Raw genomic sequence first — 115179 nt, 5'->3', positions numbered from 1 at the left:
GGCCTGTTCCTCGAGCGGCTCAGTGGAAGCCATCAATTCTAGTTTGTCTGCAGTTTGTCTATTTGAATCTTTTGCTAATCTGGATTATTCATTGATGGCCCGTTGGACTTAAACAGGAAGTGCTGAGCGATGGCCACTGTGGTATAGTTTTTAACATCATATATCATGTTTTCTTTTTTTTCTTCCTTCTGTCAAAATGGCATCAATCAGTATGGCCACCAGTGAAAGTTTGTAAAATCCGTGGACTCCCTGTGGATTAGAGCTTTACCCCGATGAGAAACACAAATGGCAAAAGAGTCTTCTGATAAGGAAATGATTATCAGGGTGAGCCATGAAAACTGTAAGGGGGCGTACAAAGCATCTGTGACTTTATGAGTATGGGGGGACAAACGTTTTTCTCTCATACATTTTCTCTCTGAGCCGCGTACACAACAGCTTATCACCCCCTTGACAATTTTCTTTTTCGCCCAGTATCACAAAGGCCAAAAATGTTGAGTAGAGCAAAAGATGCTATGCCTGATTATAACAAGAGGTCAGGTCTTTGATGCTGGTACGGTGAAATTTGTTATACGTTAAGCCAGTGCTAATGTGATTATGGACATTGATCCATTAAATCTACTGTAAAAACGCAGCCTACACTAGTTTTGAACTCGATACTGAGAAGAAATGTGAGAGGTGAAACATTAAAGACCCTTTGATGTAATATTTAACCCATCTGCAGTGAATGGGAGGGAAATGACCATAAAACTCCTTTTGGGCCTGAGCAACAGGGACAGGTCGGTGTGAGAAATGGGATGTGTGATTTTCTCTCTGGTTTCTTGCGGTGCCATTCCAGCGTGCGCATGAAAAGGGGGCAACTGCCTGTCATGATTACCCCAGAGGACGTTTTATCAGGGCAATAAAATCAGGTTCTGTGTGGCTGGAATAGACTGTGGAACTCCCCCACCTACTGGGATCGGGCTGAGTCTCAGCCTGCCACCCCATTCCTCTTCTGCCACGGCCAATAAGGGGAAAGTTTACCTCAAGTTTGGCTAAAAAGCAACACAACAGACTCAAACTTGCCTTCAGTTTGCTTTTTAGGCTTATTATTTTACTGTAGAACCTACGAAATCCAGATGGGCCATATGCAGTATATGCCCAATCTTTTGGATATGGCAGTTTAAATATTTTGTTAAATATTTTGAACAAAAGATAGAATTTTCTTATAATCATTTCAGATTTTACACAAATTATTTTCTTTTTTTTTACACGTATACATATATAATAGATATATTTTTATACTGATAAATAATCAATACTGATTTTAACTTACATATGATCTAGTTTCAATGTGAATTTATGCTTGACAAAACCAAATATAATGAATTCTAATAGTCTAATAAAATGGCAGCTGAGACCGTCTAAGCTAGTTAGCTTAATAAAATTAGCTACAGTCTGTTTTTGTTAATAAGCACCACTGTATCAGTGTTAGTTTATCAAAAGTGATATTATTAATGGGATTTTTATTAATAACTGGGGTAAAACATTTGCTTAAGCTGTAGCTAAAGAAATCTACACAAACAGGCAGATTTAAACTTAGCATAGCTAGCTAACTTCTTTCTGTAATAGCAAATGCGATGATAGTTTTTAAAAATACTAAAACCAACTTAAACATTTTCATGGCATACAATTTTTCATTATGGCAAAACAATAAGTCAGAGCTTTTTACAGTTTTGAGCAAACAGGCTACTGTGGTTTACTATTGCCTTTTATCTAGAAATGCTCGGTGTTCATACCTCTAACATTACTGAAAATACAGTCCAACAGGGGACTTTCACAAGGCCATAAGGACCTAATTTTATTGTGGATCAGCAGCAATTTCCAAGTGATCCTTCTTTTCTTTTCAAAATGTGTCTTTCTCTTTTTTCTCAGAGTAATTTGTTTAGCACATATACATGAGGTAGTCTTTAGTTTTGTCTGAATTCATGGTCCTGCTATTGACAATTAATGATGAAACGTTCCACCAGCATCATTTCACAGAATTAATCAGGAATCCGATAACTAGAGAGTCACCCCCTTGCCTAAAAAAACCAACCTTCCAACTTCCTCAAACTTATAGAAAGCAGAAATGCTCGGCTCACATGACTGCTGCTATCTGTTTTCATTTGAGTGTCAAAAAGCTATCAACATGGCATCTCAATGGGATGTGCACAGTGCAAGGCCTTTTGGTCTAGCCCGTAATGCAACAAAGGTGTGGTGACTTAGTAATCTCCTTAAAAAGGGTCCCTGGCAAAGCCACGGGTTCACTCCTGGGCCCCAGAGTCTACCAGAGGAAACTACCCCCAAACCACCACCAGCACCTTCAGATCTCAACTCAGATAAAGCACACTGATGACATCACCGTCTCCCCCTCTTTAAAAAAAAAAACATCCCAGTGGTCTTCCCTTATTAGCATGTGCAGTGTAGCGGGCAGCGAGAATAATAATGCGCTCTCCCTCTCACACTGACTGAGCTATTTGGTTGAAACCACAAAGCCCCAGGCAGCGGCCAAGCTAAATAACAGTCAGAGGGAAGATGGTCATAGCATTACAATTAGAGGCAGTTTATTTTGCATTCTGCCTATGCCAAGGGGATCTCAGGCTGTAATTTGTGCCAAAGATGTTTGAAAGTTTAAGTTGTTGGAGAAATCTGTGGAAAGCTTATGAAGGTTTCAGATAGAGGAGTGCGGTCAGAGGTGACTCTGGGTGAAAGTTGACCAGGGGAAGTGGAAATGAATTAAAAGCTGTTTTTTTTCCTTTTCTTTTTTTTGGACAAAGAATGTCTGTTGGTTTGCTCAAAGGTCAGGGAACGTACATAAGAGCAAGCAAGAATGAATGAAGTGCTTTATTCTTAATAAGTCATTGGAGAGCTCAAACAAACAGCCCCCTGCTTTTCCAGATTGGCAACGTCTTCTGTGATAGGAGTTTTACATTTGACATAATTATTATTGATCATTTTATGGAGCAAAAGTATAGTTTAGGCCACCCAAGGGTCCCGTCCACGCCGGGCTCCATGCATACCCAAATAGGGCTCTGAGTTCAGGCAGGCACATGTGGGATTTCCTCCCAGGAAACACACACCGGCAGACACATACACACAGAGAGACTTTTAGCATTATTACAAAGCTCTGTTCAGGGTTTTTGGCTTGTGTAAAATATTTAGCTTATAAGGCCCTTTGCTGCTTTCTCAACCAACGGGGTGAGGTCTGCCTGTCGATGCGGATCACATTTGCAACGGTAAAGATTTCAACTTTTAGGTAAATATGGTCCACTGGGCAGCTCTGAATGGACTTTTAGGATTCATTAGAGGAAATATACAGACTACCTGCTGTGTCGTTTTCCTGATGGAGCATCTGAATCTGCCAATCATGAGGTTAGACGAAACATAATATTAATGTATTAGATTCAAAAAATTTACGAGGGGTCCACAGGCTGTCAACTAGTGGTCACCAGAAAAAAATATAAGTGTAACCGCACCACAAATATCAAGTCAACAACAACATGCTGATAGCAGCTTTCATGCTGATTTGGCATGAAAAATAGCTTTTAAGTATCATGATAAAAGTTCATTTACTTTGATAACAGCAGATTTTTGCTTAGTAGTTAATCAAGCCCATGATGTTATTATTAAGCCTATAATTATTACTCTTATTTCTACTGGTTAGTGTATTTTTAAAAATCTGGGGTATGGTTTGGACTCAGTGTCAGTGCAGACACTTCTGAATTTATTTTAAGATACTATCTGATTTTGTGTGTGTGTGAATAGCTGTGTTCCTGGTTCATTTCTGTCCAGTAGATGGCGGTATATATACACGAAAACACATATCCACGGCCCCGGCCTTCCAGGGCTCCAGTCACCGGCTGCCCCTGTGCGACCAGAGGCCAGCAGTCAGACACCTGATCGGCCTCATTACACTCATCTCCACTCTGCAATAATTAGCCCGACGCTTCGGCTGGTTTCAAGCAAACTGTGCTTTGCCTAATTAGATTTTCAATAAATACCGTTCAGTGATTTGAGACAATTAGCCCGCCACTCCTGTGTCTTCGATGCAAAGCTGTTCGTTGCATTTCCAGAATTCCCGAAATCAGCGCAACTAATGTCGTAAACGATTATGAAAAATATGCATGCATTGTAGTAATAAGGACAGAAAAGAAAAAATTAATTCTGGATCATATTCCTTTAGTGATGGTAAAGAAAAGGAAAGAAATGTAATATATAACAGGCTAAATTTACTCCCAATTTTCATTCTATTTTTTTTAAAGACTAAGCTATTTTTCCACGTCGATGACAAAAAAAATGTGAAAAAAGTTGTAATATTCTATTCTTGTAATTTTAGAACTGAATAATACACTAAATATTACCGCATAATGTTTCAGTTAATCTAACCGTTTAAATTGCACAACTTAGAGTTTAATTTTACACATATGCGAAATTATTTATTTTGTTGTGTGTTAATTTTATTTTGCTTGGTCTACTTTGTTACACAAAATACATAGCAATCCCCTTTATGCTGCATGCCTGTTAGAGTATTGCTATAAAATGTAAATGCGTTAAAAATAATAACAAAAGCATCATCAACAACAACACATTATTATTATTATTATTATTATTATTATTATTATGCATAGATTTCTCATGTTGTAGTGGCTGAATAATTTACCACTGTATTATCTATCGATTGAGAAAAGAAGCGATCCGTGCGCAGCTCTCCTGCGGAGCGATATGGGCTACAGTAAATGTCTCACTCACAGCAGCGAGTGATCAATAATCCAGGGAGTTTGGGACAGTGGTGCAAGTCACATGACGGCAGATTCCATAAGAGAGGCAACAGGACAGGGCCAACCTTGACACTAAAAGGAATATTGAGTTTCAAGACAGTGAGAAGTTCAGGTTTCATGCCTAACATAGAGAGGCCGCAATTAATGAAACCGGAAAATTCAAATCAAAGCTGTCCCGTAAAGGGTTTAATATAGTAGCTAATTATTTTTTATGAGATGCAGGAAAATAACATAAATTGTGGATTATTTATGAAAGTGCTGCAGTGATTTATGTTAATGACCTCTTCTTTATTTAAAAAGAGCATATAAAAACTGGCTTCAGTGTCTAAAGATTCCACAAAACGTTTTTTAAAATTTTATTTTTATTTTATTTTTTACAAGAGCTAAAATCAAAAGCAAATCAACCACAGGTGAAAATTGCTTTTCACTTTTGATTCTGACACTAATACTGCCCTGCCTTCAATAACGCTCCCACCTGTCCTGGAAAGTGATAAAGCTCTTCATCTCACTTGCATGCCTTGCCAGGAAGTGACGGCCTAATGCTCCTACTTAATGATTTCCACAGGATAGGCTGTGCATGACAGACGCCAAAGAATCGGCCCTGCGCGCACACACACACGCACGCACACACACACAAATACTATCTATAAGATGGATACTACAGTTGGTTCGGTGCATCTCAGTCTTGCCTGTGTTTATATAAGCTTGATTTTCACAACTGGAAAGTAATAGCCATCTGCCCAAGCAAGCTGGAGGGGTATCATATGTGAGCAGGTAACCAACGGCCATTAAAACCTCACACACCGAGTCCACGTATTCACACATACACACACACTGCAAGTTACTGCAAGAGTCTAAAAGAGAAGGAGAGGGAGGCAGAGATGAAATATAGTGCAGGCGCCTGTCTGTCAGAAACTCTAACACAGACAGGACATACCAGGCAAAGGAGCATGTCACTGATGATGGTGATGATTTATGTGTGTAATATTTGTAGATCTACAGCACAAGGCTTCCCACTATAGACGCGAAGGCGAAAGTGTAGGCAATATAGAAAGTCAGACAAGGGAAATGCCTTTTCATGTCTTTTTAGGGTTGGATCGCATTGCTGGAGCAGTTTCTTATACCGCAGCACCACATACAGCTGCCAGTGTACCGCATACGCCGATGCAGGGTTGTCTGCTCGTCACCAGACTGACCGGCGAGAGGAGTCAGTCGGGTCCTGGTTAGTTGTGTTCGCAAGTCTCGTCTCCCCAGGTAGTGTGGGAAGGGTAAACTCCCACCCCCCCTCCCCTCCCCACCCCAGCCTTTCCTCAAAGGGCATGTGCGACCCCGTGATGACATATGACCTCTTCAATGGCCCTCCTGAGCAGCATCTGTCATTTCCCACAATCCCGGGCCCATTTTCATCTCAGGGTAAGCTCGAAATTACAGGAAAGAACAGGGGAAGCTTCCTCCTGGCCAGCGGGACTCTCGTACAATCCATGCTGAGTCTATTTCAACACAGTGGGTTTGTGATAGGAGCAGGTCTTTGGCATCTACGCTGAGAAAAAGCACTTATTGTTGTTATTGTTTTGCGGCTTATAAATAATAAAAAAGAAAAGTTGAACTGCTTTGGATATTTTATTGTTTTACACTTAAAATGTTAAGAATTACATTAATCAAACATGCCTGTGCAGTATAATTTCTTTGTTCAGCATGTAAACTGCTGTTTTGTTTTGTTTTTTCAAATGTGACTATTCCCAGCAGTAACAATGTATCAAATGTATTAGAAGCTGAAAAGAATAGTTGCACATTTTAACATCTCATTTATTCAGACAACATAAGGAGCGCCCATTTATTCCCCTGGCTATCTGTAATGGTCTAATTACCCCCTAAAAGCTTCTCCTTTGGCGTCTTTGTAATGAGGCCCCTGTAGACTACAGGTTGACATAAGACTGCGTTCACAGCTCACCCCCGCTGCACCTTAACCCCTCCCGCTCTCACCCCCATCTCCGCCATCCAGCCTGGAGAGCCTAGAGCGGATCGACCAGCAGAGGTCCATCTGCACGGGAGAGGGCGAGCACAGACGGAAGCCATTGAGGTGGAACATACAGGAGAGGTCCTGACAAGATAAAGATATCAGGAGCAGACAAGGGCAAAGGAACATATTGATGGAGAGGGCCTCTCTCAGGGTAGGGTGACACCAGATACCTGCTATTTAAAACAGTGGTTTCGCTTGCTCATGGATTTGTCCATGCTGCAGTGCCATAACCTAACTGGGAGGGTCCAGAACTCTCTCTTCCTTTTCGTGTCTTCTCCACCGCCCCCTCCTCGCTTTCCGTGTCTTCATCCTCCAGACCCTAACCCTCTTTTACACAGTGTCAAGCAGACAAACACAGTCACCCCTATAACTGCTAATGCTGCCGACATAAGGCTCCATCTTTGGCCCCTAATGAAATTGGAATATGTGTTATGGAGTTTCAAACTGGATCATATTAAAACCATCTTTCCCTCTCTCCCAGACTCTTCCTCATGTCCCGATTCAGAGTTAACCATTAGTGTTCCTCTAGTCTTTCAGTGTGACGATGGGGGCGGCTCAGGCTTGTCTGGCTGAGGGCCAATGCCCCTTTGAGGACGGATACCGGGGTCCAGTCTACCCACTGGCCATGCATTGTGTGAGTGGAGCCAAGTGACAGTGAGTCCTGGGCAACAGCTGAAAGACGCTGGCAGCGTGAGCCTAAATGGGGGAAGGGTTCAGTCTGGCTTTGAGCTCAGTCTAAATCTCCCAAAAGTGGAAACAGTGTAACAGAGAATTGTAGCCATTGTCTACAGAAGAGGAATGGCTCGACTCCCATTTAGAATTTTTTTTAATTCTTGATCAAAGTTGGTAACACATGGACTCATCAAAGCAACATTTTGATAAATATAAAATCTTTTATTTTCCCGAGTTTCTATCAGCAAACTGCGATGTGCAAAACATTTACTGCAGTCAGTTGCGAACCTGCTCTGCCTCTTAAAGGTTTGGGTGGTTTGACCAGCACTGGTAGCTTTATTTCTAAAAGTGGCATCGCATATAAAGCTAATATATAACAAACTTTGCAGCCGGTTGTGCTCAAACAGACCAACTTGTTTCCACGGTGAATAAAAGTAGAGATCAGAACCAAAAGCATAAGCGTTTGTTTTAACTTTAGGTTTTTAAAAGCTACTCAGTAGAAGTTTTGACTTCTTACATTTTGGTCACTTGCAATTGTTGCTCAAAAAGGAGTCAAGCAAAGCATTCTGACCTCAAATATGATGATAGTCAAACCTCAATCAAGCCCCATCTTTAGACCTGCACACTACCAAATGACTGTAATGCACAGCACCTACATCAGTGTTCTGTCTTAACCAGAAATCTCCGCCTATTAGTCTGCTGCATCCTTTTACAGTACACTAGCCGTTCCTTATCCTCCTAAGTGACCAGCCCCTCCCATGTCCCGAAGCCCATTAGAGCCCTCAGTCCCTTTCCCCCCACCTCCATCTCCCATCACTCCTGCCCCCTCCTGTCACATACCCTTGCCCCTGCCTTGTCACACCCCTGCACTGATGGATGGTCGGGGTCAGTGGTTCAGCTGTGGAGTTCAAGCCTGCGGGCTCCACCCACTCCCCTCTCTGCTCCCATCTTTTTTGCCCCCCCCCCCCGCCTGCTCACCACCTTTTACTACTCCACTCTGCCCTCCCTCCCCGATGAAACAATGTCAGAAACCCAAAGCTGGGCGCTCAGCTGAGAAAACTCATAACTCTCCTTCAGCACCCACCTTCCCCAACACCCGCTGTTAACACTTTCATTCCTCGCCGGACCCTCAAATAGACCCGGCTTACTGGGGCCACATAAATCACCCGGAGAGGGTCAGGCTGGGCCTTACAGTCGGGCCTCACCTCACTTTGAATGGATAGAGACAGGTCACTTACTGTCACTGCACTGTGAGTTATCTCTTTATAATGACGCCACTTGAATGTCTGCGAATGTGTGTGAGCGTCTGGGTGTGCTTGGGTGTGTGTGTGCTTGGGTGTGTGTGTGCTTGTGTGTGTGTGTGAAAACATGAATGTGTCATTTCATTTTTATATAAGGACTTCTGAATTTTAATGTAGCTATCACGTTAAATTAGAACAATTGCTTCGGCTAGATTTGGCTGAGAGCTGCATTAGCTCATAGCTTGGTGGTGCTTCTTACAGTCTGATTGCTCGGCCCCACATCTGTCGAGCTCGAGCCGCGTAGCTCCTGATCACCCCTGTCCTAAATGACTCCGCAGCAGAAGTATCTGGAGAGTCTCAGATCGGAGACCTAAATCAGTACTGACACACACTCCGCTGTTATGCTAATCACAATGTTTGGGAATATTGAACAGACGAGGGGGGTCGGGACGGGGCCGGACGGAGTTGGGTGGGAGGAATTCCAGTAGTTTTGAAGCAAGGCAATTATCAGCATTAGCCTGCACCCCCGACCCAAACCTCCAAAGTGAGCGGAAATGGCAGCAATCAGGCCCGATTTCCCTCGGAGATGCTCGATGGGCTGGACACACACATCCAGGAGACACGGGCCCTCAGTCAGGGAGGGAGCAGCAGCACCAGAGCCCCACGAGGCCCTGACAGATTGAAGCTAAGCGGGGCAAGTCCTGGGGCTGACAGCAATGTTGCCAAAATTGCTCTTGGATTGACTAACAATTAAGATATCAAAAGAGATCACGGCAGCTCACTGACAGCTGCTTCAATTGTTTGCACCTGCTCCTCTGGTGTTCTGCACATGTCTGGCATGGATTAGGCCGACTCGTGCTGGCCACATTTCACCTTTCCACAAGTGATTTACTCCAGAATCATCCTCCTGCTTCACTAGCATGTTAAACACACCCTTTAGCTGCCCCCTACATTAAGGAAGAAGGCGGGGACCAGGGAGGGCGGGGTAGATAATGGCTTCATCATTGTTGTCATTGTCACGAGCAGTATTGTTATCTGTCAGCTCTCCGTTTGCCACTGTTTGACTGCAGCAGTGCACCAGATGTGCAAATCTATGTTCTTTTCAGCTGAACTACACAGCTGGATGCAAAAGTTCTGCTGAGTTTTGATGGGAAAAGAAGCAAAGCTGTCAGAATTTAGTTACCTCACTCAGGCAGAATTAAAGCTTGCAAATACTTTGTGTAGCCAGCTAAAAGTCTCAGGAATTTTCTGCCGCTTTCCTTGAGATCTTAAACAAGTTAAGATCTACCCGCAGATTTCCTGTGTTTGAGAAGTTCATGGCAGATTTTGTGCCGTGTTTTGGATCATTGTCCTATTGTAGAAGCCAGCCTATTTTCAGTTTCTTGTCTTTGGCTGACTGCATAATATTTGTTTCCATAATTTGCTGACATATCGTGGAATTCTCTGTGTGTGTCACATAACCTCAAAGTTGAATATTTTCCAGCAACTGAACAGTCGGCAAGGAGTTCCGATCGTCAAATCCTTCTCCTTTTTGTTTTTTTCACCTAACATAAAAAAACTATGTCAATAGCAATTGTTTCCACGATGACTGCCATCACTGTTTCTTGCATACTTCAGATGTCTGCTTGCATTTCCCGCTGATGATTCTTCGGTGCTGCCTCTTGATGCTGCACAGTAGATCAGTGCACCAGCACTCCTGTGTCAGCTCCATCTTTCAGTTTTGCTTTGCTCTTTCAGCCCAGAAGACCTACGTTGGCTTCTTTTGCAGCTTGCAGCTTACCACATACTTAATACATGTGTGTGGGTGGTTTGTGTAATTCTTTAGGTGAAATTTTTTCAGTGTTTGAACGTCTTTTCAATACACTTGCAGAAGATCTTTATAGGCTTGTGAAAACAGAACTCGTGGTCTGAAATCCTGAAGTGATAAAGGAAGTCTTTGTGTAGTCAACTATTACCTACTGTTAGAATATCCTTGTGTGGTAACGATAGATGGATGGACATACAGATAACCTGAAGTGCAGATGGACACAGAAATATGCAGAACAAGGCCAGCGTGCCAAACCTGTTCTGTTGTTCCTTGGTACACATGTAGCAGGAAATTATGGTGGTGTCATTTTTGGCGTTGTTACTGTTGGAGGAGAGACACACATTCGAGCTTTTCCTCAAGGATTTCTATCCAAAACAGCAAATTCTACATATACCAGAGTAAGAAAAATGGTACCTTTTGAGTTTGCTTGTATGCAGACAGGTGCTGAGCATCCCTGCCCTTTGTCCTGAGACATCTGCTTGTAGACAGAAGCAGCTGAAGGACGAAGACAGCCTGGAAGAAAGGCCCTGTCCAGTGAGTACACACACAAATACACACACTCACCGGTGCACACACAAAATAGTATTTTTGTGGTTGTGTGTGTGTAAGCCTGATTACAATACATGCAGTTCAAACAGGGCAACTCTCTCCTATTATCTTTCCATCAGCTTTAGGCTCCATTAAAACAGCCCTCCCCTCAGTACACAATAACACCAGTATTCTCCTATCTGTGTGCTGTCATTGTCCAGGCCCATAAGGCATGGTTACATTTTTTTTTTAACCTGACGGAAAGCTTCCTCTTTGTGTTCATGCATGTGTATCTGCCAGTATAGCTTATGGACCTGTGGACAAGCTAATTACAAAAGTATCCACCCAAAAAAATAAGAACAGGAAGGAAGGATATAGAGGTGGCAGCAAGTATACTCCTCCACTCACCACCTTACATAAACTACACACATGCACACACCAGTCATCCCCTTATCTGTCAGGGGGAGCCGAGGCCAGCTGTACCCAGTGCCAACCCTTTTGGAACCAGGCCAATCCCACTGGACCCTTTGGATCTTACTCTGGTGTGGGCTGTTGAGGCTGGTTGGTCCCACTGTGTAACTCTAGCTCAGTCTCTGACACAGTACAGGTATGTCCCCTGTGGCCCAGATTACCAGGGGACTGTGTAAACAGCACTGCTAATCTGAGGAAGTATCGTACTAGCATATTTGTGAAGCCTGTCTCAGCAAGCCTGTGTAGTGAACACACAAACAACCAATGCAACAGCTTTGGTATTTCATTTGGAAAGCCACTGCATAAACGTTATGCAACTGATAGTCGAGGTGGAAATTTAAAAAATGTTTTCAGTGCCAAAAAAAGAAAAGAAAAAGAAAACAACAACAAAACTGCAGTACTGCCATAGTGGGAGTTGTATTTGTCACACCTCCAGTTCTGATCCATCTTCAACATCAAAGATGTCAATGTAAGGGGGACAAAAACCACACAACACCACATTATAAAAGACGGTGCAGGCTACCTTTAAAAAAATCTACCATTCCATTGATTTATGAAGTACTCGAGGCCTTGAGATTACTGTCATCATCCATCGCCATCTTTCTCTGAACCCAACGACCATTTTCCTGTAGACTTCTGAAAAATGACAGGAAACCACAGCTATCACCTTGAGGCCTTCAGGTAGAATGCAGGTGTAAGTCACTTGAAAGTGGAAGCTACGTTCATATTTCATACAGTCTATTGCAGCGACACAGTTGGCTAGCTAGCTAACTGGGCGCCATCTTTGTGTCCTTGGTCGGTGCCCATTCCATTATATAGCCAGCATGGCTGGTGTGAAGGTTAGTGTACAGTGTCCCACAGTGTTTTAAACCCCTGTTACCCATCTCAGAACAATATAGCACTCTGTATGTGGCTGCACATGTAAAACGTCAGTGGGAAACTATTTATTCACTCCAAATATCAGATATAGGCACGAAAGTGAAAAACAGTCAATAAAAATACAAATGTGGGTATACAGGGGTGTTAGGCGTGCCCATATGGAAAAGATATATATAAATCTTATAAAGTTTGTATCTGTCTTGTGTGAAACTTGTATGAAAAGCATATAAGAGTGAAAACAGATATAAGATCCCTTGAAAAATTATATAATGAAACTTGTATGTTTTGGATACTTACTAAAACAATGTATGAAAGTAATGAGAAAGTGGCCACTTTCATGAGTAAATCATATATAAGTTTTTACTATTTCTTTTCCATATGGGTGAGAACAATAAGTTTCACTTTTAGGCCCGAGTTAACATCTGCACCGAAGACAAAGCAAAACAGCCACAAAGAATTCCTCCTTTAACAGTGAAGTGTGTGTTTTTTGCATATGAATATGAGAGGAAGAACGTGTATTTTATGTTTTTTGGTCTTTGACATAAAATTACAGACAACCTTCACATAACCTTAATTCTCTGTGTCACCTGTCTTATCTTTTTGTCATGGAGAACTCATGCCCCTGCGTTTTTAAGTCACTTTAATCTGCTAACAGCTTGGGCTTGGGCCACTTGGTCATTTCTTAGGCCTTCTTTCCATTGTCTACATGTCATCTCCAGGCAGACACTGTTTAGATATTAATGGCTGCATGATGAGATGGCCTCCTTACAAGGCTGCCCTTACTGGATAATTGATCGTGCAGTGAATGACATGATGTGGTTCAGGTTTAGGTCTAGCTTCTCCACGATCAGCGTTTTCTTTTTCCTTTATGGCCCATGTACTCTTTAAGAATAAGTTTACATTCCTTTCAGGTTGGCAAATTAAAGATGTACGCATTGAGACTTGATTTAAAAAAAAAATCACCAACACTATATATATATAGTGGAAAACAATCTAGCTGTAAATAGAAAAAAAATCTGGAAAAACCATGAGAGAGATTAATCGCACATTTAAATAATAATTCTTGCTGTGAAATACAAACATGTTTAAAAACCTCTGAGTGGTTTCTTTGATGACTTTTCTGTTGCAGTAACTAATCCCGGGCCAAATGAGAGAAGTAATGAGCATTCTTTTCTGACATGAGTGTGTTTATAGGAGCACAACTCTAGCATGTAAAGAGAGACGCATGGAAGCACTTCTCTTCCTTGGAATAAAGTAATTAAGGTTCTCGCTCTCATTTTTTTTTTTTTTTTTTGTGGGGGTGGGGAGGAAGAAACCTGCCTGAGCCAAAGAACGTAGCTTTCTGTATGCAAGTCGATCATCGCCGCAACTTGACATCCTGACCTGGACATTTAATTTATTGATCTTCATTTTATTCGGATGTAAGGGCCCTTTGCTCTTTTAAATTAATCCAGGTTAATTTGGCCAGGCCCCCTATCCCACCCAGCATGAATGGGCCCTCTGTTGGGTAGAGCTGACCCTGGCCACCCAGTTTTATGGGAATCTGCAGTGAATTAGAAAATCTGTCAATGCGAGAGGAGTTGCGCGGCGCGGATATGCCGTGTCACTCCACCTGTAAAAGAACTGCTCTTTGTCCATTATCTCCCAGGCTTACCTGAGGAGAGTTAACCTTGAGGTCAATAACATCTCCACGGTGTTTCATGACTGGCTGGGCCCGGGCTGGGGGTCTGAGGGGAGCCATTGTTAACATGCCGGCTGCAGACCCACACTTCCTCCTGCTTTGGCTCTCCCCATCGAATACCTCTGGGAAACAGATCTGTAAAGAGCAGCGACGGGAGCCATAAAGATGTGATCACTTTCACAGGAAAGGGCAACCACTGTACTAGTTTGTCTTTCGTTGTAGTTAATATGAACGGTTCATTTCTTCAAGTTGAAGTTACAGCACCAGGGCTCCCCTGAATGTAGTTTCTCAGCATCTCTTTTTTCTTTTTTCAGAACTTTTTTCTCTCACATTCATTCTCATAATTACACAAAATATATAAATCTACACTAATATTCCTTTCCGTACCTCTGAAACCAGGGATGTGGAACTCTTGGCTGCATGTTGTATTTCTCTTATTTCCTCCTTCTCACATGATTCATGCGCTTCTCTAGTGTGGCCTTTGGAGTTAAGCATGCTGGTATTCGAATCTAAGCATCCCAGATTGTAGTATAATTTGCTTGTGCATATCTATTGCTGTCCTTGTAATCATGCACATGGTATAAATAACTGAAAAATTGCTGGAAAGTTTTAGTTAGTGTGCCAGGCAAATAACAACTATTCTGTCACAGCACTCTTGCATTATTCCCCTCGATCCGGGCCCCGCTCGGAGTAACAGGAAAGATATTTATGTTCTGCCAGATTCAGATTGAAGATTTGATATGTAAAGGCCTATCGTGGCATTATTAACAATAAAGGATTATGTCTGCAGCTTCGATTTGATTATTCTAGCTTTTGCATCCGAGGAGACCTTATACAAATTGATGCATGATCGCAAGTCAACTGAGGGTGTCTGTTTTGAAACGCTCCTCTGTTTGGATGGAGGCATTTGAATAGGATTTGGCCGGCATGTAAATAGTGCGTCGGGAGAAGTTTACACTGAAAGCAAGCAGACAGGCAGGTGCGGCGCAAGGGAAAGTCCAGGTGTGCTGACAATGACAAAAAATCTGCTCTGTGTTGACTTCTATTTAGAGACCAGAGCAATATATAATAGAATGTACTAAAAAAGTGACTTGGTTAAATTATTGCTTTAAGTCGCTTTATGGTGTGCGACTCTGTTAGAGGGCACAGGGGATGAAAGATTTGCCTCATTTGGATAGATATTTTCAAGTCAGTCGAGCATTTGTCAACAAAGGGCAACAAAGCGAGACTGAAAGCTCCGTGCCACACGAGTTGACAGTAATATTAAACAGTACTGGACTAATTACCACTATCTGTCCAAGGTGGATTTATTGTACCAAACAAAATCAGGGGCCGGGTGTCTTTTATCCAGATGCTCATTAGGAAATATGTCTATTCCCAATTTTAAGCACAGCAGTGCACACGCATGCCGTGCTAATCAGGTATCGATCCACGACGTGGGATTAGAGGGCCCATTTCGCCTCTGCTCCTTTTCTTGGCAAACTATGTTGTCATTGCATTCACTAACAGCCCCAAGGGGGTGGTGCAGAGGCAAGGGAACGAGCTGGGCCAAGCACATCACCTGTTCCTGCAACCAAAATAGGACACAACTTGAGATTCAATTTTAGCAGCCAGTGGGGCTAACCAAAGGAGCGACGGGTGTAACGACCGGCGATGAGTGATGCTCATAGGCCTTCACTCACAATCAACAGTCCCTGGTGGCCTCGTTTCACTATACCTGTCATTTACTGTGGCCTGCTATTAATAAGCCTGGACATTTGGATTTTCTATTCAAGCCTTTTTTGACATGAACAGTTTTGATATTAAGTGTTTGTTTTTGAAGTGGTCATGTCAGTTTTCTGCCCTTTCGCCCATTGAAGTTTTAATGAAACTCATTTCTGAGATCATGGAGCTAGGAACTGTGTAAGCTGAAAGGTCAGAAGAAACTAAAACAAGCAAATCCTTTGAGATAGTGAAAAAACACAACAAAAACCCCCCCAAAAAGCAAGAAATCTGTATCTGGGCAATACAATCAAAAGATTAAAAGTCAAATAATCAAACTGGTCGGTAATCAAAATCACAAATATTCCTCAAAGGAAGATTAGGTCATGGCTTACTCGTGATTGTTGGACAGAGAGATCCTTTTCGTTGATTTCAGCAGCTGCATCTTACTTCTTCCTGCATTCAATTTGTGTCTCATCTTGCTGCCATATTAAAACACAATAAACCACAAAACAAACATTTGTTTTTGTTTTCTCTCTGGAACTAGAGCACTTTGAAATCCAAACCGGCTGCATTGTAGCTCAAACCAGCGCTGTGAAATCTAAAGTGACAAAGCATTTTTTTTCTCTCCTTCCAAGCCCGTGGCCAGACGTTTTTTTTGAACCTGCTAAGAACTGCAGATGTTTCACTTTTTCATCATTTGGAAAATGTATACCTGCCTTTTTTCGGCTATTGTATATTTAATCCTTTGTGAAGGCTTGTGGTTATTTGCGGTTGTAATTAGGCTGTTTCCATTAAGGAATATTACTGCTAAATGGATCCATTACTCTAGGCCCTGCTTCGTCATAGGAAAATGCTCGACCACCACAGTGCCTGGAAGGAGGCCCAGCCTGGATCTCAAAACAGAAAAGACTCACACCTGAAAGAGACAGATGCAAAACCGGAGCTCTGAAATGTAATCTGAATCCATATATGCTGCTTATCTGGGTCCCAATAAAATAGATGTGATGTCCTTCCTGACTCCTGCAGGGATCCTTAATCATTACTGGACCAGCTGATACCTCCAGGGTGTGTTGCACTTGCCCTCCAAGTGGGAGGCAATCACTGTAGTTAGGGTTCACTCACACCAGAGTAAAAATAGGACCTCACTGCAACCAGGAAAAATCAGCGGTTGCCCGGTGATTGCGTTTCATTTTTTTTGCTGTCAGAGACCAGCTGGTTGCCTAGGCAACACCCTCAACCTCTGGACGACTACTTTTGATCGTGATTGCACAGGTCACCTCGTGGGAGGCAACCTGTCTCCAAACAATCACAGTTTGACTCAGACTGACTTCTATTATTCTCAAAGAAACTGACCAAGGTTTGCAAACAGTTGCCTTCTAATTTATAAACGCAGACAGATTGCCGACACATTGCAATCAATCGGAGCAATCAATCGGAGCAATCGATCTTTGCCGATAAGCTGGACTAGTTTGTGATGAATCTCTTTGCACTGGGCAACAAATTTATCACCGTGTTTAGGTGTTATTAAAAATTGATTGCATATAATTACCAACTCCACCAAATTCAATAGGAAACTGATTCCAGGCTGAGTCCATCTTATTGTCATTTTATTGCTGTCTTGACTTTCTTGAATCAAACGTACTTTTACGGTAACAGATCTGTTCCCTGTGTTCAAAGCAACTATTTCACTGGTCGTGCTGTGATCTCCAACTGCAGCGCGACAAAAAATAAAATTAATCCAGCCACAATATATTTGCAACCAAAATTATCACTTGTTTTCCCTTGTGTGAGTGTAGCTTTAGGCAACTGGTAGGTTTAAATCACTTCATCTGGCTTTTTTTAACACTGGGGAGCAGCAGCTCAGCTGTGTAGCAGAGTGTCCAGGCTTAGGTCTGTGTTATCTATGAGCTCAAAAAGCAGCTGAAGACTTATCTTTTAAGCTGGTATTCAAGTAGCATTTAATGTGTGTTACTGTGTTATTTTCTATTTCCTGTTCTGCTGTTTTTCCTGTTTTCCTTATAATTTTATCTTAAAAGGCACCGTATTTATCTTTGCTTAAGCTAACTTGACCATGAATCTATTGCACACCAGGATGGTTTGACTAAGAAGTGCAACTAATAAAAAAAAAGTTGGTTTTATGTATTATTAAAATGAACTGCAGTTAAACTCTGCAGGATTCCACAGCACTGAAGAGATAAGCAAGAATCATTCACTTCACCTATGCATACGCTGTATGACACAGGGACATCCATCACCACATGAAAAGGGACAGCATTTAACATGTACAATCAGTGGGGCCTTATATAACATCTACGCTGTGTTCTTTAAGGTCTGTGCTGAAATCCTCTCCTCCCCGTCGGGATCACAGCAGCACTGACAGAGCCCCGGAGCCCGCGGCGGTTCTTGTCACCGATACCGCTGTGCCGTGCCCTAAATGCGTGACACTGACACTAGAATGTCACCTGGGACTTTGTTTCTTAGTTTGCCTCCACCTCACCACTCTCATCCCTTGGGGTTTTTCCCAGCCTTGGCTCGTCTCACTCCTCCCTATTGTATTGAGACACTAAACAATGCATCCTAAAGCCTCAAGGCTATTTTTGCACCTCCAAGCTTTGTTGTACTCCATCCTCTGTCTTGTTCAGAAATGCACAAAATGACAGGGCAGATCAACTGCAGAAAAAAGAGAAAAAGAAAGAATAAGAATTTAAGGAACACTGGAATAGGTCAGTGTGGCCTATAGGGCTGTTCCACAAAAGGCCTTATTATTGTTGTCTGCCATTATGGTGGCAACCATAGCGTGACAGCACTGTGACAGCAGCTCTTTTTAGATTCAGTGCTGAGCGACGCATTGTTGATAATCACAAACAGATTGAGATCTTCAGTGTTCCATGAATTAAGAGTACTGCAGTTGGCATATGAAGTATGTGGGAAAGAAAAAGTCTTGCTATTAGTAATCTTGTTATTTCTATAACTGCATTCTGCAGCATTTGATTTAGCTGATGGGGAAAACCCTCCAAAAAGTGAAATATTGCTGCTCATTTTGATTGGGCTTGTTTTGTTAGGAGCAGTTTTGGACGGTCTTTTATATTTGATATCAAATCAGTTTCCTGAAAAAAAACAAAAAAAACAAAACAATGCCACAGTGAACCAGGAATCCTCTGCCTAACAGATTGTTCCAAGTCATTACAAAATAATGCGCCTCCTTAAATTCTCCAGGAAATATGTGCTCCATAAAAACATGCCAACCCACAGTTTACTGGTTACATATCAGTGTATGGATTGAACATTCTGCCCTGTCTGTGCGGCATGCCTGTGGATCTCTTTCTTTGTTGTTATTAAGTGCCTTGTATCCTTCCCCTGGTTTTAACTGTGATGACAATGGAAAGCATTGATGACAATGCTTTCCAAATCCCAATTATTTAGAACTCTGTAAACAGACCACCGCTTTCATGTGGGGAAAAACTACACAGCGAATACCCTCTAATAGCGCATATCAATTCCTATTAGAACCAGGGGGAGGGAAAGAGAAGAAAAAAGGAGGTGGAAAAAAAAGCAGGGGGGTGGGGGGGTCCGATTATCCCGCTAACAGGCCAAGTAAATAGTACCATGTGAGTGATTTGGCTGAGATGGACACCCAAGTCCAGGGGAGTTAGAATTGCCCCAAAATCATCAGAGTTTAGGAGGCTAGGCAGAGTACCTGCCTTACCTCAGCATCCCGTCATCATTAAGGGCTTAGTGTCCCAAATGGATTTTACAGTCACTGCTCCGGGACACACGCCGGCCGACATGGAGGCTAGTAGCTGCTCTAGGCGGCTCAGCCCAATGAAAACCACTTGTGGAGTCAGTGGTGAACTCTTGAATAAGGGAAAGTCTTTAATTGCAGGACAGTGATCAAAGAGAATTAGATCATTATTTTTGAAAATGTGGGCAATACCAGTTTAAAAGGTTCATCTACTAAAAAATATATTTTCCTCACTTACTCCTAGTAGTACATCTCCATGTAGTACTTAATGGACTGATTTCAGTTTTCATTGCAGGCATGACACACTTCCATTCTGTAAAAAGCTGCTGGCGTCTAACAGACATGCACAGCTTGCCTTTAGATATCTGCGCTTTGATGGCAACAATGAGACGAGTCTTTCGTTCCCAGCTTGTCACATAAAGTACAACTTTAAAAAAAGCCCTTTGCCATCAAATTGAAATGCACTGGGTGTTACTTTTCAATATGCAGAGTTGTGAAGATATTACTCTTTTCCTCAACCCAATCAAGCTTTTTTGGTGCCTAAACCTGCCCAGCAAGTCAAATTGAAAGTAAAAAGCCAGAAACTAAACTAAATATCACTTGTATGGGTGCTCAGGCTCGACAAATAGGAAAACAAACATTCGAGTGACGTTACTTACTGATATCAGCCCTGCTGATTGTAGCTTAAACATTTTTATCTTTCCTAACACTGCAAATTAAGAAATAATGTGTTGCACATTAGAAAATAAGCAGCAAGTGATCAGCAAACAAAGGAAAACAAAGTCCTGATCAAGAAATGAACCTCAGTCTTCTGGCTGGCAAACTTTATTTCATTGATAGTATTGTATAGAGCAACTTTATTGTCTGATCCTTTATTATCATCCTTTTGCTGAGCTGTCATAAAAAAATAAATCAAACCACAAATAGGCTAACTGTAAAAACAAAAGAACCAATCATACACATCCACATATATGCACCAATTTGGCACTATCCTGGACGTATGGTCATGTGACATAAAGCCAGTCCTCTATGTGCAACTATATACAACAATATAATTTATATATACAAACTTTATCCCTGACTATCATCATGTTTGGATAAGATACATGAGAAGATATGCACTGCATTCTAGAATTTAGATTAGCATGCTTTTAAAGTTCAGAAACGCTTCTAGGTGCATCCAACAGAACTATCCTGACAAGTGCTGATTCTGGCAATCTACCCATCAGTGTAACGTCTGCCTCTGCTGTCAGCCTCATTTGTGTGTGTAAATAAGCCTGAACCATGACCACAATGGCCTCTGGCTCAGACATCAACAATGGAAATGAGCCCCAGTGTGTCAACAGCCTCAAAGCAGCTTATATCAACTTGCTCATCCAGCTTCATTTAGGTTTTACCATGCCATTTATTTGTAAGAGAAAAGTTGATTTTTCTTTTTCTGAGAGGGTTGGGCAGAGGGTCTTTCTTATTTTGGTTATGTAAAGCATGTCTTGGACAAACAATAAAGAGAAACCAACACAAAACGCACTGATTGGCTGACATGTAATTTTGTAAGTTAGTATCACAGTGGCCTCGTGCAACCACCGGCCTTCTGTCACAGTGTCGCAGGAAGTGTAGCGCATCCAGAGAAACTGCGCACTGCTTTCCAGTCATGAGTCTGAATGTCTAAATGCAGCAGCACATGGAAATGGTTGAGCTGACCTCCAGCAGCCCAGTCAGTCCTGTTTGTGAGAGATGGAGCCTGTCTTTTATCAGTCCCCATTAGAGGGGACAGGAGTCTAGCGTGAGTATGCGAGTGTGTGTGCCTTTGTATGTGTGTCTTGCTCGAGCAGCCACATTAATCTCCATGAGTGAGCGCTAGCAGGTGTTAACCTATGTCACTCCTAATCGCCATGGCAACAGAGTCATGGCACCTGGAGGTGTTTGTGAGGCTGTGTCATGGTTTGATCATCACCTAAGCCCAATGATTCAAATTAACTTTTTTTCATTCTTTTTTTTTTAAGTGTTTTAATAGAAGTGCTAATTACTCTAGATTCAGCTATATACTGCAGCCAGCAGCCACTTGTTAGCTTAGCTTAAAAAAACTTGACAACTATCGTAAACAGCTGCTGCGACCTCTAACAGACAAATGGGCATATACTTCTGTTTCCCTACAAAAGTCCAAACTTATCGCAAGTCACTGTGTACCAGCCTATTTTTAAGCCCAGAGGAGTGATTTGTTTTTTGTTTATATATGAATCAAAATAACTAGGTATTTAGTTTTTAAAAAATCAAACTGACTTTTGATTGTCACCTTATCAAGAGTGCAGACCGTATGTGAAAGACGAAAGTAGTCACCCTTTTGTGGCTACCTGTGAGGACCCATCTCAACTTGAGCATTTCCTAGCTTGAGCGAGGAGTGAGGATGATGCACGCTGAAATGTGATTTCTCAATTACAAGGGTAGCTATCCCCTAAAAAATACCCTACTTTATCATCTGATGTATTCTGAATAGATCAGTATCTTACAAAATGTGCATCCCGTATTATTAAATTTATTAAAGACCTTCAAAGGACCATTTGCTACGCTGGTCAACTTATGCGTCTGGTTGATACAGAGAAATCTGGATTTACCAAGCAGTTGGTTCCTGGTGGTGGCAGATGCAATGATGGTGTTGCTTCAAAAGCCTCTTTTTGCAATTCCTTTGGTTGCTAGCAGATTGCCATGGTTGCCCATGGTTGCCAGTAGGTGTATGGACATTGCATGGACAGACACTTTCCAAATGCTTGAAACCTGAAAAGGTGCAACGCAAGCTAGAAATAGGTAAGTAAGAGTTGTGTTTTACGACTTCAAAAGGTGCAACTTTTACTTTGAAGGCAAATGGTCTATGTTTCCAGTTTGTGTCACTCATTTTCATTACCAGTTGGAGAGTATCTGCAGATAAATTGGTGTCTTCCATGCAAACTAGAGATAACCGTGGTTGCGTGCTAATGACCAAAGCACTTGCAAGGTTTTCAGTGCAGCACTGCATGCCTTTTTTGTGACCGTTTTTACCTTGCAACTGGCAGCAACCCCCGAGTTCCACAGTTTTCTCTCTTGACAAAGCGGTAGTCAGATGGTCTCTAGGTCTGTGTTGTTGTCTTTGTAGGCTATAGGTCTAGTAATCAATAAGGTCACTTTCGCATTGACTTTTACATAACCAGATTTCCTTTTGCCCTCAGAAGAGTTGCCCCCTGCTGGCCGTTAAGTGTGGATTTTAAGGCACTGGTTTTTCTTTTCAGATCCAGAGGCTGCCCTTCTTTAATATTCAGTCTATGTTCCAGACATAATGTCCCAGACATAATGCAAATCAAAGCTAACTGTCTCTGCAATAATTATTTCCCCAAGTCTTTAATGATTTGTTTATTCATAATGTAAAAAAAAGAATGACTGAGACATCTCCTAAATTAACAAAAAACTAAATTCAAGTACAGCATAATTTCTGTAAGGCCGCATCAATTGATCCTCTGTAGGCCTTTAAGCTCATGATGAGCCTATCTTTTGGGATTAACTTCAAATATCTTCCTTACAGTGTAATCATTTCAGCTGAGGTCAAGTACTGATGGTTTTTAGAAGAGCTCTCTTAATGCACTCTTAAGTCGCCTGGCTCTATGTTCATCTGGCAGACAGAAGTAAGCAATGGTTTGTGGAGGAAATGCTTTGGGAGGACTTTGAGTTGGAATGTGCCGTGTTGTGCTCCCAGACAGTCATCTTATGGAGGCCCCAGTGTGGCTGCCACACGCCATGATTGCCAGGGGTCAGCGCCTGAGCCCGGACCCTTCAGCTTCATATGATTCAGGGTCAAAGGGTCAGAATATTTCACCGCTTGATGGCCAACCCCAACATTGTTCTTTAACTCGTCATCCTCAGGGACCGTACGAAGCTGAAGGATGTGAGCGAGTGGCCTACCGAGATCAGAGGTGGAAAGAAAGGAGTGGGACAGAGGACGACATAGTGAGCACTGCTCTCGATGGGAATCGCTTTGGAGTGCGGTGGTTTACCTTCTCTAAAAGAAACGATGGCGAAGCCAAATGTAGCCAGCTAATGCTGGGTGGCAGCTCTCTGAGGCTGAGCCCCCTGGGCTTTCTGTCGGCTGGCCCAGCTGTCATCTTTCTAATGATTTCTTTATTTTGCAGGAAGAGCTTGTCGCCAGGGGGAAACGCGCCACTTCCGGCATGGGGAAACCCGACGCTGGGCCAGGCTGACGCTGAGACCCGGTGCGTCTGCAGCCACATCACAAGGGACCAACACACCCTTTCATCCTGCCTGTGTTTCTTTGCTTTTTTTCTCCCTCTATCCACACAGTCATCAGTATCACCCTTTCTCTGAGAGCTCCCACTTGTCCCTGGGGGGTTTTAACTTTACTTCTCAGTAGTAATAGTTTTCTTTTGACTTCTAAATGATTATTTAGTGTTCCATTTGTAGCCCATAACAATGTTGCTGATACTTTGATAATATCTAACTAGCCTCTAGGAATAACCTTCCTTATTTTTTCTGGTCTGCAGAGTATACAAGATTTGGGTTTGCTCTTTAACTCCTAACTAAGTAACACATGTGCACAATGTTCTTCCTAAAGTCAAAAAATGTCTTTTTTTGAAAGTCAACATCATAAAAGTGAAAAAAAGAAAGGGTAAAAGTTGAAAATCGTCCTTAAGCTCAAACCACTTATTAACCATGACTGTATTTTCTTCCACTCCTTTTGAAATGGTTGCTGTAAACATACCAGTTTATAATCAGCCACATTAAAAATGGGTTTTGACCAAATATGAACCCTTGCAATTGATTTTTGTGTCATATCTGAAATCTATTAGTGAGCTCGGCCGAGCCAGTTGGCTCACGAGCGGGGCGCAACGACTGATCTCACCCTAGTGAAGCATCTCTCCGAGGGCAAGCTCGAACAGATCCCCAGAGCCCCTCGCTTACTTCCAGCCCGCCATCAAAAACCTTGGGAAGGCCTTGAAGAAAAGAAAACCAAATCCACCACCCCCCCGCCTACTACTCCCCTCCACCCAAGCCGAGCATAATCAGGCCCAGCCTCCCAATCATGAAACCCAAGTTGAGCGCGACTTACAGCCGTTCTCTCCAGGCCTCTGCTGCTGATTGTTCCAGAAACAACAGATGGAAATTGTGAGCGTAAACATGTAAATATTGCAGGAGTCATGGCTGAGAGCAGCGCGGAGCAGAGGTCCTCCCTGCCATCACAGGGAAGCTATTAGAACATGAAACGGGGCAAAGCCTTCAGAAAACAACCACTTTGTGTCAGATGCGATAGCTGTCAGGGTCTGACACACAGAAGCATAAACACGCACGCACACACATAAACACACGCAGTCCATGCAAAAGCACATAAAAGAAAGGCTGAAATCGAGAGCATGTGAGAGATTCGAGCTGAGTCTGAGCTGATGTTATGAGCGGCGGGAAGTGGAGAATGATGTCACTTTATTTGAAGGAAATTTACAGGACTGAAAGTGTGAAAAATTAGCACATTTTTGGACACAAAAAACAACAACAACACCCAAACTTAATCTAACAGAAAGCTAAAGATATAAGGCATCACATAAGGGAATATATATATGTGTGTGTGTACGTGTGTGTGTGTTATGCATGTAAAATTGCTCCAATTTTGGCGGATCTTAATTGTGGCCGAGCAATCCATACAGGGGCACCTGAGAGTCAAAGCATGCAGCGCGGTTGAAAAATGTAAACATTTTTGGAGACTGATTAGTATCCAAACCACAGGACCGTTACCTGTCAAGTCTGAGCACTGCGTACTGACTTGATGAATGTGTGCGTGTGTGTGTGTAGATTAGTGTGTATGTATATGATTATATATGATTGAAAATGAGGCCTGCCTGGGATACTAAAAAAGCTCTGGTTAGAATCAGAGTGTTTGTGCCGCTCTAGGCCGACATCGTCATTATATAATCTAAATTCTCTGTGATTTGATTTCTGACAACGCAGAAAAAAAGTCAATTTGCAGCGAAACCGAGCCTTGATGAACCCAACAAACGTGTGCGTGGGTGTGTGTGCGTTTCTTTTTTTTGTAAGACTGTACGATATTCAAAACTTCTACATCTGAAACTGAAAATATAAACATATTGTAATACATAACCACAAAGATCATGTTGAAACGTCCGTAAACTGTAGATTTTCTGAATGAAAACGTGTATGTTTAATGTGTAAGGATCGATGATAAAAACCTTCATTATGTTTCTGGAAATGTACACACCGATAAACCGCTGAGACGGTGAATCTGCAGGACAACTGGTAAGCGATCATCACGTTGTTTGGCTGTTAAAAGAGCGCCACTTCTTTTACTGCTTGGAGTAGTTTCACAACTTTTAGTTGTTCGTACTAAGTTGATGCTGTAACACTGAGTATAAAGCCAGTGTTATTCATGACACTGTCATCCAGTTAGTGCAGTCTTATAAACATCTCGGTCACCGTTGACTTGTACTGCAGTGTAGAACAAACAGATACCTAAAATCCTTCATTCCCTCAGCTATTCGATCACTTAATGCTGTTAATCATCCTTCAGTTTTTCATTTTTTAAACATTTCTCTCTGTTATTCTATTTTTTTATCATACTTATTTATTTATTTTTTGACCTCATTGTTGTTGATCTCTGCCTTGACGTGTAACAGTATTTGTGATTAGTGGTTTTGTGAGTTTGATTGTGGGAGTAGGCTGTGAGCTAATCGTCCTTCTTTTAGGATTAATAAACGTTGATCTGAATGTGAATCACAGCGACCGACAGCTTAGCCCTGCCTGGAAACACTGCTGGGGGCTCGATGCTTTGGAGAGGCTGCCATTGATATCGGTTGTGTAATTTTCTATTGGCAGGTGTGTGATGGCTGTGATTAAATCTGGGCTTTAGCCTCTGCCATCCGCATTATTGTGCCGGGATTCCCCGAGTCCCTGCTCTCCGGATCCTCTGTCACATTCTGTCATGCCAGCTTTGGGCCCTGCCAGCTGGCCCCGTGGCATGGCACAACACAGACTATGCTAGCCCCACAAGGGGCCCCGCCTTTGCTATTCTCTCTCCCGCTCTCTGACACACACTCCATCATGCCTTCTCACTCTTTTCCCCTCTTCTCTCCTCCTCTTTCCCATGCTCAATCACCAACCGTTTAAAGCCCCTCGCTGTCACCCAGCAGGCCCGTTTTATTTATTTTAGTCTTCTGCAGCAATCTGTCCATCACGCTTTGATGATCAGCTTGGTGCTGGGTAGCCACAGGAGGGTCACACCAGGTTTATGATGTTATTCACGCGGGCATTAGTGATTACCGCTGAATGTGTGGGACGTGCAGGCCTTCTCTTGGTGGGCACAGACTGAGACAGCGGCTAAAGGTCAGGCATGCTAAAACAGAGAGACTTCCTATTGATGTCTGACTGGCGTGTTTGTTCAAGAGCAAGGAGGCGAGGAGAGCCACAGTGGCTCTCATTGGCTTTGGCGGAGGCCACTTTACCTCACACACATAATTGGGGAGGCTTCAGCATGAGTTTGAATCATCTCCTGGCCGTCAGCATCAAAATTATCCCATTTGCCCTCCAAACACTGACAAATTATTCTGAGGTAATCTGACCAGCTCTGAAAGTGGACAGGGTTGATTCCCTGATTGTGTGTGTGTGTTTTTTTAAAATAAGTGCATAGGCATAAAATAATAACCCCAAATGAGCACAGAAAATCAGCTTAAGCCCTGCTAAAAGTTTAGAAAACACCTGTTTCTTTTAAGAGCTACTCATTGACTATCGCATTTTTGTCGCCCGAGTGTGTAAGTTTAAAAATCGGCACAACTCAAATGACACAAGGATCTTTGTTACAGGCACTTTTTTTTGGATGTGGCTATAAACTTAATGGCGAATCTGCACATGCGCAAGAGCTTTCAGCGGAGCTAAAATAAAAAACATGAGCACATTTGGTTTACCCTAAAAACATGTGGCTTGGATGAAAATCTGTCAGAGACAAATGCATTTGTAACTGCCTCACTTTCCCAATAACAAACATTTCTAATCTCCAAAGAAAATTCTCATAAATCTGCCTAGAGACAAATACAATACATATATACAGCTTTATTGGAGCACACACAAATACCTCTGTAAGTGTGCTACACTCTATATGTTTAACTTGTGCTTTTATACAACTTTATGTATGCACGACTACAGCATGCACTACCTGTATGTGTGCATATATGTGTGTGCCATCTATTAAACGCTTATATTTCCATGTAGCTCAGCTTTCTCCTTTTTAGTGTTGTGACTGAGGCGGTTTACCGAATCAGAATTAGCCTGTGACACGTCAGGTGCGTACAGTATATCATCAGCACTGTGACCTCTTGAATAGCGCACCTCATGCTGTGAATGTGTCAATATTATGAAGTGCTGTCATCTGATCTAATGGGGTCCGTGTCAGTGGACAAGCTGTGACCCATGTCTGCACACACACACACACACACACACACACACACACACACACACACACACACACACACACACACACACACGCACACACAGACACACACACAGGGGCCCATGTCATGCCGCCTATTCTTGGCTATTGTTTTAACAGAGCGCTTTACCCTTGTGCAATTTGTTGAGTGCTGTATTTGTAATGGTAGATATATCTGATTACATTTTTCCTGCCATAAGTTCATGGCTTGCTTGCGCATTCGCGCTCTGTTGACAGGAGCGTTTTCCTTCTTTATTTGCTGATTTGGATTTGACGGTGTTCCTATTCTGTTGGCTCAAAAAATATAAGTTAAAAAAAAAAAAAAAAAACAAGGCCAGAGAGTGAAAACAGTCCTTTGCCTGTCTCTGTGCGTGCAACATGCAATGCTGCTAGCTGTCTTGGACCTCGCCGCCTCTAGACAAAAACTGGAAAATGAGTATCTCTCTGTTGCTGCTGCGTTCACGCCCTGGAAAGCAGTGTGTACGTTTTCAGCTGCGCGCGTGCGTGCCGCGATGCCGGTAGAAGGCAGCAAATGCCAAAACACACAAGAGTCATTGGATGAGGGCTCAAAGAGGGTCTGTCTGCCTGATTTCAACACTGCTGATGTTTACAAAGACGTGGAAAAATACATGTAGAAAATCATCATTATTACGTCTTGTTTTTATTTCATCTGCCGCAGTACAGTATCTCCCATTGATGTTGCCTGCTTTAAACAGCCCCTCTTGTTTACCTTTAGTATCTATATCTGTTTACCTTGGGTGTGGGTGATTCCTTTGGGTGCTGAAAATGATTTAGACGATGACCTCATTCAGTATGCACACTTGTCAACCAAAGTAAGCATGGAATAGGTTCATACAGCACATTTTGGTGCAGGATTCTTTTTTTCTTCTTCTTCTTTTTTAAGTGGATGGAAATGATATATTTTCTCACATAGCCCAATTGTCTGGAAACCTGGAGGGTTGTCACAGACGTAGCCAGCACAGCTCACGGCTGCCCTTGCAGACATGCACACTGCCAGTGCGCTCATCACAGAAGCTAATATTGTCAGGTGGAAGGGTTTCAAAGTGGCGCGGGAGCATACCAAAGCCCTGACGTGCCTCGATCTTCTTCACGACTGACGAAAGCCCAAAAGTCATTCAGATTCGTGATTTGTGCAAAGCACGAAGTGATCCTGCGTGATTCCGATTCACGTGCGATTCGCATACAAACGCACACAACGGCGGCTGTGTCTGGGACTCGGTGGATCCCAATGGTAAAAGCCACATTAAAGGTGAGCGTTGTTATTCTCCCTTCAGTCCTGCTAGACTCATCAGTTATCCTCTATGGCCTCCAGGATGTCTGCCATCCCCTCCTCTCACTCCCCTGTTTGTTTTAAGAAAAATCCCGCTCCCAAAGTGGGAGTACGGAGTGAGTGCGTCTGACACAAAAGCAAAAACACATCTTTCATGTCTAAATAAATCTGACAAAGAAATGCTTTATGAACTGCCACCTGAAGGTAGCCCTAAAAGCCGCGGTGAGCAAAGTGGCCATAACGTTTAATCCAATTGGCTTCCTAGCTCCAAAACCGTCTTAGCAGATGGTAGCCTGTAATATGAAAGTTATTCACCCACTCACTACGGCCGTGCGTCTGTTATATCACCATGTCCTGTTATTCTTTATGGGTTCCATAGGCACTAAAGAGGAGAGAAGTTATTTTCTTTTCATTACTTCTCTCTCTTGGGGGACTGAGAGACTTGGTCCAGCTCTTCCCTTTCAGTCCAGAAATTCTTTTCAATTAAAGGCCTATCCTACCAGATGGTAGAGACATTAGTGCAGGACTCTGCTGATGTGCCGCCCCTGCAACCGATGGACAGCCATTTCATTTACCAGGCAGTAAATCTTCAGGCACCTATTGCTCCGCTGCACAGGCAGCCAGCAACCGACGACACGCACCAACCCGACCGAAGTGTTACGCCTGAACTTTTTACCGTGCGATCGTCCCCCTCTCTCAATCACACATGTATTGTCTTTGCCACGGATCAATTAAAAGGATGAGGGCTAAAAAAAGGGCCATTTGTAAAATGGACGTCCTCTAAGAACTGAAACAGCAGCAGAGAGCATTGGAAGCGTGAATAATTTATCCCGAAACCCTATCACAGTGTTTGTATCAGTTTCCATCATAAAGCTTGGCCAGGGAGAGGGGGTGGAGGGGAATACATCAGCCCGCGTGACAGGCTCTGCAGGGAGGGTACAGTACAGGGTCTTCTGGGCAACCGCATACACATAAATCCACTCGCTGTCACCAGAGGAAGAAAATGGGAGGAAATGGCCCGGCGAGAGCATGGCATAAGGACGGCTTTCTATCAAAGTGATAAAAAAAGAATTTTCTCTGTTAAAGAGGCCGCTGGTTTAATGTTGCTTTAAGGTTTAAAGTGTTATTTTAATACATTTTACAGTATAGTTAATGCCATTTCATAAAGACAGGTGGAATGACAAGAATGCCTTCCGATTTTCAGTTTCTTTCGGCTTTTTTGCAGCTTGTGCAAACATAGGAGAAATGAGAAGCCTCGAGAATTAGAAATAATTTCTCCCAGTCTAAATCTAGACTGTTTAAAACTGAACCATGTGCATCTGTCTCAACAAATCATAGGCGTCTTTTTCTGACTTTAAGGGAGAAATGCGCGATATCTGCCCCAAAGCAGCTCAGTAATACAAATGCTCGACACTGTTGCCTTATCAAAGCAAACACATCAGCATGGAGGGGGGGGAGCAGTGATGCTCCACATGCAGGGAGACAGAAAAGGAAGGAAAGCAATAAAAGGGAAAGCCTAAATATATCAGACATGATAACACACTGGGTTTTCTACACCAGCAAATGCATGACAAAAAGCAGAAAGCAGACTGAAAAAGAGGGAATCAGATATCTGAAGATCAGGACGCAGACTGCTTCCTGTGGGCTGTGCGTCTACTTTTATGGACATATGTGTTAAGGCCGGTTATTGTGTAAACACTGTCTGCTATTTTCAGATAGATGTCCATTTTGATGCACACAGACAGTTTCTCTGTACTTTATCCATCTCTATTATACGTCTGCTTGATATAGCTTGGAATTTAATTATAGATATTGTATGATATATTTAGCCTGGGAAAAAGCGAACTGTAACGCGGTGTGTTTTGACGAAGGACATCATAGCTCATTTGCTACCCATTTCCTGTCACATTTGGAGGCTTGTAAAAACAGGGCTCCCGGTGAGTGAGTGAAAACCAGCGAGTCTGAGCTCACCTCACCTCGGTGTCCTGGCCAGTAATCACAGGCCTGCAACTCCCACTGTTCCCAGCTGCTGGGAGAAGAGGAGCTGGAGATTGAGTGACTGCTACTGCCAGCAGCCTCGCCGCGATCTGCGTCTGAAGCATGGGCCAAACCTCGCTTGTCCCAGCGGAAAGTGCCATTTTCTGCAACAGTGAGTTAAAGTCTGGTCTCAGACGGAGAAGGGAGCTTGTTAGGCGGCTCTGTCTTCACCCACTCCTTGTTCAACAGGAGCGCTGGGACACAAGAGGAAATCCCACAGAGCTGAAAAGAGACTCAGTGAAAACCATTTTCATACACTGTTCAAGCTGGTAAAAGTCTTTGCAGTAGTTTAATTGATTACATAGATGGGAGGAGAGGGAACTAAATTAATCCCATTTATTTGGGTCTGGTGGTTTGATCATTGAGGTTTTGACTAACCCATAATATTCTCGTCTGGTTAGGAGGTTAGGAGAATCTGAATGAAACCAATGCTCTGCAGGAGTACTGCCACCTGAGGCATACCTTCAGGATGCATGACTCCGTGTTGTCCACCTCTTGTCCTCCACGCAACATATGAGTATGGCCTCTGTCTGTTTTTTTTTTTCCTTTCAGACAGTAGAGTTTGAGGGTGAAGTGTCATTTTACTCAGCATCCATAAATAGAACGTGCAGAGCATATCCCAATGGAGGTGAATGCATATCATGTTAGCAGGGCTGAGTAGGTGCTAACCTGCTGCTGGCAACCTCCACACTAAACAATACTTGTTACAGAGAAACACAGAAATTGGATCACTGTTGTGTGAAAAGTGAACTAATGTTATGTGGAGTAAAACACAAGAAAGTGTAACGCAATCTAATGCTTATTGTTGTCAAGTGCTGGATCCCTTGACAGAATTATATTACAAGTAATTGAATAACAACAGGGATGTCTTTAGGTTGCATACTGGGCTACGTCTGATTGAAAATTAGCAAAAATGCTCAACCTGAATAAAGAAGAAATCAAATTTAAAATGTTATCTTATTTTGAGTGTTTCCTGTTTTCATTTTCATCTATCTCGGAAAGTTAGACATAGAGTAAAGGTGTGAATGCAAGCGAAGACAACACACGATTTAAACGAGGTCAGATTTGATGCTGTAATAGTTACACAGTTTGCTAGTTAACGGCTAAATGCTAATTTACTGTGTAGCCCAATGCATTTCAATAGTTGAACACGAAAGATTTAGCATAAATGCTACAATAACAATAGCGCATGCAGAGAACACTCATTTTAGTGAATTCAATCAGCAAACACAATTCTAATAGAATGCTACAGAGATATTTTTAAGAGCCAGCTAAGATGTTAGCATTGCCCTCCTTTAACAATTAGCTGAAGATGATCTCAGAAAATATAATCTTTTGACACTTAGACAAAATAAAGCAGCAACTTTTGGCTTTATAAACAAACTAAATATTTTAAAAGTTACAACCACTAAGCGTTCACAGCTTCAATTAGCTTCTTCCTAGCAACTCTGCAGATCTGGGACATATAAATGCTTACAGATTCATGAGTGGGATAGTTATACTCACACCTTCCTAGTACCGTGTTGGATGTCCTTATGCCTTCAGAACTGCCTTAATTATTAGTGGCATAGATTCAACTTGGTCAACTTCCAGATTCTGGTCTGTATTGCCACGATAGCAACATTTGCCAAGAAAATATCCCCATGCATTACACCACTGACATAAGGCAGGATAGATTGATAGTTTCATGGTGTTTACCTCAAATTCTGACCCTACAATGTAAATGTCTAAGCAAAAATGGAGACTCTTTAGGCCAGCTGACATTTTTCCAGTGTTATCCAATTTTGGTGTACCTGTGTGAATTGTAACCTCAGTTTCTAAGTAATTGAATAACAACAGGGATGTCTTTAGGTTGCATACTGGGCTACGTCTGATTGAAAATTAGCGTAAATGCTCAACCTGAATAAAGAAGAAATCAAATTTAAAATGTTATGCTCAGTTTCCAGTTCTTAGCTGACAGGAGTGGAACCCAGTGTGGTCTTCTGCTGTTTCAGAGATGTTCTTCTGCTTGTAATCCCAAGGTAAATGTTCCTTATGCACTGTCATTTTCCTAACAGTCTTAAACAGGTATGTGTAAATAAAATGGAGACTAAATCACATTTGTATTTGTTAATAAAGGCTGAATAAATCCTCTTAGCTTAATCACAGTTTGAGCATGGTATCTAACTTTGGCTGCTTTATTTTTCTGTATTATTTCAATAATATACCAAACGGTGTAATATGCCAAAAGGTCACATCTTTCTTTAAAGATCTGGGTTCAACTGAAAGTTTGTTAAAACTTTGCCTCTGAAATTATCCCACAGGGTTTCTGAAGTGCTGCCAAGTTTAAATCTGTAACAAATTATCTGAGCGTGTCTATCCTTAATCCCAGACCCTTAAACACTGACTTTGCCTTGTGGTTGGGTGAATAACAATGTGTAAAAAATTTCACACAGTAAGACAGTGTCATTTACAGAAACCTCAACATTGTTATTAACATAGAAAAGACACTGCCCCGTTTGAGTCTTTGACACCATACACCCCCTGATATTTACCTGAGCTGGTATCGAAAAGTAAGTTGCAAACCAAAAAAATATCCCGAGGCATAGAAAAAGCCGCCTGAGAAACCACTAACAAGTCTCCTTCCTTCCGAAGCACCCGCCTCCACCCAGTAAAAGTCTCTGAGCCGTGCCAGTGACATAAAGACGTGATAACTAATATAGTCTTGGCTACCTCGGTATGCCCTGCAGGCACAAGCCTATTGTTGTCATGCTCTTTTGAAGCCTGGGAAAAATATCAAAGTGTCGGAGGCTGACAGAGTTTGAACAATTAGATTTTGGCTCTGTGACAGGAAAACCTTAGACAACAGCAGAGAGAGAGAGACAGAGTGAAAGAGACTGACAGATGGAGAGAGAAAGACGGGTGTGGGTGTGCAATCATTTTGGTTTTTCCAATATCTGACATATAGGGCAAGGTGAGGAGAGGGGAGATGCAGATATTGCTGTCCTTAAATATGACTTCTTGAACCGCAGAGAGTACAGACGGGCCAGGATGCCAAAGATTTTCATTCGTCCTATTTTCAGTCAGAACAAGCCTGTCAAATTAGCCCGAGATTTGACAGGCAGGACATGAGAGGAAGAGAAGGAATGGCAGCGGAAGAGAACGAAAAAAGGAGCGTCTGGTCTAGCTAAAACCTGCGCTGTTCCCAGGTTCCCAGCCAATGCAGGAAATGAAGAAATCGGATCACATCAAAATATGCAAGCCCTATCATCCCGAGCACACCTTTCCAAAGACCACAGACAAGCCAGCGTAGAGTTTAGGAGATTAACCTTTAGCCAGATGAAATAATTTTATGGAGTTTATTAAGAGACGTGTTTTAACCATGAACAAAAAAATGCACCGTTGACGACAGTAAAATAAACCAAACGTCTAGCAGCCGTCTAGCAGACTTGCCAACTAATACAAAACTTCCCTTAAAAAGGGGGGGGATTATGAAATGTGGATCAAACAATCGAAACTAGAGAAGTACAAACAACAATCACTGTTTCTTGGTCGTTTTAGTAATGTGCCTGACCGACTGATGAGGGGTAGAGAGCTGCGCGTTTGAAGCCATCCTGAGAAGAACACCTTATTATATTGCTGTATAGTTTAGCCAGTATGCAAATTGTTGGTACACTGGAGTGCTTAAGGCTAAAATAGCCCCATCATTTGCAAACCTACAACAGCCTGACACATTTTTGCAAAAATTCACAGTGCGCGGCGGCTTAGCTAGCCCCTGTGTCCTGTTCTCGGCTTGTTGAGAGAAAGACAGATGGGTGAAAGCAGACGGATAGCGGCATAAATAAACAACAGAAGCAAATACTGTGAGAAGAAGAAGCGTGCATGCAATTGTTTTGGAGCAGGTGGGGCTGTTTCCCTCATAGTATGCAGTGATTACTGTTGGCTGTGCTCCACTCAGCCTGCAGCTAGCAAAACATTATCTATGGCTCAGTCAATTCCCTTTGATTGGATTTGATCTTTTTTTTTGCAGGTTGTGAGCTGTCGTGGCAGAAACCCCATAATGCTCTTTGAAGCTTAAAAGTTTAAACCGTGTCCTCCTAAATTTCACTGTAGTTTACACGCCGGTGTGTATAGTATGATGCTATGGAGGGAAAAGTACATTTATGAAGTGTATGATGATGTATGATGCTGTAGATCATCCTTGCTATAATGAGAGGAGCAAAAGCCAAGCTCCTGATTAATTTAGCCCTCATTAAGTAACACACACACACACACAATGCTGTTCATTGCCTAAATAATATCAGTCAGTCCATGACGCAAACACACATACAGCATTCAGCATGATTTAGAAATGTTTCCTCGCTGTATCATAACTGTTAGTTTTTTAAGCAGCAGTGTCCTAAATCTTTTTAAATGGTATTCTGAAAAAAATGGTGAGGATTATTCATTTTTATTGCCGGTCCTTAGAAAGTGTAGATGTTTATAGGGTAGGCTTTTAAAGTGTAAAAAGAAGAAAAAAACCCTCACACATGGGTATCAGCTGGGTTTCATACCTCTCTTTTTCTGCTTTCGGTTGCTCTCTTCATTGAGACACAGGGAGCTCATAAAGAGGAAGGGAGAGAGGGAGAAGAGAGGGCCCGGGTGATGTAATTTGCTCTTAGCGTCAGTGAGGAGCAGTCCAGTGATTTAGCAGGAGTGTGCTGAAGACATGACAGAGACTAATTGCTTTCATTAATCACGTTTTGCTGGGCCCATTCCGAGGTAAACTAATTGAAATCCTCTTACCTGTCAGGGCGCCAACCATTGTGCACTCGGCAGGAGTCGGCAACGGTGGGGGCTGGGGAGGGGTGAGCAAAGGTGCAGGGAAAGAGTGCAAGGAAGGAACAGGCAGGAAATGAAGCTTTAACTACAAATAAACCATGTCTTTGTCTAGACAAATCTCTTTTCAAGCCGTAATGCTCTCTGAAATGTGTTAATGTCATGTAAAGTCTTTCAGAGGGCTGTTGGGCTGAGGCGAAGCCAAGCGCAAATGTGGCTTGGGAAGAAAGGCTCTTTTCCAGCATAAAATACCAAATCAAATTATTCCCCTGGTCCAGCTGCCAGTGGCGTCAGAGAGAGAGAGGCTTTAGGCCTTAATACCTTTGTGTGTGACAGGGGCCATTACTGAGGCCCCTTTATGGCAGAAGACAACAGAGACATCAAAAAAGCCCGATCTCTGAGGACAGATGGGGGGGGATCTGTGTAGAGATAGAGGAAAGTGCATTCCCCTGGAATTACTTTCGCTATCACTTAGTACACAAAACTGGAATACTGAAATCCGAATATGGAAAAAATTCACATTTACAAAACAATTTAAAAGTAATAAAAAGCACCTTAAAGGGTTGATAGCAACTTGTTTTTAATTAGCATTATTGGATTCACACAAATTCTTCTAACAGGAATTTCATCATCTACCTTGTTGCAAGTCAGAGAAGTTACCTTTGTGAATATTTTCACAAACCTAAAATTTCTCATTAACTTCACAATAAGACCAAAAAAAAAAGATCAACCCCTGATGTGACCTGGGTGTCTAATCCAGACATGCCTTACGTTTAATCCGCAGCCAATCGAGAAAAGACAAATACATGTGAGGTGGGAGTTAAGGAAGTGGCCGCACCTGCACGTACGCACACTGACGTGCGCACACACATATACACACCTCTTTTTGGCAAGTGGTATTCAGGAGTTGCATAGAGGACAAATCCAAAAGTGATTGCCGTGTGAAAGGCCCTCCTCCTGCCTTGAGAGCGCTTCTCCAGTTACGAGGTCACAGACAATTAGAGAGAGAGCGGATCAGACAGCTCCACTGTTGTCATGGCACTGCATGGCGACTCTCCTGCTCTGCATGCATACGCTCACATGTGCACCGCTGAGTCTAGCGATAATGAAAATCCCCCCTTCTGAGAGCTATTTAGGAGTGACTCAAATTTTCTTTAATTACACACAAACACACCTAATGCTATGAATGTCAGCACAGACGCACATTCACGTGAGAACGCGCGCGCACCGATACATCTCGCTGACTGCAACTGCCGTCAGCTAACACCTTGCACTTCCTCTTTCCCTCCCCTCCCCGCGTCCTAGACAAACAGTGCCTCGGGCTTCGAGAGCAGACATTTTTTTTGAAAGGTGATTGTAATTTAAGGTTCTGGAATGAATTTATTCACCTTAAAACCAAAAAAAAAAATATCTCCTGATCTGTTGGGTGTTCACTGCTTCCTGAACACCTCTTGTCACTGCCTTCCCTTGTGGTGTAGCGAGGAGCAGAAGGGCCTGCAGGGACACGGGCTGACTCTAGATCTTATCGCTGCTACCATCCCGTATTAGGTTACATCCATTTTTTAATTTAGCATTCTGGGAGACAAGTCAACATTCACAATGAAGCCTTTATGATCTGCTTCAACTCAGTGCCAGGGATGAGTATTGCTCTTCGTCACTAGTATTAACAGACAATAAGCCACCCCTTTCCTTCAGAAGAGCAGACACTAAAATATGGTTAAAAAGATATTACTTCTGAAGCTGCTAATGTTAAAATTTGAATGTGTCAGTAGGCTCAGTAATGAGCTCTATAATGAAACTACCACATTTGCATTTCTTGATTCCAGGACAACTTGCTACACCTTTGCTAGGAGGCTTTGGTTTGACATAAAAATACAAATGTAGACTTCACATTGCTAGCCACATTCAAACAGGCCGAGAGACCTTTCGGAAACCAGCTGACAACCACTGATCGCTAAATTTATGAAAGGGGAAACTCGTGCAAAGAGGCATAAGGTGCTCCATCGAAAAACCCTTCTTGCGATTGCTTTGGTTGCTTGCAGTTTGCTGCTGTCGACCATAGTTTTCATTACACTCACCATTACTGCTCCCCAAGCTATACTAAAACTGAAAAGTTTCTACACATTCTGAAAAGTAAAGCTGAGTCTTTGGAAATGTGTTGGTTGCAGTACTGAGGCACAACGTTTAATTTGAACACAGATTTTTAAGATTTTCTTCCACTTGGAGAGTAGTTAGCAAGTGTTTGAAGACAAGCTGGCATCTTCCAGCTGCTAGCAACCAAAGTAATCGTAACAAGGTTTTCAGGCAAGCACCGAATATCTCTTTGCGACCCGGATTACAAATGTTTCTTTTGGCCTGTGTGATTGTGACCTATGATGGCTAGAAATGAGGAAAGCTTCGTTTGTATTTTTATGTTACATCAAAGCCTCCTTGCTTTAGTACAGATTCTACATGGTAAACGTACTGAAAACAAATCTAAAAGAAAGGTCCTGGAATCAAGAAATGCAAATGTGGTATCTTTATTATGCATTTTCCATGCAAACTACTGGCCACCAGGGCCTAGTTGTGACACTCATATTATTTATCTTTTGTTAGCCATTTAGACAGCAGGAACAGCCAACTACTTGGAGAGTCTTTAGTAGAACTGGAAGCTGAATGAGAGAAATCACCAGTAACTTACAACTTTAAGACACAACTTGAATACACAAATTACACAAGTGATAAAAAATAGATGGGGTAAATTAGATATAAAAATGAGATGTAAAAGCCAAAATTGCCTTCGCTTTGCAGCCCTGAGGTTTAGTTTTGTCCTTAAAGATTGACAGCATAACATCGGGATCTATTGGGAGTCTGCCTCAAGAGTCAGTTTGTGAAACTTCTGACTTCGCTTCCCTCTGAATGATCCATCCTGGGTGTAACCTGCCTCTTGGCCTATGACAGCTGGTCTAGCTTTCAACCCCGACTCAACCTAGATTTGGATAAGCAGGTAAGAAAATGGCTGGCCTTCTGCTTTGGATTGTTTTTATGACCTCTTACGTATCATCTTGGACATCGTAATAGTACATGGAGCTTGACGCGAAAGCTTGACGGCATTGCTGTACCTTGTAATAGCAGATATTGAATACAGTCACTGTTTGTCATGGATTATTTTTCTGAACTCTCACTCTACCCAAACTAATCTTAGGCCTAAGTAACAGGCCTATCAGCTTTTTGTCATCATTAATATCCTTCAAGTTGCGCACCAGTTGTGACGTACCTCATAAGATTAACATCGTGAGCTCTGTCAGTGTTGTACGCTTGTTTGGTGGTTCAGAGGACGAATCATGAATTATGCATTAAGGTTAAAATACCTCGACTCTGGTTTATTCAGCCTGTAGGATGTAGGCCTTCATGCAGGACAAGCTTTGTGCATTCATGTCGAAGCTGAGAAATGACTACTGCTGATGGAAATGTTAACCTGAAGTATTCTTTTGGATTTAAAAGTAAGCTCATGAAAAAACATTTATTCTTTGATACATCAAGAAGTAGTAGGACAAGCCAGTGTCCCCTTATCAGTCCTGCCTGCCAGTGTGTGGGTGTGGGTGTTTTGAATGGCCTACTGTACAACATGCTCATTCAGGGTAGAGGTATAAAAGTTAGCGGGGGGTGACGAAAGAGAGAGGGCATCGCATGTGGTGAATGCAGGGTGTGTGTGTTGCAGGGCAGCTGGGGGCACAGGGAAAGAGAACGGGTTTAGGTTGTGGGGAAGGAGGGATGGAGGCAAGCCTTGGTTTCCTGTTCCCCAAATTCCCAGCTCCTGTCTGCAGAGCAGGTACACAAAGCCTCCCTTGAAGGTTTTGGAGACGGGCGGCGGGATGAAACGCAGCCACTGATGGTTAACAGATCTGTCCCCCTGGACTCCCTCCTCCTCCCCTCCCTCCTTTCCCCTCCTTCCCGCACTGCTAGCCAGTGCTGCGTTTGTTTACACTCTCCCAAGCCTTTTTAGCATTTTCTGGCCCGGCCGTTAGACTTGGCAGGACTCCATGCTGCTGATTGCCATATTCCCAGACCAGAAATGTCACTTACCACTTTACTCTCCTTCATCCCCCAGTTAAACCCTTTGTAATCCCCAAGAAGAGCGGAGTCACCCAGGATATAGAAAATTTTTCTCCTGTCACAGCGGCTCGTCACACTGTGCTACCTAACATCTCCTCTGAGTCCGGGGCCCAGATAGAGGCAGAAACATTTTCAGCCAACTGGAACAGGACATTAACATTCCTACTGGGCCACCACGGCCTCAAGAAAAAAACAGGAGACTAAAGTGAAGATACCATTAGAGAAAAACATGTGGCATAAAACAACTATTGTGCGCCTTCTTTTTAGACATAATGTCCCTCTGTATTTTCAGTTGATGCCAAAATTGTATGATTTTTTTCATTCTTACTCCTATTAGACCCTAAATATGGAATTATTGGAAGCTTTTTGGTTATCCTTATTTGAGGTTACTATTACTATTCCAACATTGTAAAAATTATAATGATTAAAAAAACTTGCGTGCTAAATTAGGCAAGGTTCTTCTTGTAACAATACTACAGTATTGAACTATATAGTATCTTACAGTATAATATATAATACGATGAAATGCTCTGAAGCCTTTTTGATGGAATCACAAGCATTATTTTGACTGATTGCCATCAGCATCGTGCTGGAGCTGTACACAATGAGTGTGTAGTGGAGATACTTGGAACAACCTTCATGTTATCATGTACGTAACAAGTTTGTGAATTGGACTATGTCCAAACCTACACTAGCATTTTCTTAAAAAACAGGGATTTTTTGAGAATCTTATTTTGCCTCGTCCACGTACAAACACAGAACTGTAGTTTCTTCATCGCTGAACGAGTCAGAACCTTTGTTTCTGACCTAAAATGCCGTGTACGGTTGTACGGAGGACCAAAGCACATAGAAAAGACTATGGTTACTAAAGTACCAATGTTCTTGTAGACACCACCTTAATCCCAACAAATATTTAACCTGAAGATCTGTCTCCCAAAACAGAGTATTATTTCCCATTATGACTGTACTCTAAATGCAGTTTATTTAGTTCTTAAACTATGACAAGATGCCAGTCTTAGGAACAGTTGTCATTACCATATGTGCTGCACAACCTCAAGTTCTGCATAGTGTATTTAATTCATGCTCATCATGCTACCCACTGCTAGATAAAAGTTAAAACTGTTTGTTGTCCAAACAACTGAAACCGAAACTCCATGGTTCTTTGGGCTGTTCATAATCCGTTTCTTTAGGTTACTACAATATTTTATGGCTACCTGAGTCTGCCCTGATGCAACATGATTTAAATTCATATATAACATGATTGTACAGTAGCTTGTTGTTAATACATTATTATCATTATTACCATTTGGTTAACGGTATTCAGCTGTATTCTCAAACAACAGTATTTTACTGTAAAACACCCTTATTTTTTAAGTTTGTTGTAGTGAATACAGTGGATTTTATTTGCACACCTAACACGTTTCAGGGTACATTTAACTATAACTGACCCCTTAAAGATCTAGAACAAATCACTCTTTGAATAAAGACACACACACACACACACACACACACGGAAAACCAGAGAAAACTAGTTACCTTTGCTGTGTTTAGTGTTTGAGGACATAAAATAAAATGAACAGGTTTCACCTTTCCTTCATTTCTTCTTAAAGAAGAAATATGTGGGGAGAACGGAAACATCACCCATGACTTATCGAGCAAAAACAAGCCAAGGTGGGACTCGAGGCTGTTTTATTAACAGATGACATCGAGTTTATTAAAATGGCTCAGAGGCTGTTTCTCCTGCCAGACGAGAGGGAGCTTGGCCTCAGTCCGAGACCTAACTGGAGGGAGCTGGCCCAATTAACACCCGCGAGGGAGGTCCGTGCAAACACACACTTAACGCTACAAAAACTCACACAAATGCACATTCACGTAAATATGCTACACATGTTCACACACACACAGACAGCAAACAGGGAGGTCTAGAAGGGCTGTTAAATAAACCCTCAGGGACCTGGTAGCTCATAGCTCTTGAGTTAGCTTAGAAGTGTTGCACTTGCACACTTACACGCAAGCACGCTCACGGTTGTGGGGGTGGCTTTAGCCGGGCCATATAAAATTGTGGCACTCACCTTCAAATGGAATGGTGCAGTGGGCCCAGTAAATACTAGGGAGTGTGTGTGTGTGTGTTTGACCACAGATGCAGGTGGAGGTGACGTGTGGTTGGGCAGAAAGTGAGCACAGGTCCAACTCTGGGCCTGGCAACGCTGCTTGCTCTCATAGCTACTCAAACACTGCAACCTCGCAGAGGTTATGAGCTGTGGTGTGAGGTTATTTGAAAGTATGCCTGGTGCTGCTGAATTTGCTTAGAGAAGGAGTTTCAATACCTGCCAAACTACATCAGTTGTTGTAGAAGTATTTTTGTAGGTGATACACAGCAGTGAGTTAGGGCTTAGGCTACTAAACGGACATCAAGCTACATTATAACATGTTTCTACTTCATCCATCTCTTTTCTCAGCAGCTTATCCAATTCAGGATCTCAGGGGGACTGTTGCCTATCCCAACTGTCCCAACCATTCATGCTCACATTCACACATAGGATCAATTTAGAATCACCCACTGACCTAACATGCATGCTTTATCCAGAGAAAACCCATGCAGGCACGGGGAAAACATCCAAATTCAACAAAGAAAAGCCGACTACCCAGAAACAGCAGTGCCACACTGCTGTGTGTCATATTAATTAAACATAAGCTGCAGCAACCACTGCTGAGTTATGTCCAACTATGCGAATCAGCTCAAGTCTGAGTGGGGCAACGATTGCACATCTGTTTACGTCATTCTTTTATGATCACTGGAACCATGCATTTGTCCTTCAGCTGTACTCCAAGTGTACTCCAACAAAATATAACAGGAAAGACTTCTTATCCATTGCGTCCACAGCTTTCCGTGTCCGCAAGCGAGTATGCTTCCGACCTCGATGTGGGACGCACGATGAGAGGCTCCATCCACAGTGACTACCACTGTACCTCAATGCTTTATTAACAGTCTGGGCTCTATCAAAACAACCACTTCTGGTAAGATTTCACACAATTTGCAACACTAGAAGCTGGAAAATCCTAATACAATACATGGCTCATCTAGCAGGCGTCTGAATGTGTGTACGCAAATTAACCGTGGCTGACCTCTACGCGGCACAATCCACTCAGCAAGTTCATTTACACCCATGACCAAAGTATTTTGGCCCAATCAGACCCTCCACCAACATACACTAATGGCGTGTCACAGTCTTGATTTACTTGAGAATGCCTCGTCTGCATTGGACAGGCATAGCTGTGGACACCCGGCCCCTTCGGCATTGACACTCCTGGCCGAGATCCCTGGCATCCACAGCTTCCTGATTGCCAGCTGTCCTTGTCCTACTCTGTCTGTCAAATCCCAGTAACTGAGAAATAAACAAACAGTAAACAAAAGGGCCTAGTTTAGCACCATTGCCCACCACAGCATGACAACAGGTTTGCCACTCTCGCTGCCTGCCAGTGCTAACAGAGCCATGCACTTGAGGAAAATGAGTTGGAAGCTTTTCCCTATCTTGAAAGCACTCATGTAGGCATTGTAATCAGTGTCAGTGGGTTTGATATCCAGCCCCAAGACAAATAGCATCAGGCAAACCAAGAATGAAGAAAAGCATGATTTAATGTCCCAACAGCATGAGCTTCTGCTTCTTAGATTGAGCAGAAACTCCTCACAGCACTGCTGAGGGTAAAAGCTTTGTGTCAAAATGTCTCCAGTTCCCCCCTCTTTCTTATTGTCTCAGCCTGTGGACATCTGCTCGCTACAGACACAAATTCCCCTAAAGTTGAGACACACTAGCCACCAAGAGAACACAGGACTATTAATAGGCTTCCTGCTCGTAAAAGAGATGTGGCTCATGTGGATGTGGATCAGGTTTTTTGGAGGGGAGTTTGATATACATGTAATACAATATTAGTTCAATTGTGATGCACCGTCAGAGGCCCCCCTCTATGAAAATCTGCATGAAATCACTGTCTGGGCAAGGTCGTAAATCACCAATGATGTTGTTTATTATTGCAGTACAGTTTTATGGAGGGCGGGCACTTTGCTGGGACGTCCCGGAGAGGAATGCCCAACATGGGATCTGCAAGGTAGTGGTGCCTTTTTTTTCTACAAGGATGTGGGTGGGAGTTCAGTGAAGATCTGGGCTCTTGAGAATTACGTGGTTACTGTTAAGACTGATTAAAGTACTGTGAAACCTACACGTAACAGCCGGGCCATACATCGCCCTGCAAAGCTTGGTAGAACTCGCCAGACATTAAAGACCTGATAGAGGACTTTAAACCAGATGAGTGACACGAGCCAAACAGACACAATCTGGCTCTTGTTTTTATTCCCGTCTGTTTTGTCCGAGCAGCCAGAATGGCTGGCCGACACTCTCGACACCCACTTTTTCTTTCTCAAAATGTCTGGTCTGGTTGTGTCTGACTATTTCTGCCAGGTCTCTGAACATCGGGAAAACTTATCAAAGAGAACAGACCTCTATTCTGTGAGAGAGCAGCGCTCCGCTCCTCGAAAGAGAAATCCAGTCGGGACCTCAGACACCACTTAGTCTTTCAGCTGTTCAGAAGTGGGAAAAGCACATTAGAGGTCATTGTGCTGGTGCATTCCGATGGCAGCGCCCCGACTTGCTTTGTCCAGCCTGGCAGACGCACATGCCTCTCCCTGGCCATCACTCCCTCTCCATCTGAAGACATAATTGATCTGGATATTAAACGGGCCATGTGGCTCTAAATAAAATTCCATGCATGCTTAATTCTCCCACCGTGGTTTTGGGGCCAGACACTTTCTTCCTTGTCCAGGCTAGTTTAACACACTGGACTGTCTTAGCTGTGACCACCTCATAAAATGAGGCTCATAAATATTTTTCATATGTTATTTAAACTAACTCTCTTTGAATTGGAGTGGTTTGATAAGCGTAAATTATGCATGGAGGCTCCGTTAGACTATTAGGATAGAACTACAGCATTCTAAATATTAGGTTATATTTTGGCTCAGGTTCCAGAGACTCAAACATGCACGATGCATGTTATATATTGTTGAAGGTATCAAGTAAACTTTCTCACAGGAATGAAAAAAGAAATCAAATTAAGGAGAAATTCACCCCCATATCAAATGTGCATTTTTTCTGCTGAGCTGCCATGTATGCTAGCCATCTAGAGTGTTTTTGTGGCCTGCCCAGTTTTGGGGCTACAGAAAACTTTGACTCTTTTCTTGTGGTGTTGGAAGCACCAAAAAAATCTGCAAACTTTTTTGTCGCCTCCCTAAAACAAGCAGTCAGCTAGCTACCTTCAGCTCAGATGAAAGGGACACCCTTAATCTTTACATATTAGGAACTATTTTCTTTCTACGAAATCAAATCAAATCAATTTATTTATATAGCACTTTTCACAGGATAAAAACCACAAAGTGCTTCACAGTAATATAAAACAGAAATACATAGAATACATTAATAATCAAACGTACAGCACAAATCTAACTAAAAGCCAACCTAAATAAATGAATCTTAAGCTGCTTTTTAAAAGAATAAATACAATCAAGGCAACGTAATGATGGAGGGAGAGCATTCCACAACCTGGGGGCCACCGCTCTAAAAGATCTATCACCTCTGGTCTTAAAACGAGTTCGTGGGACTAACTACAGCCTTTGATTAGATGATCTCAGGCTGCGAGAGGGAGCGTACCAAAGAACTTTGCAAAAGGAAGCGTGGAACCAGTGACCAAATGCTCTGAGAACGGACAAATGAATGGGACCCTCCTTGACTGAGATGTAATGGATCGTGGATGTAGACTTCTTCCTTCGGCTGGTCCCTTTAGGGGTCGCCACAGCAGATCATCTGCATCCATCTGTTTTATCTCTGGCATCCTCTTCTGTCACACCAATCCTCTGCTATCCTCCTTCACTACAGTGGATTGTACACAGAATACAGACAATAGTTCCCACATTAAGGTGCTAATAACATAACAAAGCATGCAAGTAAGACAGTTTATACAGGTTTTCTTCTTCTCAGCAGAAAAATATATAACTTGGATTTGGGGTTGAATTGTGCCTTTAACAGAGATGCAATCAAAAACAGCGTAAAGAATGCTTTAAGAGACACTTAAGACGCAGGCATTTAGAGAATCCTAATGTTATGTTATACTCTAACAGTCACAAAGACATGTCTAAATTCATATGTGGCTTTGATGTGTAAAAAAAAAAAAGTCATTGTTGTAGTCATTGGGAAGATTAATAAAGGGATGTGATTAGCATGTGTGTGTAAAGGGTATGGGCTGTTGTTTGGTCTAGACTTGTAAGAGCTCCAGTTTCTGTTTACTTCCTGGTAGGATTAGTGTCTGAACCCTATGGCATCTGTGTCAATCTGGACACTGGTGGTTAGTCATGGTGGTTGTGGGGGGCAACAATGTTGCTCTTCAAAAAAACAAAAATGTTAAATTTTATGTTGTAGTTTTAAAGAAAAGGGGACAAAATGTCAGCAACGTGTAACAGTTCACAAATCAGTTTTATTAATTTAAACACAATCAAATAATAATGTCAAAAACATCTGTACACATAATTTGCAGACACGACAATCTTTTGCGTTTTTTTTCCACAATGAGGCCCATGTAGTGTAAAGTATTTCCAGTTTGCATTTATGATTGCAACATAATTAAAAAAAAAGCGTGCTGTATGAATCTATAAAACATTTCCTCTATTTACCTACCATTACCTTGATCTAGCAGCAATATGTAGATACCCCGTGTGATTGCCGGGGCGGGGGGGGGGGGGGGTACATCAGAAGAGAGAAGGATTTGAATTGAAATGTAAAAGGACAACAGTGATCATGTGCAAAGGAGGGAAAGAAATTAGAAACAGAACGAGTCGGTTTCTGTTTAAGAAATTCACAGTCGATAGCACATGTCCTGTATGTTCACAAACCTCTCGAAGTTAGTGGCTTTTCTCTCAATGCTAATTATGGTTTCCCCGTCCACAGATGCAGAAGCGCTACGAAAAAGGGCTTCGTGTACTTCAGCTGCTTCAAAGAGGGACACAGAATGTATTCTCAAAGTCGAAATAAAAACACTACAGTATACAAAATTACGCTTGCTGTACAAGAGTTGTTATAGTGCTTGTATAAAAGATAATAAAACCTATTCAAGCCTGCTTTTTTGTTTGTTTTTTTCAAACATCAGATTTATTCAAATTTGACATTAAAATGGCTCTCAGAAATTCCCGTCTGCCGTATCCAAAACCCTCGTCAGAATTGTGTTTGCCTTTGAATATATGGGGTCAGGGCTGCAAGCTGGTGAAATGCCATAAGGACGCAAGGTTGTGAGCTACCTTCCTGCATAACTAAAGAAAAAAAACAATGTATATTTTCCCTTTGATATATGTGTCCGAGAAGGACGTATAGTAAGAAGAGACCTGTTGTTCTATATAAAGTGTGTGACTGAAGTTTCCTGTAAGGACGAGAAAACATCACAGAGTGAAAAGAAAGGTCCTTGACACTTGACATCCATGCTTTTGGTCTTGACAAAACAATTTATCACAAAATCCCAATATCTACATATTTTGTTTATCGAACGTAACTTTAACACATCAACACTTTCAGGCGTCCTCGCACAAGCTTATGCGCGATGGGATGCCTTTTTTTTTAAACTTCAATGAAAAAGCATTGCCATCTTTCAAGAGCATGTACCTAAAATGAATATAGGAAGGAATAGTCCAGTGATTACAAACTTAGACACACACACACACACACACACAAAAAGATTTCCTCTGTACATGATTGTCTCAGCATTGTAAATAAAGTTTTTTGTAATTTTCTTAAATTATTAGAAAACCCCCTTTTCTTCTCTCTTCCATAAAAGTCTTCCTCTCGCTGCGGTGGAAATCAATAGTACTTTGTAAAAGGCACGAGTCTTTTATCATCGAGGTACCTTCTCGGTGGCGCGGTGCCACTCACAAAGTGTCTGTTCATAAATAAGAAGCACAAAGCTCCCAGGCCGACGCTTTACAGAGGAGCACTTGCTTTGTCTTTCTGCCCCACAGCGAAGGGGAGGCTACGAAGTGGGTGAACAAAGGAACAGAAATAAAGCGGAGGCGAAGAGCAGACGTGGGGCGAGCCAGAGGGACGCAGAAAAGTCACCACCAGTAGCTGTGGGCCCTGCAGTTCGCTGTAACTGAGTTCTGGGGCGAAGTGAGGCGAAGCGAGGCGAGGCCATCAGTAGCTCTGCTCTCCTCACAGGTGTGAACCCTGACAGAGTCCCGGCACAAACAGGGGGCCGTAAAACACTTTGACAGCTTCAGAAAGCGGCCAATTCACAGTAACCAGGGCAAGCAGCTGCAGCGCCGTAAATTCACCTCGCTCCCTCTTTCTCTCTCTCTCCTTCGCTTCGCCGGAAAAAAGAAAGAAGGAAAGAGTTTAGGGTTAAGACGATGTGTGACCGTATGTCAGCACGTTAACCGTGTGCTCAGTCTTCTTTTTTCCGTTCTCCTCTTCTTTTCTTCCTATGTAGTGACAGACAGACGCCAGGCAGCACAGCAACACGGCTGTTTTTTTTGGGTGTTTTTGTCTTTTTTTTTTTCTGAGCTGTGGGGTCCGTGGCAAGCGTGGGACGGGGCTGGAGGGCGAAGGTGAAAGGTTGTGTGGTGTGCCGAAGCGGAGCAGGGGGTACACGTTGGTGGTGTGGTGCTACAAGTACTCCAGGTCTAGAGCATGGTGGAGGGCCATGAGGTCTGAATGGCTGGAGATCCTCCAGAAGGGCATGTTGTGCTGTGGGTGGAAGAGAAAGCATCCTTTTAGTTTTATTAAACACAAAACTCAAAATTCTCAAACTAATTAAAAAACAAATTAATCCGTTTTTTAAAATTATCTTTTTAGCCATTTACATGAATAAAAATGACTTCTATTCCAATCAGGAAAATGCACCTTAGAGTATAAAAGAGTAAAATTGCTAGATGTTAATGAGCAAAATATTTATCAATCCTTTTAGTTATTTATTAAAAGATGAGTGCATTTGTTTCTTTTCATGATTGCAAATCATATCAATTCATTTTGGAATATGTTATGGACAAAATATATACTTTTTAGTCAGCCTTTAACATGGAACACACACTGTTAGAATTGGACAGACCAACACTTGCAGGCCTTCTAAACTGATTTCTTATTCTTTATACTGCGGTAATATGTTTAGTGAATGAAGCAAGCCTGGTCCACTCACCAGGAAAAGCAATCATATCATTAACGCACCCCACCTACTCCTCTTGCTCCCTTGTGCATAAGTCCGTGCAGCCAAATTGTACATCTGTACCTGTAACTAATTTCTTTGCTGCATCAAAGTGGAGTTTTATACCACCAGACTAAAGCACCGACTGTCTTTAACTTGAACAGAAATGAACTCCCCACAGTGTCTTTTGAATGAACCTCCTGCCTGCCAGTGTGTGTTTAGGACAGTGCAAATGAGCTGTTGTTCCCAGGCAAAGGATGGGGGGAGAAACCTGAGTCGTAGAGAATGAAAGGAGCTTGTCAGGTAGAGTCCTCAGCTCCTCAGTGTGTGGAGCCCATTACCCTCCCCTTATCAAAGGTATGGCCTCTCCCAGGCGTATGTTCCGCTTAGGAGAGCCTGCACTGACCCTTAAAAAGCTCTTTTGCTTTTTGTTTTGTAAATTGTCTTTGCTTTTAAGTTTAAAAGCAGGCGATGTTATCTCTGCTGTCTCTCCCAAGCGAAGGCAATAACTGAAGACAGGGATTGGGAATTTTTTCTTTCTTTCTTTTTTTTTTGTAAGTGAAGGAATGAGAACCGGGAGAAGTTTCAGACTTTTGCTTTTGTAGTTCCACGATGTGTCACGTCTGATATGCGCCTCCTGACGGGTGAAATTGTTGTGTTATTTCACCTTCTCTCTGATGTTGACACAGAAACCTTTTACTGCATGGCACGTCGCGGGACTTGCACCACTCAAATGGAGGGGAAAAAAAACACCTTATTCTTCCATCAATGTCACTCTCCAACAACTCAAAGCTGAGTAAAAATATTTGCATCTTTTTCCACAATCATCCCTCAAGACCACATTCCCAGGGCGTGTTCGCTTTTCATAACACAGAGCTATTGCTTTACGCTTTTATCCAGGGTAAAGGCTCTTACTTCTCTCTAATAGCTGCCTAATCGCTCTGCGTCGGTCCTCGTGCTTCTGCTCTGTTTACGGAGAAACAGGTGAAGAAGGAGCTGGAGGACTTTCAAAGGGAAACTCAATGTCTTCAGCGTGACACGGCAGCTCATCATAACTGTCAGGGAAGTATTCTCCTGAGCCGCTGATTAATTTGCTAAAGAGCGTGTTTGCTGTGTGAGTCTCACATGCAGCATTTGCTTTACATCCAAACCTGACAGGAATGCTGAATGCACAAGATCTGGAGCAAGAGCCAACAAGTAACATAAAAAATGGGGAAGAGAAAAAAAAAAACAGCGAGACATCAAATTCATCTGAACAGATACTGTCATGCTTCCTGCAAGAGCGTGGGCGGAGGTCGGCAGCGAGCCCTCCTTGATCCATCTCGTGCTAACAGGCTTGTCATTGCAGTAAATATTCTAATTTCATCAACAATGATTTAAGTCGCCTTTATGTGCGCTCTATTTACGATGCGCCTTCAACATGCCTGAAAGGGCTTGTCTAGCGTTACACATACAGCATTCACACTGCTCAGAGCACAGGGCAGGAATATATAATTATGCCATCTCTCCCCTCCCCTGCTCTGTAAACCTGAGATGGTGGAGGAAGAGGGCTGATTACACACTACAGACTTTCTCTCTTGTGCTTGGATGCCGTATAAGAGGATAAACAAATGAAAGCAAAGCAAAGACTCTTGAGAAGGAAAGCCGGAGCGCTGATTCCTTTCTTTGGAAAAGTATGGCAGGTATGTTCGGTGTTCCCTCACAATGAACTCCTGACCTTATGAAAACTACTCACGAGTTCTTTGCTCCACACTTTATGTGGTTCTCATGGTTGTTTTCACCATGTAAATATACCCTAAAGACATACAAGTGTGCATGTTGTTTACTTTATCTATTATTTTAAAACCTCTTACCTTTTTTGAGCCTTGCTCCTCTTCTACCCCATCTCCAACAACAATGTAAACAACTTTCCTCCCGAACCGTTGAATTACTCTCTCAAAGCAGCTCTCCTTTCCTGTGAAGAAGTCGAGGGCAGTTTCTTAGTAAAGCATTACGTGGATGCAAAAAAGATATGCAGGCACACACACATGCTCAAAGTTGATTTAGGAGCCGAGGGTGACAAGAGCCTCTTTAAAACACCAAATTTACAAAGAAGGGAAGACTGTAAACAGTGGGTTCAGGAAGGAGATGTGATAAGATTGTACCCCCAGATAAAGACAATCTTAAAAGCATTAACTTTGCCCCTCTCTTCTTTAAATCTAGAACAAACAGGCAAATCAGTCCTGCTACAGGGTCTGGTTTTGAAGACCACTGTGTCTCTTTCTCTCCCTGAACTCTTAGCTGATGGGTCAGATATTGATGCAAGAGTGAAACTTGATGTTTATTTTGCATTTAAAACAGTAAAAAAGAAAGAAAGAAAGAAAACGGGGAAAGTGAGGAGGTAAAAGCAGGAGGAGGAGGAGGAAGAGGACGGGGCCCTGTTGCGCTGGAATGACATAAATGTGCAGAAGTGGTTTCATATGCAGAGATTGAGCAGGAGAGGCCTGAAGAGGCCCAGCACAGGGCCAGCTCCAAGAAAATAATCCTAGGCTGATTGGGACTACTCCTTCACACAAGAACATCAACACTCTCCGGTGACTCAATCTCCCACCCCGTCCGTGCCTCAGTCCTGTCACTTTAGCAGCATGTATGTTGTAACTGTTTTTACCTCACCGGGGTAAAAATAAATAAATGGACATTTGTGTCTCAAAGCCACATAAAAAATAAAACAAACAAGCTATTTCAGAATGCAGTCTTTACCTATTTTGGTTGCACTATAAATATTCTCGATAGGAAAGACAATTCCCAATCCGTAGAGCAGGACCTTAGCCAGGGCAGGGATGAGCTGCGTGGTGGTCACCAAGATATTCACACAGTTTGACCTGCAGTAACAAAGACAGAGGAGCAGAAAAAGAGGTGACATCATTCAAAATCACTCTGTGGGAGGACAAAAGAAAACACAGTGTGCAGAAAATAAAGACACTGCAATGAATCAGTTCTTTAAATAGTGTCCTGCAATGAAGGATTGCATTTCAGCTCCTTTTTCAAGTCGGATCTCCTAGCACACGTATTTTTCTAAACGAGCAGATAAAGACTGTCTAAAAAAGACAAATGCATAGCGTTGCTGTTTTTCTAATAATGTGGGAGTATGGGGTACTCCACACCACATACAAATTTATATATGTGCGGTATGGGACTGTGTAAAATTTTCCTCACTGGAGTCCTACCTTGAGTGGATTAATGTTAGTGCTTTCAGTGCCAGTGTTAACCAGGAGTCCGTCAAGGCTTCAATTTCTGCTCGCAATTGCAACCAGGCTTCCCTTTTGGCCGGGCCCAGCAGACCTGAAACGCAGGGTAACATTGTTTAGGTTGGACGGGCCCCCCGAATACCAGCGAAGTTTTCAAAATTTACCCTGACCAAGTGGTGGGGGCATGTGTGCTTTTAGAACGCATGCACCAACATGAGCGTACCCTCACACAAACACGCACATAATGAGGGAACGTACATGTGCAAAGTCATTTCTACTCAAAAAATCTGCTTGCCGGGGATTACCTCCAACGTTATTTTTGTAGGTGGTGTAAATTTCTTTTACTCGTCTGTAGCGGAAGGCCAGCTTTCTCATCCAGTCCACGCCTCCCCGTACGCCTGTGGCCAGACATAGGTTGGCACTGGTAGCTGCTGCATGGAAACCATCAGCGCTGAAGTTATACGTGCTAAAATAAGGGCAGAGAAAGAATGTGTTAGCACAAGCCTGTTTCACTGTTCGTGGCGGCCGAGCATATGATGCAGTTCTTGTTGACTAACTATGAATCACTGCTGTACCTTAGATCCTGGCCGTTGTCGTCAGAGGACACATCGTCGATGTGCACCTGGTCACATTCCTAAAATACACAAAACAATCACTTAATTGTGTAATGCGGGACACTTCCTGTATGTTCCCAGTATTTTTTGTGCTCCCTGTAGACATTCAGCCTCCCCATTTCCTTTTGAATCAGCTCTTCCCCTTTTTGATTTACTATGCAGCAGCTCAAAGCTCTAAATAAAAATAAACTGTACCATCAGCCTGAAAGACATCTAAAGATGTGGACACTCCTGCACATAACCAATAAGCCTCAATCAAGAAACTGTAAACACTCGCCAGGTTTCCTCCTCTATGTATAAGATTACAGATGAACACACACACATATATATATATATATATACACACTCTACATAGTAGAAGGACTAGAGCTAGCTAGTACAAGCATCTTGGCACTAATGGTTTGTGCATGTGTATGTGTCTCTGTGTGTGTCCATCTCCAAACATATGCGCACACTCCTTTTCCCCTTTGGGGGTGCCTGGCTCCTCTTGGAAAGGTAGCAGGATTCTGCAGCCCTGCACTGATTCTACCGGTACACAGTAACACAATCCAGACTTTGGTAAATGTAACCTACTAGAAAAATTGAACCTGATGCTAACCGCCAATGAAATTATGACCTCTGATTGCTGCTGCGCCACACACCAACACAGCCCCGGGGCTAGTGAGCCAGCCAACCGGTAAAAGAGCGCAGGAGAAAGCAGACTAAAATAAAATCTGTTATTAGTTTTCCATTTATGGGAGCCCTCTAGTGCCTCCTCCTTCCTGCCCTCTTTCCACCCCATCAGTGGCGAAAGGTGAGGGAGTCCTGCCTTGGCATCTAGATAAGCATATGACATGTGGGGCAAAGAAAAACAAAGTAGCTCAGCTGCTATTTTTTTTCCTTTGATGTTGTGTGGTTAGCAATTTTGCCATAAGGAGGTTCAGCAATAGCCTAGATAAGAGGAAAAAGGTTTGAAATTCATGTTATGTTACTTCTAAATTTGTTTCAGTCAGTTTTAATCCAGTGTGAATAACACAGAGAGCACTTGATCCACCATGGTTTAGTTTGTCTTCTCATTTTTTAGGAAGGCTAAGGATTTTAAAGTGGTTACGCAATTGCCAAAAAAGTTTGTCTCACCTGTTTAAAGTTATGTTAATAATTTCTCAAGAAAAATGAAACACGAGGAAGTGAATTCCTCTGGTCTCAAGTATGAAAAATCCTTCAAACATTTTGAGCTTTTTAATTAAGTTTCATCCGGCTGTTAAGACACCAAAACCTAGAAAGGACTTCCTTGTTTTAAGTCAGTCTAACTGAGGCCAAATGCTGACGTTATTACATTCCTCCCTAATGCTAGAGCAGGGTAAGGGTAAGGGCTTTGGACCGTAAACCTTTTTTATTTTACTGGTTCCCATCTGAACAAATTTTTCATCTCCCTGGATTTGTGGAGAGAGGGAGGGAAGAGCGACGTGAAGAAAAACTCAAACCAGCTGTTCTTTAACAGAATTAAAATCTTGACCCCCAACCCCAGCTCTAATGCAGCCATTCTCTCGCCAAGCCTCTCCCAGCAAGCCCCGAGATCCAAAGAGGAAAAGACTTTGACCCTGTGACCCTCTCCCCTCCTCTCTGGGGCTCTGGCACCCCGATAAGGGGGTGGAAGGGTAGAGAGGTGGAGATGGAGAAGAGAAACGGGTAAAGGCTGGGGGATAGAGTCCAAAGTGACCTCACATGGAGTGAGTTTGAAGCAATGTGTTTCAGAAGATGAACTGCCAACTGACATGGGTTGCAAGTGGGGACTTGTTGCTCTGTCGGCCTAATCTGTTTCCAGACAATCGCTGGCAGATCTTTAATAGTTGAAGAACTCGACAATTTGTCCCAGCTTGAGGGTCTGTTGCCAACAAACTTGTAGATAATTTGTGTTCACAAATAATCCCCAAATTTTCCAGAGAATAGCTCTCAACCCAGGCATATTGTTCCACGTAATTCTGTAAGCAGTAGAGGCGTGTGTGCTTGTTTCAGAAAACAAAAACAGCATCCTGGGTTAAGCACCTCATTAAGCTTCGTTTTAAAGACCTCCCATTTCGACGTAAGTGACTGGAATGCTTTTGTTATCTAGTAATGATCTGTTCACGAAGCAGACACAATAGGCTGATGAGCAGCTTCTGCCACCAATTGCACTGAGTTGGTTACAAAATTCTATCCCACTTTATTGAGCCTTGTTTAAAACAGCTCCCTATATTCTTCACTCGTAATGTTTTCTTTCAGAGTATGACACCGAGCGTGTATCAAAGCATATCTTAGAACACTGTTAGCACGTTAATAATGGAGCTATTTTAGGTCGTACAAGCGATACTTCACTATGGCATGAAGCACATTAATACGTCTCTGTAATTAAGCCAAACTGGAGCCATTGTACCTGCTGCCTGATTACGAATGATTTTTCATGGATGGGTCCAAATATTTAACCTAATAAACACATCAAACCCCAACAAATGTAAAGTGTTAAACATTCAAAGGGGCCAAGAAAAATACAGGGTTTTGGAGTTTAAATGTCTGCACCATTTCAGCTTCATTGTTTCTGAAATGTTTACATAGTTTTTTGATTATGTTACAATGCTTTATTAATAGATGAAAAGGCTTTTTTGGTGTGTGCGTGTGTGTGTGTGTGTGCGTGTGTGTGTGCGTGTGTGTGTGTGTGTGTGTGTATTTTGGGTTGCTGGATGAATGAGAAGACTCAACTCAACAATTACGTTTCCCAGCTGGGGCTGGCATAAACCTCTGCACTGGCTCCCTGGGAAAGCTAATAGAGGAGGTTGCTGTGGGTAATGTCGTACAGTAACTCTTACACATACTCATTAGGAGCCACTTCTGAAGGCCTCATAAACACCACAGGGCCATGAACAGAGCAGGTCGAAGACGACAGAACGAAGGAAACACTAGCAGGCTGTGGATTTTACAATAGTTTGTGGAAATTCAGTCAAAAGAGGGCAAATAAAAAAATGTACTTAATCACATGACCATAATAATTTATGACTTATATATTGCCACATTATGAAGGAGCAGTTTATTTGCAGTCGTGCAGGACTTCATAAAGTTAATAAATTATAGGGTCTTGAACTTGCTGTCGCTTGAAGGCTTAGAAGGAAAAATATTTTGTTTGTATAATCCTAACTATAGACTGACAGGCTTTCATGACGGTGGCACATTGAGGGGCAGTCAGAATTTCTTAGAACCTTTTGAACACCTCTTTTCCACTGAATCCCCCCGTTCTTCCCTCACCAAGCAAACAGTGGTCTTTCTAAAACCTACAATCACTGCTAACTTACACCAGATGTTCCTACTGTACTAAGAAGTGAAGACCCTCCACCAGAAGCAATTGCTCCTTATGCAAACACCAAGTCTTTCTGTGAAATTCATCAGTGGCGTTCTTTTCTTTTATCAGAGTTCATTCAGCTACTGAGCAGTTTTTATCTGTACAGGAAAGAAGAAAACACAAACTAAAAAAAAAACGAATTGAAGACAGGATGCTTCCATCTCGGCATCATTCACTCTCTCTTCCTTTTTCTGTCTGTCTTTCCACTAGTCTGCTGAAAACCTTTCACTGGGGAGGAAGTTATCAGAGCCCTCTTTGTTCCCTTGGCATCTGTCATTAAGCAATCAGCGATGACGGCATGAGTCTTCCTGTAGCCCTGGATCGAGCTCAGAGTGGTGACTGCAGCAGTCAGAGGTAGGGAGAAGAAAGACGGGGTAACTCTGCAATGCATGCTACCAAAACACAGAAAGGACCATGTTTACTCCCTCTTTGACCATTTCCCCCCCGATGAAGGTCTAGGTCACTGCCACACAATAGGGTCCACTTTTTAGATCCAAGCCGCCCCCTCTTTCCCCCTATCTCATCTTCTCTCTCAGGTGAGCTGTGTGTTTTGGCCACCCACCCCACACCACAGTGTGAGCGATAACAGCCATCATCGCGAAATTCCCTGTGACCCTACAGGCTAATGCCATGTGAAAAAGGCTCATCCATGGTTCGCAGGTTCTCAACACTCTGCCGGTAGAGGCTGTCACCCCCCCCCCCCAGTGGTCTGTGACCCCCAGCAACTTCCTTCTATGTTCCCACCAAAGGCACCCCTGTCTAGGGGGGTGAGGAGGGTGCAGATGGGAGGGGGGCCTGTGATTATCTGGGGGTCAAACACAGGATGTGGGTAACAAAGGGAGAGTTCTTCAAACCCACTTCATTCCAATCCACAATCTGTGCTTGAACAGTCATGGAATTCAAACAGCAGTGCCAAACAAAGCACAGGTAAGTCTATGCTGGTTTAAAAAAATCCAACAACCAGGAAAGGGGGCACAGAGGGAAGCAAACTGCATTTTAACAAAATGTTTTTTGGAGCTCTGTAGCTTACAGTTAGAAAAGAAAGAAGGAAAAAAGGCACACCCCACAGGTAGGCAACGAAAAGTATAAATTAGTTCTGTGTGATAGATGAGCTGCTCCTCATTATTTCTTATTTTTGGCACTTCAAATCCAAACCACACCTCAAGGAGAGCAACATTAAATGCCATATCAAATCTCAGTCATTTCAGCATTTTCCCCCAGCAATGAACAAATCCGTAGTGAAGGAGTTTATCGCTGCCGAGTGGTCTGTTGTTTGGACAAATCTGTGCACTCTCCTATCTCTTCCTACACAAATCACGTTGCGCAGGTGTTGCATCTTTCTTTTTAACGCAAGACTAGAAATCTGTAAAATTTCCTCATTTGTCACCAGACCGTAATGTTATATTTTCCATGAACTGATTCATACACCTTAGTGGTGTATGAATCAGCTGTTTGCGGATAGTGGAGGATGGGGTTGATGTGGACCTCTGTGGAGCATAGATTGACAGGATGGCTTTGAAACCACCACTTTCTGTTTGTAGTCCTCCCAAAACACACCATCAACCCCGCCTTGAAACCTGATGGAGTTATGTCTGAGTGCAGCATCAGTGGCCAAGCAAATGATTAAAATAACCACATCACTGTGCGCAGACCCAAAGAAGCCCATCTGACAAAATATACCACATATAAAAATGTTGTAGTTTGGTTTCGGCAGCATGTTGAAAGTTGATAAATTAAAAAAAGAAAAGAAAAGAAAGTTGTAATTTCTGGTTTCCAAGCTTTTTACTGGTGCAGATCTTCACAGATTTATGTGCTATTATAAAGGTGTCTAACATGATGACAGTGTTGTGTTTTTGATTTCCTATGAATATACAAATAATCACTAATTCTGCTGTAGTGCTAATTGGGAACTGATCAAGTGCATGACTTAATTTTGTGATGCAATGAAAATCACAGCTAGCATCACAGCCCTGCTTTCCCAGGAATAAAATCACTAAGAAATAAACTATCACTAAAAACACAATAAAGCTACCAGTCATATAGAATTGCAAGTACAGGACTGCATTTCTAAAGTGGGACATAAAACCAACAGAAAGGCTCCACAATAAGAGGCTCTGGAGGGCCATTCCAGCCAGTAGGAAAAGGTAACCGTGTGTTTCACAGCATCTCTCATTAACAGGCAGCCCCTGGGTGAAAGTGACAGAGGAGTTTTCAACCCTGTGACTGCAGGCTGGGAGCTATAAAAGGTAGTCAGCTTACAGTGTTACAGGATTGTTACACAGGCATGTGTGTGCGAATGTCAGCGTTTGATTATACACTTACGTACAGTGTGCATGCGTTTCCATATGTGTGTGGGTATAGCTCCATGTGTTTAGAGTGTGTGAGCGTGCACTGCACAGAGCAAAGAGGCATCAGTGGACTAATTTAAAATGTTCCCACCTTTAGAGACCTCTCCCCCTCTCTTGCCCTGTGAGTGGTTTGCCCCCATGGCCTTTATTCTCCAGACTGGGAGGGTTGTTTTCTCACCCAAGGAGGCGGGAGACGGCAGCCCCCGTACCCCACTGAGAGGGGAACACAGGGGGCTCGGCCAGCGAGAAAGAGGCCCCTGGTTCCCACATACTGCTCAGCATTAGAGTTCGGCCTAGAGCAGCACACCTACAGTAAACTCACACCCCGAGCCACAGCAGAGCTGTCAGTCTTCTCTATGCGCTCAGCCTCAGTGGACTTCATTATACACATCACTTCAGACCATCAATTAACTCCACATGCAATCCCCTGCCACAAAGGCATTCAGTGAGGCCAATCTGCTATATTTCAAAGATGATAACAGGTTTAGTATTGTCAGAGTATGATACTGGAAAAAAACCATTACATTGGATATTATTATTAACTGATTACAACCAGTATTTGTTCTGTTTTACAAATTGTAATAAAGTAAGCATTTGATTATTTCTGTAAATACTGAAATACGATTTTTCTAACCAGAATAAAAAAAAATTAATAGAGCTGAGATCGCCTCAGTATGGATTATTCTATACTGAGCATTTTTGATGATAGAAAACAGATCGTGCTGTTCATACAATCATATACCCTTCCTTTATAATAGAGCTTAATAACAAATGGCTTGTGTGGGACAATCGATCGAGAGAATTGCGCGTGCAAGTTGGGAAGGGAGGTCTTTTAGTGAAACTTCGGTATTTCTGGGACTCATATAAAAAACAGTGAACAAAAACAAGAGAGTGCTGATCCAGAAAAAAATGGTTGGAGGAAAAAGGGCGAGGGAGAGAGAGAGAGAGAGAGAGACATAAGGGGGAAACTGATCCCTGTTGACCCCTTCGGCATGCCCTCTTTCTTTTTATGACTTTCCCCTGAATCGTCACTCACCAGCTCTATCAACACAGTCCAGCCTCTATTCACACACAGATATACACACACACTAACACGCATTATACGCTGTGGCCTGTGGCATGTGGCCTCTGCAGACTCAGTACAATATTATGCTTAATTGTGGTTTTTAGATGTCCTATAAAGCAGCCCAATGCTTTAAAAACTTTGAATCTTTTTTTTTTTTTAAAGAAACCATATTCAAATTAAAACAATTAGGAATTATACAAACTTTGAAATTTTATTGAGCTCCTATTTAATATCCTCATGCAGTGGCTGTCAGAACAGTGTTAAGACTTAGATGGACCACTCACACACCGTCAGGCCACTAACTCTGCACCTGTGTTTCTGCACAGCCTCTGGGGTCTCCCTTTATGGCTTAGACCAAATTAGATGGACCATATGCATTTCTGCACATGCTTAAATACATAACTGCTGCTGGCTGTGGTATTTATAGTTGGACTCTACTTGGCTCTATCTGAGATGCAGGACCGTAAATCAGCAGAGAGGAAATACAACTGGTTAGGCATTGCTGAGACCTGGCACTTAACACTCACACTGGCCCTGCTCAGCTTAAGAGGAGAGATCAATATGCCTTCAAGAGAATGTCACTCCTCCTCTGGTATCATTGTTAGTGACAATTACTGCAGAATCTGCAGAGACGTCTTTACACTGGACACTGTAAAAAGCATCCCTACCTAAGCATACTACACCAATTTAAGCTGCAAAAATTGAGTCCTTAAAGCCTAAACACAAAATCAAATAATACTGTTGCTGAGACAGAGCAGAAGAAATGTGTGTGCTGGAGTTTTGAAGTAGACTGAGCTGCCAATTCATCTGTGAACACTTTCAAAGCACATGAAAGGATCAAAACACGGGACAGATGTTGAGCAAAACCACATTTAAGCATTGTCACAAAGTGCCATTTTTTTCAAATGATTGGGGCACATCTATTAAATAAAGTGCAGCTACAACAACTTCTACATGGCCACGGCATAAGGAAATATTTAACCAGCCAATTGTAGCCAATTAACTTTGATCACGATGACTGCACTTGGGATCTCAGTCGCTTGTCTTTTTGGGGGGAGTATGCATATTTTCTTTCTCTGTCTCTCTGTCTCCCATGTTCTTTGCTCGTTCTTGGGCTTGCTTCATGTAGCACAGCCGAACATGGTGGTGAGTAATGAGACTTGGCAGGCCGGCCGCAGATCTCTTCACACTTAAGTATCAAACAAAACATTTCCTCTCCTGTGAGGTCAGCATAAAGCAGGACTCTGAGGAAAAAAGCAGGGCCGGTGGGATCAGATTCACCGGGAGAAAATTGTTAAGGCGTGGACAAAAAAAACTGCAAATATAAAAAATACGATAAATTTGTGGACAGTTGCTTGTAAGTTGGGTTTGACATTTGAATCTGCACACAGGGTATGCTTCATACCCATGCATGAAGTGTGCGTCACATTTGTTGAAACAAATGTGACACACATTTTTCTCCACGCCTGATCCTTCTATTCCTGTGCCCCAGGGGAAGATTTTACACTAACTGTACATGAATCAGGGGGGCAAGGGAGGGGAGGTGGCAGGGATTTCATGCTGTGACGGAGGGGGTCTGTGGTGTAGTGTAGGTGGACAGCGACACCAAGCACACGGCATGACACACAGACAGAGCAGCCACAGAAACACTAGAGCCTGACAAATTGGACTAGCTGCCATGGGAGTGGGAAGACAGTGGAGGTGGGGGGGCAGGGCTGGTGACCCAGGAGACTGACAGCGCATGTAAAATTCATGCCATCGCTTATGGGATAGATTACTAAGAGATTAGTAAAAGAGGATCTACGCTACGTAACAGTTGCTTCTTTTACTAAAAAATTCTCACACCCAGCACATCCACTCCTCTGGCCACTAAAATCATCAGAAAGTAAACAGAAGGCAATTGTGCAGAAACAAAACATACCAGAGTAAAACACACACAAACAGACTCACCTCTAAGTCGTTAAAGAATAAGTGCGTGTCGGCCAAGTTGAAGATCATTTCTTCCATCCTAAGGCCTAACGATACAGATGTTGGCGGGTCCTACAGAAAACAGACAAAACTAATTAAATCAAACCACATTATTCTGAAATATAAGTGTGTGTATATACTGTATGTTTGAAGAAGCAGATGAAGCAATGCAGAACAGTAAATAATGAAGTTCCCTGCAAGTCTGTCAATTAACACAAAAATCCCTTTAAATTCTACAGCAAGGTATTCCCATAAAAGAAGACATTAGGCGCACTTGAAAGTTTCAGTCTCTGTTTACGACCCTCTGAAAGGGACCAGAATAGTCATCAGAAATGCCACAGACAGACAGAATGAACCGAGTAAAACCATGTCTGTTCTTGGGAGGGGCAGTTAAATGGAAGAGCCGGGGTCACAGCCTCATCGTAAATAGCCCATTCTCCACATAGTTGTCCAGATGCATCATCTGATTGCTCTCTACATGATAAAATACGATTCCCTGTAAAGTTTCTTTAGTTAACTGACAGTCACTCCGTTTGTTCAAAATTAAAACTGCAAAATAATTCAACGGTTATATTAATCCCTATATCAGGCGCAACTACAAATTCCTCCTTAAATTGTGATCTCTGTCAGCAATGTGACACGTGCTGCAATGGTGATATGGCTGCACTGTCTGTAAGATAATACCAAGAGAGGAGTGAACAACACTGTAAATAGTTAATGAGCATGTGACAATGTGTGCAGTTTTCCTTTTAAAAGGTTAACGTATAGGCAAAATGTCATCAGATCATTCTCACATGAACATCTACAAAATTATAAACCCCAATGACTGTAATTGTAATGAAACTTCTTATGATTATAAAATTGTCCATTGTTTATTGTTGTTTTACTTTTGGGTTTTCATATATATTAATATTACTATTAATTAAATAACTTGAGAGATATGTTTACATTCTTTTTTTGTGCTTGTTTGTTTTCATACATATTGAATGCCTTTTACATTTTAAGTCTCAAATCAGCAGAATGTCCTCAGCAAGTAAAGGACAAAGTCAAGACAAAAGCTTCCCGTGGAGGAGGTTTTCCTGCAGCTGGGTGAGACCTGTATAAGAGACAAGCCAGGCAGGACCAGAAGCAGGGATTACAGAGTTAAACCACCTAAAGACACACCTGAGCTTTCCGCTGATTAGCTGTCACACCCCACAATGCTTATGTTTTCTCTAAAATGACAGAGTACAAACCACACAAGGAGAGCTCAATCCCCACTTCTAGAGGCTTTCTCCTTCCTCTTAACCTCCCAGTTTGAACCAATCTTTCAGTAAGAATTCATCAAAAATAATTAGCCTCCCACATGAACAGGCTACCAGCTCCCTCTTCCCAACCTCTGGCGCTGTTGGGTGATTCACTCTTATGGACTGGTTTGGTGGGAAAAGGCTGCCTTTTCTGCACAAGTGAATCCTTTCCAATTAAATCTAAACAATCAGTCAGTGAGGGAGTTAAGAATACAAGCAGGCCAGAAGGCCAAAGTGCTGCTGCTGTCACTGCTCCAGCACCACCTGTCCTGAGATGTCAGTGGCTTTAGGGGGACGCCAAGCCTCCCCCTCCACCCTCAAGCCCCTTACCAATAACAACCCCCATCCCCACCCACTTTAAGCTCTCGCTCTGGCCAGCCCAGTACCAGCACAGCTGGCCTTAGCCATCAGCTTTATGGGGGTGAGCTGCCTTGATGCCAATTAAAAGAGCTGATAAGAACAGCAGTGTGTTTATGTGTATGAGGGAGAGAGAGAGAGGGAGAGAGAAAAAAGTCAGAGAGCGCGCGGGTGGGAGGTCACAGAGAGTGAGCGAAAGTGTGGATGTGCACTCACTCAGACACACATCTATTTATAGCAAGTTTAGAGCAGCTAGGAGGGAAAACTGTTTTGTATCTTTTTTGTTTATGCCTGGCATCAATGAAAGCCAGAAAGGAGGAGAAGGGGGTGGAATGGTTGTGTTGGTTGTTAGTCTTAACTTTCTTTTCTAAGGGAGTTTATAGATCTGTATTTCAGATAAGGGCATGGCAGAGGGACAAAATCATGGGTTACAAAGTGAGTAAAATGGGCAGAGAGGAAGAAAAACAGAGAACAAATGAAAAAATCCCGAGTGAGTGGCTCTAGTTAGCTGTCGCATCCTATATGAGCTCTGATGGAATGGGCCATTATGGAGTTTCAGAGCAGCACACTGGAGACCCTATGTGTGATTATGTGTGTGCATGGTGCAAGAGACCCTCATGACGGAGCCACAGCTCCCTAAGCGTTTAGCTCTCTCTTTACGCAGCAGGCAGGGCTGGGAATAAAGTAAATAAACAGTAAAGGGTCGTGGGGCAGCCCTCTTTCACCCCCAAAACAAAACACTACCCCCATCAAACACCCCTCATACCAGAACAAAGGCACAGAGCATGGGCTGCAGACGCTAAGCTCTCTGACATAGGAGGAGTAATATGTCATTTTCAAAAAAACAAAAACAAAACACTGCTCTAAAACAAAATTAAAATAAAATGCATATTAGTTTATGAATTTCATATTAAAGTCAATTTTTATATCTAGAAGGGGAAAAACAGACAGGATGATGTACTTTAAAGGAACCTATGACCTCAATATAACCATGAGAAAAGCATTCTGGCTTATTTCCCAAATTATTTGTTTTGAAGGTTTAAATTTAGAGAAGCAATTTACATGAAACAACAAATAGAAAACCCTGGAAAAGTAAACTCTTCATTTCATGAGCACACAAAGTTACATGGGATAGAAATGACCTTTCGCTATAATAATGAAAATATATGTTTGTTAATACATACATATTTGTTGAGTCTTAATTAAGCCAGGTTTGGCAGAATTTCTAAGCTCTAGTTTGAGTTCTGGCTGGGCTGTATTTAGTGGACTCACTCTCCTGCCAGGGTCTCCAGGGAGATCCCTGCCTGAAAAGGATGGATTGAGAAGCACTTAATTAAACTAACAATGTGGCATTTCTGAAGGAGAAAGGAACACTCAAGATGTGTCAATAGACATCCAGAGTGCAACTGTTGTGAGCCCCTACAGCCGGGCCTGGACGGGCCATGCAGAGCCCCCCAACAGCTGCAAAGAGCAGTCAGGTTTTTGTCAGATCTCATTGGACTCATTTAAAAAAATAAAAAGAAGCAATTATCTATACATTGAGTTCTGCTCTATCGTCTCACTGTGGGGTTAGAGCAAAGTGAAATCTATCCTCTGCCCCCCTCCTTTTAATATTCATGCATTTTGCTGATAAAGTGAATGGCTACTGCCAGAGTCTGATGTCACTCACCCGTCCATATCTGTTGGCATAAGAACCCGTAAGCAAGGAATGGAAAATGATGATTGTTTCATCTAGGTCCCAGATGAAAACTCGCTAGAGAGATGGGGGGCAGAGGTGGGGGAGAAAGAAACAAAGAAAAACAGAGAAAAAAAGAGGCAAAATCAATGGTGCACTCTGTAGGGCTGCAAGGTGATCCTCCTGGTCAATAGGCCAGGAGCGTATTCGTGTGCCACAGGGACCAGGATCCATTTGCTTGGGTTGGTCACCGCAACACTTCTCTCACCACCCCACTACACACTTTCCACCTCATGCCCTTTACATTAGAGTAATCAATAGTGACAAACTAATTAACTAGATATGTTAACATGCCATGATGTCAGTGTTTTAATGGCTGCTATTATCCTCAGTCAAATTAATAACATATTAATGAAGAGTCCTCGAAATTACAGCAAGTTTATTTTGACACATGGTCACTATCAAAGTGGGCAATAACACCACTGTAAGCAACAGCTAGTGAGCAGTCTTCAGTGCGTGGTATATATGTAGTACGTATCTCATCAGTGATGACTCACTTAATCACATGCCTTATTGTTTATTTATACGATATACAAAGCTCTTTATAGATGATATGCGTTTAGTGATGACTCATATATTCCACAATGCATTAATAATGCATTTAAAGTTAAGGAATCATGTCTTTAAGTATTAATGTCCATCAAGTGTTAAAGTTGGTGTGGCAGCCATATAGTAAGTGGATTAGTGTCCATGTGTCTCAGACAGGGCGAGGCTGTCTGTCGCCAAGGTAGCGGGTTCACCCTACCTCAAGGTCAGAGTCGGGCGGCGGTGATGGGTTGTTGTTCCTTCTTCCACGGCCACGTGACTTTCCATCCGAGGCTCGGCGCAATCGATCTGAATCTGAATCTTTAATGGGGGTTGATGGACTGTGGATGGTACTGTACTCTCCTGAAAGGAAGGAAAGAAGGAGGAAGGGGAGTATTAAAAGAGCGCACCGAAGACGAGCTTCTATTTGCTTTTAGAAAAGATGTTTAAAGGGACTATTTGTCTTGATGGAGGACAGACAGCATCCTGCAGGAGACATAACTTATAAGACTGCAGGTAACAAGCATGCCATAAATCAGATGCAGAACAAATAATAAAGGCTACTGTGCGCCATACTGATTTAATAAACAAGAGGTAATGGAGTGCATGTCAACTGGAAATAGCTAAAATGTCCTTTATCTAAATTGAATGATGGAAGTATGAAATTATATTTAGTTAAAGCCAGCTGTCTTCAGCGTGAATGATGACAATTTCAAATGCAGTCATAAAATTCTGAGTGGCTTATAATATACAATCTCAGTTGCAAGATGATGCAATAATGTCACATGAAATTATGGAAAATCTTACATCTGATTTCTGTTTTATCTCACCACTAGATGTAGTGGCTCAAACTGTCCTGTTCTTATGTAGTGGAAGTGAACATTTTCTCTGCTATGGAGAGCAAATTCCAAGAGACACACACCTCTTACCAGAATCAAACTGGTGATCTTCAGGTTATACAAGGCAGGTCTAGCTGAGGTTTAATTCCTACCTGCAGGGTTGTCTGTGAGGGCTTGGCTGGTGATGCCAGTGGGTGGTTCCTGGAGGGTGTAGGTAGTGGTGGTTGAGGGCGTGCTGGGGCTGGTGTTGTTACTTGTCATGTAGGGTGAAGTGTAGGGTGAGCTGTTATAATACTGAGCATACTGGCCCTGGCCGAAGGCTGGATAACTTGGGTAGTCCTGTGGAGTAAGTAGGGTAAATTGAAAAAGTTGATAACTTTTAATTAGTTGATTAAAGTGATGGCATTTCATTTAGTCAGAATAAATTGCAACCAAAAACTGCTTGAATTCTTTCAGGGGAAGAACACTCATGATTTTCATTTCAGGATACAGACGATCACTTAGAACAACTTTTTATTAACCCCTATTGTACTTTTCCCTCTAAGAGCACTGTAGGGGTTCAGTGTTCAGCTTTTTCCTTTAATTTGACACAACTCTGTAGGTCACTTGTGTGTCAGTGTCCCTCAAGGTTTCATTGAGACATCTTCCCAATAGTGATGAAAAGAGACGTTACACACATGATGTCATGCACTCAAAACTGGACAGCACTGGAGTTTCTGTTCATGGTTTGTGGAAATGGTGCTGTGGTAATGGAGATGACAGAGTTAAAAGAGACATCATGTTCAAAATTTCTTTGAAGAATTTGTCCTAAGTTCACTGCATCTCGTTTAACATTATCATTTCCATGGCTAGTTCATGGCTTTTAGGGAATCCTTTTCTTAAATTTCCTTTTCTTAAGTTTCTGTCCAAAAGCCTGCCCAGTTCCAAGCGTGCAAAAGGCTGGACTTATTTCTAAGCTGCTTTCCAGACAATGGGTCATTTGCTTGTCTGCAAATGCAAATGGAGATATTTGATGGCTCAAGAGTTGGGAGTTTGCCTTGTAATCAGAAGGTTGCCGGTTTGAGCCCCGGCTCGGACAGTCCCGCTCGTTGTGTCCTTGGGCAAGACACTTCACCCGTTGCCTACTGGTGGTGGTCAGAGGGCCCGGTGGCGCCAGTGTCCGGCAGCCTCGCCTCTGTCAGTGCGCCCCAGGGTGGCTGTGGCTACAATGTAGCTTGCCATCACCAGTGTGTGAATGGGTGGATGACTGGATGTGTAAAGCGCTTTGGGGTCATTAGGGACTAGTAAAAGCGCTATACAAATACAGGCCATTTACCATTTTATCCTTACTAGGACCAGCGTCATAATACTGCCATCGTGACTTTTACATAAGTATTACCAGGGTGCTCACTCAGACACAAAGTCAACATGTTCAGAGAAGAAGTGCGTGTCTGAGCAGGGATACATAAAAAAAAAAAGAGTCAAATGGAATGATAAGTTCAATGGGATGTTAGAGGGAAGATTTAGATCAAAACACAGAGGCAGACAGAAAGACAAAAGGTAGCAGAATTGAAGAAAATAACTAGGTGGTTTGGCAGGGTAATCTGAGAAATGCCCTGCACCAGTGTTGCTACTTTACAGTGCAGATTCCAAAAAATAAATGCAAACACATGTTCTGTTCTGTCCTACATCTGGACAACGATCTGTCTTGTTTTTTCCCCTCCTCCTTTCCTCTGTGGCATAATATACATGTGTTGGAGGAGGTACGGTAGATAAGCCTGTGTACAAAGCTTTTGACATTGTGAATGATTTATGTCTGAATGTGTCATGGGTGAAATGTAGCATATTGAGTACGCATGTTTCATGAAGATTTCCAAGATCAGTTCAAACCTCAAGTATAAAATGATAGCTGCAAATTGATACCAGATTAGAGGAATAAGGAGATAAGGGAGAAATCCGCAGCTACCTGTTGCGTGCTGTTGAAGCCAGTTGAGTTTGTCAGGGAGTTATTTCCTGTGTACAATCCTGACGTTGTTGTGAAAGTCCCACCTATGAGGAGAAAAACATTGGAACTTTAAGTTATGTTACGTGAAAAGACAAAATTAAATCTGCAGTAGTGTAAATAAAATGGTGCATTGTTAGGAGGGGGAAAAAAGATTCATCTTGAAACAACTATTTTAGTAGGTGAACAGAGGGAGGCCTCAGGGAGAGCTCCAAACAGTGGCCTTATCTTTCTGCTCTTCCTCCCTTATCTGTGATTGGATCAGGCCTGATGAATGACAGTGCAGAGGTGGGGGGGGGCAAAACCTGCTTCCAAGCCCGCACAATGCGAAGAACACAAGAGACTGTTGTGTGCGAGTTACCGAAGGGTGGCGTTGAGTAAAGGGGGTGGAAACGGTGGATGCACTCTGGACGGGACATGAGTAGGAGGTGGGGGGTGGGGGTATAGTGACAGAGATGTATATGAAAAGAGGGTTGAAGTTGGGGTGAGCAGCTCTGGCATGGTGTGCTACTGAAATCCAGCCCTGATGAATATGTATGCTTCTCCTTTCCACTTGTTCAAACTATGGTTCTTCTGGGTAATTAAATCACTCAAAAGGGTCGATAGTATCTAATGCCCTAATATCATACATGCTATGATTTGTAGCATAGGACAGCAGCAGCTGTTGGGACACAACATCTCTCCTCAGTGGCCATCCACCTGTACTGTCATGTCAAGTCAGAGAACAGCAGGAGGGACAGTTTAAAGGGGTCATACACTGGTAGAGAAACCAGATCCTAATTCTTGAGATAACAGTTATTGTGACGATTTAAAGAACTGAATAATTAACATAAAAATCTGTCTTCATTTGCATATTTCGATCCACAAATTAATATTAATTAATAAATGTTACTTCTAACTGTTAAAAAAAGGAAAAAAAAGAAAGAGAATTTGCCAGATTTTATTGCCCAAGGCTTAACGGCATTAAACTGAACTCAAATATTTATTTAATCACAAACAATGACTGCGAACTGGTCAACTAAGTAAAACTGGTTTATCCATTATAAAGATGTAGTGAGGGGGATTCCCATTTGAGCAAATGAGCAACAATCGTGTTTATAAAGAAGTTTCATTGCAAAATACTCATCGGAAAAGCTGTGAGTAGGGGCCACGATGTGTTGATGTGACTTTTATGTGCAGATTTCTCATCAACTCAAGTGTAATTCATTCTTATCCAAAATAATGCAATTAAGAGATGATTACTTGTGGAGTTTAGTATAAGCAAATTATTCTGCCAACAGTGTAATGCACACATTAAAATAAACAAAACTAAAAATCGAGGGTTTTGGTGAGTTCTGGTCACTCTCTCTCACTCTCAGTGACAGATGATTCAATTTTAATTAATTAATTCCAAATGAATTGTTAAAAAACATTGAGCCCAAAAAACAGTGGGCTTTGTACCTCATTTCTGTCCATACAAAAGCAGCTTGTTTGCCCACATAGCCGTAGGGGACACAAAAAGGGCGCCGCCATATTCTTTAAACAATTTCTTTACCTATAACCGTAGTCATCCTACCAAGGCCAAGAAAGTATCCCACAGCTTCAGTGAAAACGAGGCAGGAGATAGATTTACTGTTCCTAAATGAGGACGTAATTACACCTTTGTTGTCAGACACAAACAGAGGGAGTTCCTTTCATCCTATGGTCATTGGCCCCATCAGGAGGGCCCTCCCACACCGTGACAAACATGAAGCAGCTTTCAGAAAGGGGGGAATGATTAGGGAAGTTTTTCTGTGTGAGTGGAGGGGAGTGTGTGTGTGTTTTGTGCGTGTGTCTTTTTTTTGGGTGCGGGGGTGATATGGCAGTGCATCCAAAGCAGCATGAAGACATTGAGTTTTGACTTGTCAGTTAGCTACACTTGCAGCACAGTGGCTAAAAGATAAAAAGAAATACCTTTAAATTACCAGAATTTAATAATTATTTGTGCAGCATGTGCAGTTTTTACCTCCAGCATGTTTTACATCCCGGTAATTATCAGCGTTGCTCTTTCTTTTCTTGTTTAATATTTTAAGGGGAAGGAGATACGTAAAACTTCCCTGTGTTCGCTGAAGAAAGTTCAAAATACTGCGAAGGTTCAATTGAACAATAAGACAAAAACAAGGTGCAAAGGCCGCAAAGAACAACAAATTAGCCTAATGCACAGTTCAAACAGTCATAAAAGCTATCGCTGGCAGGTTTGAGGGTTGCTCTGTGGAGAACAAGGAGCCACATAAAAGCTGAGGGGACCCCCGCTAGCCCGGTGAGAATGAGCCCATGCTGTTTGGAGTGGTGGTGCTGGTTATAGCAGGGAGAGAAAGAAAGGGCCTTGTGGTTCCCCGGGGGGCATGTTTTCTCTCCCTCCCCCTGTCCTGCTCCAGTTAGTTCACTCACTCAGGACCAGACATCATCCCTCCCTCCTCTCCTCCTTCCCTCCTGCCTTCTGGCTCCACAATTGGAAGTCCATTTGCTTTGCTTGATCAGTCCCTTGCCATGGGCTATGTCTATCATCAGTGCACAATATTTGTAGCAGAAGTTTGTATGCCCCACTTGGGAATAGCCTATCAAGTCCAGATGGGGCTCTCCTTTTAAAAGGCAACCAAGGCTTCAGCTTCTTCAGCTCGCACTACCATTGGGACAGAATGCTGGAACCCAATTATTCACCTAATTAGCATCTGCTCAGCACCACCATAAAAACAGTGTCTCTGTCTGTTTACGCTCCTCTAATATTTTTTGCCATTTTCGGTACTCCCTGAAATGCCCTACAAAAAAAGTGCCCCAAGTGTCCACTTTATGATTTGGTACCTTGACTTTAGCAACCACACAAAGCTCGATCGCATCAGAGATGAAAGCAAAGAGCAAAAAACATTAATCTAATCGTCCTCTGCCTTGACAGCTGGCCACAGGCTGGTGGCAGCGACACTGAAAGAAAGGGGAGTATCAGATGTGGAAAAGGAGTCTTTGGTTGGGACACCCAGGCCTGAGGCACATTGCCCAGGCAGATCAATAGGCCGGAGAGAGTAATGATGATGGTGTGGCGGAGGGCCAGAGCCACAGTTAGAGAACCCAGGGCCAGAATAGTGGTCAATCTGTCATCTTACATGGCTGTCAATTACTAATGCACTTAACGCTAACATGGGGGAAAAGATAGGCAGAGATAGCTGAAGAGAGTGAGGGAGGCTGAGATAGACGGAGGTTAAAAGAAAGACAGAGTAAGAGCATAATACTTAGAAGATGAATGGGAACATAATACTGTCATCATGAGTTAAACCACTAAGGGCAGGATAGCAGCTTGTGCACTCTGCCGCACATGCTCTGACTTTTGTTCCTGTCGTTCTCTCTCTGCCTCTCCTTTTTTCAGGTGTGAAGTGTGCTCCAAAATCTCTGAATGTGGCCAACTGTATTTGGTTAAGAGGCGTGGAAGAGAGGCTTCCCCTGCCACATCTGCTGCTGAGCTGGTGTTATTTATTGTGGGATGTTCTGGGGGCTTTTCAGCAACATGTGGAGATATTTCAACTGTCACACTTTAGATATTACAGGAGAGAATACAAAGACTGCACTAGCAGCTAGCTTGCTCAGTGCAGAGGCTTTCTGAACCAGAGAGAAGCAGAAAGAGTGTAACAGATACACTCCACTGGGCATTAGGCCTGATCTACATTTAAACTGTATGGCTGGAGAGAAAGAGCACAAAAAGGGGGAGTGTAGGGTGCACAACTCATCTTAATCGGTTTCAAGGGCATAAATCTCAGTGTTCTCAGTTCTTAAACAAATGAAAATATGATCACAGGGAGAGAAAAAACAAAGGCTGGGGAGCGACATGGCTGCTGCCTCCTAAGTGCTTGCCATTTTTCCATCTGTGTTGATTCTTTTAAGAGAGGAGAGGAAAGGAAGGCAGCCGTTGTGGCTGCACAAAACACCGCTGGGTTGCAACCACTATCAAGGGTGAGGGCGAGGGCTGTGCTGTGAATAAGTCTTCTAATGTAAAAAAAAAAGTAAAATAAACCTTATTTGAAAGGGCTGAATATAAAGACAGGATTTTGTGCATTACATCCAAAAAGAGACCCACTACAGAAACAGCAAAAAAAATAAAAAATAGTTTGCCATCTATTTCATATGCTGTTGGGTTTAAGTAAAATGTATTTCATCTTGTGGTGTGTTTTCTAACGCACAAATTCAAACTTTGGAAAAAATTGGGAGAAAAAGAAAAGAATTCACAATGATGTCCTCACCCTGCATCTGGTAGCTGTAGGGGGCCTGTCCTGTCTGTGGTGTTGTGAAGCCAGAGCTGTAGCTTAGGAAGCCTGTCTGTCCCGGGGATTGGGACTGACTCAACCCCCCCTCCGTCTTTATGCCTGCCCACAATGGACCTAAATCAGTTAGTGACACCAGATCGGTTTGATGCACAGACAACAGTCAACACAGTTTTAAATTACACTGGACAGCAAAGGGACACCACCTCTGTCTGTTAGCATAACACACTAATCACAGTGGATGACTGGTGATTATCTGTTACTGATTTTCATCATTTGTTGTTTGGAAATTTTATCTTGCGCTGAGTTCCATCACTCTGCACAACAGCACACTACTTTGCTCGAAAACCAAAACGCATGTTTGGATTAGGCTTGTTTTATTTTATGATTTTATTAATAACTGTTATTATCATTTAGCAAAGGTCACATGAAAAGATGCACAAGTAACAAAACATTCTGCCCGTGTTTGTGAGCTACCCTGACCACCGTTTTGGCTGAGTCAGTCACAATGTAGTCTCTATGCGACGGCAGATTGCAGGACTTTATTCAAATAAACAGTGTAAATTCCTCCACATATTGGAGAGTCTTCTGGGGTCAAAACACTCCAAAGACTTAGGACAAATAAAGTCTACAGTAAGCGATGTACTCTATGCTTCTCTTGCAATGCCAGAGGAAACCAGTTCTTGTTTTCAGATTTATATCAGTAATCTTTCTGATCTATCTGAACAGCTTCATAAGCAAATTTTCTTCTACTGCACTGCAAGAGAATATGCAGGCACTAAACAACAACTCAGCATCTCTGTTGGTTTTGGTGTACAGGAGGAATTCTGGGAACATGAGCAAGGTACTTTTCCTAAACTTCATGAAGAAAAAAAAAATTAGTTGTGCATTTTCAAGACTTTGGGTTAATACAATTTCAAGAACTCTGACATTATTAACAGACTCTCTCCAGCAAGAGGAGGCAACCATTTGTGTTAATCTTACCATAAGCTGGTATGCCATAGGGCTGGCCAGGCTGGGGGTAGCTAGCATAAGCTGCGGCCTGCTGCATTCCTGTGGTGTACTGCGCCTGTCCATACGCAGCCATATTTTGGGATGAAGGGGTAGGAAGAATATGCGGATATGTTCTGCTATTTGAGAAAAGAAACAAGAAACTAGAGTGAGAAAAGGAAGGCAGGAAAAGTGAGGCCCGTGTTTTACCCCCAAAACCATAACACAAACTTCGCTAACTGAGAAATTCCTTGTGATTGAGCTACTTCGTTCTAAACAGCCAGCCAAGCTGTAAGATAGACAGCATAGCAAAGCTCATATACATAGTGAAAGAACAATAAATGGCAAAGGAAATTTTTGCAAGATAATAATTACAACAGATTTCAGAGTGCGCTGGCTACAGACACCCATGCAAACAAAGCCAGTCAGAAAACCCCCATCTAGCAGAAGGATCTAATTAAAGAACGAAATGAAGTTGGATGCTGCTTATTTTTTTACAGAAAAATAAAAGAAACCTTACTTGGAAGGGTAAATCTGTGGAGAGAACTGGTGCGTTTGTCTTGGGCTGAAGCCACTGGTTCCAATAGCTGAGGAGAGTTAAAAAGAAAAAAGGCAAGCACATATTTAAACATTAAGAAATAAGGTAAATATTATCTTTTGCCAACAGAACTTCTGGATTCCAAGGAAACAGTAATTACATTGCATTACTCTATTTATTTTGGTAACCTTATTTAAGGTTGAAAACCGGAGAGTTATAATGAAGCAAAATAATCAGGTAAAAACATCAGGTCCTCCTGCTGACCCACGTATCTCTGAGATACTTCTGAGCCGCTATGACAAACACTGGTGTAAGCACACACACACGACGGCCTGAATCAGTCTCGGCTTGTGGCTTAAGATGCTTTGGGTCTTTATAGCCACAGCCATATCTGAAGTGACGTCACTGATTGGAGCTAATGAGTGCTACTCGTTTCATCACTGATGAGTATATGCTTCACCGGTGCTCTTAAGGTTGAAATACAAACAACTTTACAAGATTTTTTTATTTTGAGTGCAGAAAAAATTATTTAACTCTAGATTGCCTTTGTCAGTCATGCTGTATGAGGCTCTGGCTCTCTGTGCAATAATCAGGGGACGCTCAAACTCACTCCATCCATCTTCAATTTTGTACATATTTGTACAATTCCCCGCCTTCATCAGAATAACTATAATATGCATTCACTTGTAACATTAGTTCTAAAATTACTACACTAATTATAGTTGTGGGGTATGTAAAATTGTGCAATATCAGCTGTCTCACTCCATTTTCCTATATAGTGTTAGAAGGTTTCTCCCAAAGCCGCCTCACAGATCAACCCTATCTTCAGTCAAACTGTGCAGGTGAGAGTAGGTGATAGGTAGATAGGTGCAAAGTTGAGAAATAAACTGAGACGGAAACATTTTTTTAAGCATCAGACTGCTATTCATGGTAAATCACAGAGATGCTGATTTTAAAATATGCCTTTTGATCAACACAAAGCCCTACTTTAGATAAGACAGGCAACTTTAACACAAAGCTGCTAGCAAGCTCAGATTAAACTGAGAATTAAACTAGCTAGTGCGGTTTTAAGTCAAACAACTCAAAATGTACTTTGCATTCTGACACATTCGCAGCACAGGGTTCATTTTTCCAGCTTGTCAAATAACAACAGTCACAAAAGTACGTTTAATATCTATAATTTGATTATTTGTAGAAAATCTTCCCGGTTACTGTTGCTGATGCGTGTGTGCATGTGCACCCATGTCAACCCACAGAGCACGTGTACATTAACAAAAAATATAAATTTACTTATAGGACTCTGGTAAATAATTCTGAATAGAAAGAAAATCTTTAAAAAGAAATTAAATTTGAGAGTGGAAGAGCTACCTTGAATGCTGTTTTGCAAATTTAAACTTTAAATGTTAAAAAAACACAAACAATATTAGTCATATTGAATGAAATCAAAATAAGCTAATAAAATGCAAGAGATAGCTGTATAAATTAAAATCTGTTAAGCTTGACAAAATTATTCACAGTTAGTTTAAAACCACAACAATTCGGGGAAGCAACAATCTCAGTCTCGGCATTTAACTGTACCGGAGACGCAGTTTTAAAACATCTGTCTAATCGGTCGTGACATGTAAAATAAGGGATTTGGTTGCGGGGGGGCGCTAACTGTATGTAACTGTAAGCCCAAACCCCTCACACACGTTATTAATATTGAACACTTTTCCCACATCAGTAGCACCTGCCACTGGACAAAACTTGCTCTTCTGAAGAGCGCTTTGGGTTTCCCCCACGGAGGATATGGGGTATAAGATTACTAAATTTCATTAATACTGTCAGAGACAAAAGTCATGCCGTGATTTATGTCCTCCGAGCGTATAGTATCAAGCATTTAGTTAAACGGCTTAGGAAATAAAGGCAAATTAGCAGCAGGTTAATACCATGTACAGCTGCACGTAGTGCTATTAACAAATGTTTACAGCGAAGATTTACTGCAGATGGTGGAAAAATAAACCCCCCAAATTTTAAATAGTTATAATTCCTATGACAGTTCCAACAATGCTTATCATACTCTGCGGCCTTTGTTTTATTTAACAATGTGTTTATGTTAGAGTGTGTGTGTGTGTGTGTGTGTGTGTGTGTGTGTGTGTGTGTGTGTGTGTGTGTGTGTGTGTGTGTGTGTGTGTGAGTGAGATATTTCCTTGCTGAAAGGAAGGTGTGAAAAGCCTGGCTCTGATAGGCCGATTGGGTAACAGCCCGTGGAGATCGAGGGCCACTGGGATAGCGCGTCACTCCACCGGACAGACAAGCTCAGTGCATTACAGGTCATAATTCAGTCCTCACTGACATGGGAACCAGTGGAGTCAGGACACACACACAGGTGCAAGCAAGCACAGCATATATATATGCTGACAGTTGAGGTAGATCCCCTTGTTCTTAAACACACTACCACACAAAAACACACATTGTAATGCAGTTTTAGCTGAAGGGACATTTCCCGGGTACCGGCTTATCAGTCAGTCATCTCTATGCTCATCTGCTGTGTGTATGAGAGAGAGGCAGTCGGACACACATTCACACACATTCACACACACACACACCAAAACGTCTCACCTGATCCTGAGAAGCTATCTAGAGAGGTGTCTGCTACTGAGGTGGCGATTTCGGTGCTGCTCATTGGTTCTGTTTTAACTGCAAACAAAGAAGACACATTCTCAGCGAGAGCACCACATCAATGTCAGGAAAAAAGGAAAATCTTGTCTCACTACATTAGGCTTCCACATTTTCACAAACAAAAAATACTTTTTTGGAAAAAAAATAACATTTAATAAGTGTATTGCATGTAAAATAAGGTCAGCTAATTTAAATGCACGATACATTTGCAGTAGTCTTATGTACATGTATTACTGAATTGTCTAATTATTTTTGGTAGCTAGATTTTCTTTTGATCTCTTGTTATTTATCTTTCAGAGTGACAAAATAGAAAAGATCAAAACCGCAATAGGAAAGTTTTTTTTATCTACTTAAAAAAGAACCATGAATTAAACTTTCATATGAGAGTGGATTCTAGTAAATGTAAAATACTAAAGCTTTCTATTATTAATTTAAAGAAAATAACCTCCTGACATATCAGTACTTAGATGTGGGATGAATGAAAATAAGTGCAGTAGATGTGCGTTAAAGTCGCTGATAAAAAGCGATACGCAAGTACGACTGAAATGTCAAGGAAATATATGGTGTATAAAATCTTTTTAAGAGGGTGGGGAACGCTGTTTGACCTTGATGCTATTATACAGCTCAGCAATAGATTTGCAAAGACAATTTCACAGCTATCTGACAGCTCAGGATTCTTTGAAATCTATCCATTTCACTTCAGGCGGGCTGAAGGATTGTTTTCTTCCTTTTTTGGAAAAACAGACTGACAATGTGGGCAAAGGAGTCATGCTCAGTGGAATCCCTCATGGTTGAAGAAGCCATTTGCTGTCATGTTTTACATGTTTCCACTATGCTTGCTCAGTGCAGGAACATATGCTGACAAAGGGTAGTTCTTTTCAACAGCACACTGATGAAAAATAGTGGTAAATGCATGCATAAACTAGCATTCAGGTCACAGAGCACACAATAACCACTGTATTCAGGAAATCAGCATGGAACAACCAAATTAAAAAATTAAGAATTATAATGCTTATATGCAAGTTCACAGTACGACCAATCACTAACAATGAACTCAAGTCAAGTCTGTGTCAAACCATGCTTGAAACAGAATGCCACAAAAAATAACAACAAGTACCAGAGTTTCTGAATGAAAGGCACAATAGTTGAGGCGATTTTATAACGTTGCAGCTGGTAAATAGTAATATAATTTTAAGGGGAGATTTTAACGAATACAAATTTCTTCATGAGTCAAGTAGATGGTTCAAAATTACAATGAGTGCTTTCAGTTGAGTTGAAACAAACAAAAAACACAAAACACCAAGTATTGTCCTTTCATTGGCACCAACAGTAGACAAACCTGCAGCGGACTGTGAGTTTGAACCTAACAACCAGTCTGCAGTGGTAAGCATTGTGATGTTATCACCTATGGGAAAGACAGAATGGCAAAGGAACACATGACAGTCTACATCATGACTACGGGTCCTGTGTGTCATGAACAAACAAACAAAAATAATAAATTAAAAAAATACTTCTAAAGCTTATCTGACAATGTGGTTCTTTTAATAAATTGATGTTTTATGATTTGGGGACGACTGCTTCACTAAACAAAGGCTCAGATTTGAAGCACAGGTGAATCGCCTGAGTGACTATAACAATGTAGAGTAGAAACCAAATGCAAAGTGCCATCATTTCCATTTGTGGGCTTTGAATAATTACATGGGTGCTTAAATAAACAGCTAATAGTCACGAGAAAACGACCAACAGAGGTACTGAACTGTGTTAAGGCTGAGAACCAGCAAATGTCAAATGAATCCACGCCCCATTTTAGTATCTCGTTAATACTATATTACAGCAAAAGTGTTGATAATATATCCTAAAAAACTTCTAAATATCAGTTCAACACTCACGCTGGCTTTATTGCTGTAAAGCATCGATACTGTGATAAAATCCTTTTAGGTTTACTGTCACAATTTACACTTATTTTAGGAACTTTAGCAAGCATTAAAAGAGAGAAAGGTAAATGTACGCACAACAGCACTGCACACATACCTTCAGTGCCATTGGGTGTCATGGAATTGTTACCGATGTGTGAGTTGTCAAGGTTGGGACCATTAGGAGATTCACTGCTTCCACTTACTCGGCTGTGCGGACTGGCTAGATCCTGCATTTCCATAGACCTGACGACACACACACACACACACACACACACACGCAGGCACACATCAAATCAAATTAGATAGTCTGGTTTCAGGGAAGGCGCAGAGCTCTCATGCAGCATTCTGTGTACACAGCGTGCACGGTATAAAATGGTGAACATGAGAGAGTAAAAAGCACAGTGTATTCCACTGCACTTACAGTAGAAAAATACACAATTTAATGCAAGTTTACTAATTTCTATCTTGCATGTGATATTTTTCTACTTTACTACTTTAAATAAAGCAATTTTTAGGCTGTGCTAAATGCCCAGAAAAAAACAATTATCAGATTAAAATGAAAGAAGTACACAAGACAAAATGTTACACACACAAAAAAAAAACTGTGCGGAACAGAGTGATAAAATGACTGTTAAGCATTTTGACAGCACAGTTTGAGATTTCTCACTGGCAGTCACAATTTAACGTAATGTGAACGCAAAATGTTTACTCTTAATTTAGTCTGATGCTTCTTGAAACAAAAATGGCCTTAAGTATATATCGTTTTGTGCGATAATGAAGACTGTTAACAGATGTTTGCTGGTTGGAAGCAACGCACAGCATGTCTGTTAAAAACGCAGCACTCTGCTTGATTATAAGAGTCTATGCCTCAGTGATGGGCAGATGAGAAGCTCATGAGGCATGTGTTTGCTCTGGCAAGCTCCTTAATTGTTTCTGTGTTTATACAAAAGACCACGGCACTGAAAACCTTATTCTCTCTTCTCATTTGTGCGCTCAAAGGATCTGATTGAGCACAGACAATGGAGCTAAAAGAAGGCACGAGTGATTTGAAAAAGTATGGCCACAAACTCTACACCCCATTTGTTTCTGCCGCTGCTCCCATTGCAACAGTGAGTTAATGAAATTAGGATAAAATGTTTTGTACATTGTACTGTCATTTTTAATTATATTGCAGGGTTTGGGGTATCTCTGCTATCGACAAACATCGGCCTTTACAAAAGGCCACAAAGATAAATGCTCAAGCAACTCTGAGTAGTCTGAGTGATATCAGATGCCACCAAGAAACAGAATTATGAGATAAAAACGTTAAATTATGATATGCATTCACTGGGTTTAAAATAACATTGCAATGATATTATGTTGTAATACTTTCCAGTAGATTTTGGCAGACGTAGTCATTTCTTGGGGTTTAAATCCAAATCAATTATTTATGGGAAATATATATATACATTTAGGCAAGACAGTACACACCAAAAAGGTAATTATAATTAACAAAAAACAGCAACACAAAAGTCCAAGTCAGTCTTCTTCACGCGTGCTCCAGTAATGGAAGCTGCATTGCCTTTTTCCCAAAGGTATATTAATTTACTCCTCCCCTAAAAATATCACACCCGCTAAGCATACTCTTAAGGATGATCCAGAATAAACTGACCCTATTTCTTGCACACACGGCTTAATCCTGTTTTCTTTTCCTTTTGCCAAACTTTTTTGTCATTAACTGACGGCTAAAAAGCCTCCCATCTCTAATCAGTCAAGCCGAGAAATGCCGACAGTTCTTTAGCAGAATTTCTAAAGCAATCTCTGATGCCACACAGAGAGCTACATGTCTCTGATGCTCCTGGCACTGGCACAACTGTGCTCTTACCTGGACCTAGATGGCTTTGAGTCCTCTCAAACCACACTCCCTTTCTTTATTCTGCCTCCACCTGCCCCAGCAGAAACAATGTCACTCCTTGTTATTGCAGCTCGATGTCACAGTCCGGAGCCATCCATGACACAAAAAGGCTTGTCTGAGAAAACATTATTGTTATTCTGGAGCAGAATGGGAAGAGAGGGCTAGCTGGGGAACAGAGGCTCACATTGTCTCGCTCTGAGCCGCAGCCCCGCTCCACTGTTGTTTCCTCCTCCAGGTCCTCCCTCCTCCCTGAGCAAGGGGAGCATGGCCAAATGACGGAAAGGTGATTCATCATTGGTCTACGACAGCTGCAAACTGGATTAGCCCTCCCCCAATCAACATGCAAAGCGGCTTAGCCAAGGTAAGCAGGAAGGGGTGGAGGGGGGTGAGGGGGTGTGGGGAAGGGGGTGAGGGAGTGTAGGTAGGCAAAGGGGTGAGGGGTTGTGGATAGAAGGGGGCTGAGGGCCAGTAAAGGGTGGGAGAGCCTGCCTACTTTCCTGCTTGCTGCTGCTGGAAGGAAGATGGGACTTGTTGAGCAGTGGCAAGTCAAGCGTGACACCCCTAGCATCTTCAGCAGATCTTTCATCTGCAATTGACACTATCTGAAATTTATCAGCACTCCTCCTCTAGGCATACTGACAGGTCCTAATGACCATCAGGGCTGTCTTCCCTAGGCCTGCCTGTGCCTGGGGCACAATAGGAAAATGCACAACTTCACAGCCGACTCACAATGGCCATGAAATAAAGAACGGGAGAAATACACACACACTTTCTTTGCGGTAACACAAAGGTTCATGCTTATGTCTTTTTTTTTTTTTAGCACACAAAGACACATAACTCATTTCTGTATGTCTGCAAGTGTACACACACACACACACACACACACACACACACACACACACGCTCATGCACAGGGCACTACAGAGGCCCCCAGATGAGTGGCGTAGACACACACAAACACACACACACACACACACACACACAGGGCACTTTAGAGGCCCTCAGATCAGTGGTGCATCTCAGACAATGAAAGAGACTGGAAAGGAGAACATGGAGAGCATATGGAGCCACATATGTTTCCTATGACGCTACGAATGCCTCTATTACTCTCCTTTAGCTGACAGTTACATTTTGCTGTCCACTCCCACTCTGCTTGTCTCTCTGCAAACATCAAGCAGAGCCATATACTTGCATGGCTATAACACTATATTAGACCTGACTCCAGCCCACCATGGGAATACAGGGTCCAAAAAAGGTCAAAGGTATTCATATGGTCAGGTAAAAAAAAAAAAAAAAGAGAGAGAGAGATGGAGCGAAAGATGTATAAAGTCTTTTTTCAAAAATCCTGCCATGATTTTTTAATGGCTGACTGTTTACATGAGCCAGGGTAACCTGAGCTCCATGGTCTAAGGTTTTTTTTCTTTTTTTTCCCCAACAGGCTTTGCTCTTCACACCGAGGCAAAGCCTTCATGAACACCATTCCAGCTTTACAATTTGCCTTCTCTCCCACTGCTTACGATACAGCCATCTTAGCAAAAATAACCGGTATATTTCATTCTCACACCTCACTTTTACTTTCACAAAGCACAGACAACAGCATTTCTTCCTCCAATAATTTCTTAATACTGAAATACACAAAAAGGATGAAAAAAATTACAACATGAGTAAAAATCTATATTTATAGAACAGAAAGAAGAGGCAAAAGCAATGGAGACGAAAGAGAAACACATTTTGCCACAGAACATTAAGAGAGATCACAGAGTTGGGGGAAGCTGTGAAGCGAGAGTGTTGTGGTGGGCTGATGTGGTATGGTGTGTGTGGTGGCTGGCTTCTCTCTTCAACAGTTCATGCCAATAAAGCCATTACCATAGTGGTGTGTCAGCCTTTGCCAGCAGGTGAAACCAGCCAGGTGAAGGGGGTGAGGGAGAGCGGGGAAGATGGGAGAGGAGAAGGGAGGGGGCTTGGATTTAAAAGCAAAAACATGCCTTTCTTCATCATCGCTAAATATTTAGTTTTTTCTTTAAAAAAGGTCTGCATTTAGCATCTTTGATGTGCTTCTTTACTTCAACCTGAACTGCCAGGTCTTTGAAGCTAACAAGAACAAAGCCTGACTAGATGAAGCGTTGGAAGTGTCATCAAAAGAAAGAAAAAAAAAGAAGTGCCACAACATGCTTCATTCAGAGCCGTTAGCAGGCTTTTTTTTTTTTTTTTTGCTACGCTTTACTTATTTCAAGACCTGCATTTCCAAAGATAAATATAGCTACAGCCAAGCTTTTAGCTAGATCATCTGAGCATGCAGGGTGCCTGACCAAGCACACACTGTTTCTTCTTCTTTGCTGCATATACCTGTTATTATACAAGCAAGGGTTGCTTATTTTCATATACGCACTGACATAAAATTGTGGTTTGTTTAGTATTTTAAGATGTTAATGCAAATTTAAAAAATGCACAAGACAAGTAAAAAGTGGCATTTTTCAGTCAATAGCCCCTTTGTCATTTCTAATACATATTTATCTTATAATCTGCACAAAGTCTTTTGTATTTTACAGAGTATATAAGCCATGTGTTGTGTGTTACAACTTTTGCAAAACAATGCTTTAATCAAAATCTAACTTTAAAACAACTAATCCCCACTTAAGCTGGTCAGCTGAATCCACATGGTGGCCCAGGAAAAATAAATCCACTCGCAAAGAATGTAGATGCGGACAACAATTGGACACAGATGTGAGTGGAATTAGGCACAGTTTACAAAATGCTACACTTCACTTGTGTCTCCATACGAGGCCAAAAAAAAAAAATAGCCGGCTGCCAACAAATGCAACATTAAATACACTGGTGCTTTTTCACCCTGTCAGTGTTATTAATTTTACATAAGCACTGCACATTTCTGATAAAATGAAGTGACAAGTGAAGTTCAGTACTGTTGTATTTTTAATATCCTTTTTTTGTTTACAAGAAAAACGATTTCTGTTGTTTTATTTATTACGACTTCATCATGGCCCATATATCTTATTAAAAAACAAATCTAAAGATAATTATTATTATTACTTAAAATATAATAAATTACTCTGGTTTTTTTTAATGCATACATATAATGGAGGAGTATTCTTTATATTGTGCACTGTAGCACTGTGTGCGACGTGCAGTGACAATTGAAAGCGCGTGGTGCTTGACATGCAATTTTAAATTTTGTACTTGTCTACAATTAAAAGCACAATTATTAACAGATGTGTTGTTTGTTGATGTGCAATTTGTCGCTCTCATTTGGTTCAATATGACATTGTGCTCCAGCAATTCGCTCAATGGCTACATTAAATCTGTTAATACTGTGCTCTTCAACCCTCAAAATTATTTCCAGAAGGCCACTTTGCCTTTGAGGGGCCATCAAACAAGATTTAAGGTGGACATTTTATCACAACCTGCCTACCACCGTGACCGCGGCAGAATGAGAGAGGCTTTACGAGAAAAAGGTGAAAGAAAGTCCAGGGACAAATCGGAATGATTATGAAGCTTTAATACTCGTCGTTTTAATTTTCTCAATCCTGAAAAAGCAATTTGTTATACTGAGAAAAATTAGTACTTGCACAGAATAGGAAACGATACACATTTTAAATAGACTTCAAATTGACAACGCCAAAGGTTGCAAAGTAGTTTTAGCAATATCTTTTTTATAAAAACAAAAACATAAATAAATTAAATTAATTCTGTGCAATGCAGTTGAAATGAAATACATTTTCTCAGCACCTTGCTTTTTATTCTGCCTCGGCATAAACATATTGCCCTTTACACACAAAAGGCACGAAAGTGGGTATTAGTGGTTGAGGACCTGCAATAGCAATCATCAGGAAAGCTTAGAAAAGGCTCGGAGCACTCATTTCCTGCTCTTTCAACCACATATTCCAGATCTAAACAGGGGTGTGTTAACAAAACAACACCCCACAGTATTTAGTAAACAACCCCTTTCCACTAAATGCCCAGCATGGGCTACTTAATAGGTGCTTTCCTATTACCTTCTTCCTTCTCTCGAGCTCTCTTCCACCCCTCCATCTTCCTCCCTAACAGTTGAGTGAGGCTCGATCAATTAGCCGTCTGTGTCTTTCACCATTTTCAATCTCCTCTCTGAGAGAAGAGGATGAGAGCTTGGCCGGCTAGACACATCCATACGGAAGGCATCAGTCCTTGGGCAAACAATGCCACCATCACCGCCGACCACTCCTGCTTATAAACACTGCTGCTACACATGCATGAAGCACTGCAGCCAGGCAGAGAGACCCTGATCTCTCTCTGTGTAAAGCAAATACACAGTGTAAACAGCCCCAAATCAGCCTGCTCATTATCTGTTAATTGGATAAATACGGTTATTGTGTGAATGAATGGCTGCAGCAGGCAGTCAAACACACTGTCATGTTTGCCTACATAGAGCGGAGGCTCACTAGGCGATCCTAACCTCTCTATTTCCTCTCTTTCATCAGCACACACCTTTTCTAAACTCCAAAAAAGGGCAGGCGTTTGAAAATGGCAAGAATTAGAGGATGAAAAAGAAAAAAATTTCAGAAAGATGAAATGCGCTTCACACGGACACACACACACACACACACACACCATACAATAATTCCTCGACTTGAGATGTAAGCCTGTGATCATACGCAGAACATTAAACCAGAACATCCTTCAATTAGAGAGGCTAGTGATTACAGTGGGTGAGTCATCTTCGCTACACGTGAAACACTGGCGAGCAGAGACGCAGCACGGCCGAGAAGCGGGGTCTGTTGTCGTGTTTAGAGGCTGCGAGCCTCTCAGGTCTTGCAACATTCCTCGCTTCAGCAGATGGCATTAGATGTCAACTGCTTTGACTGTGCTCATTTTGTTTGTTCCGCCAGTAACAAAAAAAAGGAACTACGACAGTCCAGCATCTTTCCCACACTTCAACAAAATGTAGTGTGTTAAGGAAGAAAAAAAAAAAGAGGCTCCCATATTTCAAATGTGAATTTTGATGTATTTACGGTCTTTGTATTATTTTGAATGCCACTAAAGTCATTGGGCTTTCTAAAAAAAATTCAAATATATTTTTACTCGAAGGTCAAAAAATTAACTTCGATTTTTTTAATGACTATAAAAAAATTATATCTGTTTTACACTGGTAATTTACATCAATAAATTATTATTTTTGTAGACATATTTGACTGGAAACTTGTAAAACTCAGCCGGACTGTATGTAGTATAAAAACAGAGTTTAGTGTATGATTTTGTGTAATTTTTAAATTTTATATTAGCTGGATTTACTAACGTAAAATATAATTAAATACTTTTGCTATCTCTCTTTATCATTAATAAACTGCAGCTACCGCGCGAAATTTAAAGCCTTCCTTTTGAGTTTGTTTACCATTATTTTTGTAAGATGCACTCAAGTATTACATTTCTTAAATTGCAAAAATAAGGGTTGTCATAGGTGCTGTTTTAAAAGATAATGTCAGTCATAATTGTCACTCTTTCTGCTGACATTAATGCTTTAATTAAGTATTATATGCTTGCTTAAACACTGACAGAAATGTATGAAATAAGACAAACTTTCACACACACTATGAGACTCAAGAAATACTGATCATGTCAAGACAGTTAGTAAACCAGAATGTCAAATAATTATCGCACAGAAATTAAAGTCATACTCACTAGAATTATGGTTGAATCACTGTGTGTTTATCCCTTCTTTATCTTCCTTAAAAAAAAAAAATCTTCTTGAGAAAGATCGTTCAGTCCAGCAGAGCGGGTGGCAAACTTTCTAAAACACGTCTCAGCTGTCCGTAGAACCTGTAGCACAATAAATGTAAACTACAAAACTACTTTTTTCTTTTTCATTTTAGGTGTTGGAACCCATTGAGCCCCACGCGGTATCTCAGGAGACTCAGTCCCATTGAGAAAGAGAGTTGTCCGATTACTGCTTCAGGCAGTGACTAGTGAGTGTCTGAGGAAGAGGGAAAAAAAGAGAGAGAGTGAGCGAGAGCAAGGGAGAGGGAGGGAGGGAGGAAAAAAAGGCAGTGAATGAGGGAAGGAGAGGGAGGCTGCTGCCGTTTGAAAAAGCAGAAAAGTTGCTCGGTGCTCTCACAGGAAGACTTTGGGTCTGGAGGAGGCACGGGGGAGTTGTGCCTCACACCAGCTTCCCATATGTCATTAACTCAAAGCTTTAAGCAATAGAGTCCTCTCCAGATTGTATCAGTGGAGACTAAGACAATGAAAAGGCTGATCTCTCCACTGCCCTGTCTGTCCACTGCTCTGCTCACAACCCTCAGGGCTCACACTTTTCTTCTCCCCCCTTTCTCTGTTGTTTTTGTTATGCTCTTTTTTTTTTCCCACCGCAAACCACATTTTTTTTTCTTTCTCCTGTGAGCCTTGGGTCATTGCTGGATTTCTTTCTGTCACAGAAGGACTTCAGAGAGTAAACAAGGGGCTAGGTCATTAGCTAAGGTGATGGGAAGCCAGAGGTTTTAAAAGCGGCCAAGAAACTCGGCTCTGTTCATCTCCACAGCACTCTAGTGGAAGTCCTCCGTCAACACATACACACGGCATCTGTGTGCAAGGTAATGACTGCCTTCTGTCTGCTCCAGGTTATTATTTCAACTGCGCAAAGCAGCAACACAAGGCCACGCTGCTACTGATGAGCTTGAACTGGTGATTTATTCAGGCTGGTGATGAGGCGTGTACAGATTTTGCTTCAATGTGTCATGACATTTTTTTTTTCAAGAATATCAAGTCCGTGTAAATAATGGCTGAGATATCAATGAACCGTTTAAAATATGTTTAATTTCCACAAAATAAAGCTGTGGGTTAAATACCAACTGTAGTACTGACAAATGATTACCAAGAAAGAGGAAACCATACATTTACTATGGTAAAGAGGTGGTGAGAGAAAAAGAACACCCACTGCCAGAAGAATAGCGTGCTGTGTGTAGTGTAGTGTAGTGGCTGGGTTTTTTGTGCGCTACTTGAAGATCTTGTTAACTCCCAGTCAGTTGGTGATGATAAGAAATTAAATAATGTCACACATGTCACCGAAAGAGCACGTTCAAATCTATATGATTATGATAGTATTTATTTAATATTAATGAAAATGAGTTAATCAGTTTGCACCTGATCAGCTGTAGTGTTCAAGGCCCATACTGAAAGCAGGTCGCCACCAACCGGCCTCTGTGTAGCAGTAGTCAACGAGGAGCTGACAGAAATAGATCCAGGCTGCACTACTCCTGATTTAAACACAGTGCAGTAATAATGTGGACGTGCCTGAAATGCAAGCGCTGCCTGCCTTTCCAAACCCTCAGCCCACAGGTAAATCCACAGGATCACATTGCAATATCAGATCACGAAATATATTGCACATTGAACAGATTCTTAATAGCTAAATTGACTAATAGATGCTTGGGGGCTCTCAAGTGACTAGTTCTAATAGCAGACGGGTACACATGCCAATTAAGATACTACATTCATTCAGTGACTCTCCGTTTTAAGTGGCTGTGTAAAATTAGATTGAGATGTAATTTTGCAAGTGAGTTATTTTCAAATTGTACAGTATAATTATCCAGAGTTGTTTGTGTCTCATTGAGTAAACTCAGATTTTCCTCTTACACTCTTGCATGCATCCTGCATCTGAATGTTGTGAATCGAAGTTTCAATCAATCTAGCAGTTTTACTGCTAAACTACTATGTTCATGTCACGGAGTATTAAATTTAAGGTCAATAAATGAAAATTATCTTACGGAAAACAGCAGATTAAACTTCGAATTGAATTGTCAATATTATGAGTTTTAAAACTGAAGTTTTGCACAGAATCAAAAAGAGCAACGATACACTATCGCAGTTAGGGGGACTCAAAAAACTTGCAGATTAGAGAAATAAAATAATCGTTTGTGGAACTGTAAAAACTAAGAGTGCCTCTACATCTGCCAGATGGAAGCTTAACAAAAGATGCACTGATACTGTTCGACTGACATCAGCGCTAAAACACCACTTGCCAAAAACTATATCAAGTAAGAAATTTGAGAAGAGAGCTAAGATTAAATGCGAAGCCGTTCTTTATTAAGGATTATCTTGATGGGACTCAATGGTCTTCATGAGGGGCTGCAGGGATGCCTAACTGCAATTTAGAGTGAGGAGAGATCTGCACTGTCCTCCACTGCCAATAGGTTATCCACTCAGCTTCTTGCACACATGGAAAGAGAGACTTCAATTCCAACTGGCTGATGCAGTTTTTCAGATAAAGAATTAAGAGTTAACATAGATCTAACTCAAGTAATTGTGGCAATTTTTTTACTCTGTTGTTCCACAAAGGAGAACATCTCAGTAAAGTGAGTTTACCTAACTTGACAAAGAATATATAAACAGTGTGAAGGGAGCAGGAACGGTGTGACAAGGGATCAAGTGGTCCAGATGAAACAAAATGCTAACACCCCGGTGACACAGTTGCAATATTTTCATATGCATATGCTGCAAACTTGTTTGGGTAGAACTACTAGAGTGTTTGCACAATGTCACACGTTGGAGGATCAAGTTCCTTTTTTGACATACGTCTCAGCAAAGCATTACATTCAAAACCATCCCCCAAGAAGAGAAATCTGAACTTGGGATAACTTTGGATAAAATAACAGTTTTATATATTTATACAGACATTACCGGGTGAAGTGTTCACCTTTTAACTATGGAGAAAATACAAAAAAAAAAACCCTTAACTATACAAACCTCCCACTCCTAACTTTGCCCCTGACCCAAGTGTGACGTGAAGTTTGCCGGATCGCAATTTGTCAGGGAGCTTGGTAAGTGCTAGTTGCTGGATATTCCTGAGCTGTTCAATGTGTAAAGTTTCCTGTTCAAAACAAAGCAACACAGAGCGACATATCCTTGGTAAAGAAAGAGTAGTCTGATGACCAAGGGAAATACAAGATCACTTTCAATACCATTCCACTCCTTCTCTCTTCGAGTGCATGGATTTTCTTCTGAAGTCTGTAATAGTAGACTTAAAAGCAACTTCCCTAGCAACAATGACAACTCCAGCACTCAAAGCAAAAACAAAAAGCAAACCAATGTCGTTTTGATGACCAAAAACATGTTAACACATTTCAAAATGTCTTTCTGCATCCAGTATTCAAGTAAACAGAATATAACATTTGCCCATCTAACAGGCTTTTCATTAAATCTAAAGAGAATCTTTGATGATGATAAGCTGCCACCACAAAAAAGATTTTGACAGTGCAGACAGATAATTTTGAAATCCCTCAAGGTAAATTAGTAGCAACTCAAGTGCTTTCAAGTGGTGAATGAAAGTTCTTAGTGAAGCCTGAATTCCTTATAAACAAACATCAGGTTGGATTGGCTCGCTGAGGAGCAGCGATAAAAGTAAACACAGCATACCTCGACATGAAAATACACTAGCACTTTTCTCCAGAAAGCAAGGAACAAAGGAAATGGTTAACCTCAGTGGACGTCACAAAATTACATGAACAGAGTGACCTTAGTGCTGCAGTCATCTTGATTCCAAATAAAACACAAGAAACATGTTTTGAATTATGAGAAAATGCCATTTAAGAAAAACACACACTATGTGTATATATATATATATATATATATATATATATATATATATATATATATATATATATATATATATACATATATATATATATATGAAATATCTATACTTAACTCAATCTTATTCAGATTTAAGAATTTACAAAAGCAATTACTATATTTTGTAGTTGCCCCGGTGCTTGCTAACTGGCATGTAGTTAAAAACTCTCCATGGACACATTTGTCCATGAATACGCCATAAGAGACAAGCGTAGTTTATGACCAGTGAAGCACACCTGGGGAAAGTCTATAAGGAACCCTGAAAATCCTCAGACAGATACTTTATTGGTCTCCAATGGCCCCAAAAAAGCCAAACAAGCACACTTCAGAGACCTATTACTCAGAATAAGACATTGCTAGGGCTGGAAGTAAGCTATCACTGTGGGCATTACATACATAATATACGTCCTGCTGAAAGATAAAGAAATCTTTAATAGAACATTTGTTCTAATAAGTAAGTGAAATGTGGATTTTTGATTTATCTCTCTTGGAATTTGGCTTAACAATGACCTAACTTTCCTTGCAAATATAGACACACATTTTGCAGCTGACATTAACATATCTGAACATGCAAGAAAAAGCTTTACCATACCTAATTGTGTAATTGATGTTGTTTTCATCTTTCGGTGGACATATTTTGCAAAATTCAGTGAAACATTTTATAGATGTCTGTACAAGAACAAAAACTAGATTAAAGAAGAGTATAGTGAATATATATGAGAAATATATATATAGTGAAAATATATATGAATACTGGGAACTTATGTAATTACGAACTGATGAGTAGGAACATCAACATGTTCTCCAGCTTTAATGCTCGTACAACCCAATGGTATGCTATGACAGTATGATCTATAGTTTGCTCTTATCACAATCTCTAAAGCTAAAAACACTGAAATATAAGGCTATAAAATTTTAGAGACGGATATATTCTAAACTGCTGATTCTAGTCATGAATGTGATCTATATGTTGCTGTCCATATTAGAAACAAAGTTTGCATTGAAAACTGATCTTGCATGGCTTTACGGAGAAATTATTAACCACAAAACAGGTACACTTTATCTAAGCTGTTTATACCCTAACAACCCTTCATAATAGCATTGAAATATAATTTAAAAAAATGATGAAACGGCTATTTTTGTATTTGTTTCTTTATTGTGCTCATGTTACTCATATACGGCTCCATTATGAAAGCAGGGAAAAACAATTTCACCCTCTACAGTCGCTTGTCTTTTTCATCGATATAATTTTGCCAAGCCTCAGTAGTCTGAAATCGACTTAAAATAGAAGGCCCTCGTTCGCCATCAGCTTTTACCAAAACCCAAAAAAGTTTCATAATTTAATGTAAAAAAGTTACACAGTGGATAACTGCTTTCAGATGCCTTCCCCGCAAATGCAATAACAATCAGAAAAAGGAATCAAAACATATTGAAGTGGCACATTTTTGTCATTCAGCAGCAATTTTTTGGCAATGCACACAAAAGCACATTTTCACTTGATATAACAAATTGTGGGATCTGCTTATAGCTGTCACATCATTTTAAAATTTGCAATCAAGCACAGAAACAAATCTGAGTGTAAAGAGGGTTCTTCCTCAGTAGGTTTAGCAGATATTAATAACTGTTGTGATAATGAAGAGTAAGACTTTAGAATTTCTCTAGCATTCTGGTTTAACTATACAGCCTCACAGCAACACTACTAAATCTAAATTAGCTGCACCCTAAAATACCAATATGTTTGGTAATAAATTTTCACCACCCCTTTAATGGCAGCATTTGTCAGGGTTGCCCCAACTGTCTCGGACAGACTTCTGACTTGTGCAACCCAGGCGGCCAGAAATGTGGCACTCCCCGTCTCTTCCCCAGCTGCCCAGGTCAGCAAAGCACTAGAGGCCAGGCCACTGATCAACAGGCTTGCAGTGGGTCTGGCCCGCAAGGAGGCGAGGGGGGCAGGTCATCAGTGGAACTTATGTTCACCACCAACCAACTCCCAACTGGTTAGAGTGCAAAATGCAGACATTATAGACATAACTGCTGCCTCTCAAACCCACCCCTCCAGGCAAACTCTGTCCTCCTCTCTGACTCACTTACCAAACCCCCACTAGTCCAACCACTGTGACATTTGTGAAGCCAGGAGTCCACATAACAAAAACACATTAGGCAAATGTCTGGGGTCAAACGTCTGTTTGAATTGGCCAGATGAAAGACACTTGGATTGGGTCTGTGCCATTCTCCTCAGTGACTAAATACAGTTACAAAAGAGGCACTGCTGTGCAAGCCAGCGGTTTGTCTTACTAACAGAAAATGCTTCCACATTCAAGTTGCAGTGCCATATTTGCCAAGGGATGATACAAGAGCACAGATGAGGATTTAAGCCAGGGGCATTATCAATCAGCTATTTGTCCTAAATAAACAGAAATAGCACAGACCGGACAATAACTTATATTTAGCCTACATCCACATTTGTTCTCAAAGAAACAAGTGCACGCAAACATAGCTTGGGTATTTCCAGTGATGAATGAGCACCGCCACTGGACACCAGCTTTCAGTAATTTTTAACTCCTCGACACATTTAACAGCTGGGTTTATCTGCATACTCTGCACTTCGGTCGGCTGATGCGTAGATTATTCATTTATTTTATACAGGAGCAAGAAACACACTGAGCTCCACAATAAAGTTGTGAATACAGTTAACAAACAGCAGCTAGCTAGTGAAATATTTCCAGATTTTCAAAAATAAGCAATGCATTAATTGTAGTTTCAGACAATGCAGGAGGAGCACTGACTCTTCTACTAATATATCCCCTCAAAGTACTTCTAGGTGACTTCTGTGCATGTGTCTGGTACTTGTTGCTGCAGCCATCACGAGTAAGGGAGACAGCCTTTCATTTATTGTTTTTTTTAGAGTACTACTGCTGCACTATCAATATCCAGTAGACAGGAAGAGCTGTCTAAGTTACTTTACATATGAAAAAACAAAGACGGCACCGCCAGGAGAAGCGCTAACAGTTTAAACCAAGAGGAATCAACGAATACATAATTTACTGAAAAGTCAGTAAAGAGTTGAGATGCAGTTCATTTTCTACAGACACTGTGAATGAAATCATTAAAAGTCAATGATATGCCATGTTTGTTTCCTCTTGATGTGTTCAGAGCAGCAGTGGCCCCTCTAAAAGGTGACTTCCCTTATGAGGAAATGGAATTTGCAATGCACTCCACTCAGAACACTCTCCCTTTGTGCTTGTGAGAAAATATGTTCTCTGTCTCTCTTTTTTTCTTTTTTGGTATAACTGATTTAAAGAAAAACAATCTCAGAATTTACGCTTTTCTCTGTCAATATGGCTCGTGTTAGTGTGCAGTATTTCTGTGTATTTTAGTATCAACTTAAGTACAGTAACACCGCAATCCTATTGCCAGTCTTTAATTAAAAAAAAAAAATACATTGTTGCAGGCAGAAGGTAAGGGTAAAAAGATACTTCTTGCAGAAAAGAATAGATTTGGTGTCTGCCTGTTTGCCTGTGCCAAGTTTTCTCTTATGCAAATGACTCAGACTGTGAAGTAACAGCTGGATTTAAATCGTAAAGCAACAAACCAGCTACGGCAGACATGTAACCAAAAGAATGGCATTAAAAGTGTGCAGTACCTGGAAATGTATTGCCAGGTCAGATTAACGCAGTGTAAAAGGCTTTAAAGATGGCAGTAGTTGATTGTTAGTTGAATTAATGTATTGAGACTATAACCTACATGAATTCCTATTGATAATTCACCTGGTGTAAACATCCATCTAACAAATATCCTCCCACTCTTATGAGATCTCAAAATAAGTGACCAAGTAGCAGTCTTATTTTTGCATTGCATATATGTAATCTAAATGGCAATGCTACAGATGATGAACTGATTTACAAAAAAGAAATGCTGTCACAGGCATAAAAAAAAATTTGCAACAACATGCATATAAAGCAAACAACTGTACAATATTCACAGCCACAGGATTAACAGGACTTGTCTACTATTGTTTAGGTCTCCTTCGTGCCATCAAAAGTTCTTTGACCCGTAGCGGACATAAACAAAAGGACCTCTGCAATTGTATTGTTGTGTCTGACACAAGGACACTGGCACCAAATCTTTTGGGTACTGTGAGCTGCAGTGGGAGAAAAGTGGAGGTGGGGGGGCCTTGGTGGATCATGCTTGTTCCGAAACAATGTTTGAACAGAACGGGATCAGTAGAGTTTGAAGCTTCAGCTCTCGTTTGTACTCCTTGAGTTGTCTTTGAACAGATATGCTGGGCGTACTGTAGCACAGAGGGAGCCTGCTGCCATAGGTGCGTGCTGGTCTGCACAAATGTCTGGGACAGTACATTTCGTGGCTGATCTGTGTAAATGTCTCTGTGAGTTGAAACAAAACTAAGAAAAATGGTGGTACACTTTTCTAACAAGTGATATTATAATGTTTTTTGCATGCTGTGTGTAAAGGGAGTGAAAGAGACAAGAGTAAAACTGGAGTTCAGCTTCCTACAGCTGCCAAATACCTTCAGGGAGATCTCTTCTTGAACTCTGTACATGGGACCTTTGAAAAATAATATACCTTTTCAAACCTGTGAATCAGAGATAAATTATCACTTTAATAATGAGGAATCCCTGATAAACCTTTTGATAGTCAAACATCACAAGGGGAAAGTGTGATGAACTGCTAGTAACCTCTGATGATGAACACATGATTCATCAATACCAGCAGATCTGCATGTCTTTGCTAACAAAGCCACAACAAAGAAATTCTGGCCGACCGGGACTTTGCCTCTGACTCCAAAATAAACACTATTTGTTATAAGGAGCAGACAGAGGGAAAACCGGGATGAGAGTGTTAAGCCTTCTTCCTCTCAACTTTGTGACTCAGTTGCTGAAGCCCCAGGTGTTTTTTTGTTCTTAAACACATGTCAACTCTCAGACTATCAACACCAACATAAACTTTGCCTAAAATAAATAAATGAATAAAACTGTTAGCAATACTTTCTCTGCCTACTACTACCAACTAAACAGACATATAAATAGCTCAGCAGCCTACCATGGAAACAAACAACCGCAAAGGCTCGGATCAGTTACAGGAGTAGCAACTTTTTATAGGTCACAAAACTTCCAGTTGCCTAGGAAACAATGTGGAAGAACAGTGTGCTATTGGTTGCAGAACTGGTAATACTGGTCGGGGCAATTAGAAGGCCTATTTTGTTGAAGGAGGAGTATCAGAAGGCTGACTTTGAGTAATTGAAGGCTTTGGTCATTCAATGGGCATGGACTGTTCTGTTAAAGCCGCACCTGGGCTAAGACAATTTGAACAACTCACAATGGGAAGAAATGCCTGTTTATTCTGGTGCGAGCTGGTGCAAGTATCTGGTGGAAGTTTGTCTAAAGATGGGAGAATGGTTTAACAAAAAGCAACTTTCTGAATATTGATTTAAATTGTTCATGCTGTAGCCAAGCTTATGTGGCAAACTGTGGCTCTGCTTTGGGAAAATTTCAACCCAAAGTACTGAGTGTCAAACTTTTATCTATAGTTACGTCTAGAAATTCATTCTAGTTTAGATATACTGAGGGCAACAAAACCTTTAAAATGTAGGTATTTTTGACACAAAGTTGGTTAACACTATCTTTCTCTTGCATCTTCAAAAGGCATGAACTCTGGACCATTTCAGGAGAATCTAATCTACACATCATCCAAATTTGCACTTTCTCACATGTTGCAAACAATGGAAGATATCCCTCATTATTTGCATTCTTCCCAATGAAATTACTCCATGTGGTTTAGGTTGTATCTGGGCAGACATGGACAGTTACCTGAAGCACATACTCTACAAGATTTGGACATTAGCATTTTGACATTCAGCTCTGTGATTCTAGAAAGATTTGGGGCTGCAGTGCATGTATAAATACAGCTCTAGATTCACAGCTGTAGCTCTCAGAGGAGCCTGGCCCATCCATTGCATGATGACTATGCAATTTACAAAATTACAAGCTAGCTGAAACCCTGCCCTAAAGAAGCCCCAGACTCTGCCTGAATTATTTATTAACTATTGACGAAGGCTGATAAATGCACCCTGCTCACCATCCCAATGACATTCTTGTCTCCTGCCTTGAGCCACTTCTGCCACTTTGTCTGCCTGTATGTTCCCGTGATACAAAACTTAGCAAAATGTGGATTTTGTTCATTTATAACACAAAAAGGCAGCTGTTTTCAGCAATGTATCATCTTACAGCTCTCAACTGTGCTGCTATCTCTGCAGCCGGGGGACCCAAATAAGTACATTACCAAGCCAGCTAATTACAGTTTCACACAGTGCGACAGTCGACAATCTTCCCCTATTCTGTTGGCCAGACACCAAAGTGTTCTAATGTGCTCACACAAGGGGAATCAACATGCCAATCTGATGGAGATATACAAACATCAACAGAGAACTACCGGCATAATTTTGATTACTTCCTTGCCTTAGGTATTAATATAAAATCCATCAAGCTTTGAGAAACAGAGGAAAACATTACTGTATATTTGAGGAAAGGAAAAGTGTTACTTTCTTTTTCACAGTGTAGATAAATCTTTCAAAACACGTACAAATGCATGCAAAGACACTAGTACAATACTTAATACTAAAGAAGAATTTTAGGGATATTAATTGACCAATAAATATGAACATTATCAAATGACATTTGAGCACTTGAGCAGCCCCTTTGACTGACCTCTGGGACTGGCTGTCCACATCTCCACCACCAATATCTCTAGCAGCTGCAGAGCACTTAATAAATTGCACCTTTAACAAAAGGAAAAGGTGATGAATTGAAAAATGTTTAGCCCTTTCATGCATTATTAATGCAGCCTCTCCCTCAAATCGGCCGCTGATAAATAATTAAAATTAATCTCCTTATGGGAGTTTTCATTATAGGATAATTTAATTAAATGAAAGCCCAAGGACCTCTGAGGGCCCTGAGCCACTAGGGCCCCATGCCCTACTCCTCTAATGGGTCGAGGACAGGAGATTGTCCTGGTAATGCACGGGAGCCCATACATTATTTAATAGATCCCACTAAGTAAGGACAGATCAATGATAACTTGTCATCTCATCAATGTGTTGAAAGCATTCCAGAGGCCACTGCAGAACAAATCCCAAAACTGAAAGAAAAGAATATCCGTGCACACACATAGAAAGTAAAACAGTTGCAAACACATACACATTAATAGCAGCTATGGATATTCTCTAGTTGTGTCTGTGCATTTTACTGATGGGAAAGCAGTGGTGGATCAAGGACGACGAGGTAAGATTGCTTCGGTACAAAAAGTTGAAAGGTGCAAGATATACACCTGATACAAACAATATCAGGATCAAATGGGAGCCTTTTATGACGGTCTTGGTAAACAAGAGAAAAGACTACTGCAGAGGAAGAGGGGTCCATGCTCGTCTCGACTTCTGGAACACTCAGGCATCTAATTATTATACTGCACTGATCACAAAACATTATCAATGATGACGTACTCATCTAGCTCACACCACAAACAGCAACCCAACAACCAGTAAAGCAAATAGTACCTTTAATTTTAAATACAATATACTGCATAAATATGTATGGTAGAGTCACATTCATGTCTATCTGATAGGGCTTGACTTGTCTGTGATTAAGGATACCATTTGAAGTCATGGTGGAAAATCAACATAAATCTAGGATAGAAATAGCAACTCTTAAAAAGTACAGCTTGGTTTCTAATTATGCAGAGATCACATTGGGCACTGAAAAAGCTAAAGAGTCCCTTTAAAAGAAACCATACAGAGTCACTCAGAGTTTGGCAAAATAATGCCGGATAGGTTTTAGTAAGGAGTGGTGAAAATATGATTTTATTTTGCTTTTGCCAAAGCCAGGGCAGAGTGTCTTCCTAGCAAATAAACTGAAATTCCTTCTGGTTTAATAATAATTATGGAATATGTAATATTGGCAAAACGTGTTTCAACCCCCCTGGTATGTCCACTACATGCACACATTTCTGCTAGTACAAGTTTTGTTGCAGTTTAAAAATGGTAAAATTCAAATTCCAAGATGGACCAAATGACTCTGAGTGCCAGATTTGACCCAGGGGCCAGATTCAATGATTAACACTGTAATACTTTAAAATAGGACTTACACAAATTAAATGAATGCAATTACTATGCTTAAAGCTTAGCGGGAAGTGCATGTATATGCACGCCATGTCTGAATTTAAAAGAGGAAATCTTTAACATAAATATTAGCATTTTGTGAAAACAACTGAGTAATTAGTTTAGGGGATAATAAGCTGGGGTAGGCACACAATGAAAGAAAGCATTCTGGCTTTAAAATGAATAAAAATTGATTGTGTCCCAATAAAAAACGAATTGCCAGAGTGTTAACTGGATTCCCCATAAACGTCTGTAGCAGTCCCTGGCCGCTTTATTGTGTGCTAATGCAATAGAGAACACTTAGCAATAAATGCTCCTCTCTGATGAGCTCACAGAGGCTTTCCAAGATGGCCTGATGAAATTGTAAAAATTAGATTTGAGCTAGCTGCTAATGACTCCTAAAACAAAGGAAACTCTCCAAATGGAATTAGCCTGCCCTCTTCTTCTCTAAATACATCATATGTAAATTACTGTCATTTGGAGAAATATGCTTGCCTGGAAGGTAAAGCCTTCATTAGAGATCTCAGTAGGTTTGGGACTCGAACAAGAACTCCTCTAGGACATTTAAAAAGTTTGAGTACTGAAAGAAGGTAAAGGTATTGTTCACTCACGGTAGCAAATCAGAATAATGACCAAAGAACTTATTTTTGATTATTTTAGTCAAACCTCATGGATTATTTTTCAGAGATGAGGACACAGTTATCTGCTCTGAGAAACAAATACAGCATATCTAAGTTTTCATTTATATAATCCTCATTTGCATATGGATTATCGTTAGTGAATTACTTCAATAATGCAGAACCACGGACACCAATGAAGTGTCTGCTCAGGTTATTCATTACAGTTTATTAAATAAATGGCTCCATGGTGGTAATGTCAGCTATTAGCTGCATGTTTATTTTAAGCTTTTTTCATTTGCCATCATGCAAGATTGTTTTCTTAATCATAATAAAGTTAATCCAATATTCAGTCTGACTTGCAGCAAGGACGTTGTTTCCTACTACTATTAATATCCAGATGATTGCAAAGTGGTCTTAAAGGTCTGTACAAGGAAGGCATAAATTTGCTTTTTAATATCAGAGTTATCTCGTGCTTAAAGATAACATGAGAATTAATTAAACAAACAATTAGCAAATGAATGAATCATCACTTTGCAGTCATTTGGGCATTAATGAGGTACATTAATGAGGTTATGCTTGAAAATACTTATTAATGAGCCCGTGAAAACCTGGACAAAAACAAAATTGTTTTTATTATTTCCCTGATCAAAAAGGTTTACAAACTGGTTACAATAGGCAACTCTGGAAAATTTCATAAGGAAAAACAGTGTATTTTGTAGTATTACACAGCAGTGTTGTCTTTAACATGCTTAATCATCCATAAAACAGTATTTTTATACATGAGTGGCCATAGGGCTTGGTGTTACATACACAACTGCACTGATGGGCAATAGTCAGTTGTGCAGCTCGGTTCTAAAATATTTACACAACGCAACCCAACAGTTATTTGCCTTTCTAACGAAGGCAGCACTTTACCACTCAGCAACCATTCACACTGCTCTGTACTGTTTGTATAAGACAACTTTGCAGGAATTACTTACCAATTAAACAGGATAGGTAGTGTTTGGCTGAGCTGGTCAATAGTTTCCTAATATAAACAGAGGGCTTTTGGACAATACTGTTGTGTGTTCATACCAGGAAAGTAATTCACTTATCAGGGCGTTGTTCTCATTTAACCCTTGTTGAATCACCTGACTTTGTTGGTAGACTTGGTTTTAGATAAAACCTCCAATTATCAGACCTCACAGTGTGTCCTGAAATAAAATGTTTACATGTAACACCATGGAGTTACATGTAAACATGCATATCAATAATAAATTAAACATTAAGGATTACTACACATCTGCATGGAAAATACTAGCTGATTTCTAACTATGTTTTCTATTAATTTGATTGCGACTAAAAACAAGACATCTGTTTCTCTTTGTATTACTGTTTGCTGGACACATGTCTGTGCAACACTGAAGTTTGAGGCTCTTCTGGGGGAAACATATGGAGCAACAGCCAGACTGCAGCTGTGGGGTATTTCCACCGTCCATAAGTGCCTACCTATTAATGGGCTTACAGAAACTCAAAATAATAACTTAGATCTGTCAGACTGTTAAAATCTCTCTAATGCAGTCATTTTGTATCAAACCAAAAGCAGGCATGCAGATAGCAACAAAGCCAAAGGGTACAATACGCTCTAATGTCCCAAAATATTCACTCCACGATATCCTAGACTAACACCCAAGAAGCCAGCGTAACGGATAACCATCATGTAAAAATAAAAGTTTGCCAACCTTGCATCCGAAAATAAATAAACACTACCAAATTAAATGATCTAAATCCTCTATTTAATAAAAAATAAATAAATAAAAATGAAAAACAGGACATAAAAATTCCAACCGGTGATAAATGTCATAACTAAAAACATTGCCAGTGAACACAGTTCATTCCAAGTTAAAACTGTGTGAGGCAAATTAAAAAAGAAACACAGAAATAAAATCAAGAAATGTTGCTGCATTCTGTGGGTCTGAGCTTCTTTAAGACGGACTGAGACAAAACAAACAGGGAACATCTGTTTTGTAATAAATGCAAAGTAACTGTGATAATATGGTAGTGCTTAGTGCACGTGGGTAACCACATATCTGTGAAGGCACCATTAAAGCAATAAAGAGTGGTTTTTTGCAAGACCTTGCGCATTTTAGCAAGACACTGCCAAACCCATTCAATACATATTAAATTTGCATGGTTCCATTGTAAAATTGTCTGGGTTAAGTCTAAATTGACATGCTGTCAATTTAGATTAGACGTGTAATCCAGAGAAAACATCGGGCAGATGATGAAGTAAAAAACTACAAAAAATGATCCTTTGAAATGTAAAGCAGCTGGAATCCTGTATGAAGGAAGAAAGGCTATAGCTTTCAGAACTACAGCAACTACAGCTCCTGAACACCTAGATGTAGTTAATAGACAATGCTGAGAGAAGCAGCGATGCAAAACAATGTTAAACATGCCTCTTTTCCAAGTTTTTCTGAAATGCAGGCCCAGCAACCCACCTGTCGAGCTCAGGGAGATGTGTTTTATTCTTTTATTCTTTCTCTCTCTTGCACCCACTATGTCTGCATAAAAGTGGCGAGGGCTGCACCTAAATGCACTGTTCTGCAACAACAGCACATGTATTTTAAAAAAATCTCAGTTTCAGTATATGACACATAGCCTTTATTCTATGAATTAAATATACTAGAGTTTAAATGATTTGCAAATCATTACATTATGATTTTAGACACCATTGACTTACAATATGTGCTGAAATTCATATCTTATCAATCATATCAATGTTCTTTAAGGAGCGGATTACAGTAATTGAAAGTCCATACTGTGACAGAAATAACTGTTCTCACACAGGGGCTAGACCCACTGGTGCCTTTTGCTGTCTGTTGGCAAGAACTAAATATATTTTCTGCATTCTGAATGGCATTCCACTCTAACGCATATGTGCCAGTAGTTAACAGTGGATGAGAATAAATAGCTTTCTTAGCCAAGCTTTGAGACATGTAAAAGATGGGTGTTAATGTCTGACATGTACGCAAATTATCTGTAGCGATATTTAATATCTTTAAGCATATAAGCAGTTGCAAAGAAGTATTTTGTATCAATATCTTTGCATTCATATATTTTTCCATTAATAACAAGACAGATACACTAAAACTTATAGAAAATGACAGCGTAATAACCCTTCTGGCAGCGTATCAGGGCCTAATTTCTAGGGATCATAACAGTAAGCCAGAATTATGTCACCCGGACCACCTGTTCCCTGAAAACGTCACTGGTTTTAAGTAGTTCCGGCATGCATCCAAAATGTGAACTTCTGAACCACAGTGCTTACTTCTCATTTGTGCAGAAGCAGGAGGCAGCAGTGTGTAGCAACAGGCACTCTAATTTCGTGGCAGTAGAGGGAAGGTTTACATAAGAGACGTGCTGTTCTGTGGCTGTCACTCAACCTGCGTCTGAATGGCAAACGCTAGAATGAAGCCGATGCTGTTTCATGTCACCTGAAGGCTAATAAGAGATTAAACATCAGCAGCCAAAATGCTAATTATTGCTCAGTAGCCCCGCAACATATCCAACAAACCCATACCTTTGGAAATGTTCCATTAAAAGTATCAATTATTATTATAAGACTATTCAGGATATTTTTTTTATTTACAAAGAGAACATGCACATTAAAAAATATATCTGATGCTTACTTGCATGATGAATGCTTTAAATATCAATATTAAAGAAGATTACAGAAATAAGACTTTTCTCTGCTTGGAGAAAAGGCGAAATGTTCTGAGTTGCACTGCAAGCGAAGCATGAACACACTGTATATTTCTTTTGGACTGGGGTTCTAAAATAGCTGTGCAAGCATTTGTGGACCACACACAGCTGCTGGTGCTGGGGTTCTGCTCACATCATTGGAGTTTATGCCAATTAGCTGTTAAGACTATTTGCAGGGTGTTGGTCATAAATGAAAATAGATGGTCCATCCTTCAAAGCTACTCACCAACCACTGTGCTTGGTATGACTGGCAATAAACATGTACATGTATTTATAAAGGTTTAAAAGATATAAATAAAAATAGAGGCAAATCACTTACAGTTTTTTTTTTTAAAGCAGCTAAGTTTTTTTTATTACTACTTTATTCCTGCTGCGAAAATACAACACAAAATACTACAAAAATACAACTATGAGGGTTTTATGAAACACCTAAAGTATAAGAGGGGCCATGGGGGAACTGGACTGTTAAGTGAAATGGCCTTACTGAGGAAACCAGCCCAGCAGTGGACACTTACAGGGAGCAGGGCCATCATACTGTGTTGGCCTTGATGAAATCCCCCCGCACTAAGGACAGGATGCTGACAGTAGAGCTCAACGTAGTCGAAGTTTTTCCAAGGCTGAACAGCCTAGTCATTACCTCTACAAAAGGTTGATAAATGACAGATAAGGTGCCACACAGAGTGCATCTCAGCACTGTGGAATACAGCAAGTCATTCAGTTTGTGGACAAACAGCACAGACACTGGCAAGCAGGCAGAAGAGGGCACTGTTTTCAACACTGTTACATAGAGTACACAGAGTACAGTACAATGATAAAGGCATCACTGAACAAATTCACCTAGAGTTAAATTTTTTTCTAAATTTATATTATTTTTTCCAAAATTCACGTCTTTCTGCAGTGTTAAATTTGATGCATTCAAACATGCTTTTCTTATCAAGGCGGCCACTGTCTGTCCTGTGACCAGAAAGAAAAGTAGCTCTGTACGCGCTCCATTTGCTCCACGTGTTAAGGTGTCTATTATGTGTGAAACAAGCTATTTTTCTTTAGCTGTGCCTTTTTGACTCTGATGACATAATGCTGTGGGGAGAGCTGGTACTCGGGAAACGCTCCGCTCCTACTTTTATACACCTATTTAAGAACAGCAGCCTTTCACACCAAGTTCAGCAGGAAGAAGCAGTAAAATTAAATGGGAAAGGCCTACAGTATTTCATAATTAATAGGCAGCAGTGAGAGGAGAACAGTCCACGTTGACGTAAAAAGATCAACAACGTATAAAAGTGATCATTCATTCTCCAGAAAATCACAGACAAAAAAAACCCCAGTGCCCTATGTTGTTCCTTTAAAAAAAGAAACCAAAATCATAACAAATTTGAAATACGTGCCAAGCTTTTTAAAATCTTTGATTGCTTTACTTTATTTGGCAGTCCTACAGAGCCTCTACTCTCCTTGCCTATATGATCTAATTTGTTACTGAGGTGGTCCCCAGCTCGTACCTGGTCACCACCTGCAAGCAGTACTGTAAATTACTTGGTGGGCTTAATTGCCCATGTCCACTGTGTTACTATAAACTACTAGCACTGTGCTAACTCTATTGTCAGGTACTTAATCAAGGCCACCAGATTTATTTCCATGCACTAACTCTGGGGACAACTGCAAGCAGGTCTGAGTAATTGGATTTTTTTTTTTTTTTGCATCTAAAATTAACCACCTATTCTTAGTGAGAACTGGAGTTTGGAAATGATAACAATAATGATATCAACCAAAACCATATGAGGCCTTGCCTTTCATACTGGGAGCTGCATTATGCACAATAGAGCCAGATGTTGCTCGCACTGACCTTACCTGGGGGGGTATGGTGCCATTATGCCAATCACACACTGCAGCACTTTAAGTCACAGACCTAAGTTGGGCTGGAGAAACTCAATTATTCAGGTTCTTACCTCACACATACAAAGCAGTAGCAATGGGTATTGAGTTTAGGTTAGTTCTTCCAGCATTCACCTAAGGCAGCAAAGCACAAGAAAGAAATGAATAACCACGCATGAACTTGGACACGTTTCCAAGTAAAACTGCTGTTTTTACTAAAATCCTTTGACAAACTATTTCAGTAAAAAGCTAGCAAGACAGGCAGATATTGATTCAACAAAGATACTTTTTTCTCTCTTCCTGTGAACACAAACAAATAACTGTTACAACATTAAAATATACACATACAGATTTAATTAGGCCAGTTGACTAATACGGTTACATTACACTTCAAGAAGTTAGCAAGTGACTCCAGCGCATATGGGAAAGAACAAAAAAACCCCAAAACACAAACAAAAAACGTTTCCAACATAAAGTAAAATAAATTAAATGCTAACAATTTCATTAGGATGTGCTATATGAATTACATACATTTAGCCTCTAAAAAAATTATATGTTTTCCCATTTCAGTTTCTTTCATTAAGTGACTGCACATAGTAGTGTGTAATATAACTCCTTTTAGTCAGTGCAGTAGACGAAGCAGCGGAGGGCGAGAGAAGAGTGAGCACTGGGCAAGCAGAGGGGATGTGGTCTATGTAGGGATGTCAGAAGCATAATGGGGAGCTGAGTCATAGGTTATAAAAAGCTGTCATTAGGGATTTCTGTCCTCAGCAGCTCATCACACAGGACCTGTGAATTATTTATTACTCTGGAAACTCAAGTGCCCCTTTACTCCACGCCGCTTGGTTTACTGCACTTCCCTTTTCTTGGGCTTGTTAAATAAAAGCATACCATTTAGGTGCTGTTATTAAAGTCTTTAATAGGATAGAGTATAAAAACAGAAATTAATTTTATTAATGTGACTATTTTGCTGATTTTATATAATGGATATAATAAATTACTGCCAGTGCATGCTCTTAATGAGAACATTTATTTACAATTAAAGTGTTTGGATTATTAGGATGTGCCCTGTATTTGTTCTGCCCTCGGTCCAAATGACCACCTAATTAGCACTAATGCAATGCATTAATAAGGGTGATTGTTATTAGATCTGTTTTTTGTTTTTTTTTAATAAATCACAGAACAATCCCACCAGCAAAAAGTCTGTAGTCTTGAAAAGGAATGGAACGAATGGAAACATGACAACCAGGCATCTCACATTAAGTTACATTTTCTTTTTTTTAATATATGTCAAACTTTTTAAGCCATGAAGTAACATACACCATCGCCAGCATAGTCCAGAAATTACTTTTTTAAAAAAAGAAGGAAAATCTACTGCCCCGCTAAATCAGTCTCACTTAATTTTTTCCCCTTGGTTTTTGATAGCAAAGTCAATGCAAATCAGCTCAGGCATTTTTCCTCACTTTGTTTTGTTCTTGGTATATGAAAATGGTTAAAAATCCCATGGGTCAGTGAAAATGATCCCTCCACTCCAGTCGCCTGCTCTAAGTCAGCCAAAACATTCCAGACTTCAAAAGACGGCTTTGCCTACCAGGGCCATTTCAGTGTCCCAACCTCCACGGCCCAGGAGGACTTGGTTATTTGGATAAATTAATTTCTGGAGTCTGCCTGAGTTGCAAAAACAACCTCCCGCCTGACAGCAAATTAGTCTAACAGAAAAAAATAGAAAATATATAAAGTTAAAGAGAACACCCACTTTTTTTTCTTTTTTTTTGCTTGTTTACTGACAGCTCTGTTGCACTCATGCTTTTACATGTTTCTGGAAATTTTTAATAAAAGAACAAAAAATATTGTTGAAGATATCTGTAAACCTATCTGCTGGCAGGTGAAGAGTTTCAACAGTCAGCATCAGCACAGAGGCTGTAAAGCATACTGTGTACAGTACACAGCTGACAGGCTGTATACCATAAAACAGACTCATGTAAAACTTTAACAACTGTCAGTGGTATTGAAAAAAAAATGATATAAAACTGAAATCTGCCGAAGCCTCAAACATATGTAAAAGAGAATAATATAAACCTGAGAGCACAGACTGTGAAAATGGGGGAGGAAAACGGTTACGGAGGAAAAATTATGCAAACAGATGAAGACAATCCAGAATTAATGGTCCGCAACATTTTCAGGCACTCAAAGAGCTGTCCAAGGACACCATGGGGGAGACTGCATGGCCCCAGTAATAGGAGGAGCATGTAACTTCAAAAGTAAGGAGAACAGACTGGAGAACTTTCCTCTGAAGTCAAGTCTTAAAGAAAACGTGAAGCATATGTACAGTACAGTAGGGAATCTAGTACATGTGTGAATGAAAATTGTTCTCCTCATTGCTGCAGACATGATACATTGCAGTATTTCTACTGCACAGCTACACTTTAAAAAAGTGATGGATTTCTGAACTCAGATCTTTGGGTTGCAGCTGTTCCACCTGAGGCCACTGAGGATACACCCACCCACACACACACGCAACAGAAAAGAAAAGAAATTGGGTCAAAACAAAACAAGATATTCCACAATTTCAATAAATGTGTCCATAAAATACAGTATTCAGAGGATGTGAGATCACCCTATGAAATATAAAAAGCTATAAAAAGTATTGACCACAAGTCACAATAAATATGTCATTTACAATGTTGTGGATTTTGACCATGTTCCAGACCCCTCTTATAATAGATGATATTTCTGAAGGGCAGTCCACGGAAAGGAACATTAAACTGTGGCTTTGTCAAATGACGTAATCGGAATGAGAAGACTATTACAGAATAATCTTATAACAATGAATCAATTAATCACAAGGAATGGCAGCTATTTTGATAACAGGTTGATTGTTTTAATTATTTAGGATATTTTGAAGCAAAAAATACCAAATGCTACTTCTTTTTTATTATTTCATATGTGAGGATTTGCTGCTTTTCTTCAACTAAATATTGAGTGTTTAACTGTGTATTGGTTCAAACATTTTTACCACATCATAAATGATAATGCTGTTTAACAATGTTTAATGTTTAACCATAAAAATAAAATAAAACCAAGTTTGGAAATAAATGGATGCTCATGTCTGTGCACTGAAGGCTAAAATACAACAAAACATCTAAAATTCAGGATACTGGTGAAGAAATTCAGCTTGATTATGAACATCAAGAGCCTGCACGCATGACACTGATTGGTGGGAATCAGGGAACCACCGCCTTTACACAGTAGGTCCAGAGAGCTGCTTAATTAGCAGTGCAGGGCTAGCAGAGGGCCTACCAGTGCAAAATTTGAATCGTGATGGCATAACTTTGACATAACCTACACTTCTGTCTTGCTGATGTGATTCAGCCATACATCACAAAAACTCTGAAGCATGAGAAAATGAAGACAAACTGTATCATACAGGAATGGGGAAAACAGAGGGGGAACACAATCTTTCCAAGGACTTTTGGTCTGAGGGAAGAACACCATGCATACTTGAGCCAATCCAACATGCACTAAGTGAGGAGAAAATGTCCATTTTTAACCTGTTATCCATCACTGTCAAATGCGGTGCACGGTTAAAAAAAGGGGGAAATAATTAAGCAGAAAAATGACTGCAGTCTGGGGCAGAATGGATGAGAGCGAAACTCAGGTACAGCTCCTGTCAACTTGAGCAAATGATATTTTGACAAATGTCTCTTACGCAACTGGTACGTAGATCACTGCATTTCTGGGTGTAAAAACACGTTTTTTATATATGTTATTGAGGTGAGTCAACACATGTAATGAATCACAGTGTAGTGCAGGGGCAGGCATAGGTCTTCTTTATTGCAAAATGTGGCTTGGTGCTGCTTTTTTACAAATTCAATTAAAAAAGTTCAAAAGTGTTCATACTCTTTGACGCATTGTCAATTTTACAGAAGGATAAACCGCTTGAAATAAAAGAAATTCAAAGAAAACTTCAAAACACTGAATTGCAATTAAAATGTTTACAATGACGTAACTAAAATAAACAAACCGATTCACAGTCACCCTAAAAGAAAAAGCTGCAGTTTAGGGAGCTTTAATTTCTCACTGAGCACCGATCCTTCCGCAGCTTAGACTAGCGCTGTGATTCAGAGGACTGTGAGGCTGCCCCGCTGAAAGTAACCCCGCTGTCCCCGCCCATTCTGGAAATGGCTCAATATCACGCTGTCAAATTCGCCACACAAGTCAAACAAATACTGAACAACTGCGCAGAAATGGCCAACAGAACAAAGACAAAAGGCGAAACGAGTGGTTTGACTGCTGCCTACCTTGCTGTTATGTACCGCCGCTGTCACCACATGCAACAAGTATCCATGTCCATAAAGATTAACGCCAGAGTCGGCTGGCCCGTCAACTTTTTTTTCTTTCTTTTGCTGGCTGGAAAATAGGGGGGGGGGGGGGTTCAATCACGTAAAAATGCTTATCATTGTCCGTCATTAAAGCTAAACGTTTTCATGGCAGCGGAGTCGGAAGGTTCCAGTGAATTGGCAAGATATCCGCATGCGTCTGTGCGCGAGCGCTGCTCGCTGGTATCAAATGTGGCAGGCACGAGGAAAGCTTACCCAGGGTATAATTCACTTCACTTTTGGCTTCAACAAGAGGCTGTTACTTGTCGGTGTCATATAATTTAATATATATATTTTAACCGCAGTTGTTATCAGTAAGATTAGCCCACACCACCATTTTGGTTTGATAGCATAGTTTTATAATTAGTCAGAAAAGAAAATCATTCAATTGCCTTTTGAAAACAAAAATCCACTTTTTTAAATGACATTTGCTCTGGTGAGTCATAATATGATTATTTGTAGTTACAGTAATCCTCATGTCTCGCAATTTTTGGATATGAATTAGAGCGCCACCTACGGGAGCCATTGTTTAGTTATCGGTTTTTGGCTGTTAGTGTGTGTATGAATGCTTCCTAGTTTTTTTTTTCTTTTTTAGCATTTTAGTATAGCATAGTTTTAGACGATGACGAGGAGGAAATAAGAACAACAAATTCTGTTTATGAGGATTTCTTTTCAAACTGATTTATGCTCTTTTCTTCTGATATTGTTCCTTTCAAGGCTTGTAAAACAAGTCAAACTGAGTAATCTATAGAGGATGTATACACTATAACAAGAATACATATCAAGGGGGCGACCTGTAAAAAGAAAAACAACTTTATTGTATAAACTACTAGGATAAATTCTAGAAACATCTGTAATGTAAATTAATAATAATAAATTTGCTCTTTATTCTGTTTGTGTTGCTGCAGTTTTCACTTTTAATTGAGTGTTACAAAATTCCAGTTCACTGGCAATATCAGGAATATGTTTTTCCTGCACTATAAAAACCGTTTCAATTTGAAACAGCAGCTGAATGAATGCGGCATTCATTCTTGCGTGAAAAGCCTCCATATAGTAAAGCGATTGTCATTCTGCTACTTTGATAATATCAAGTAATTGAGCTAGATGATTGGATGGACAGCCTCTAACAGCCTTCAGCAATACATCACAAGACAATTCTGATGATTTGTTGCATCAATTGACTGTTCACATAATCTCATTTGGGTCTGAAAATGCACTCATCCAAAGGTTCCAGTCCAGGCCTTCATTTTAGCACAGCAGCCAACACACCTTCAGATAAAGGGATGCGAGTGGATGAGAGAGTGCCACATATCCTTGAGAGCATTTTTTAATTTCTTGGTGCTCCATCTGTTGAAATGATAAAGTGCAGCTATAATGGAGTGCAACAAGATTAAATTAATCAGGTTTGTCCATTATACCGCCACAGGCTCTTCACAGATGATTGCAATTTTCTCTGTCAGGCCCATTATTGTAAGATCTGTTTAGTGGGTTGATGCAATTAAAATGGACTTAATGTAAATTTAACAATACAAATAACACTTCTGTCTGTGTATGTTTAAGAGGGGTGCGGCTGGAGGGTCCTGAAGTGCAATGGTAAACACCCACTGTAACCATTTTTAACTTCAAACAAACCAGGGTGCTATTTGATTAGCGTGGACTCTGTGATCAATAACTATGTTTCATGTTTTCATGTTCTCTGTGATGTCAAAGGATCCGGTTGCACAGACCACCCTTGTCTGGACATCAGCTGTAAGGAACACAACACCTTCCAGAGGCATATCATGATGCCCATAGATCATTAGAACCTGGAGAGAGGGGAGTTTAATGGAGTCACTCTGATGAAAGCATATAAAGTGAACGCCTTCAGTCTTGCGTATGAATCTCAGGGCTCAGTACAGTAGGTGAGGCCGACTTGAGAGAATTTTATTAATTTTTCCTGGAGCTGATCTAATATCTTCCTGATTGGTTGCTTCCTTCTGCTGGATCAGGTCACTGCCATGGGACAAAGCTTACAGGATGTGTACTTAACAGGAGGAGATCTCGGCCTAGCGCCACAAAGCTCCCACCGCCACTTAAACGCAGGAATGGCGGAACTGTCACGCTAAAAATGTCAGATGCTTTTTATTCTCAGCACCTCTATAATTTTTGATTTACGCAAGACTGTAAAATATAACAATGCACCCGTGCTTTGTCTTCACGGGGACACTCTCCTGCACATTTGAGGACCCGTTTTTGAGGGGTTTTTTTGGTGCAACCTCATTTTTGTGAGACACAGTTTTCATGGATCCATCTAGAACCGCACGTCAGCCACATCTGTTTTAAGTGATTTCACTGGACGCGAGGCGGTTGAGGTTAGGTCTATTGTGACTAAATGAAGAATTACCATAACCAATCAGACAATGTACTTTATTACATTATATGCAGCATTTCATTTTGAGGTCAGGTGTTTTGTATTATTCTCCTATCAGATTACAGGTAAAGTGAAATAACCTACACCTGAAGAAAAGCGCACATTTTCTTGATTTTTGTTTTTCTGTCTTCTGTCCTTTAAGCACACAATGAAATTTATAGTACCCCGAGTGCCACCCAGGTAACCTGAGGAGGTATGCGCCAGTGTGTTTGTTGGAGGCACCTACCTTTCACACGAGGTGCATTCCAGTGGTCGTGGCAGGCCGACAACAAGTCAATCAATCACACTGTGCACAGCAGTAATTCAGTAGGTGTCACACTATCTCTTTTGTTAGCCACAGGACGGCAGGGTGAGTTCACAGAAGGAAGAAACAACAAAATGCCTTTTTGGAAATCTCCCAAAATCAGATTATGGAACAAACCCTGCAGTTTGTATAAATAACTGAACAGAGTAACAATTTATGCACAGTTTAGGACAGCAATGCATTTTTATGCTTTAAAACTAAGGAATGTGGTGCATGGTTTCTATGGGTACTGCTAATATATGGTAGTCACTATTCAAATTGAAGATCCAATCACTGAATTCCCTTTTTGAGCCTGCATGCTTCAGCTTCAGATCATAAATTGTGCCTTTAGAGGAGAGGCTTTTCAACCACCCATGCAAAAGTACTCCAGAAAGAGTAATTAATTGCCATCGGTGAATTTGTATATGTTGGACTTGATCGGCCTCCAAATATAAAAAAAAAAAATATATATATAAACAACCCAAATACTTTGATTCATGGCTCTGGTGTCTGATATGGCTTCGATGTAAAAGCTGTTCATTTGCCAAATCAAATACCCCTGCTAGTATGCAAAAAAAAGCACAGTTCAATCTGCCTTCTATCAGAGGTGTTATTTGAGAAGACGCGTGCCCGGGGTTTGAAAGCACAGTGCCAAATAATGAGCTGTCTGTTCCAAAAAAACATTCAAGGCAAACATGCAAGCACTGGCATCAAATGCCAGAATCTTCCACAGAAAGAGCTTACAAAGCAGCGGTCCAGTGGAAGAACATAAAGTAAGGGAAACTTGCAGTCAGGGGAAATCCTCCAAAACTGTTTGGTACAAATATTTGGTATGTGCGGATTCTTTTTAATATGTCATAAAGTAAACTAGCAACAAATGCCAAATCTTCTCCCTCCCCATTTACTCCTTGATTGTTGATGAGACATCCTTTTCAAATTAAACAAGGATCTCTTAAACTTTGCCAAAGCTGGCAAAGTTTCATCATATAGAGATGAAACTTCACCAGCTCAGGGAGGAGATATGTTACCCTATTTGAATTATCACCTTGCCTTGAGTCTTTTTGGCTTCTAGTAGAAACCACATTTGGAAGAAATAATGTACTTGAAGGTTAAAAATGTCATAAGGAATTCCAGAGAGGGGTTACCTTATTGACTCTCCTTGGATATAATATGATTCCACTGATGTGCTATTCTTAAATCTCACTCCTTTCCTTTATGCAGACACCATTTTCCTTCAGGTTTGCCTTACATATGTGTGCTGCTAATACAATAACTGGTAAATTCCAAGAATAGTCGCTTATTGGTCCTACCATGGCATTTGCGCCAGAAGGTTGTATTTCATGATTATATTATAATTTTCGTTTGAGTGGGAAATGCATCTTTTCTCTTTTTTTTGACGAAAAAAGACCACAGACATATGGTGGGACTGACTTAATCACATCAACTTTTTACTTTGGGTGTACTGAAAACATCTATATCCGAAACTGGGAAAAATGCTGGCTAGAAATGTGCCTCATAGCAATAGGTCAGCAATAGGTGTGGCTGAGTCCTGCAGACGGATAGTGATCATGTGGATTAAACTGCATTTAGCCACACTTGTCTCATGGGATTTTCCTTGGCTACATGCAAGCAGACACTGAGCCAAGGCCCAGCTCAGTATTTTGACAGCAGAGCCAGAAAAAACAAAAGTGTTTTGCTTTTCCCGTTGAAAAAAAAAGTGAGAGAGAAAGAAAGGAAGATGTAGTGGAGAGAAACAGTAGTCCCTCAGCCACTGCCTTACTCAATCCATATGCAAGGCTTAGAGGCAGGAAATACCCACAATTCAGTGTAATCAGGGGTAGAGGCCGCCTACCCCATTGGAAAGGACCTGGTGGAACTGATTGGGCACCATTAAGGCAAGCAAGGGCTGAATATGCATCACTCTGAAATGTTTCATTTTCATGTACAGTCTAAGTAATGAAAGGGAACGCGTTGTATCTCCTATGAAACTTAAAGCAGAAATGGACCAGTGAAAGATTTTGCCATGTTTTTTCGGTTCACCTCTAATAGAGCAGCGTCACTCTGCTGTCAAATGCCTGTGAGATCTATTTTCTTTACTTTAGAATGACACATTTCCAAGTTGCAAATCCTTAACTCCAGCACACTGCTGCCTGCTCGCTTTGAATTACAAAGGCGCATTTGTATTTTGCTCAGTTGCGTTGATTATTCACAAAAAAGTGATTCTTTTCCACCGATCACAAACAGGACTTCAGCAGCAAATGATAACATGCTTTCCTAGGAAGTCAACAGTTGTTTGACAGACTGGTGGGTTTGTTTCATGATGAGGGAGAACTTCTGGCATGTTAAACCATAATAACACTCCCCCCGCAAACTAGCGTGCTAGACTCAGCCCCTGCGTCAGAACCAGAGCGGGGTTTCCCAGCTATATACAAACGGATGCCGACTGACTTGTTGCCTGTGCTGCTTGACATTCATGGAATCTGAGGAGTCTGCATGTTTACTGATAGTTAGTTTTGGTTTTTCCCTTTTGAGAAAAAATTGAGGAGGCTGGAGGAAACAAGGAAAGCGACAGCTGATGTGGTTAGGTCGAAGGGAATGAACATCTGCCTTTGATTTAATGAGTGGGCCCAATAAAGAGCCGTGGTGCTGGTGCAAAATCTGCCTTCCTCCGATTCTCTGTCTCCTCCTAGATTCTCCCTCAGACTTTTTCTCACTCTTTCTCTTTATTCAAAGACCATCATAGCCACCACATGACTCTGTACTTTACGATTTCTTGATTCTTCTCCTTACTGTTCATGTCAGTAATTTGCGAGCCACTGACAGCCCAATAAAAGACAACAACAAAAAAAACAACAACCCCAAATCGAACATTGGTCTATACCAGTCTGAGTTGGACGGAGCAAGAGCAGTTAAATCCTTGATTTGTACCTCTCAAAACTCTCACAAGTCCCCTGTGCCCCTCCACCCCCACTCCCCACCTCCCACACAATTCCCAGTTCAACAGAGCTCCCAATATGAGGCGCGTCTGGTCTACTGTGACAGCATATGGTTATCCACTCAAGGTGTCCGGAGGCACTCATTCT

At 41.2% G+C, this 115179-nt stretch overlaps 1 protein-coding gene across 9 annotated transcripts; it reads right to left on the bottom strand.

The window, feature by feature from the left end:
- Positions 1-45599: 45599 nt before the first annotated feature.
- Positions 45600-109729, bottom strand: eya1 (EYA transcriptional coactivator and phosphatase 1). Of its 9 annotated transcripts, none has more exons than XM_040044145.1 (18): positions 109326-109729; positions 79234-79361; positions 78542-78607; positions 77143-77220; positions 74524-74590; positions 73998-74143; positions 72993-73130; positions 68713-68795; positions 66920-67106; positions 66149-66291; positions 65338-65421; positions 62008-62097; positions 53256-53314; positions 52986-53146; positions 52660-52774; positions 52193-52314; positions 51307-51407; positions 45600-48999 (listed from the first exon to the last, which is right to left on the bottom strand). In XM_040044145.1, the coding sequence occupies exons 2-18, from the start codon at positions 79355-79357 to the stop codon at positions 48919-48921; spliced, it is 1845 nt and encodes a 614-aa protein (XP_039900079.1). In that variant the 5' UTR covers positions 79358-79361; positions 109326-109729; the 3' UTR covers positions 45600-48918. The 9 variants fall into 9 exon arrangements, with proteins under 9 accessions (XP_039900079.1, XP_039900078.1, XP_039900080.1 ...); XM_040044144.1 differs by lacking the exon at positions 109326-109729 and adding an exon at positions 86683-90560; XM_040044146.1 differs by lacking the exon at positions 109326-109729 and adding an exon at positions 80983-83969 and having other exon boundaries at positions 73998-74140.
- Positions 109730-115179: the final 5450 nt, after the last annotated feature.

The sequence above is a fragment of the Simochromis diagramma genome, unplaced genomic scaffold (genome assembly GCF_900408965.1).
Source record: "Simochromis diagramma unplaced genomic scaffold, fSimDia1.1 OVJJ01000602.1, whole genome shotgun sequence".
NCBI lineage: Eukaryota > Metazoa > Chordata > Actinopteri > Cichliformes > Cichlidae > Simochromis > Simochromis diagramma.
Note: the sequence above shows the minus strand (reverse complement) of the source record. Positions and strands in the feature narration are given on the sequence as shown.

Excerpts from the sequence above, each read along its gene's own strand:
- eya1 (XM_040044145.1), bottom strand. The coding sequence starts at position 79,357 with ATGGAAATGCAGGATCTAGCCAGTCCGCACAGCCGAGTAAGTGGAAGC. Across the intron at positions 66,292-66,919 it reads CCTCACAGACAACCCTGCAG|GAGAGTACAGTACCATCCAC; the intron begins GTAGGAATTAAA and ends CCTTCCTTTCAG. Across the intron at positions 49,000-51,306 it reads AGGAGCAAGGCTCAAAAAAG|CACAACATGCCCTTCTGGAG; the intron begins GTAAGAGGTTTT and ends TTCCACCCACAG.